Consider the following 125,247-nt stretch of genomic DNA (forward strand, 5'->3'; position numbering starts at 1 on the left):
CAATGGGATTTCAGGGATTTTAAGGGGCATATCAGAGCCAGAGGGCTCAGAGGAATTTAAGCGTACTTCTGAGGTCTTTTTTGGGGGATAAGAGGCGTTTTGATGGGTATCAGTGGCATTACAGAGAATTTTAGGGGCCTTTCGAGGGGTTTTCTTTACATGGAGTTTTCGAAACATTTTAAGTGGGCTTTTGGAGTGTTGTTTCAAGAGCATTTCTTGATTGAGTTTAAATAAGGGCGAAAGTAACATGAGAGAGTTCTCTTCATCGACTCTCTCTTCTTCAAATTAAAGTGACAAGATGCAAGCACAGACAAACAGACGTAACTCTTAAAGGAAATTCCTCAAATACTTTTGCCCGGTGTCTTTTTCATGAGCACACTGCACCTGTTGGTAGAACCGCGCGAGACACGGTCGGCCATGATGGATTTCGATTTGACGTTTGTCTAACACTCACACTACTAAACAAAGCGCCTGTAATTTTCATTTGCATCATTCAGCAACGTGTACACTGACAAACGTCAAAGCGATCGAACACTAGCGCCTCTGGTGGAAGGATCGCGCAAACCAAATGAAATTCGAATTGATCGTTAAATGCATGTGCCAAGCCGTTTTGAAGAGAGTTACGTCTGTTTGTCTGTGATGCAAGTATGGTTGCACTTTTTGGTCATAAATCGCTAGGTTGCGATGCAATCTAGGGGCTGCCCATAAACCACGTGGTCATTTTTTTGGGATTTCTCAACCACCCCCTCCCCCCCCCCCCCCCCGCGTGGTCATTACTCCATACAAAAATTTTTTTTTCGTCCATACAAAATGGTCATTGGCCGAACCCCCCCTCATGACCACGTGGTTTATGGACAGCCCCCTAGCGTCTAAGTGTAAAAAAGTTCAATTGAATTTGTATCTTGTCACTTTAATTTGCAGAAGAGAGAGTCGATGAAGAGAATTCTCTCATGTTACTTTCGCCCTTATTTAAACTCAATCTAGATTTTCTTTGTATCTACTGTAGGAGGAGAGTAGTGTCAGCAGTAGTGTAAATCAGCAAATGTGCGACCTTTGGATCCGGAAAGTGACGGTAATGATCGAGGAGTATGTTTCACTTTGACAACTGGGAGTGATACTCTGAGTGATATACAGCAGGAAGATGGATTGTCGACACCGGTTGCACAAAGCACATGACTAACTCAGTAGAAAATCTTAATTGGTTGGTGGAACCCTTGTGCAAAAGAAGTGATACTAGCGGACGGAAATAAAGTGAGAGCAAGAGGAAGCGGAGAAGGAAAGTTTGTTGGAGTTGGACTGAATGAAGATCCCGTTGAAGTGAAACTGAAGGAGGTGTTATATTCTAGATTTGTTGGATTTCTGGTTCGAATAAGAGTGGAATGCCAAAAACTATGCTTGAGGAAGTTCCTCCAAGCATATGTCAGCCAACCCAAAGTGGACGAGGAATAATCAGACAACGTCTGATTTCCTCCAACCCAGCTCCAAAATCGAGATTTCTTTCATAAGCTTCGATGGTAATCCTACCACTCGAAGTAACAACAACAGTACTCAGAACTCTTAGAAAACATAAGATGATTTATTCTACGAGAATTCGGTACTTCTTACAAGGATACATAATCGTTCTTTGAGGGCCCTACTACCTACCGGACTACATGTTACATTAGTGATGGCTGACTAGCTATAGGGCACCGCACTGTTTTGATTTTGTATGGGATTGTGACGTTTCGTGGCCTTGTTGTTTACAAAATTTCTGCAAGAGTGAAAGAGAAGGAGAGAATTCCATGCAGTCCCCTATGGTGTTCACTGCCAGGCGAGCGAACGTGAGAGAGAGAGACAAGTGAGAGAACTGAATCTAGTCTACGCCTACCGCTACCGCACGGGCACGAGATGTGTCCCGAGTAAAAATTGATTTCCCTACTAGAATCAATATTAAATTAATAATTGTATTTTAACACTTCCCCTCAATTTTTCATTTTTAGCAACTTTGTGAATTTATCAAATTTAACTCTTGCTAGGGGTTTTGTTAAATAATCAGCAATTTGCTCATTAGTCGGTACATATTTCACAATAAGCTTCTTCTCTTTGATTTGTTCTCTAATGTACATAAATTTCACATCTATGTGTTTCGTCCTCTGATGTTCTCTTGGCTCCTCTGCAATTCTAATACAGGGTATGTTGTCTTCAAATATAGTGAATGGAATTGTTTGGATTCCAATCTCACTCAATAAATGACACAACCATACTCCTTCCTTAGACGCATTGCAAAGAGAGACAAGTTCTGCTTCGGTTGATGAAAGGGTCACAACTTGTTGACGCTTGCTGCTCCAGGATACGACGTTGCCATAAACCATGAAGATACATCCTGAATTCGATTTCCGCTCTTCTTCGTCGTTCGCAAAATCGGCATCTGCATATCCGACCAACGCTGGTGATTCATTCGATCGTTCGTATACCATACGCATCTGCTTCGTTCCTTTTAGGTACCGGAGAATTCGTTTCAGTCCAGTCCAGTGTTCGTCACCGGGATTGCTCTGAAATTGACTAAGAATACCAACTGAAACCGTTATATCTGGCCTTGAGATCAAAGCCAGATATTGTAAACAACCAAGTAATTCTTTATATGGCTGACTTGTTTGATTTGCAGATTTTCTCCATTTGATATTCGGATCCATAGGAATGGTAACCGGGTTGCAATCCGACATACCGAATCTTTGCAAAATCTTGTCGATGTATGTTTCTTGGGTTAGAGTCATTTCTCCAATAGCTGCATCATAATGAATATCCAATCCGAGGAAATTGCTCACCTCATTCAGAACCTTCATTTTGAAATGCTTTGACAGCTCATTCTTGACCCAACGAATATCGTCCAACTCTTCCCCAAAAATCAAAATATCATCAACATACAGGATGATAATGATTTTTCTGATTTTACAGACATAAACACAAGAATCGCTGCTTAATCTCTTGAAGTTCATGGAGGTCATTGTTTCGTCAAATCTAATATTCCAGCTTCTTCCAGCTTGCTTCAGACCATAAATGCTTTTGTTAAGTTTACAAATTTTGCCACCTTTATCAACCAAAATAGGTAGCCTCATGTAAATTGTCTCATCGAGAACCCCGTTCAAAAAGGCTGTTTTAACATCCATTTGATGGATGAACCACTTCTTCTGAACAGCAATTGACAAAAGTGTCCGCACACTGGTCATCTTAGCAACTGGCGAAAAAGTTTCACAAAAATCCATACCAGGACGTTGCGAACAACCTTTTGCCACGAGTCGTGCTTTATATCGAAACGAGTTATCATTCATCTTTATCATGAACACCCACATTGAATTAATGGCTTTTCTCCCTTTTGGAACACTGTCAACTAATGTCCAAGTGTTGTTCTCTGACAATGATTGTAACTCCTCTTCGATAGCCTCTCTCCATTTTGGCCAGTCGTCACGTTGCTTAAGTTCGTTTATGTCCTGTGGTACGTTGTTAATGCAGTTCGTCGCGGAAAAACAAGTCTCGAATTCATTTAGCCAACCGGGAGCTCTTGTGCTCCGTTGGCTTCGACGCAATACAGCTTCGTTTCTGTCTATCTCAGCATCAAGGTCCGATGTGGCTTGCTCGAAATCCTCCGACGATGTTACACTGGTTTCGTCATTGTCTGGAGTCAAATCTACTTCAGTTTGATCACACTTATCAATAACTTCAACAATTGGCAAATCTGCCACATTGTCTTCGAAGAGATCACGATTATCCTTCGTTCGATCACAACCATCGAAATAAGATTTAGACTCGTCAAATACGACGTCTCTCGAAACGACAATAACTCTTTTCGAGCCGTTCCAAAGACGATATCCGTTAGGAGCATATCCCACGAAACCCATTATCTCACTCTTTTTGTCCAATTTCGTGCGGCGTTCTTTGACGATGTGTGCATAAGACACACATCCAAACACTCTGAGATTTTGCACCCTGGGAACAGACCCGAACCACATTTCGTACGGCGTTTTGGCTTCATGTAGCGTACTGGTTGGACTTCTGTTTGTCACATAGGTTGCGGCATAAAGAGCTTCTCCCCACATTTGACTCGGAGCACCACTGTCATACAGCATACTTCTTACCTTTTCCATGAGAGTACGGTTCATACGCTCACTCACGCCGTTTTGTTGAGGTGTGTATGGGGCGGTTGGTGCCATCAAAATTCCTTTACCGCGACAGAATAACTGGAATTCGTTGCCAAAATATTCTCCTCCATTGTCTGTCCGAAGCTTGGAAATTCGGGATGAGAAATGAGCCGTTGCATAAGCTTCAAATTCCTTGAACTTTTGTAGAACCTCAGCCTTGCTTTTAATCAGATACACCATCACAAAGTGTGTGTAATCATCGATAAAACTCACGAAGTAATTATACCCGTCATACGTCTTTTCAGGCATTTGGCCGCAAACGTCAGAGTGCACGAGTTCCAAAGGTCTTCTGGACCTTGACTTGCCACCACCATTGAATGGATCTCTCGACTGCTTTGCTTCCAAACAGGGTTTGCAAATGGTAGAATCACTGGCCAATGAAGACGGTTGGAAATCCAGCCCTTCCACCATACTGTCTCTGGCAAGCTTCAACAAATTTGCATCACCCAAATGACCAAAACGTTTATGCCAAAAAGTTAAGCTTGTGATCGTTTTACCAAGGCACGCTTTATCGAGAAAATCAACAAGATCCACATCGAGTTGGTAGAGTCCACCGACCCTCACCCCTCTTGCGACAATCTTTCCGACTTCATCACGAATGCAAACAGAACCATTTTCAAAGTGGACTGACTTCCCAGCGGACTCGATTCGAGAGACGGACAGTAAATTGCAATGTAGGGCTGGAATAAAAAGCACATTGTACAGATTCAACACAACTTTATTTTGGCCAACTTGGCTGCGAAGAGTTACATTGCCCCTTTGCTTGGCAACAATGCTGGCTCCCTCCTGTGCCGTCGCAATTTTTACTTCCTCACAGTCCCACAGCTCGCTGAAGGCACGCATCTCTCGGAGCATATGCTCGGATGCACCGCTGTCCAGGAAGCACGGGAATCCTGTGGGCATTTTCACCGGCATTTCGTGGATTGGCAGCCCTCGTACACGCTTGTTTCGCACAACTTCTTTCAATTCAACTTCCGTTTGATGGTTTGATGCTGGACGCTGGACGCTGGTGATCGCAGAGCGGATCAATGGCACACGTACCATAAACGACCCCCCTCCACGAGCAACCAAAGCCACCCGCTGCTCCGAAGCATCACGACTCCTTGCTGCCTGCCGCTGTTGCCTTACCTTTTTGCGGCGCAACATGAAGCACGACTTTCTCTTGTGCCCGACCTTGCCACACTCGAAGCAAGTGAGCTGCCTCCTTGGTCTCTCGGCTCTCTCTGCTCGCTGGTTATCTCCCACCAGTGCAATCGGAGCACTGCTGCTGCTGCTGCTACTAGGTCCAGGTCCGCCGCGTTCCACCTCTGCGTCCAGGAATGTTCTCTTCACCGCCTCCAGGGACATCGCGTTTAGGTCGTCCTTCCTTATCACCGATAGAGCAGTCACTACGTGCCGAAATTCCTGAGGAATGGCCACCAATAGTGTATTTAACTTGTCCGTATGCGACACAACTTCACCCATACTCTCGAGCTGGCGGATCAATTCATCACAGTGATGCCACATACACAGATTTACCTAGAATTACACAGATTTTTTCCCGTTTTCGCCTACAGATATCTGTGATCACAGATCAAAGATTTTTGAAATAAAAAAGATTATCAAGATTTTTGAAACAATGACACAACGACTTTCGTAAAGAAACACTTTTTGTTTCTCACTTTTTGTCAATTAATTTTTATGGTGACGATGAAGACAACATAGTTTTTTTTATCTTTAGCTGACTGGATCTTGTATCGTCGATGTGACATTACAGCGGACTTATTGACTGATCCCCTGATTCGCGCTCTTTTTTGCAAACTGATGTTGTAACGGTCTGTTCAAAATACCAGAAACACCTTAACCACTTTCAAAAATATATAGAAAAGGTAAACATTCCATTAGTTATAAGAAAAGAGCTTGGTGTTTATCAAAAGTTTAAGGGACTCGGTACTTAAATTGAAATAAGTTGAATATTGATTCTTGTATAAATTAAATCTCTTCGTGGGAGTGCCTCAGGCGAGTCTGTGTCATTTGGCATAAAGGCTTTTGGCATAAAACCGTTTGGCATAAGGTCAGAGTGATTTAGTGAATTAAAGTAGCGCAACATGTATCCGCAGGATCTAAACGGAGTTTTAAAACAGCTGGCAAAACATCGGTCTCAGACGGTTAAAATAAGCTTTGAAATCCAGTGAAGCGGTTTGAAATCTTAGAAATCCGTTCCAAAGAGGGCCAAAATTATTGCCACCTGTCGTGGAAACCGGTGGCGAATCGTTGGTGCAAGTGTTTTGTCTTGTAAAGATAAATTTTTACGGTGGAAAGTTGTCACATTATTATGGTGCTGGAGCCCAATGCAGTAGAACTTGATTAAGGGTTCCGCCGTTCGTCGCCTCATCTTTCGCGTCGGCAGATGATGCAAAAAAAGGCTCGGGACAGATCAGATTGTTTTTTTTCGTCGCGTTCACCAGAGTGTTTCAATTCTTCCTTATTCCATTTTAAGTGAGTAAGTGATTTATTCCGTTTTCCGTCGCTCTCTTCGTGAGATGTTTAGAAGTTCTATGCTGTCAATTTTTGTTTTCCTGTCCGGCTTTGCATATGATGAATGCAATCAAAAATGGAACTTGGGCTAATGAAAGGCTAATCGATTGTAAAGCAAGGACTGTTTGAAGAGTTGTTACACTGAAACGTTCCGGAACCTGGCATGTGTGCCGAAGATGGTGTTGTTAGCGTGTGGCTGTAACATTATCATGTGAAGAAAACCAGTTTGGCTGATCAGACAGAATGGGCATCCGTTTCTGTTCCTGGCGAATGACACACTCAAAGTGATGAATCTGGTGAGTTCGTTCTGATTTGTATTGTGTAGTTGTGCAAATCACAATCCCGATTATTGTGCGCATTCCTTTTGAGATATTAGCTATATTATATACATTTTATATGTTTGTGTTTGGGGAAGGGATCACTCTACCTTTTTTCTCGTTTCAGAGGGCGAGTAATGGCGCCTAAGCCTAGGCTTTCGAGCCTGGACATGAGGGTTAAATTCCTATGTCCCATCCCAGGAAAATCATCAATGGAGTGACATTAACTTTCTTAGCAAAGTCACTCCCAACGTATTTACTTCTCATTTACTATGCTGAGCGGTTGGTACGAGATGTCCCCGTTCTATAGCAATATCCACAACAAAACGCTGCACAGTAGGCCTGGCCGCTTCAATTCTTGTACTGCATCTCCGATGTGCTACAAGCATTGATAAGGGCCTGTCCATAAACTACGTAGACTCTTAGGGGGGGACGGGGGGGGGTCTGGCCAAAGTCTACGCTCCATACAAATTTCGAAAATTTTGTATGAACAAAAGTCTACGAGGGGGGAGGGGGGGTCTGAGATGGCCGAAAAAAAGTCTACGTAGTTTATGGACAGCGCCTAATGACAAGAAAAATGATAGAAGTAGTCGATTCTATCATTTTCCAGGATTCTTTCAATGAATGGCTGTGTATGTGTAGACTAGACTAGACTAGACTAGACTAAAACCGTTTGGCATAAGGTCACTTGGCATAAAGACGTTTGGCATAACGGTCATTTGGCATAATGTACACTTGGCATAATAAAGGACGCATTTCGATTATACCAAATAACCGTTATGCCAAATGACCTTATGCCAAACGACCTTATGCCAAATGACTTTATGCCAAATGTCCCGCTCCCGCCTCATGAGCATTGTTTTCGAAGTTCTTGTGGATTCTGATGATCTTGAGATGCAAAGCAGTGTATTGGTCTGTTTTTTTTTCCCAAAAAAAATATTTTAGGTAAGGTACACCGGGGCAAGTTGAAACGGGTGGGGCAAGATGAAACGCAAAGTTTTGAAATAGATTTCAGTACAATTTGAAAATTTGTCCTTCGCTAAAAGATTGTTTGTATCAAAAACTATGTGTTAAGGCAATCAAATTGTTTATCATCATTAGAAAACATGATGTTAACCCGCTGTTTCATCTTGCCCCACCCGTTTCAACTTGCCCCGGTGTACCTTACATTTTAGGTGACAATAGTAAACATTATGAACATTTTTTTCCGTTTTTATTTCAAAACAATTCAATTTTGGAGACATACCCATCACAGATTTTTACTAAGATTTTCTGGGACTTCCTACAGATGAAAAAGATTTTTTTTACCAAAATCACAGATGAAAACCGAAAATAATGTGGCAACACTGCATGTGCACGGAACAGTTCCGCTAGTGATGCATAAGAACCATCCTTCAGCGAATAAAGGCGAGAACGCAGCCCGAGCATGGCTACAGTTCCTTTCGGTTGGTAGATGCATTTCAGTCGGTCGATCACTTCCTTAGCGAACTTGCACTCGAAAACGTGAGCCATAGCATCATCACCAATAGCCATGAAAAGCTCATTAATGGCGGCACCATCATCTTTTAAACGCTTTTTCATTTTAAGCTCTCTTGCAGCCTCATCCGTAGCATCCGCCACCGGCGTAGCATAATCCTCATCAGCTGGAATCTTTTCAAGGGTGTAAAACAACTCTTCTTGTGCAAGATGATGTGTGGCTTCGTGGTCGTGCGGCTAAGGTCACCAAGCCTTTAGTCGCATCGTGCTGAGGAGCGCGGGTTCGATTCCCGCCGCAGCTGTCAGGAAAAGTTTTCGGCTGTGCCACTGGGCGTTGCATGCTAGTCCGTTGTCTAGTGTCGTGCTTCCTTCAAAGAGCAAATAGCTCACTGGAAGCATTGAACGCGTCCGTGTCTTGTCTATTCGTTTTAACCAGAACGGAAATGATTTTTCATCTCCTCTGAATACCGGAACCACCACTCGCCTAACCTTGTCCATCTTCCCCGGAAGCCAGAATCCAATTCGACTTTAAAAGCAAAACTCCAATTTGATTTTACTTCGAAAAAGTCCTATTGAGATTCTTCCCTGGGCCCATAACCTGTTGAAGTTCCTCCAAGCATATGTCAGCCAACCCAAAGTGGACGAGGAATAATCAGACAACGTCTGATTTCCTCCAACCCAGCTCCAAAATCGAGATTTCTTTCATAAGCTTCGATGGTAATCCTACCACTCGAAGTAACAAAAACAGTACTCAGAACTCTTAGAAAACATAAGATGATTTATTCTACGAGAATTCGGTACTTCTTACAAGGATACATAATCGTTCTTTGAGGGCCCTACTACCTACCGGACTACATGTTACATTAGTGATGGCTGACTAGCTATGGTGTTCACTGCCAGGCGAGCGAACGTGAGAGAGAGAGACAAGTGAGAGAACTGAATTCGCCTTGACGGAGGCTCTCTGAGAGAATTGCGCTGTGCGTGAAATCAATTTTTTTTAACATGGGAAAGGATAGGAGCTGCATTTTCAAATGCTTCTAAAATATTTTAGGGACTTCGGATTGAAAAAAAGTGTTAATGTTTTGCAATATACTTTCAATTAGCTACATTATAACTGGTTTTAGACAAAAGTTTTTAAATCACAATGTTATGTCTATAATATAGCGTATCAAAATCTCATTCGATAACATTAAGAACGTTTTGCTTGAAAAAATTTCTATAAAGAATTAGAAGCATTTGAAAATGCAGCTCCTATCCTTTCCCATGTTAAAAAAAATTGTTTTCACGCAAGCGCAATTCTCTCAGAGAGCCTCCGTCAAGGCGAATCTAGTCTACGCCTACCGCTACCGCACGGGCACGAGATGTGTCCCGAGTAAAAATTGATTTCCCTACTAGAATCAATATTAAATTAATAATTGTATTTTAACAAGATTGAGTTTAAATAAGGGCGAAAGTAACATGAGAGAGTTCTCTTCATCGACTCTCTCTTCTGCAAATAAAAGTGACAAGATGCAAATTCAATCGAACTCTCTTACACTTAGACGCTAGATTGCATCGCAACCTAGCGATTTATGAACAAAAAGTTCAACAATACTTGCATCTTGTCACTTTAATTTTAAGAAGAGAGAGTCAATGAAGAGAACTCTCTCATGTTACTTTCGCCCTTATTTAAACTCAAAGACTTTAGCTGTTTTGTTTATTCAATCAGTACTAGATCGTTGACGATTAAAATGATAAAAAACACGATCGTCGTAGCAATTATTTTGTTCGTATATCGAATCCCGGGAACGATAATTGTCCAGTTGGTCGTTCCGGTCGGTAGCTCTGGTCCACTGTGCTGAGATTCCCAACATCTTTAGGTGCGTTACAGGGGGTTCAAAACGGTTTCAGCACAGATAACACAGAAAAAACTGTTGTGTAATATTACATCTAAACTGCTGCAACCCGATCAATCCGTCGGTTGCATGAATATTACATAGGACGATGTACACATAAGAACCAAAGATTTTACATCAAAACGATGTAATCGTACATAGGAATCGTGCTTACATTGATTATTTAGTATGTACATCGAAATTAGCTACATCGGGCGGGTTGCATTTATTTTTTGCTGTGAATAGATATATCCAAGGAATATTCCAGTAACAAATTCTGAAAACGACGTATTGCATTTTTTATTCGTTGATAGACTTTCGAGCAAATCTTCGAAGAGAAAAAATAAATACTCACACCTCAGTTTGTATGGCAGTTAGCAGCTGCACGAACCATGTACTCATTGCACCAACCGAGAGCGTGCGTTCAATGTTGTTTTCGTTAGCGGTGGCAAAACCCATCTATGGGAAAAGCCGGAAAAGCGGTGGGAGAATATTTTGGTGGGACAAAATTTTCCGCGAGGGAGTCTATTACGGGGCAAAATCCGCAATATAATCAATGCTACACCACAGACAAACAGACGTAACTCTTAGAAGAAATTCGTTAAAAACTTTTGTCCGGTGTCATTTTAATGAGCACACTGCCACCTGTTGGTAGAACCGCGCGCGACACTGCTGGCCATGACGGATTTCGATTTGACGTTTTTCTAACACGCACACTACTACACAAATTGCCTGTAATTTTCGTTTGCATCATTCAGCAACGTGTACACTGGCAAACGTCAAAGCGATCGAACACTAGCGCCTCTGATGGAACAATCGCGCAAATAAAATGAAATTTGAATTGATCGTTAAATGCATGTGTCACGCTGTTTTGAAGAGTTTTACGTCTGTTTGTCTGTGGCTACACCATTGATTATACGTCGTTTTCAAAATTTGTTACTGATTTCATCGGCATCACAAGTGGCAAGTCTTCCAGTAGCCGCAGTACCATAATTGATTGTGCAACATTACCATGTAAAGCGGATTTGACAGTGGATAAATAGTCCATTTCACGAGCCGATTTTACGAATGAAATTTTGACGTCCTAACCCGCGAAAATCAATATCATCATCAACATTGTTGTCACTTCGTAAAATGGCTCATTGGCATGACATTTTAGTAGTTGCAAAGAATCTCGTCGACCATGCTTCATTTTCCAATCAACACGAGCGAGTACAAAGCAGATTGAAAAAAACATTTATTGCGTGTAAAGTAAAATTTATTTAAATATTAACTATCAAAATATTCAAAAATATGTTAATGATTAAAAACCATAGAAAGTTATTTAAAAATTCTTCGATAAACCCTCTTTAGAATACTATGGCTTTTGTCAATAGATTGCTTATGCGTAATAAGTGCTATATAATCTTTTCTTAGAGAGACATTCTCCGGTCCCCAACCTTCGATAGGTTTGAGAGTTTCTGTAAATTTTCTTAAACCACGCTGTGGTTGTTTGAAGATCGCATAGGAAGCCCATCCAATGCTTTGAAGTACTATGAACGAGTACAGACACCATCCAAAAGCTGAAAACAAAAAAATGTTCTAATTTATGTCACATGCCTTTTGCAATTCTGGAGCTCGATTTGAATAGGTCGTATGTGCTTTTGTCGATATAAAATTCGATCAGTTTATTTTAGTCATTGTAGCAATATGGCAGATATTTTGCAAACTTTTAATGATGGAACAGAAAGCCTGTTTTGTGAGGATTCTGCTGTATGTATAAACTTTGCTAAATTACAACGGTTTTCGCTACAATAAGCGAATCCAACTGATCGAATTTTTAATCGACAAAAGCACATACGACCTATTCAAATCGAGCTCCAGAATTGATTATTATCTCACCATTTACGCCGATAGGGACTTGCATCAGCTTGTAGCGACTAACTTCCAACAAGAAGATTGCAACAATGATGGCTAGAGTTAAGAAACCCCAACAAACTCTCCAAAACAATCCTGTATCGATGCCCAGCATGAATTTGATATCTACGCAGAGCCGACTCACGCCATAAATCCAGCAAAATGCAACAATCTCCAAAATGATCAACGTGAGTGTAGGGAACGTAACGCCATAGTAGTCTATCACGTCCAGAACTGTAAGGCCGCCCTGGAATATCGAAATAACACAGCGTAACAAAATTTAACTTTTGGTCTGTCTCAAGAGCAAACTTATGTGTCTCTGACAGATTTTGGGCCGCTGAATCCGAATCCGGGCTCAGATTTGCTCCAACACGTCACAATTTTGAGCTATACCTCAATTTATAGGGCAAAATATGCGATTTTGGGCTTTTTTGACTGCAAGCCATTAAGCATGGAAATATTTTTTTTAAGCAATCAAAAGGTTAATTGATCAATTAACATCTAAATTAACGACTCATGTTAAATATTTCGTTTTATCAAATCGAATTTGATAGTTTTAAGCGATTTATGTTAGGTACGATATTTCCCATACAAGTCACCCTTCAAAAGTTGCATGCAAGTTTTCATACTAACATAAAATGCTTAAATCTATCGAATTTGATTAGGTAAAACGAAATATTTTGCATGAGTCATTAATTCAGATGTTAATTGACCAATTAGCCTTTTGATTGCTTAAAAAAATATTTCCATGCTTAATGGCTTGCAGTCAAAAAAGCCCAAAATCGCATATTTTGCCCTATGAATTGAGGTATAGCTCAAAATTGTGACGTGTTGGAGCAAATCTGAGCCCGGATTCGGATTCAGCGGCCCAAAATCCTTCGGAAACACATAAGTTTGCTCTTGAGACAAAAAAATGTTGCGCTGTGTAATAGTTTTATCCTGAAAAGATAGGTATACCTATTGATGCTTACTGGAGTTATGAACACCAATCCGTAGGCGAAACCAGCGATGGCTATCATCACCACAGCTTTCCAGTTCTGGAACTGTGGAAAACGATCTCTAATCGACGTCAATATAGTGGTGACGATTCCAATGTTAGTTCCCAATCCTAGGATAGTGAACATGAAAAAGAACAGCACAGCAAACAAGTTCGGTGCAAAATCCATTTTTGCGATCGCATCCGGATAAATGACGAACACCAGCTGGGGACCCGCCTTCATCACTTCGGGTATTTCACGCTGGGTTATGTGCGCTAGGTTGCCGACTACTCCGAACACTATGACTCCGGATATTAGCGATGTTACGGTGTCAAGTCCGGAGATGATCATGGCATCACTGATGTGCGATTTTCAATAGTTAGGGTAATCAAGTAAATTTTTGAATCGTGACTTACCGATAGATGTTACTGGAGAAGCTGTTGAACGACGCGAAGACTATAACTGCTCCGAGCCCAATTGTGAGAGAAAAGAAGCATTGACTGACAGCAGCGTACCAAACCTAAAAGTACAAGTGTAGAGCAAACGGCCTTGAAGTTGTTGAAATACTACCATAACTTACCGAAGGTTCCAGAAGTTTCTCCCATTGAGGTGTGACAAAATACTTCAAACCTTCCACCGCTCCAGTCAAGGTGCAGGCCCGAACAAGCAGAATGAACAAGATCACATATGGAAATATTGCTAAAAAATACGATGCTTTTCCTGAACTTCTGATACCTTTCACAAGTAGCCCCGTGACCGCCGTCCAACAAACAAGTAAACATAAAGCCAACTTCCAATCTGGAGATCCAATTCCGTCGTCAATGTTTGGCAGAATATTCATAACCGTCTTTCTGAAAGGATTTGCGATCACTACAAATTATATTCTTCCTTACACACCTTCCTTACGTGAAATACAGCTCCGCAGACGGAACAACACTTCCGTTGCTCTCCCCCGTGTGGATCTGTCCAATGAAACTAGAATCTACGCAATTCGTCCACTCCCGTTGACACTCACTCCAGGGCAGCGGAATACGAAATGAGTCCACGAAGTATCTCACTGCCAAGGACAAGATCGCCGCATAATATCCAACGATCGTGAACATCGTTATGGTCTGTCCAACTCCGATGCCTCTCATCAGCGGACACATGTCGTACACCTTGACACATCCTCGGCTGGAAAACTGTCCGACCACCATCTCCAGATAGTACAATGGCCGTCCCACCACGAACAGTACAATCAGATACGGAATGACAAAAGCACCACCTCCGTTCTGCAGGGCTGTGTACGGAAATCGCCATACATTTCCGAATCCAACGGAAAGTGCGATGCATGACAACAGGAACTCGATCTTCTTGCCCCACTTTTCGCGCAGCTGTTCATCTTCTGGGGCGGCTTTTTCCAGACTTGATGTGTTCTGTAAAAGTGCAACGGTCAATTGGGAGACATCTTGGTCACGTGTTGGGTCAATCAATCAATGATAGGAAATCATATGTGGCGCCCAAACACCCTATTGTGGTTCTCTGGGATTTCCCTATAACGAACGCAATTCAATCACGTCTTTATAAACCGTATTGCGCCTAATTCTGGAAGCGAAGCCCGCTAGTTTTCGGAATAGAATCAAACTTTCTACAGTAACTATTTACAATCTACGTCAAAAATACATAAGTAGAAGCAACCGGATGTATAAAGACACCTTTCCAGCAATCAATTCTTCCGGGTAACTTATGTCCATGCGATTGAATCGCGTGGCGGTACAGACTGTGTTCAATCAAAAGCGATTGAATTATCAATCCACCATTGAAGTGATTACCACAAGTGGTGCCGTGAAATCGAAATCAAGTGCGGCTAACTAGGGATATGGAATGGAGTGTGCTTTAAAAGGGGGAGACGTCTTTGATAAGTGGGCGCTACTTTAACCAGGATATTGACGTTCCTTGACGTCTTTCGGAGGAGTACACTGAATATCAATACTATCATAAAAATCTTATTAGCAAATATTCGTGTGCCAAACCATATCCAAAGTGTGTGCACGTGCAACTAATCAGGGTCCTACACTGTCAATTTGTTTTGAAATTAGTTGGGTCGAATAAAAGCAAAACTGAAGTTCGGCGCTCACCAACTTGCGAACAAAATTGACCTACGATTAATCGATACGATGTCAGGACCGATTGTGGCGCCAACATCGAGTACGACCACTAGCTGCCCGTGCCCATGGTCAACCTATGCTTAAAACTTTTCCTAATCAACAATGTATGGTACCGACGTCCGTCAGAGCACTTGAAACAGTGGCAGAGTTGTACATCCACCTTAAATGCAAAGCGGCAAAGGTTCGCAAAAATAAAGTACATGTTAGTAGGCGGAAGCGACTACGACAGGATTCGTCTATTTAGGAAGAAACGTTACGATAGATGGGAATACCTTCGAGGTAGTGAAGGAATTCGTTTATTTTTATTTTCTACTGATTTCTGACAACAACAATGTGAGTCGTGGAATAAAAGCGCGCATCATCAGTGAAAATCTTGCTTACTACGAATTCCAGAAGAAGCTGCGGCTTAAGGACAAACGTCTTGAAATCCCGCTTCAACAGTGAATCACAACTTTAGACGCATAAATGTCAAGAAGCAAACTTCAAACAACAGTGCATTTTATTACTCTGCTCTTACTCACTTATAATAAGCTTCAAATAAAAATAACAGGTTTTGTTTACGAAGAGATTTGTGGTATCAAAATCGGCAATTGTGGCGGCCATTTTGGGATACTAACAAGTCTGTCCTTAACCCATTTACGCCCAGTGATCTATTTATAGATCAGTAACTGCGGAGAAATGAAGCATTTTGGAAGACTGGTGTCTTCAGCAAAGTTGTTTAGGAGATCAAGGACTCTCCGATAGTACGTAATTTAGTACGTATTCGCTCCAGTAGGTGGCGCTAGTGATCATGAAACATTGTGCTTTGATAGATGTTTTTTCAACAGCAATTGCCAATATCGTCGCGTTCGTACCTTGAAAATCCAACTACATAGAAAATTTTTGTCTTCGACAAAGTTGATCAGGACATCAAGAGCTATCCGATAGTGAACTAGTTGGTTCTAGGTTTATCCGTAAGGTGGCGCTAGTGAGTCCTAAAAAATTTAAACCTTTGTATCTCGAGAATCCGACTACATAGAAAAATTTCGTCTTCGGCAAGGTTGATCAGGACATCAATAGCTATCCGATAGTGAACTAGTTGGTTCTGGGTTTATCCATTAGGTGGCGCAAGTAAGTCCTAAAAAATTAAACCTCTGTATCTTGAGAATCCGACTACATAAAATAATTCTGTCTTCGGCAAGGTCGATCAGGACATCAACAGCTACTCGACAATGAACTAGTTGGTTGTAGGTTTGTCCACTAGGTGGCGCAAAAATTCTGAATTTCTGTATCTTGAGAATCAGACTACACAGAAGAATTTCAGAATTTCGTCTTCGACAAGGTCGATCAGCACATCAAGAGCTAACCGATATTGAACAAGTTGGTTCTAGGTTTCTCCGCTAGGTGGCACTAATTCTGGCTTAACAGAAGTTAAGCTAGGTGGCTTAACTTCTGTTTCTTAACAGCTAGACTACATAGAAGATTTTCGTCTTCGGCAAAGTTGATCAGATCATCAAGAGCTACCCTATAGTGCACTAGTTGGTTCAAGGTTTATCCGCTAGGTGGCGTTAGTGAGTCCTAAAAAATTTAAACCTCTGTATCTCGAGAATCAGACTTTATATAAGAATTTCGTCTTCGACAAGGTCATTCAGGACATCAATAGCTATCCGATACTGAACTAGTTAGTTCTAGGCTTATCCACTACCTGGAGCTAGTGAGTCATAGAAATTCTTAACTTTTGTTTCTCAACAATCATACCTCATAGAAAATCTTTGTCTTCAGCAAAGTTGATCAGGACATCAACAGTTATACGATAGTGAACTAGTTGATTCTAGGTTTATCCGTTAGGTGGCGCAAGTGGGCTCTAAAAAATCTGAACTTCTGTATCTCGAGAATCAGACTACATAGAAGAATATCGCCTTCGGCTAAGTTGATCAGGACTAGTTGGTTCAAGGCAAATCTGTTAGATGGTGCTAGTGAGCCCCAAAAAATCTGAATTTCTGTATTTCAAAAATCAGACTTCATAGAAAAAAATCGTCTTCGGTAAGGTCGATCAGGATATCACAAGGGGCCGTTCATATACCACGTGGACAGCTTGGTGGGGGGAGGGGGTTAGCGAAAAGTCCACGCTTGTCCACGGAGAGGGGGGTGGGGGTTCGTCAAATGTCCACGTGGACAACATTGACATATAAATAAGGAAACAAGAATCAACAAACGAAACAAATTATGTCGCATTATTGATGAGTTCTCTTTAACAGTTCTTTCATACATTTAATTTTATTATACATCGTCTTTTAGTTGTAAGTTACTTCTTCAAGGGAATAAATCATAGTACTGATTCACAGACTAATTTGTTTTAAATTATCAGAATTCCTAATTATTTAGTTTTCTTCATCGAGGAATATACTGGAGATTTAAAATGGAGTGTAGACCATGCAAATATTGGTGTTGCAGTCAGAAAATTTTCATTGAAGTTCTGTTTGATTTTTTCTAAGTTTCATATCAAATTTTAAAACTACTTCAAAGTTTCAAAATACATGTAGGGATTTGCAGGCTTATCTCAAAAACATTTTTTGTAGGTTCCTTTAAAATTTAAGATGCTTCTAATGGATTTTAAAGTCTAAGCCTCATCAATACAATTTACCTAGTTGCTGTAAATCTTGTTTTTTTTGTAAGAATCTAAGAAATACAATCTTATCTCAACAAGAATCTAAGATTTAAAATTACCTTATCTCAACAAAACAATCAGACAATCATAGATTGAATAAACATTCTAAAAAAACACCGTCTTTAACCAGAGGCTGTACAGACTAAACATTAAATAATCACTTACATTAGGCGATAGACATTACACGAAAAACATCCAATGAAGAATTTCCGTTTGACGAAAATTTTTCACCAACTGGAGCAAGAATCGAACCCACACTTTCATGTAATGCTATAGAATATTTGTATTTTGTAAAGTTTTCAATTATATTTAAGACATGGTTAACGAAAAAAAACAATATTAAATAAAAACTTTTCAAAATCACTTTTTCTATTTTTTTAGAAAAAAAACTTTTTTTCTTATGTCCACGTGGACAATGTGGGAGGGGGGTAGGGGTCAATGAAAAGTCCACGCTTGTCCACGGGGAGGGGGGAGGGGGTAAAAAACCATGAATTTTCTGTCCACGTGGTATATGGACGGCCCCCAATAAGCTCTCCGATAGTGAGCTAGTTGGTTAAAGGTTTATTCGCTAGGTAGCGCTAGTGCGTTCCAGAAATTCTTAGCTGCTGAATCTCGAAAATCAAGCTTCATAGAAACATTTCGTCTTCAGCAAAGTTGATCAGTACATCAAGGGCTAACGGATAGTGAATTGGTTGGTTCTGGGTTTATCCGGTAGGTGGCGCTAGTGAGCTCTATAAATTTTGAACTTCTATATCTCGAGAATCCGGCTACATAGAAGAATTTTGACTTCGACAAGGTCGATCAGGACATCCAGAGCTATCTGACAGTGAATGATAGTTGCGCAAACGGGCTCTACAAATTCTGAACTAATATTGGTAAAGTAGTTTTTACGATGAAATATAACTGCATGGCTACTGATTGATAACAAAGCCAGCTAGGTATCAAACAGCCGTCTTATTTCATATTGAAAACTAAATATAATATTGAACAGAGTATAGTATGGTATAATTAGTTATCAACTTGAACTCAACGATAACGTAATTTTCGATAACGTCCTATGTGCCATCAATTTGTTATCTTTACTCGGGTTCATTGTGACTCTCATCTCAAAGACATTCGTTTGGGTCGAACGTGCCTCTGGAGCCGACCTACTGAAATAGCTGTAGATGGATAAATTGAACGTAATTTGATCAATTTGCGCCAAGCAATTTGGTTAGAGACCAGAAGCCTTTAACGCCCAATGGTCTATTCGCAAATTAGTAAGTTTTGCTAATGCCGTGGAAAATGAAGCATGTTGCACCGCTTTCCATTCTCCTCTCTTTTTCGTGCTCGTTCAGGAGAGCTGTTATCCTATGATGAACTGGTTGGTTTAAGGTTAGCCCGTGAAGCGGTTTCATGATTCATAGTGTTGCCGAGGGAGAAATTTACTGGAGTTCTTTGAGCAGATGCCAGATGGAGCACATTGATGGTTGCTTGAATCAGCTAAAACTAGAATAGTTTGATTCGTTTTATTTTTATTTGTCATTTTAAAATACTTACAATTCTTCAGCCACTTGACAACAATATTTATCGGCTTTGGTTCAACCCGGTTCTAGTTTCCTTTTATTACAAATTCTAACAAACTTACTGTGATCGACTAGTGATCAACGCACTTGATACTATCGCTATTTCCTACTCGATTTATTTGTATCACCTACAGTGAAACTAATAGCATATGACTACTCTCACTGTTTGCGCGAGGGTGAACCACATGCTCGTTACGGTCTGCGGTTGCCAAAGCCAGAAGGATACAGTGGGCAGAATATACTTCTAGAATGCCGAATATCAACTAATTATATATAGAAACTAGCTGTACCCGGCAAACTTTGTCTTGCCTACTGCGTTTTTTGACGTCTCAAGTTTCTATTCAAAACCAAGTCCCCGGTCACAAAATGTATGGAAGATCGATTTTCAAAAACTCTCAATTTCTCCATGTTTTTTGCCTCATAAACCTTCCTTGGGTGAAAACTAACAGAACAAAACTAAGACGACCCAAAACGGGCGCTCCGTTCGCAAGTTATGCGCGGTCCCACGTATGCCACTGCATTTTTAAATATATAGATTATTAGAATTATGGATATTGGAATGCCTCAAAACTGATGAAAACTATCCTTTGATAAACTAATAGTAGATTTTTTAAACTTATTACTAATGTAAACCCTTTATGGAACATTTCAACATGTATTTTTTAATATTAAGAGAATATAAACTATTCCTTGCATCATGATTAGCCATCTAAAATAGATTTACAAAGCTCATACAAATAAGGCAGCTGCGCAAAAAAAAATTTGTTTTCAACGTTTCACGTGCATATGCCCCACTGTGTATTAAAACGAAAATTTCACCGTAGATTTCCGTTTAAGCTGAATATATAACGAAGTCACACTTTGAATTTTCAAAAGCACAAATCTGGAGAATCGATAGTTGGTTTGCGCTGAAAAGTTGATCGATTGGTCACCACCAGCGAATCACCAATCGATCAACTTTTCAGCGCAATCCGTCTTTCGGATCCTCAGATTTGTGCTCTTGAAAATTCGAGAACCCGGGATCACATCCCCCTTCTAACAAATTCACAAATTTCGAGTTCTTCCTTCTGAAGTAAAGCGTGTTTACCGAGATGAACTAGGCTAGGGCTAAAAATCTCGATAATATAGATAAAGAAAACTGTTTCTTGTTCAGTATAGTTAATTATCAACTGTATCTAAAAAATTAAAACGGTATTTTAATAAAATAGATCACATCGCACTTCCAGATTTTTCACCAATTACTTACTCAAATATTCACCTTATCTTGATGGTTCTTCGACCGTTGGGAATCTTTCCGTTGTACTGCAGCTTTCCCTGAACAAGCATCAGCCGTATCACACTCCATCCCACTTGCACGGTCAACGATCAAATAACGAAAGCTTTCCCCTCCAATCGAACTTAACTATCCAATGAAAGAGTTGTTGTTTGAACCTACTACCCCGCTGGAATTGTTGTGCGTCGTGCGAAAGCTGATAGAAAACTGCAGTCCCCATTGGGCCATCATCGTTTCCCACCAGCAGTCGTGGCTGGATATGACAATTGGCTACAAGTGTTCAGTATATCTCTAGATACACACCTTTATCAAGCGTCATCTTTTTATGGCATGAGAGTCTTTGCGACAGCACAAGATTGTTACTTTACTGCTTGTGAAGGCTTGTGCTTGTTGAAAATGATTCAAACTCGGGGAATCACAAAGTTTATTTACAATTTCAAATAAATAAGTTCAAAACCTTAAAAGCTTATGTACATTGGAGTATCTTACAGAAATTATCTAACGCTACTTAAAAACTCTTCGATAAACAAATTTCAGTACATTTGAGCAATCATCAGCGTCAGACGAGTCTTTCAGTTTTTCCAAATACAAATTGTACGCTTCCCTGGTGTGGTAGTTTTCAGGTCCCCAGGACTTGGTTGGCTTGAAGGCACTCTTGAATTTGTTAACGAATCCAGATTTCTTCTGCGAACAGATGGCGTAGATTGCCCACAGGGGAAGCTGGATAACTGCCAGTGCGTAGACGCACCATCCAACGACTGAAATGTAAAGATTTCACGTTAGTAATGTGGACTATGGATGATTAAGCCAAGCTATCCGACTCACTGTTGTATTCTTCCGGGACGTCGACCGGTTTGTGATCGACTAGACATCCAATCAGAATGACGAACACTACTGATGGAGTAAGAATGCCCCAACAGATTCTCCAAAATTTGTTTGTATCAATGTTCAGCATGAACTGAATATCTCGACATATTCGGTCCACTCCGTAGATCCAGCCAAACGTTATCAGTTCAAACAAGGCAAACGTAAGCGTAACGTACTTCGCTCCGTAGTTGTCGAACACGTCCAGCAGGTCGAGTCCACCGGGTGCCATGTAGATCGTGCTCAAACTGAATCCCACTATACTGACCACGCTGGCCACCTTCCAGTTCTCCAGCGTTGGGCAACGATCGCGGATGGCCGTAATGATACTAGTCACTACGCCTAGGTTACTTCCAATGCCCACGATGAACAGCATCAGGAAAAACAGCACTGAAAACAGTTGCGGGAAGTATTCGAACTTGGCGATCGCATCCGGATAGGCCATGAAGGTTAGGCCGGGGCCTTGGCGGACCACGTCCTGGATGTTGTCCTTGTTGGTTACATGCGCCAGGTTCCCAAGAACTCCGAACACGATGCATCCCACGATGATCGAGGTGAAGGTATCCAACCAGGAGATGATCATGGCGTCACTGGTGGGTGAAGATCATGATCAGTTTCAAGTGATTTGGAAATAGAATACTAGAATTTACCGGTAGACATTGTTGGAGAAGTTGTTGAACGAAGAATACGCAATGATTCCACCGAAGCAGATCGACAGCGAAAAGAAGCACTGCGTGACGGCCTCCATCCAAACGCGAGGTTCGAACAGCTGCTTCCAATCCGGCGTAAGGAAGAACAAAATTCCCTTGCTGGCTCCTTCCAGGGTGCACGAGTGAACAAACAGGATCAAGATGATAACGTACGGGAAGATCGCCAGGAAGTAAGCACACTTTCCGGTACTGCGAATTCCTTTGATTAGAATGATCGCTACAATCAGCCAAGACGCGAGTAGGCACAATGTCAGATCCATATCTGGAATACCAAGACCTTGAGCTAGAGGAGCTCTGTGCATCACGGTTTTACTGCAATTGGACGACACATTATCTACTGATCATACCAAGACTATCTTCATTTATGAAGTACTCACGTGAAGAAGAGCTCCGCAGATACGTTCATATTCTGTGACGCATTCACGTTACTAAACTCCCGTGAAACCGAATCGATGCACCGACTCCAAGAAGGGTCACATCTACTCCACGGCAGCTCAGCGTTGAACGATGATATCAAATAGTACAGCGTAATTGCCAGCACCGGAGTATAGTAGGTCATCACCACGAACATCGCCAAGGATTGACCAACGCCAACGCCTACAAGTAGAACGTTCTATGAATACACCGTGATCAACACCCCGAATCCACTGCAACAAACCTCGCATGATCGGTGCCATATCGTAGATCTTCACACAACCCCGACTACAGAACTGGCCCATCACCATCTCCAGATAGTAGATAGGCCTTCCGATCAGGAACAGTACAATCAAATACGGAATCAAAAACGCACCTCCTCCGTTCTCCAACGCCGTATACGGGAACTTCCAGATATTGCCGAATCCTACCGAATAGGCGATGCACGACAGCATGAACTCCACCCCTTTGCCCCATTTCTCCCGTATGGGAACGTTCGGTATAGAAACCGACAGTGCGATGCCATTGGCTTGCTGAAACAATAAAAATTAAGGCGACCATTAGACTAGCGACTTCGATTCACGCAATCTGCACCAGGTTGACAACACCAGCGAAGATGACGGCATCTCTGCCGTCCGACATCTTCGGTCGGTATTAGCCGGTATTGTTAGTATGTAGAGATGCAAGTGCAGGTGCAAGTGAATGAACTTTTTCTGTGATGCGCGCGGTCGTCGCCGGTGGTGTCGGTCGGGGTGAGTATGACAAAGGGATTAGAGTGTACATGGTGATTGCTGTCGCGTGTGAGTTACTATTTCTAACAGATTTATTGGCGTCGGCTGTGGATGTTCTATATTTTGCACTTGATGAGCTTTTTGGATGATATCACAACCTTCTTGTCGAGTTAGTCGGAGGAGAATAGCGTGAGTAGAAAAGTGCGAATACAATGTAACTAGAGGAGTCAAACTATAGCAATTAAGAATTAATGAATTATGATTTACATTTCAAAGTCCGTTTTCAAAAATTTATTTTAGAATATTTAAACATAACACTTTGTAGGTGTAATGCGAAGGCGCGTAAGGTTCTAATCACTATGTTAATCTGTACATTACTTTCAATTTTTAAAATTCTGCTCTTCTAGGCAAATTATTGAACTTAACTGTAGTCGTGATTTTACTGCCTTCCAATGTGTTTTTCAAATGATTCCATATCAGAACTATTGCGCTGTACCAAACTGGTTTTGGTTTCTCTATTCGAAAGCATTTTTGGTTTCATATTATAATACTAAATTCATGTAATTGCTGCCAACCATGGTCATTTAAGATAAAAACAAGCCAAATATCTTAGTTCCGATTTGAATATTCACCCCTCAATCTTCACTAATTTCTCACTTCTTACTCCTCATTACTTTACTGCCTATTTTTTACGTTTCGCTTCTCACTTCTCATTCATTCGTTAATTTCTCACTACTCATTTCTTACTCCTCACTCTACGCTGCTTACTTTTCCCACCTCATTTTTTGTGCTTATTCCTCACTCATCATTCCTAACTCTTCATTGCTCACTTCGAACCAATCACTTTTCACTCTTCACTCTTTACTAATCCTCACTACTTCCAACTGCTCATTCTTTAAACCTCATTTGTCTAAAGTAAGTTTACAGTGACTTCTGCGTAACCAAAACTTGCACTGCCGTAACTCTTCTGTGATGTGTGTTGCTTGGAAGAATCCCTGGAGGACTTAATCCTGAAGAAATCCCTGGAAAATTTTTAGGCAATTACTTTGAGAAATTCTAAGAGAAATTTCTGTAGAAATCCCTACACAAAACTCGGAAGGAGACCCCTGGTGGAATTCTTAAAAAGATTCTAAGATAAGTCCTAAAACAATCGTTGACAAACTTTTGTAAGAATCCCTGAAGGATTTTTTTAGAGGAACACTTTGAAAACATCCCTGTAAAAACTCCTCCTCCTTAAAAAAATCATTGGACAACTTCTTGAAGGAATTCTTTAAGAAAACAAAAAAAGCAGATCAGGAGCAATTATTGAAGTAATTCCTGGATGAACCTCTGAAGGAATTCCTGTAGGAATTCCTACAGGAATGCCTAGAATAAACTCTGGATTAAACTCTGGAGGAATTCCAGAAGGAATTACTGAAGGAATACCTGGAGGAATTTCTGAAGGAATCCCTGGAGACATTCCTGTATATATTTCTGCAGCAATCCCATCCCTGGAAAAACTCCTGAAGAAGTTACTGGAGTTCCTGGAGGAATCCCTAGAGGAATTCTAGGATGAATCCCTGGAGAAGTTTCTTAAGAAATCTCGTGAGGAATTCCAGAAGGAATCTGTAGAGAACTTCCTGGAAGGATTTCTAGAGTAATTGATTGAGAAGTTCTTTGAGAAATTCCTGGAGGATATAGTGGAGGAATGGATGGATGTCAAAAATTGCAATAAGCCAGAACGATTTATAACACCAAATGCTTATAAAACCAAAAAGCTCTCAGAGCTCAACAACACTGGCCTAGTAACTGGACACTGCCCGAGCAGGTAACACTTGAAAAATATTGGCCAGATTCAGAGTGATATCTGTCGTTTCTGTAATACAGAACGTGAAACTTCGGAACATCTGCTTTGCAGTTCTGGTGCTTTATACACGCACAGGCAAAGATTTATCAATAGTGGTTGCTTGTTTGTTGGAAAGTTTTACTAGAGATCATTCAAAAATTAGTCCAGAAATTCCTTAAAACTGTACTTAAAATCCTGTAGGAGTCCACTCAAGGATTCTTTCAATAATTCATCCAGGAATTACTGCAGACGTCCATGGATTCTTTCAGACTTTTTCCAGGGATCCTTACAGTAATTTTTCCAGGATTTCGTTAAAATTGCTCTCCTGAGGTTTCCTAAGGAATTCCTCAAGGAATTGCTTCCCGGATTCCTCATAGGGGTTTTTTTCAGGAATTGCTCCAGGAATTCCTCCAAGAATTTCTTCTGTGATTCTTTCAGGAACAACTCCTCAGGTTATTTTAAGGATTTCTTCACGAGCTTTGGGATTTCTTCAAGAATTCTTCCTATATTTTTTCAAAAACTCCTCCAAGAAGTGATTCAGTATTTCTTCAAGGAATTGTATAGGGATTACCTTCAAAATTCCTCTTGGGATTGCTTCCCGATTTCCTCCTGGGGTTTCTCTAGGTATTCCTCCAGGTGTTCCATAGCGAACTTGTCTTAACATTTCTTTAGGATTTCTCAAAGAACTCTTTCTGCGATTTCTCCAGTACTTACCCCTGGAACTTTTCAGGTAATCATCCTTGACCCTCAGGAATTTCTCCTGGGATTCCTCGTCTAGGGATTCCTCCAAAAATTCATCAAGGGACTCCTCCAGAGTTTGCTTCAAGAGCTATTCCAGGAATTTGTGTGGGAATTCCTTTAAGATTCTTTCAGGAATTTCTGCAGGGAGTCCTACAGAAATTCCTCTATAGAATCTTCTAGGAATTCCTCCAGAAATGCCTGCAGAAATTCCAATAGAGATTCCTCCAGAAATTCCTACAGGCATTCATCAAGGAATTCTTTCAAGCATTCCTCCAAGAATTCCTCCACGGATTTCTCCAGGGTTTCCTCCAGAAATTTCTCCAGAGATTCCTCCATGAATTCCTCCAGCGATTCCTCCAGAAATTCTACCAGGATTTTTTTTTCATAAATTTCTATAGGGATTCCTATAGATATTTCACTATGCACCTGGAACATTCCTCCAGGAATTTCTCAAAGGACTCCTCCAGAAATTTCTTCTGGAATTCATTCCGACAACAACTTCTCCAGGAATTTCTCCAGGAAATCTTCCAGGGATTGCTCCAGCAATTTCCCCAGGAATTCCTCCTGGAATTTCCCCAGGAATTCCTCCTGGAATTTCTCCAGGAATTCCTCCTGGAATTTCCCTAGGAATTCCTCCTGGAATTTCTCTAGGAATTCTCTGAAAAAATCTTCCAGGATACCTTCAGAAATTCTTAAAGGAATTTCTCCAGAAATTCCATCAGGATTTTTGCAGGGATTCCTCAAGGCATTTATCCAAGAATTCCTCCAGGGATTGATCTAAGAATTCCTCTAAGGATTTCGCCTGCGATTCTTCCAGGGATATTTCTCTAGAGTTTTCTCTAGGCATTCTTCCGAAGTTTCTTCAGGATTTCCTCCAGGAATTCACCAAGAAATTCCTCCAGGAATTTAGCCAGCTTCTCCTGCAGAGGTTCCTGCAGAGATTCTTCCAGAAATTACTCCAAGGATTCCACCAACACTTCCTCTTAAAACACCCCGAGGTATTTCTTTGGCAATTTCTTCCGATATTTCTCCTAGGATTCCTCCCAGAATTCCTCCAGGAAATTGTCCTGGGATTTATCCAAAAATTGTTCCAGGAATTCATCCAGAAATTTCGACAGAGATTCCTCCAGGTATTACTTCAAAAATTCCTCCAGCAATTCCTCCAGGTATTGCACCAGGACTTTTAACAGGGATTCCAAAAAGTTTTTTTGCAGAGGTTCTTCTAGGCATTCCTCCAGGATTCCCTCCAAAGGTTCTTCCAGGAATTGCTTCAGGGATTCCCCCATTTTTTTTCTCCCCTGTTGGGGAAATTAAGCCACTGCCTCCATTAAGCTGAACTTTTGTGGCATGTCCCGTTTTGATATTCGCATCTTGCCAGCTAATTACCATGTGTCAAGCAATCAGCTTCTGCCACGACGCTTCGTCTCCCAGTCAGGTGCAATAGAATTTATAAACTACAAGACCTTCCCAGGTTTCGCAGACCAGATCCCAACTAACATTTTCAGCGCTATAAGCTTCAGTCAAGCCCGTGCACAAGGGGGAGGGGGGTTGGGTGTTAACCCCCACCCCATTACCGACGCTTCATACACTAGGCGCCCCTCCACCTTTTGCCGAAATCGGGAAAAACCCCTCCCTTGGCGCCACTTCTGTGCACGGGCCTGGCTTCAGTCATTTGCTTTATGTTGTGTAACCATCGCATTGAAGCAGTCAACGCTGAATAAAAGAGAAGCTTATCAAATATAAACCATAAGCTAATACACGGCTGCAAAACAAGCACCATTCAGCTACAAAACTCGGTTTTCAGAAATCAATCACTTGTCACTGGGGCTGCCCTTACTGCACTCTATTCCAATTCCGGAAGTTTTCCCGGAATATGTGAAAACTTGAACAAATCGAATAGGAGTCCCCATTAACAAAACGGCTGCTACTATACAATACAATTCGTAATACTGAAAAATCCACAAACCAGCAGCGCTTTGTTGGCCGTTTTGCGATATAATTACAGCTAGAAGTTGTAATGAAGAAACTGTTGGTATACTATCACGGCTTGTCGGATGCAAACATTATTGTCAAAACAAACTTTAAGTGGGATATATAGCTACTACACAAATACTTTACTGCTATTCATCTCTGTGCTGTGAAATTATTTGTGTTACTTTTATTGCACTTTGATTCAACTCCGGAAGATTTGCCGGAAGATATGCAAATCGAATAAGAGTCCCAGCCTATAAAACAGCTGCTTTTTATAGTACAGTTTGTAATGTTGCCAAAAACACAAAACAGCAGCGCTTCGTAGCTGTTTATAGAGCACTCTTTCAGCTAGAAGCTGTGACGAAGAAACTGTTGGCGCAATCACACAGCTTGTTCAATGTAAACATTATTGCGTTTGGCGTTTCACAAGCTTTTGCAGCAAGATGAAGTTGGGTAAGGTTTATTATGGCACAATTATGAAGCCTTGTCTGGAGTAAAACAAAACGGGCTGTTTTCTATGCTATTTATATATAGCAGTGTGGCAGCGAGGACAACATCGGGACCAGTGGATATGGAGATCGGCAGTTCGTTTCCAAGTAGCGGCAAGTACTTTAATTATTCAATTTTAAAAACGATAATTTCAGTTCTACATGTATTGCATCACAATATCCACCTAATTATATTTAATTGATTAATTTGGGGATGCCGTATAACTATTATTTAACAATTGTCAAAAGGCTGAAAAGCGCCTTCTCAAGATGTTATTCAGTTAGGGGCTGTCCATAAACCACGTGGTCATTTTTTTGGGACTTTTCAACACAATGTTTTTAATTTGTCCATACAAAATGGTTATTGGCCGAACCCCCCCCCCCTCCCCCTCATGACCACGTGGTTTATGGACAGCCCCTTAGTGGTTACATAGGAGCCGAGAAAAGAGCTATGACTTGTAGGCATAGAAGCTGCTCGCACAGCATATACATGTGGAATAAGTTCGCCAGATTCATTGGTATAAGGCTTGCATAGAAGCTTCCATCCATATGTACAACACAGTAAATCAGCATCAAGCCGTATTGAGGACGCTTTGTTTACGTTTACATTTACAATAAATGTTAGTTGGGATACTCGAGGCATGGCACCCAAGTTTGCCCTAGAGTGGCCTCGTGGCCGTGCGGCTAATGGCTAATGTTTCCAAGTGCATTTTGTCATACCGTGCTGGGAAGCGCGGGCTTGATTCCCGCCGCAGCTATCAGGAAAAGTTTGCGGTTGTGCAACCTGGGCGTCCTCACAAACATTATTGCTGAATAAGCCGCTCTTAAGCTTGATTTTGAAAACTTTGGCTGAATAAGCTTTTATTTAGCTGTCATTGTTACTTGGGATTACATGTTAGTCCACTGTCCAATGCCGCGATTCCTTCAAAAAGCGAACAACGCAATCAAGCAATGTTTCTGCAGCTCACCTTTTTACATGCACTTGAAATAATTTCAAGCTTTTATGACAATAGTCTAAAGTGGTAGTAGTGGCATCCGAGCAGGAATGAATAACTGACACATAACTGGAGCATACCAAAGTCAAGTATCATACCAAGACAAGGTATGGGTCGGTTATCCAGGTACTGAAAATAACTTATTTTGGTATTTTCTAGGTATTGATAAAATACCTCAACGAGTTATTGGTTTGGTGTTGAGGAATTATTCAATTATGGAAAAATTGCTATTTGTATGGAAATATCTCCGATTATTATTAAGGTATTGCCATACCTGATGTCGTTATTCACGCGTTATGCACAGATTACACACCTATTATTATTTTAGGTATTTTACTTTTTATGCAGGGCTACTTAATACCTCATTCAGGTTGTAGGTATTCGGTTTTCCATACCTTCAGCTATTTTCTCCTGCTCGAGTAGTGGATCACAAACTACCTACGATGAAGATTAATGAATCTTATTCGAATACTGAAACTGACAATTCCTTTTAAAATTCCAGCTAAACTGTTTATGCCGGCAACGGTATTCTCTGTCGTACCGTTACGCCTGGCTGCCGAGCTGTGCGAACGTAGATACAGGGGATAGACAAAATGATCGGGACAGGCAAAATTTCCACTTTTCAAAAAATGTTCAATTAGCTGTAACTTTTCGATTAGTGCATCAAATATTCTAAAATTTTCACTGTAAGTTGATCAACTAGTTGTGTATTAGTGGACAAAATTTGGAAAAGATCGGGCTATTCTGCACGAAGTTATAAGCATTTTAGAAAAAGGTAGAATTATCCGATAGCCAACTTTGAGTTGTTATATCTCCGGATTCAATGAACCGAATGCAATGAAATTTTGTCCATTTATGACTCATATAATGAGCTCTGAAAAACGTTTGAAACAACTTGAAGTTATTAACGAGAGAAAAAGTTATAGCGATTTCATTAATTTTATGATTTTTCAGTAATTTGGTCTATTTTTAATATGCATCCCATTACTTTTTCAATGAATTGCCGCCTATGTTGTTACTTTTTTTCAAAACATATCTGTATTCAAGAGATTCAGAGGGAATTTAAATGAACTATAATTAGCATCTTGAATTTTTAAACGATGTTGAAATTTAAGAAAATTTGGTGTTTTATAAGAAAAATAATCAAATTGTTATAATTTTCTTCCGTGTTAAGAATTTTAAGTTATGTCAAAAGTTTTCTGAAGCTCATTATATAAGTCATAAATGGACAAAATTTCATTACATTCGGTTCATTAAATCCGGAGATATAGCAGCTCAAAGTTGGTCATCGGATAATTTTACCTTTTTTTAGAATCTTTATAACTTCGTCCAGAATCGTTCGACCTTTTCCGAATTTTGTTCACTGATACACAAATAGTTGAGCAACTTACAGTGAAAATTTGAGAATATTTGATGCACTTATCGAAAAGTTACAGCTATTTGAAAATTTTTTGAGAAGGGAAAATTTTGCCTGTCCCGATCATTTTGTCTATCCCCTGTACGTGCCTTTATTGGGGGGTAGAATTTTCCGGTGATGGCAAAATGTTTTTCCGGCTCTGTTGGGTGTCTGCCAAATATTTTGAGTCAATTAATATTTTAGTTTTGCGGAACGGATCCAGCCGGCAGCTGCCGAAAAGCATTCGTATTTCGATGCGTTCGTTGTGGTTGACGCCGATTGAATAGTGGCAAATTTAGTGATCACATCGGGTGGTGCTGTTTGAGTGCCAACCGGTCAGTGTGGGGTTTTCCGGAAGGATTATTTTTGGTTCGTACTGATTCGCTTGTCGGGTGCATAGGGCTGCGGGAAAGGATCGTTTATATTTTTGGGAGAGCGAAAGTGGGGTGGTGAATTCGTTCGTTCATAATGACGTTTTGGTATCGAAAGTGATATGGCGTTTGGTTTCCGTTGTTTGGTTGTTGAATGACTGATGATTGTTTACATAGTGGAATTTTGAGTTGTTGCCAATCAGATTGGGGAAAACCGTACACCGTTTGTAGTGGGTGTGGAATTTCCCGAGGAATAAACTAAGGGAAAACCAAAAGCGGGCAAATGCGAAATAGGTAACGTAATGTTGTCAGATTCAGTTTGATTTTAAATAATGACGGAGTATCAAAATCAATAGCGAATGAGAATATTTAAGTAATTCAAATCTCAGGCGGCGCATCGAGAGAACAGCTGGGTTGATATTGATCATATTGAGATATGTCATATACACGCATCACACTGCCAGGTGAAAATATTCGAAATTATGTAGTAGCAAATCCTTCGCGAATCTGCTTAACTATCATTTATTATTTCTAAATCATCTAATGTTCTTGTGTTCAAATGAACTAATCTCTTAGCAAAATATGACAAGCAATGCTGTCCCTGGAAATCAGGATCATTTGTTACACCTGTACGAACTGTATGAACAATTTAAGTTCAAAGTCACTAAACGTATTTGAGATCCAGAGTTCCAAACCATGAAAACTTCCCAAGTAACCAGGGATGCCATATACACAGATGTTTAAGCATATGTATGTGCAGATCTCGTTTGATATGAAATACAGATTAATGAGCTAGAGGATCTATTTCGTGTTGGTATGGGACACAGGTTTTTCACCCAAATTTTGAATGGGATACAGATTTTTGAGAAATGTGATACAGATTTTTTAAATCCATCTGGGATCCCTGCAAGTAACACATTTGTCACCAAAGAGTTGCGGCGGAGCAGGTTTTTGTTTTGTTGTCACTGTGACTGACTTCTAGCAAGTAAGTTTTTTTCTAGAAGTACAAGGAAGTCACAGTGACTTCTGCGCGACAAAAACCTGCGCCGACGTGTATCTTCTGTGACAAGTGTGTGTGTGTGTTTTTTTTCTATTTTTTCCAAACTCATTTGTTTTTATATGCTATGCCTATGCCATAAGTCAAGATTTATAAGAGTGGCCAATTTGCATTAGACTGCAGCTTTTTTTTCAAAAAAAATGTTGAAATCTGGAAATCGTAAGTTTCTAAAGTCACGCAAAATATGAGTTTCTAAAGATTTAATTTATTTTTTACTCTTTTTACAAAAATAACTTAAGGATCCGATAACTTTTTAACCGTTTGAACTATTTCGAATCCTTAAGCGTGCTTTTGTAGATATTTTCGTTACCTAAGAATGCTGCGAATAAACTGCTCTATTAAAAATGGTTTCAACATGCATAAATATCAAAAACCGTTCCCAAGGGCTGAAAGTCTCTTAAATAAAGACAAATCAATCAATCAAAAACCGTTCAAAGACACGTATTTTACCAGAAACTGATAATTTTGTCAAAACATTAACTATTTTCAAGGCATGGTTCAGGCTTAAAGTGAAACATTTATTCTGAAAAATTATATGGAAGCCTTATACTTCAATTTTTGTAGTGTTGTGAATCAAAACATATTTTCATGTTCTAAATGTGAGGCTTGTTTTGACAGTTTTTGGTGAAAAGTTTCAGGAAACTGAATACTCTGACGAATAGTTCGTTTAGGACAAAGATAGGCAACAGATATACCTACGCACGCTAAAAGATTTGAAATATATCAAACGATTGAAAAGTTATGGCACTCGAACACTTTTTTATTACTCGCAAATTCCACTTTGAGGCGATTCCGCCACCTCTAAATCTCAATATTTTTGTCTCAAACTCAGAGGTTCTCTTTTTATGTCATTTGAATCCAGAAGAGCTTACATAAACGAATTTATACCACTGTGAGTTGCGATGGGGATCTCGAGCAGGTGGCATTGTTCGAAGGAAAAAGTGAAAAATGACTTGATTTCGATCGGATGGCATTGTTCGATGGAAAGGGTGAGAAATGACGCGTGTTTGGGGCAGGTGCACATTGTCCTTCCTCATGAAGTGACAAAAATGGAGGCACACTTGGTAGCAAACAATATTGCAGAAAATTGAAGGAGTCAAGGAATGGTTGCGGTCATCCGACGATATGGAACTAGGTGAGATCATTCCGAGTTTATTTTCTTTACATACTAGAAGAAGTTGGGGTAATTTCGCCAATGCGTTTTCATAGGGACTCCTGGAGTCCGTAATATCTGCAAATTAATCTAGTAGCTCTGGTGCTGGCCTAATATTGAAGCGATAAAAATGTTAGAAAAAAGTGATTGCAGTTCACAACAATTATTGAGCAAATTTAAAATAATTGGCTTAATTGCCTCAACGGATGTCGATCACAGGAAACACATGGGATTACTCTTAGCAATATAGATAATTCGAAATTAGCTATCTAAGCTTAAAAGTTTATTCTCCGTATATCTAAGTTCAATACTGTGGGAAACGCGCGACTATTTCCGTGAGTCGGTCGGTTTCCTCGGTAGGGAGATGGGGACGCGAGTATTGAATGCGGAATCAGAAGCGCGTGATAACTTTCGTGGGAAAATTGGTTTTCACGGTTGTGTAAACGATGAATCCGGTGACGCGTTTAACCCTAAAAGGGATACCTTCATGGCCTCAGTTTTGTCACCTCGCTGAGTGTGTTCCATCAAAGACGAGCACTGAAAGGCGCCTGGGGTCCAATGGACCCCAGGTATCCCTTTTAGGGTTAATTACCCTTACTATTGAGACCAAATAAATCATAATCGGGATGAAGACCATGTCGTGTTGTTTCATATAACTAGTGGATCATATCACCTACCCAAGATGGCTCCAAGATCTAAACCTTACCCTACCCCACTAACAAATACTCCTTCCCGAGACAACTGTGGGGATGCTGGGGATTCACGGTTTCTAGTAACAACGGTTGTCGAACTAACATTCCTCCCCCTTTCCCGATGACCGTAAGGACGTGGTCGGCGCCGTTATGGACTTCAAAATATTGAACCCTTGAATTGTACACATTGAGAGTGTGTAGCTAGTCCCATGCACCATTCATTGGATCTCTGTGCAACTTCGTTTGTTCTGGTCAATCATGGAGTAGCAACTACGATGTTAGCGGTTATCTTTGCTTTGCTTTGCAATTGATTCCAGAAGAGCTTTCAAATTCCAGGTTTCAACAACTTTTCAAAAATAAGCCGCAGCCTAATCTGCATCCGCAAAAGTCAATTAATTTCCCTGAGGAAAGCACTATCGTCGTGTCGAAACGTCGGGTGGATAAAACAACTTGTTTTTAGATCCCAATACTACGTAGCCGTTAATCCATAGTTGTTGATTAACTTCTGAACTAGAAATTGACTAAACTTACTTACGGACTCTATGACCTTAACCCTCGCGTAAACGCGCTGTTTATTTTGTACAAATCGTTGAAAAAATCTCGTTTTTTATACTCAGCATATGCGCGGTGCTGGTGGTTGGCCACGTGAGTTACGAAAGGTTAAGCACACTCGGTTTATAAAGATTTTCTCAAACTGGACAATATTTTTAACCGGTTCATAATTGGGTTGGTTTAACCAACCGGTTTGCAAAATCACTCAGTCTCTTTGACTTATCATTCCATTACATTTACACTGCACAAGCGGAACATTTTTTTCTCTATTATCTCGGTTGAAAAAATTATCTTACTTCCCTAAGCACTTATTTTACCCCTATGTTTCATCGTTCATCAAAATAAATAATGAAAGTGAAACGGTTATCAAGCGGACCAGCAATTAATCATTTTGATGAACCGGTTTCCAAAATTACAGGGGATGGCCAAAATGTTTGGGATAGGCAACTTTTTTCTCTCACAAAAAAGTTCAACATGCTATACCTTTTCATAGAGTGCATCAAAAAAATCTCAAATTTTGACTATTTGTCAGCCTATTATATGTGCATCATTGGTACAAATTTGGGCTCGATTGGTTAATCTTTCGCAAAGTTAGAACCGCTCGGGTAAAACACTATTTTTAGACAACTCATTTTTGAGCTGTCATATCTTAAAAACCAGTGAACCGAATTGAATGAAATTTTGAACGTACACTAACAACATACGAATGCTTCACAAACTATTAAAACATAGGTACTTTTTGAACGTTGAAAAAAGTTATAATGGACAGACACTTTTTGGATTTTTCTTGGAAAAATGTTATTTTTTTTTACGTCAATGTCAACAAATTTTAGTGTTGATGTCCAAAGATTTTCCGCTTCTGTTCTCAAGTTATCTTCAATCATATATAGAGTATTCGTTCCCTTATTAAGCATGTGGTTCCCATTTTCATCCTACGAAAAACAAAGGAATGAAGCGTTGTTTATTTTGTTTCTTATTTTTGTATTTTTTGTTAGAAGTGAGCACCCATGAAAACAAAAAGAACGGAATCAATCGGTGCCGTAATCGCTTGTTTTCGAATATGATGAATATGGGAGCGTGAGATTACTGATGGCACACATACCCTATTAGAGCCAATTTAGCTTGAAGGAAGAACACATTTTGTTTTATCTGTATTAACGAGATTTATAGCCCTAGGCTAGTTCATCTCGGAACCCACGCTTTACTTCCCTTCCGAAGGAAGAACTCACATTTTGTGAGTTTGTCGGGAGTGGGATTCGATCCCAGGTTCTCGGCGTGATAGTCAAGTATTCTAACCATCACTCCAGGTCCGCTCCACGAGAACACATTTAGTAATTTTTGTGTGGTATTGTAAATTTGGCTTATTTTCCTCTATATGGGTAAACATTTCAACCCGGTATAACTTTACTCGCCGTGGGAAAATATAACATTTTATAACGTTGTATGAAGTATCAATATATAGTTGATAAACGTTAAAAAATTCATTCAATTCGGTTCACTGGTTTCCGAGATATGACAGCTCAAAAATGAGTTGTCTAAAAAATAGTGTTTTACCCGAACGGTTCTTACTTCGCGAAAAATTATTCAATCGGACCCAAATTTGTACCAATGATGCACATATAACAGGTTGATATACAGTCAAAATTTGAGATTTTTTGATGCACTCTATGGAAAGTTAGAGCATGTTGAATTTTTTTGTGGGAGAAAAAAAGTTGCCTATCCCAAACATTTTGGCCACCCCCTGTATGTATCCTTGTATAATTAGCATTCTTTATTTTTTTCGTAATACACAAAACATCACCTTAATACTAGTGGGATGAAATTCTTGATTTTAATGGTTCAAAAAATAAACCGATTCAGCAAACTGGTTTTCAAATAACTTGTTTTATTCTTGCTGGAAGATTGACCATATAAAGTAATTAGGGGTACTCACCAAACAGATTAAATTGCTGCGTAAGCCATGATTTTCTGCTTATTTGAAATGTTTCATGATTTTGCGAATGAAATAATCAAAGATTGCCTTGGTGATCACGACGTTTAATCAGTTTAATCAGTTTACGCTGTTTAGTGAATCCCCCTATTATAAAGCTCCAACGTTATGGATCGTCGAGATAATGTATTAATTTTTAACGATCGAAAAATGAATCGGTTAAACGAACCGGTTCAACAAATAGTGTTTTTGCCTTTCTCGTACACTAACCCAAGTAACAATTTCAATTCCTTTTAGATTTGACTATTTTTATGGAAGCTTTATCACAGCATGATCAATTCATGGAACATTTGTAGTTGTTTTTATCAAGAGAAAACAATCTTCGTTCGTTTGCGGTTTTTAAGTTGTCTTCAAGTTAATTTTGAAATTCGCGCATAAAACAACTGAATTTACAAGAGCATTGAATCTTATATTAAGTTTTAAGGCGTATTTGAAGTTATTTTCAACACATAACATCAACATATTTTATTAAAAGTTTATGCTTCGTTAATTCAAGTGCATTTCATCTGGCTAATCCTCCTTTAAAAACTTCTTGAAGCCTTCTATTCTTGAGCCAGAGCCATTACTCTGGAACAAGAACTATGCGAAATAATAATAAGACAACGAACTATTTTATCAATCCAAATAATGAATGTAACAAATTGGTTGAAAAACTTCGTTCTCATGCAAATATAAACACATAAACATGTTTGCTCACTGATAATTTAGCCATTCTTGTGCTAAAAAGTAATCATGTCAGCGAAATAATGCTTTTACGGCCAATCAAAAATGCGAGTAGCTGGCTGCTTTCGTCCTGCCTTCAACCAGTTCCTCACACAGGCCACAGCTATGCGAACCGAAAATGAAATGGGTACTTACTGTGACTCTGCTCAAGCTCATGCTAAATAGTGTAGTTTTAGTAAGTTTCACTTCATTATCTATATATATATATATAAAAATGCAGTGTCATACGTGGGACCGCGCATAACTTGCGAATGAAACGGCCAATTTTGGCCGTCTTTGTTTTGTTCTGTTAGTTTTCACCCAAGGAAGGTTTATGAGGCAATAAACATGCCGAAATAGAAAGTTTCTGATAATCGATTTTTCATCCATTTTTAACAGGGACTTCGACTTGAAACGTCAGAAAACGCAGTAGGCAAGACAAAGTTTGCCGGGTGCAGCTAGTTTTTTTTTTTTTTTTTTATTCAGATGGTTTATTTATTTAGGCTCATTCGTTTTATACAAAACTTTACGGAGCCGAGAGTCAAGAAAAAAATATGTTTTTCTAAAAAAAAGCAATGTTAATACATTCTAGTAAAAAGTTCTACGTGTACATTTCTTTTTCGGACGCGAGCCAGAGCCAGAACTGGAACCGGATGCGGCGAACTGAGCTCTACGCTGGTTAGCGTTCGGGTTTGTCATCGCATCCTTGATCGCTCTGGCTACCTCTTCTAACTTCTCAATACCTTCTTTACGGCGTACTTCCTTTTCCAAGTCCGTTGCTTTATCGTAACTTCTCGACGGCCTTTGTTCCACTTCAAACGTATCCGAGAGGTGTCCGTTGTCGTCCAAAACTTCAATTACTTCGTCCACCCATTCTTCCGAAACTTCTTGTTCTGCTGATCCGCTCGCTTCTCCAGACACAACTTCAGCATAAGAACTGACTTTCGCTTCCTCCCGCTTTTGGTTCTCGTGGATCTTCCGCTTTTGCCGTTGGGGGCAGGTGTCCTTTCGGTGACCCACCGCTCGACACAAAAAACACGTATTTTTCAAGCCGTCATAAAAAATTCTCCCTTTCCACTTCCCGATGACGATTGCTGGTGGAATATCTTTTTTTACATCAATATACACACCACGCACCCCATTGTACAGGTGGCCCAAACCGAGCTCTTCGGGAAACTTTTCTCGAACAATCCTTTCGATCTTCCCGAATTCTCCGATTACGTGGGATAACTGGTCATCGGTTAGTTCCGGCGGTAAATCAAACACCCGAACATGCTTCACATTGGTACCTGCGACACACATTCGGACATCTACCAATTGCCCGCTTTCATATACGAATTTTATCGGCTCCGTATTTTTCTGCAGTGATTGCAGCATTGCTTCCAACGTCGTAAATTTTATAAATAAAGAACGATCATGGGCCGTCTTGTACACTGTGTCCATCACCGTCAAATCCGTGTCCAATTTTTTCAGGAAGCTGGCAATTTCCGTCCAAGTGGGGCGCGGGCTGCCCACCGGGAAACGAAATTGAGCGGTGTTAATAACATCACACATTTCAATTATTCGCTATCCGAACGACGACGCAGTAAGCACCTCAGCGTATGAAGCTACGGTGAACGACCGACGAACAAAGCGCGCTTGCAAGCTGCAGCATGTACAGCACAATAGCTGGTAAACGAGAACCGGAGAACGCGTTTGATTCCGTCTGTTCTCGACGACAACAGCGGTAGAACTGCAGGGTGCAGCTAGTTATTTGTAAAAATACAGGGAAACAAAATAGAATTGGCACACCTTGACGCGAAACACCGCGAAATGTACAACTTTCTAGCATCGAAAACGTAAACAAACATTTGTCAAAGGCTGTTACTCTTGAATAAAATGAATAAGTTTCATTTAAGACGAACAAATCTGCCTTAAGATCATAACTAGTAAAAACAATCTTCAATAAAGGCTGTAGCTTTCATGCAAGGTGACTTGGTTCCATCATTGTTTTGAGGGGGTTTGGATTAAAGGTAATAATAATTGATGGCGGCTGCATGAGTTTTGTTCGCTTGGAACGGCAGCCATGTTTAGATAGAATTGAAAAAGTGGCGTAGCCTTTTGTTTTTATAGGAAATTTATGTCTTCGTATATTAATAATTGATATTATTTTTGGGGCGCTTTGTTATTTTCGTATGTTTTGGGCGGCATATCAACGAAAAAGTGGGTATGGCACGGAAAATTTTGATTCCCTGTCATCAATGATCTGTCAGGCAATTTTAATGCTTTAGCCATTTCAATTTGATGAAAATTAATTTGTAGTTCAATTAACATTTCATCCATGAAACAAAATTTGTTTGCATCTGCATAATGCTTGGGTAAAACATTTCATTTATTATGCACTGTTGATACTTTTGAGAAAGACAGCTATAAGATCAACATGCTTCAAGCTATTCTTGTTAAAGTTTCATGAAGTTGTTATAATCAATCATCAGTGCAAGTACATAAATACAACTAGTTTCAAAGCAGTCTTCGAAAGCAGCTTTGAAGATCTCCTGAAGAAAGGGCCAGATTAGTCTTATGGATGTTTTATGCCTATTTTATCTCGGATTCGCAGAACAAAGAGCTTTATTGCTAAGTTTTATTACTCTATCTTAGAAATTACTTCAGGATTGCCACAAAAGTATAATTGTTACTTGGGAAGTGTACTGGAAAGGCTATATGTTCACTCCAAAAATGACTTTTTGATAGAAGCCCCGGAGGGTCGAGTCATATATACCAATCAACTCAGCTCGACGAATTGAGGTGATGTCTGTGTGTGTGTATGTGTGTGTGTGTATGTGTGTGCGTGTGTGTGTGCGTATGTGTGAGTGTGTACAAAAAAACTCACATCACTTTTTGGCAGTAAACCTCAACCGATTTCAATGACCGATGGTTCATTCGACGCGGAATCTGGTCCCATTGTTTCCTATTGAAAATGGTTCGGATCGGTCCAGCCGTTCCGGAGATATGGCCATTTAGGTGTTCCGGAACGGTAGCCCAGGAAGGGGCCAGATATGAAAATGCAACAAACCTATACATGCGACACATCAAACCACGGCATTTTCGATAACCTGATGAGCGATAATCAGCAAAATAGTCTCAGACCATATCTGAACCGGTAATGTTCTGAAACCGGTTCCGGGTGTCCCGCCGGAAGTGGCCAAATATCAAAGTGAACCAAACCCATGCATGCGACACATCAAACCACAGAATTTTAGATAACCTGATGATCGGTAAGCAGGAAAATAGTCTCAGACCATATCTGAACCGGTAGTGTTCCCGAACCGGTTCTGGGCGACCCGCTGGAAGTGGCCAAATATACAAGTGAAACAAACCCATGCATGCGACACATCAAACCACGGCATTTTCGATAACCTGATGAGCGGTAAACAAAAAAATAATCCCAGACCGTATCTGAACCGGTAGTGTTCCGGAACCGGTTCTAGGCGTCCCGCTGGAAGTGGCCAAATATACAATTGAACTAACCCCATGCATGCGACACAGCAAACCACGGCATTTTCGATGACCTGATGGACAATGAGCAGGAAAATAATCTCAGACCATGTCTGAACCCGTAGTGTTCCGGAACCTGTTCTAGGCGTCCCGCTAGAAGTGGCCACACATACAATTGAATCAAACCCATGCATGCGACACATCAAACCACGGAATTTTCGATGACTTGATGAACGAGCAGGAAAATAGTTTCAGACCATGTCTGAACCAGCAGTGTTCCGGAATCGGTTCCGGGTATCCCGCCGGAGTGGTCAAATCTGAAAGAGAAACAAACCCGTACATGCGTCACATCAAATAGCGGCTTTTTCGATTACCTAATGAACGGCCAGCAAGTGTTTCGGAATCGGTTTTGAGTGGCCGGAAGAGACCAAATGTAAAAGTGAACCAAATCCAGGCATGTGACACATCAAATCGTGGCTTTTGCGATAACTCGATGAACAGTTAGAAAGAAAATAGCCTTAGATCACACTAGAGACAACTGTTAGTGTTCCGGAATCGGTTCCGTGAGTCCCGTCGAAATTGTCAAACCCTGCATGTGACACCTTCAATTTACAGCGTTTTTGGTTAACCGATGAACAGTTAACAACAAAATAGTAATAGACCATATTTGGTTCAGCCGGTAGTTACCCGGAATCAGATCCGGGTAGTAAAATGTAAAATTTAACCAAACCCATGGATGCGGTAAATCAAATCACGACTTTACGACAACCTGATGGAAAAATAGGGTTGTGTTGCGGGTTCGGCTGTTGCTTCGAAAGTGGTTGAAAGTAAAAGTGAATCAAACCCATACATGCGATATATCATATCGTGGTGATTAGGCAAAGATAAAGAATTAGCAATAAAAAAAATCTCAGATCATAATTGGGACAACCGGTAGTGTCATGGAATCAGTTCCGGGTATCCCACCGGAAGCTAACAAATATTAAAATGAACCAAACCCACACAGCAAAAATATCTGAAAATCATACCCGCCGTAAACAAATTTAACACATAAATCTCTATTTAATATCACTGAATTTTACATTAAACAATTTCTTGTATGCTTCATACTGAGACAAAGCAGTAAATTTAAAAACTGATGGAACTGAAGAACTGATGGATTTAACTACGACACATCAGATCGCAGATTTTTTAATAACCTAATGAACGGTTAGCAAGAAAATAGCCTTAGATTACATTAGAGACTAGCTGTTGTGTAGCAGAACCAACGTACAAGTGAAAATCAAATCGTGGCTTTTTTTTTATCTTTATTATCGTGGCTTTGTTCAATGGTCTGATAAACGTTAGGTTTGAACAACAGTGACGAATAGGTCTAAGTTCTCATGCATGAAAGAGAACAAAATATAGACAAAACTAAAGCGATCTCATCAATCTCATTGTACCATTTTTGATTCCTGAGGTGTAAATTTATAGCAGGATGGGCCAACGTTGAATGAAAAAAATGAGAATTTGATCACGTCAACCCTGAACAGAAGATGGCGGCTGTTTTATTGAATTTGGAATTATGGAAATATGTCCAGAATTCAAAATTTGTAATCAGAAAACCCAAGCTGTGCGCTGTTTCACAAGGTCTGAAATATGACTATAATTTGAATAGGGAAGAATGCCAGTCTTCGTCCAAAACTGGAACCAGAAAATCCTAAACGACATGTCAAAATTCAATACGGCAACTATTTTATGTAATTTTAGGTGCAGAGTCCAAAAAATGAGTACCAGAACATCCAATATGGTTTTCAATGCTCAAGATGGCGGTTTATTTAGTTGGGGTATATATCCGGAGTCAAAAAATGATGACCTGAAAATCTAAAATGATGGTTCAAAATTTTGCGGCTTCATGACACTTGTTTGGTTTGATTTTTAGATCATTGTCTAATATTTTCTGAATATTGGATGTTATGCTTATATAAAATGTATCCATATTGAGTAGATTTAACAAGCAGTTTTCATTTTATGTTTACGTCAATGTCAACAACATGTCGCTTGAGTTTTGTTGAAAGGGTATTTTAAAGCACGAGAAAGGCACCATCACCACTAGGTGGATTAATTAGGGTTTTTTTCATTAGTTTTTCATCATAATATGTAGAATATCAGCACAATAGTGCACAGTGGAATGAAATTTTTGATTTTACCGGTTCTGAAGTGAACCGGTTGAGCGAACCGGTTCATACAACCACATAAGGCTATCTGACGTTTGATCATCTTTCTCTGTTTCGCTTCCGAGGAGCATAGGTTTGTTTTCATACGGAAACGTTTCCCTATAAAAATATAAAACACAGAATTGCTATATTCTGTGGATGCTTCAGAGAGAAAGGTGATAAACGCTAGGTTGCCTTATATTGTATATTCATACGTTTAATCTTCCATGAACATAAATCATAAAATTTCAATCATTTTATTGGTTCAAAAGTGAACCGGTAAGATGAATCGATTCAGTGAAACGAGCATTTCTATTGTGGAATTCACATCCCACTCGAAAAAATCTGTTATCTCTATTGATTTCCTTATGGGTGTTACAGGGTTAAATCTGACTACGATCATGGATAAGGTGATAAACAAATATGAATTCAAGGGGCTGTGAAAACCCCCATAATTCGGGACATATGCTGTAACAAAGTTTCATAGACGTCTGATCACTTTGTGATGTTTTTCGGCAAAATCTACTTTAGCGCTATCGATAAGAACATTCATTAAAGATTAGAGGTAACGTAAAACACATGCTTTCTCGTGCTGAATTTCACACAATCTGATTGCACAAGAAAACTACCTTCGCCAAAAATTAAGCTAAAAATTATGCCAGAGCTTTATTGCATAATGTTTAATAACATTTATACGGCTTGAGGCACCATAGCGTAGATAGAGACATTAAAAGTTTTCTCTGGTTTATTGACAACAAAGTTTATCGAACTAGTGGAATAGTTTACTCGAGGAGAGTTGTTTTTATTTGTTTCCCTAAATGTGTTTCCCTATGAACTGGTTAAGTCATGCTTGTTTGTCAGGATCGGTAACTAAGTCAAAAGCTATTAGCGAAGCAATAACAAGTAGATTTGACGTGTGTTTTGCTCTACATTCTACTCTATTTATACTGCTTTTTTAAATTACGACTCTTCGATAAAACAAAAAAATCTAACAAACCAGTAGATCCCTCATGATTTCCGGTAATGCGCTGTAATGTATGAACTGTTTGAATGTCTGTTACGAAATGATCCACGATTCAACAGCAAATTTTCGCCACCAACTTCACTTAAACACCTACACTCAGTCCATTGATAACGCTTTTGCCTTCTTTGTTCTCACTGCAAAAGTTTTCCTTCTTCAAGCCGTTCTCCATGGCAGCCACCCTTTGGTAGTTCATATTTCACTTTATTGGCAACTCGTGTGCATATAAACCCGCATAAACTGTCCATAAAACTCAACTAAACCGCGCCGTTGCAAAAATTAGCACCACCCCGTAAAAAAATATATCACCACCAAAGTCCGAAGGTGCCCTTCGGTCGAGCACCACCAAGTCAGTCTTTGACTTCCGAGTTTTCCCAACCGATCGCCTACCGTGCACGAGTAGAACTGATCTCGAGTGCGGAAAATCGGGATCGAATAAAGGCTTAGCCGGAATTCGATCCCGACCAGTTTCCTTCGATTGGATAGGGTGGTGGGTGGAAACCCCACCCGGAGCGCATGCGCCTGAATGCCGGTACGGCGACTCTCGCTTGCTCGTTCGTCGCAACTTGTTTTGGTTCATCCTCTTTGGGAAAACGGAACGATCACAGTCGGAGCACATGGTCGCGCGCACCGCGTGGTTCTCACTCGTCGTCCTCGTCGAGGTGCATTTTTCGCGAGTCGTTGCAATTGAGTGGCTGCCGTCGACAGCGACGACGACGACGACGACGCGCGCGCGTTACAGTTGAACTAATTCAGACGATAATGTTTACAAACTTTGATTGAAATTGCGCACAGAGCGGAGAGGTATGTACCTACAATTGCAAGCGTTAACCTATTAAGAGCGACACCAGGCGCTGATTTGATCAACAATTGGTTGAGAGCGTTGTTTAAGTGTTGTAATATGAGGGTTGGTTAACAGATCCACGAAATCTGATGCTCGTTAAAACTTCTGACTTACTAAAGTGTCCAACAATTTATTTTATTTCCTGGGGCATCCAAATTGTACTTATTTAGGCGTAGGCGGGGCATAATGAGCACCTTGTATTTTCACTGTAAATCTTCGAATTAACAAAACAAATTGCATGATTGTAGCCTAATTATCTAAAATCCAATGAGTTGATGACAAAACATTAATCAAAAAATCTGTTTACCTTGAAAAATTAATCAATATGCGTAAAGTGGTCATGTACAGGGAAAATATGATAAGAGTCAGGTGACCTAAAATAAGGTTTTGGGAATCGAAATCACAACTTACTGGGCATCTATCGATTTTCTTGATATTCCTCCTCCTCTTCTTGGCGTAACGTCCTCACTGGGACAAAGCCTGCTTCTCAGCTTAGTGTTCTATGAGCACTTCCACAGTTATTAACTGAGAGCTTCCTCTGCCAATGACCATTTTGCATGTGTATATCGTGTGGCAGGCACGAAGATACTCTATGCCCAAGGAAGTCAAGGAAATTTCCTTTACGAAAAGATCCTGGACCGACCTGGAATCGAACCCGTCACCCTCAGCATGGTCATGCTGAATACCCGTGCGTTTACCGCCTCGGCTATATGGGCCCTCTTGATATTCCATACGCCAATGAGATGTACACTCCCGTTCAAAAGTTTGGGGTCACCCCCTCAAAAACATGTCATTTATTTAGGCCCATATCTCCGCCAATTTGCGTCCGATTTCAAAACCCTAGGTCTCATTCAAAAGATAATAAGTCAAAGAAACTTTGAACATGATTTAAAAGAAACTTTTTCAAAAAAATTGTATGTAAACTTAACCCAAAGTTGCCAAATTTTCTAAAAAATGAATATAAACTTACGGCAGTGTCGCTGGAAGTTGGGTCGACCAAATTTTAAGATAAGAGCGGTAATATGACCCATTTTCTATTAGCTTCCAACTGCTAGGGGCGGGACAGCTCTAATATTCATTAGCGGTATTAAGCAGTATTAGAAATATTAATACCAGATGAAATCCATTTTTGTACGAAGTATGCCATGCTTTTTGAACTGGGTCGATTTGAAATGTCAGCAACAAGAAATGCATATTTTCATTGGTTTCAGGTTGTATGAAATCGGTTGCATATCGCTATTCTATCGTACTTTTCAGTCCCGGAGCAACGATTCCGCAAATACCGCTGGTGGACCTCCAAACTGTGGTATCTCGCATTAACATCTACGTCCCAAAAGCTTGCATCTACAATCATCAATAGCACACCGATAATTCGCCAGCTTAAATATTACCGAGAGTCTATCTCCAGATCAATATGGCCAATATCTAGTTCAGTATTAGCTAGGGCCTACAAACTTAAACTATCAGTGCACCAAAGCCTAAAACGGCATTGGAGTAGAAAAATTCCAAGTTCTGGTAATTCCAATTTTCACATTCTGTAAATATCAAGGGAAATATGAACAGTTTAGAAACGCAGTCAGCTTATTTAGTTTTTCTTTTATATTTTGGTATTAGATATACGCATTTGAAAACAACGGTTTTCCGCAATCAGCTCCTGCTTAGGACTTTCAATTGAAGTGCATCGAATCACATTTGATGGAGCTACCTTTTTGATTTTCCTACGTCCAGCGATATGGGCTTTCGAGAGCCATGCAGTGCAGTGAAATTCACGTTGTTTTCACAGCTAAAATACATAATCAAAACAAATTAGGGTTTATATTTGAACAAATTAAAGAAAAACCTTCGACGAACCGTATCTCCATCTTTTGTATTCGTGACAGTTGGTTGTTGTATGGAAAATCATGACATACTGCACAAAAAATGATTCGGTGAACCATGAAAATTAGGAAACTAATATTTATTAGGCGGTATTAGCATCGGTATTAGGCACTGTCCCGCCCCTAGTCCAACTGCTTTTTACAGAACTTAGCTAAAAAATCTAGAAAAAAAAGTTATTAAGTAAATTAATCCTTGATGTCATCGACCAAAAGTTTGGGGTCACCCCTCAATATGATGTATCGGCCAAAAGTTTGGGGTCACTTTCGTAAAACATGGAAAAGTGATTTGGTGATATCTTCGTCATCTATAGTTCAATTTTAATTATTTTTGGCTCATTTCAAAGATAATTGACTAAATTTACGTTTGATGTCTGCAACTTAACGTACTTAACGATTTTTGTATATAAAAATGTTATGTAAAGTTAGCACATTTTACCACGCTTCAAAAAATGAGGCAACTTTACGTTAAGTGTTAGTATGTAAATTTCAACAAATATGTGTGGTTCAATGTCTATGCAGTAAGTATAATTCATTGTGTTTCAAATAAGCCAAGAAAAATTAAAATTGAATGAAAGATATCAACAAATCACTTTTCCATGTTTTACGATAGTGACCCCAAACTTTTGACCGATACATCATTTTGAGGGGTGACCCCAAACTTTTGGTCGATGACATCTGTTCGGATTTGCGACAAACACTTAACGCGGTGAACTGGGTTCGAACGAAAAGATCGCGTTTATTGGCTCACTGATTTATTTAGATTGAATAACACGGTAGATACCTTTGGTTTGGGAATTTGTATTCGACTAATTCTACTGGATTTCTGGCTGTCTTATATGTAGTATATGATCAGTATAGAATCTAGGTGGATAAACGAATATTGCCGAATACGATAGGCCTTTTGGGCCGATCGCGGTTAATCTACTCTTCTGATAGAAAGGAGAGATAAAGAGGTAGCAAACTGTACAGGAGAAACAAGATCAACTGGTGTATGGTAATGAGTGCCAATTAGGGTGACACAATTTTCCTAATACCTAACATATGCCGGCCACCGTTAAAAACATGGTTTTTAACCTAACTACCCTAAGGCGACCGTTATCGGTTTGTTTACTGTATTCGTATACTTTCGTGGACTATCACGTGACTCTTCGGGTTTCTATTTACACTAGAGGTTTCTGACCTTATCCGAGGTACAGTTGTTGATGTTTACGTCCGCGGTTATCGACCTTCTTTGATCTGCTGCTGGCTTCGGGTCAACGATCCTTCGAGCGGGTTGCTCATCCTTCCTTCACGTCGTCGTCCATCGAATCGCCAGCGTCGGGGTTTGGAGGTCGTAGCGCCTAGTGCACACGGATTGTGGCACTCGTCCGTCGGCCGGTCATGGTGGGAGACAAAAATTCCTTGAGTTTTTTGAAAATTCATTAAATGCATTAGACTTACATGGCCCGGAGGCCCACAGGCCTCCGATCGTTGCGCAGGGCGGACCACTGCGATGGAAGATCCGATCGTCAATGGTCATCATTGGGCTCACGGTCTACGAGCGGTGATGGCTGGTCAATCGGCAGCACGCAGATTTTTGAAATTGCGCGCCGGTACTCTCCGTCCTTGGTCTTCACTACGACGACGCGGATGTTTCCGTCATCTCCCCTGAAGATGTGGGTCACCCTGCCGTAGCGCCATTTGAGGGGTGGTAGTCCGTCGTCTTTCACCAGAACCAGAGTTCCGATGACGATGTTGTCCTTCTCGCGGGTCCATTTGGTTCTTGGCTGTAACCCGGACAGATATTCCGAGGTCCAGCGCTTCCAGAGCCGGCGAAGGAACTCTTGAACTTCCTGCCACTTGTCGAGTCGGTTTGGAGGTACATCTTCCAACGAAGGTTCCGCAATGGCTGTTAGCGGACGGTGAATCAAAAAATGCCCAGGTGTAAGGACATCGAGGTCATCTGGTTCCGCTGACAGTTGTGAGAGGTCGAGAATTCATACAACTCTCGATCTGGGCCAGAAGCGTGGTGAGTTGTTCGGCCGTTAGAATGGTGTTTCCGAGGGTTGCCTTGAGGTGGGTCTTCATCGATTTGATCCCGGCCTCCCACAGACCCCCGAAATTCGGAGAGCGAGGGGGAATGAATTTGAATTCTATGCCGTCTTCGGCACAGGAGCGAGTAACGGTGTTCTGCATCTGTTGACTTCGGAACTGTTTCGACAATTCGGACAATTCCCGGACCGCACCCCGAAAGTTTTGTGCGTTGTCGCACTCGATGAGCTTGGGTTTTCCTCGCCGGGCCACAAAGCGGCGGAGGGCAGCGAGGAACGAGTTCGTAGAAAGGTCTCCGACCAGTTCTATGTGCACTGCTTTTATCGAAAGGCACACAAAAAGTGCTACGTATGCCTTCACTGGTTTGGATTTGCGGTCGGGAAGTCGGTAGTACACAGGACCACAAAGATCTACGCCGGTGCACAAGAACGGCAGCGTTGGAGAGACACGTTCGGCGGGAAGGTCTCCCATGACTTGTTCCGTAGCACGAGGGCGGCAACGGAAACAGTTAATGCACGAATGTACAATTCGTCTCGCCAGGTTTCGGGCGCGTAACGGCCAGAATTTCTCCCGGAGACTTGAGATGAGCAGCTGGGGTCCCGCATGCAGCAGTTTCTGGTGGTAATACCGAGCGACCAGTTCGGTGAATGGGTGTTTGGATGGCAAAACGAATGGATGTTTCTGGTCCTCAGGGACCGCAGCGTTGCGGAGCCGGCCACCGACTCGCAGGACACCCTCGTCAACAAATGGTCTGAGGGACTTGAGTTTCGATGATGGCTTGACCTGTCCGGATGTGGCTAACGAAGCGAACTCTTCTCGGAATGCTTCTCGCTGTGCGATTCCGACAAGGCATCGGAGGGCTTCGTGCATTTCAACAGTGGTCAAGCATCCAGAGCGACGTTGTCCGCGGTTTGTGGGATTCGAATTGAATTGGAATCTTCGAATCCATGCAACTACTCGAAGTAGTGCAACGTACGATGACGCAGAGCAAAGATTGGATTCGGTGGAATGGTATGGACTGCGAGAGCAACTTGTCGTTCTTCGAGGTTCTCCGGGGGAAAGTCTTCGTTGGACGTGTGGACAAAAGCAGGCCAGAAGCGTGATGATTTTGACAACCAGTCTGGGCCGTGCCACCACGAGTTGGTGGTCTTCAGTTGCTCGGGGTCCATTCCCCGAGAAATGATGTCCGCTGGATTTTCACACCCAGGAACATGAGCCCACAGTCCACCAACGGTTGCGTGTTGGACCTCCAAAACCCGGTTGGCAACGAAGGTTTTCCACCGAGATGGAGTAGCGGATAGCCAATGGAGGACGATGGTGGAATCTGACCAAAAGAACGTTTGAGCTTCGAGATTGATGGCGGTTTGTACCTTCTGAAACAGATGGGCGAGCAGCAACGCCGCCGAGAGTTCCAGACGAGGTAAGCAGACTCGTTTCTGCTTCCGAGAATCCGCCAGAGGAGCCACTTTCGATTTTGCGGTAAGGAGGTTCACGCTGATCGTCCCGTCGTCGGCTGTAACGCGTATGTATAGGCAGGCCCCATAGGCCTTCAACGAGGCATCGCAGAATCCGTGGATTTGAGTCGATGCTGGGTTGACGAAAGGCGCGACCCATCGCGGAACAGAGAGATTCCGAAGAGCAAGAAGGTTTTCCCGGAATTCGTGCCATCGCTGTTGCAACTCGTCGTCCAGGGGTTCGTCCCATCCCTTCTGACTTCTCCAGACATCCTGCAGATAGATTTTGGCTTGGACTATTACCGGCCCGACGAGTCCTAGCGGATCGAACAGCTTTGCTGCGTCCGAGAGGGCGATCCGTTTGGTGATGATCGAAGACGAGTTCCAATCGGGAACGTCGAAGAGGAATTCGTCGGCGCTTGTCTGCCATTTTAATCCAAGCGTTTTGATCGGAGCGGAGGCTTCCAGATCGAGTACTGTTCTTTCGTCGCGTAGCTCGGACGGAAGGTGTTCGAGAAGTGTAGGGCAATTTGATGACCACTTCCGAAGGCAGAGTCCGGCTGATTGAAGAAGATCCAGCAGCTGACTGCAGAGCTGCCGTCCTTCAGCTACTTCGGTTACGCCGGTTAGAAGGTCATCCATGTAGAAGTCCTTGGAAACTGCTTTGGCAGCTTGTTTATGAGTAGTTTCTCCTACTTTTGCGAGTTCCTGCAGACATCGGGTAGCAAGATAAGGCGCACAAGAAGTTCCGTACGTAACGGTCGACAGTTGGTAGGTGCGCATCGGTTCCGACGGAGAATTCCGCCAGAGGATCTTCTGCAGGTAACGATCGGACGAAAAAAACCAATATTTGCCGGTACATTTTCTCTATGTCCGACACTATCGCGTACCGGGACATCCGGAACCGCAAGGTGATGGACACCAGGTCATCTTGGACGACAGGGCCCACCATCAGTCCGTCGTTGAGGGACACTCCTGTGCTAGTGGCGCACGAGGCATCAAATACTACCCGAAGCTTGGTAGTCAGACTGTCAGGTCGTAAGACGCAGTGGTGGGGCAGATAATACGAAAGAGCGTTGGTCTCCAGGTCTTCCGAGTCGGTTACGTCTTCCATATGACCCAGTCGATGGTACTCTTCGATGAAGTCCGAATACGCCTGCTTCAGCTGCGGATTGGCGTTCAAGCGACGCTCCAAAGCGAGGAAACGACGGGTGGCAATTTCCTTAGAATCGCCGAGGGTTGAGAGGACTGCTGATCTTTTCGGAAGTTGAACTACAAAACGTCCGGTTTCGTCGCGAACGGTGGTGGCAGAGAAGTGTGCTTTACAAAGAGTCTCTTCGACGGAAAGATTGCTGCTGGATTGACACGATTCAAGCTCCCAGAAGCGCGTCAACTGGTCTTCGAGGGAACTGATACTGCAAACGTGGGCATAGCTGACTCTCGGGGACGGTGATGAACCAACTTTGCCAGATACGACCCATCCGAGAACCGTTTTCTGCAGCACTGGTAGATCGGGTCCAAGACGAACCAGACCTTCTTCGACGAGCTCGTAGTAGACTTCCATCCCTAGTATCATGTCAATGGGACCAGGTTGATGGAAGGTAGGATCTGCCAGAACGATGTTTGCGGGAATGTTCCATTCTTGCGTATTCAACGCCTTGGCCGGTAGCTCCCGAGTAATTCCAGGCAGTACATGGAACGAGAAATCTGCGACGAAACTGGAACAATGGGACTCGATTCTTGCATCAACAGAGTATGATGAAACGACAGTAGCATTTCCAACGCCGCCGATTTCCTGGTGGGTTTTGACACGACGAAGCTTCAGTTTCTGCGACAGCTCCACAGTCATCAAGTTGATCTGCGACGCTGGGTCCAGCAAAGCACGAGCCCAAATGGCGTATCCATAGACATCAGCGATCTTCACCATCGCAGTTTGCAGCAAAACGGTCAAAGGAACGGTTCGAACACTTCCGACGAGGGCCGTTGGCATGTAGCTGGTCGACGGGCCACTAGTGGACGGAGCAAGAGCGTTCGGCGACGGGGGAGGAGGCTGCGACGAGGAGGATTGAGGCTGAGCTGTAGTACTTCGAGTGAACGGAGGCTGATTTGGAGGAGGAGGAGCAGGAGACGACGTTGGTGTTGACTTTGGGATCGGATCACCATCCGACGAGCGAAGTGTGGTATTCTGGTGCAACATTGTGTGGTTCTTCTGTCCGCACACTCGACAGCAGCTGGACGGGCATTGCTTTACGAGGTGGGAAGGCGAGAAGCAATTTATGCAAAGCGAATTTTTTTTTACTAGTTCGAAACGTTGGGATGTTGGCATTTTGCGAAAAGCTTCGCAATGAAATGGAGAATGCGACGACTGCTTGCAGAACGAACAGGATTTCGAAGAGGAGCTTGTAGTTACTGCGTGACTCAGTTTAGATTTCGAGGATCGGACTGGTTCTGATTTAGGCGGATCTGGATTACGAGACTTCGACGACGACAACGATTGCAGGATTGAGCAGTGCCCACGCAGGCTTTTGAGGACGTCTTCGTATTCAGGCACTTCCGTCGAATTATGATGCTGCTCCCACTGTTTTAGTGTAGCACAGTCTAACCGCGCACAAAGCATATGCGCTAGAAGAACGCTCCAGCCTTGAGTGTCTATCGCCATCTTCTCTATCATCTTGAGATTTCGCTCAAAATCATCGATAATGCGCGCCAAGGATTCATAGCATTCCTTGCGCATAGGTTCTATGGATAGCAAAGACTCGATGTATGTCTTCACGACAAGTTTCTTATTATCAAACCTCTTCTCAAGTAGTCCCCAAGCTACTGAGTAGTTGGCCGAAGTAATTTCGATAGATTCGATCACTCGCTTCGCTTCCTTGGATAGCGACGAAACGAGGTATGAAAATTTGTCAATGGGCTTCAATTGGGGATTCGAATCTATTAGGCTGACGAAAGCGTCACGAAAAGTAAGCCAGTTTGTTAAAGTGCCATCGAAGGTAGGAAGCCTTACCTCGGGCAACCTTATCCGAGCAAAGGATGTATCCGCTGGTGTACCAGCGTGCACAACGACATTCGAGGAAGACGGAGTGGGTTCGGGTTTACGAAGTTTGGAGACGATAAACCCATACACCTTCATGTAGTTACGCTCGAAGTCATCTCGAGCCTTCCTATTTGCATCTTCATTCAGCGAGACGGTTTCAGATGCATCCGTAAACTCTTCTTGATCCTCACGCAGTTCCAATTGTAAGCGAATAGATTGGAAATCAGCAAACACCTTTTCCAATCGCTGCATCCATCCATCGAGGAAGGCTTTGTCCCTTTGCTCATCGTATGTGCTAACTAGGCTAATGAGGTTGTTCATCGAGTCAATGCAAAACCGTTCTTGGCGAGACAGAGAGCGCAAACTTGGTGCCATTTTGTAGGGTCAGAACATCCAACGAAAAATCCCCAAAAAATCGACCAACAGAACAGAAAAATCGCAAAAAATATGCTCTCAAGAACGTTGCACCACCACAACTTCGCTAACGATGAGCAAAAGACGGTTCGAACTGCGTTAGGATCAACTCAACTCACTACCAAACCATCCGTAATCAATTTAATTAACTCGACATGCAGATTTATTTATTTCGCATCGATCATCTATCTCAGCAGCCGTGCTGCTATCATGCATGGGTACTTACAGTGCCTCAGAGGTTGATTGTCCTACCTCCTTTGTGTGGTCCGACAATAGCCACCCAAGCCAAGCCAAAATTGCGCGGACCCAAGCCAAGCCACCAAAGCGTGCCCAAGCCGAGTCGACAATTGAACCAGCTCAACGACCTTTGACTGGATGGAACGACGACGTCGACGATATCTCCGCCGCAGCTTCTTTCTGCACTAATTTCAATTTTCACCGACCTTAGCGGAATCACTGTTCAATTTTCACCCTCTAGGGGACTTGATATGCGGCACCGTAAGCCGCCGGTAAGCACTAGCACGACTGTTCAGTGTTCACGCGGTTCTTCAGTGCAATTGCGGTGCACTATCACGGTGTCTTTCACACACGACCGCGGCGTGCGGGATTCACTTTTGCACTTTTACCACCACTCAACTGTCCTTCACGATAATCACGATTTTCACGCGCGCAAGTGATCCGGTTCGAAGGACCAACTTTTATGTTCGGATTTGCGACAAACACTTAACGCGGTGAACTGGGTTCGAACGAAAAGATCGCGTTTATTGGCTCACTGATTTATTTAGATTGAATAACACGGTAGATACCTTTGGTTTGGGAATTTGTATTCGACTAATTCTACTGGATTTCTGGCTGTCTTATATGTAGTATATGATCAGTATAGAATCTAGGTGGATAAACGAATATTGCCGAATACGATAGGCCTTTTGGGCCGATCGCGGTTAATCTACTCTTCTGATAGAAAGGAGAGATAAAGAGGTAGCAAACTGTACAGGAGAAACAAGATCAACTGGTGTATGGTAATGAGTGCCAATTAGGGTGACACAATTTTCCTAATACCTAACAACATCAAGGATTAATTTATTTAATAACTTTTTTTTTCTAGATTTTTTAGCTAAGTTCTGTAAAAAGCAATTGAAAGATAATAGAAAATGGATTAAATTACCACTCTCATCTTAAAATTTGGTCGACCCAATTTCCAGCGACACTGCCGTAAGTTTATATTCATTTTTTAGAAAATTTGCCAGTTTTGAATTAAGTTTACATACATAATTTTTTGAAAAAGTTTCTTTTAAATCATGTTCAAAGTTTCTTTGACTTATTATCTTTTAAATGAAACCTAGGGTTTTGAAATCGGACGCAAATTGGCGGAGATATGGGCCTAAAGGTCGGGGCCCGTGGCGTAGTGGTCCACACGTTCGCTTCATAAGCGGATGGTCATGGGTTCGAACCCAGCCCCGGCACTTGCAATTTTTCGTCAGCTGCTCTTCCCCCCGAGAGCAGCTGGCACCTGACCCTCTTCGGAGCATATAGCTCTAACGGACCCGGAATTTGGATATCGGCGAACCGCAACTCATAATGGACCACCAATCGGACTGGAAAAGGAACAGCAGCCACACATCAGCATCATCGTGCTCATCATTCTACCATGGACAGGAAGAATGAAAGAAGCACAAAGGCAACCAGTTCAACACAGTAGAATATAATAGAATACATTTAGGCGCTGTACAAAGTCGAAGTGCAGCGTCCAATTGGAATCGCTCACGTAGTACCCGAGTGGACAAAAGAGCTGTAAATTAGGTTAAGTGATAAAGAATAAAAAAAAAATATGGGCCTAAAAAAATTACATGTTTTTGAGGGGGTGACCCCAAACTTTTGATCGGGAGTGTATCCGGAGATTTCAGAGACGTTTTAGGAATCTCAGTGAGTTTTACGTTTATGGGGATTAAAGTACGATTTGAGGAAAGTTTCAGAGACGTTTAAAGTGATTTCAGTGGTGTATTGGGCGGAGCTTTCAGTGGGTCTTTTAAAAGGCGTTTTGGGGAGTCCCTGTTGTTTCTCAGGGGCGTTTCTGGAGGTTATTTGGTGTTTCAGAGGGTTTTAGGAACATTTTAGAGATTTTCAGGTATTTTGGGATCAGAGAGCTGCAGTGGGATTTTCAAGGGCATTTCAGGGCATCCAAAACATTTCAGAGGTTCTCAGGATGTTTCCGGTAGTTTTTAGAAGTGCTTCTGGATGATTAAAGGGTCTCACAAGGATTCCGATGGTTTTCAGATGCGCTTTAGGGGCCTTGTCAGGGGATCTCTGCGGTTTTCAAAGGACTTTGTAGGGTTTCAGGGGGTCTCAAGGGATTTTTTGAAGTCTCTGCGGATGTCAGTGGAAATCAGGGGCGTTTCATGGTGCATTCAGGTTCGGTCTTGAAACTCCTATGAAATGTAGCTGGCAGCCCCCGCACTTTTTTGAAGTTTTGAAACTTCCGGAAATGCCCCTGAAAAACACCTTAAATTATTTGAAATAGCTTAAAGGCCTCTTAAATCCCCTTGAAGCCCTACTAAAACGCCCCTGCAATTTTATGGAAATCGGTATTTTTTATTTCATCCAAAACCCCTAGCAGCAAAAAATGTTCTCGCGAAGTAAATTTCTACATTTGATACAATGACACAATATGTAGGTTATGCACTCTTTCAGTTTATGCTCCCCCATATCATGCCTAGGAACAGGTTCCAGCGTATATTTACTTCTATGAGAAAAGCATAAAAATGAAAATAGAAATGGGCTAAAAATCTCGTTAATACAGATAAAAAAAAATTGTATTCAATGTTACCAGTTTGGCAATGAAAATCTCCATTAGTTGTAGCTTCGTTTTTGCAACTCATTGTTAATATTTTTGTACCCACTACTAACCATCATCGTGTAGGAGCGCACATTTTGACGTCGTCATTTAAATCAATATTTAGCGTATAGTGTACCAGGCGTTGAGAAAAACGAGTGGTGAAATGATTCTTTTAATTAACATTTTCTCTGAAATTAAGATTCAATAACATTGCAATCTATTCAAAATTTATTCATATTCTTCTTCGACCTCCAAAATCCAAAGATTATGAATATATTGTGACTCATTTTTCGGAACATTCGGTCAATCCACATGCCCCAGCTATATATGTGCATTTGAAAACGGAAACGGTTATTGCATCATCCCCTTTCTTGTATGCAATGAATAAAATGCGAGTAATTTTCCTCCGCAGGATCTTTGACCAAAATCAAGCCGAATGACTAACGGTTTAGTTCTACAATCTACTGCCCCGGCGGGTGAGCGACCACTAAACAATCATTGTTTAGAAACCGTCAGTTTTGCTGGCAACGCGACACGCGCCAGAGCAGTGAGTACGAGCTAGGGATGTTCCTACCACCTCACCCAAGTGTAGTACTATACTAGTACTATAAGTTATTGATATACTTAGTTATGCATACACGTTGACAGTTGCATACGTAAACTGTGTTTAGTTTCCCGAATCTATAAAAGCTTCCCGCAACTTGGCAGGCTGCATTCACTAGTGCAGAGTCCACGTTCAGCAACGATCATGGGAAGAAGTTATTCCCCTTGGAGACATTGAGTGCGATTCAAGTGAAAAACCAAACGGTGGGACACATTTTCCGACGATAGGTGAAAAGTGAACAGTGATTTTATCCCGAGGCAGAGCTATCACGGCTGCTCTGTGGGGAAAGTGCCATCATGGCAGCAGAAGAAAGCAATCCCATGCAGCCACTGTGCGACGGAGGATCTCCGAAGGTGCTACATGCGAAGAAAAACGTTGAAGATTCACAGGTTGGTATTGGTTAAAATACACTGCACAGCGGACAGAAAGTGAAACATGTGCCAATTCGAGGAATGCATAAGAAGCAACGGAAAACGGAAGCAATGAAAAAAAAATGAATATGAAGTGTACGATGAAGAATTTATAATTTTTGTTTATTAAAGAGGTTTTAAACCAACGGGTTGATTTGCCTCTAAAAGAAAAAAAAAATATATAGTATGTAATGAAGCGAATTCGTACCAAGTTTTTGAAAAATCATTTATTTGTGTTTCTAAAATGTATTGTATCACGTCACTCGTTTGACATTATGTTTTGATTGTAAATTTGGTAAATAGTACAATATGAATAACAAACATTTACTAGGGTAGCGAGCCACTTGGGCAGTGGCCGCTATTTTGGGCACTCTTCGATATAACTCAGTCAATTCCAAACCAATTGATTTGAAATTTTGCACACGGTTAGATACTATACGCGATGAGACGTTATAAAAAATGTGTCAATTGATTCAAAATTGGCTGAGTTATAGCTGCAGAGAAATGCCCAAAATAGGAGCCGAGATGGTTCCACTTTATCCCAAAATTTTCTATATTTGTACATTATTAAATAGACTTATCCAAATTATAAAATACAAAAATTTGTGTGCCTTTCCAGCTTTGATAAATAGGAGTATTCAAATTTGGGCTTAAAACGGAATGATGTAGTGCAAATGCTACGTAATGCGATTCAATAGTTTATGGCTTCACATTTACTAAAATATTTTGTTTTAACTAATAACTTTTTGCGATTATTCTCTAAATTCAAGTTCTGACATTATTTCAAGATACTTCAACCTTGTTCAACGCCCATCATTAGCTAAGCGAGAAAAAATCAAATCACCAAGATAATGAGTAAACTTAACATTTTTATATTTTTATACAATTCTCTCAACCGCGAAAAAAAAAGTTGAATTTTCTCTTTGTCTTCGCGTCAGAATTTGGTTATGCCTGATGGTAGTATACAAAATGGACGCGAGGTTAACATTATTTTGAAAATCTTTTTTTTCTTCAAAAGAGCATTTTTAGCTCAATATACGAAGAAAATTCTATTTTTGACTCGAAGTTTTTGAATTTGAATGACATCTAGTTCATGCTTTGCTCTGAATTTCAGGAATCATTTACTTCTGCATCAACACATAACCATTTTTCCTCACTTAACTTTTGAAAAGGGCGTATGATAAAACAAACTTATTTTCTCTGTTAAAAATTATAACTCCAAAGCGGTTTGTTGGATTGAAATGATGTTTTCGAACATGTTTGATGATATTTGAAGAACTTTTAGGAAAATACACTAAGAGTAATATTCATCCAATACAGATGGATGTCGTATTTTCATTTATAGAAAAACCTTACTCTTCGATTTTTTTAAATATTTTTTTCAGTGGAAAGCTAACTTCCAGTCAAGTAGCCCAGGATGGGCTGGACATAAGTAAAGAAATGTTAGTAGTGACCCCTCTTGTGTCCTACAGAACTTTTTTTTTAACTTTTCCTTAAGCTCCATCAATTCTTTCTCAACCGTTTTGGAATCCTATCAAACCTCCTTAACTTCAACTTTAACGCTTCCCTTGGTCACCTGAAATTCTCTTCAAACCCTTGTTTGGACTTATCGCCAATTCTAACCTTAAAAGCCCAATAAGTTGAATTATTTTCATTGATGTTAAAACGCTTCGGCATCCATGCATACAGAAACAGCATATTGTCTGTGAAAAAGTTGTTCAGAAGATCCATGCTTTGGAACAAGGTGGACAATTTATTGTAGATTTAGCGCTGAATTGGTGTCGGTGAAAACAATATTGACTTCCACTGCCTTTTGCATGCGTTAAATCCCAAGTAACAATCAGCATGCCTTGAAGGTTTATTCATGTTTTATCCTGGTTTTATACGAGCATGTCAAAAAGCTAGTTGTTCTAAATTAGTTTTATGTGGTAGTTTTTTACTTTGAACCTTTGGCGTTCCATAAAACTATCATATAACTTCTGCTATAAACATCTTCAATTAAAGACTTGCAAGAAGACATGAATTGGTTTTATCACTTATTATATACCATTTCAATGAAACTTGCATTTGCAATTGTTGCCGGAGAGATGTTTTGTTTGTAAACAAATACACAAAACTGTGAGGCAATGCATAAAACCAACAAAAGATTTCGTGGCCGTAACATAAACCAAAAAAAATGCTGTGATAAAACCGCTAGTTCTACCATGAGCTCAGTTATGACTACCTCAGGAGGGTTAGCCCTATTGGAGGAATCATCAGGAACACAGAGTTTTATCAAAAAAATATGTCGCCTAGCCGGAATAATTCATGTGAATACCGAAAAATTATTACTCAATTTTATGATTTCACGTACAGCTTAAGATCAAATTAAACCATACAACACGTTTCCGTCATTTTATTTTGTCAGAAAAATTACATAATGTCTTTTGAACTCCGCTGTGTTGAAAAAACCTTTTTTGCACCCAATTCCACCGAGTAAATTAAATGCATTGAACTTCCAAATTATGCATAGTTTGTGTGGCGCACTTAGTTTTTGTCATTGGGAGTTATCGCTCAACTTCCAAGCAGAGCAGTCGTGTTCTCGCTGGAAGTCAGTAGCATTTTTTTCGATTCTTTCTTGCAAAATTTCTGCACTGCGATTCGCGTCCGTTGTGTATAGTGCCGCGGGATTCGCCGCGATGAGTGTTCGACGCGAAAACACGTTTCGCATCGATTATGCGAACGTGCCACGGAAGCCATCTTTCGAAGAGCTTCACGACTTCGTTGCTACCACATTGGGTCTCCAGTATGAGCAAGTTGTTCGACTACAGCCAAGCAGAGCACTCGGGTGCGCGTTCGTTAAGGTCGTCGACCTTGAGCTGGCGCGGAAAATCGTGTCAGAGCACGACAATAAACATGAGACAGAGGTTGACGGCAAAACCTACAAGCTCCGTATCACTCTCGAGGACGGTGCTGTTGAAGTGAAACTGTCCGACCTTTCCGAAGACATAACGAACGAGCAGATCGCTGAGTTCCTCGGTTCCTACGGCGAGGTGCTCTCCATTACTGAGCAAGTATGGGACAGCAAATATCGCTTTGCTGGTCTCCCGACTGGCGCTCGGATCGCGCGAATGCTAGTCAAACGGAATATAGCGAGCTTCGTCACAATTGACGGTCAGAGCACGAGCGTGTCTTACTTCGGGCAGCTACACACATGCAAGTACTGCGCCGAATTCGTACACAACGGCATCTCTTGTGTACAAAACAAGAAATTGTTGGTACAAAAAACCTATGCCAATGTCGCAAAACAAACTGGAACAAGCGACACCGCTCCGAGACCTCGCGTGTCAAAGCCGAAGCCTACATTCGCTAAGCTCTTCGGGCCGACACCAAGCGAAGCGAACAACCGAAGTCCAACCGCCACGACGAAGAAAACTGGGTCATCAGAAGCTGCGGTCGTTGTGCCGAAGCCTTCCATGTCGAACCCTGCCGATACCACCAAACGAGCAACAACATCAAAAGGTGGGCCCGCTGCTTCGCTACCGGCTAAACCGATCCACGACAACCGACCACTGACTGCCCAATTGCCAACAACATCAATCTCTCTCGAACAAAATATCAACCTCATGTCCCCTCCGGTTCTCTCGCAGAGTCTATTACCAGCCAACCGAATGGTTACTCGCTCCTTGGCTACAAGCGATGGAAACGAAACTGATGTTTCAACAGCCTCAACGAGCAGCAAACGTCGACACGGTCGTCCGCCGGGCAAAAAGCTGCGACATGGTGACGATGAAAACGATGGGAGCGACATTGCGATCTAATGGCTTCGACGAGTTACAATATCGCCTCGATCAACATCAACACCATCACGAACACGACTAAACTGAACGCGCTCCGAACATTTCTACGGACAATGGACATCGATATCGCCTTTCTCCAAGAAGTTGAGAATGAGCAGCTTCTCCTGCCTGGATACACTGTCATATGCAACGTGGATCACTCAAGAAGAGGGACAGCAATAGCGTTAAAACAGCACATACGTTTCTCCAATGTCGAGAAGAGTTTAGACGGAAGACTGATCGCACTGCGAGTACAAAACACGACGCTTTGCAATGTTTACGCTCCGTCTGGCACTGCGCTGCGGCACGAGCGCGAGCGCTTTTTCGTGACCACACTCGCTTACTATCTCCGTCACCCCACAGAGCACTCGTTATTAGCGGGAGATTTCAACTGTGTTCTGCGACAGTGTGATGCGACGGGACACAACCACAGCCCCGCTCTGCTCGCTACCGTGCAACAGTTGCAACTCACCGACATATGGCAGAAAATAAACCCAAACATACCTGGCTTTACGTACATCACACACAACTCGTCTGCACGTCTAGACCGCATGTACGTTAGCCAGAGTCTGCGCAGCCAGCTAAGATCAGCTGATACGCATGTTTGTTCCTTTTCCGACCACAAAGCATTGACAGCCCGAATCTGTCTCCCACATCTTGGTCGAGAGCCAGGCCGTGGGTTTTGGTCTCTTCGTCCCCACCTACTCACTCCTGAGAACATCCAGGAATTTCAGTATCGCTGGCAATACTGGACCCGCCAGCGTCGGAACTTTCCATCGTGGATGCAGTGGTGGCTATCGTATGCGAAGCCCAAAATCAAATCCTTCTTCCGTTGGAAATCGAAGGCTGCCTTTGACGATTTTCATCGGCAATACCAGCGGCTCTATGTGGAACTACGGCAAGCGTACGATGGCTACTACCGGAACCCTGCGATGTTGCCCACAATCAACCGAATTAAGGCGAAGATGTTAAATCTGCAACGGAATTTCTCGCAGGCATTCATGCGTATCAGCGAGACCTACATCTCGGGAGAACCAATTTCAACGTTCCAGCTAGGAGAAAGAAGGAGGAAAAAAACGATCATTACCCAACTGCGGGACGACGACGACCAACTGATCGAAGACGGCGGTGCGATTGAGCAGCACATGCATCGATTCTACCGCAACCTCTACGCTGCGAACGAAGCAGAAGAAGCGAGGGATAATATTTTCGAATGCGAGAGAGTGATCCCCGATAACGACCCAGTAAATGAGGCCTGTATGAGCGAAATAACTCCTGCCGATGTTTTCACAGCCATAAAGACTAGCAGTCCGAACAAATCCCCCGGCGGAGATTCGCTCCCACGAGAGTTCTACCTCAAAACCTACGATGTCATCTGGAGAGAGCTCACCATGGTTATGAATGAAGCACTTGCTAGCAATTTTCCAGCTGAATTTGTTGATGGAATAATCGTGCTGGTTAAGAAGAAAGGAAACGACCAGTCGGCACACTCATATAGGCCCATATCACTCCTCAATTTCGATTATAAGATCCTCTCTCGTATACTGAAAATGCGTCTCGACAATGTAATGAGAACCCACCACGTGCTAAACGGCGCACAGAAATGTTCCAGCTTCGGCCGTAACATCTTTCAAGCTACTCTGGCGTTGAAAGATCGCATAGCACAGCTGGTGAAACGTAAACAACGTGGCTTACTGGCATCGTTCGACCTTCGGCATGCGTTTGATCTCGTCGATCGGACATTTCTCTCTCGGAACATGTGCTCGCTCGGCTTCGATCCGAACCTTGTCCGACTTCTCAACAGGATTGGAGAGCTGTCGTCATCCCGTCTTCTTGTGAATGGGCATTTATCCGAAGCATTCCCCATCGAGAGATCGGTTCGCCAAGGGGACCCACTCTCGATGCACTTGTTCGTGTTATATTTGCAACCCCTGTTGAAGCAACTGGAAGAAATATGCGGACCCGACCTCGTGGTGGCGTACGCGGACGATGTTTCGGTGATCGTTACCTGCAGGAACAGGCTAGAGAGAATACGAGAGGCTTTCCATCGTTTCGAGCGAGTGTCTGGTGCTAGGCTGAGCCTGGAGAAATCGACGTCCATATCTGTGGGTTACACCGATGATGGACCACTCACCGTGCCCTGGCTGAGGTGCGAAAACACTGTGCGTATTTTAGGAGTGACTTTTGCCAATTCCATACGGCTGATGAATAAACTGAACTGGGATACACTTGTTGGCAAGTTCTCTCAGCAAGTGTATCTCCACTCCCTACGCAAGCTTAACCTACACCAGAAAGTGACCTTACTGAACGTGTTTATCACATCGAAGGTGTGGTATCTTGCTTCAGTGCTCGTTCCTGCTGCTGTACACATAGCGAAGCTGACTGCTATCATGGGAACATTTTTGTGGCGAGGGATTCCAGCAAGGGTGCCAATGCAACAAATGGCGCGCAGTATAGATGGTGGTGGTTTAAATCTGCAACTACCTGCACTCAAATGCAAGTCGTTATTAATCAACCGATGTATGCGAGAAATCGATTCCACTCCTTTTTACAAATCCTACATTTTCCAAGCTATTCCAAACCCACCTGCCGACTGTCCTTGTTTAAAATTGATCCTTTCGAATTTCCCACTACTCCCTCCGCAAGTCCAACAAAACCTATCCGCCGATGGCATCCACAAGTTTTACATCGAACAAACAGAAGCCCCTAAAATTGCCCGCGAGCACCCGACGGCAAACTGGCAACGAATCTGGCGGAATATTGCAAGCAAACAGTTAACCTCGAGCCAGCGAAGTACTCTCTTCTTGCTGGTGCACGGAAAGCTGGAACACCGGAAGCTGATGCACAGAATCAACAGAGCCGACGGAGAAAACTGCCAACACTGCGGTGCACCTAGCGAAACGTTGGACCACAAGCTAAGCACTTGCGTGCGCATTGATGCAGCGTGGAGGCTGCTACAGCGGAAAATAACGACTCTGCTTGGTGGCTGGCGTAGAGTTCGAATAGAGGATCTGATGAGGCCGCACCTTCAGAGCATACCAAGATGGAAGAAAACTATCATACTCAAAATGTTTGTTAATTATGTCGTATTTATTATGGAATGTAATAATTTTATAGACATTGCTGCATTAGATTTTGAAATTACAATTGATGTATAAATAGTTTACTATGTAATTACATTTTTTACATTTAATAAACAAATTTTATAAGTAAAAAAAAAAAAAAAAATTATCACAGTCACATTCACCACAAAATTTCCGTCGCATGTCTCCTGACACGTATTAAATAGGAAAACAAATCTGAATTCCATATCTGCATCTTTCCAATTGATGGCTGGATAAACAACCAAGCATAATTTATTCTGACGATCGAACATTGAGAGTGAAAAATAATCAAAACAATTATTCGACAAGTCAGAAGATGGTTTTATTTAGAAGATTGATAAAACTATGATACAACCCGAAATCCTAAGCCGGTTTGCATACAAAGTCCTGTAGACCCTAATAAGACTGGGCCAACTAGCCAGAACGTGGGCTTATTGAGGCATACAAGAACTCGAGAGCATTTTCAAGTCGGCATCAATGGTTTTATGTTTAAGATTTTTGAATCGCTAAAAAACTTTGATAAAATTAAAATTGTTACTTGGGATGTAATGTCGGAAGTAGTGCGCTGTATAGCTAATATGCTGCTCTATTCAGCGCACTACTTCCAACGTATGTTTAACGCATATAATAGGCAGAGGCAATTTATTTCCGACACCAATTTAGTACTAAATTTACAATACCTCATAACAGGCAACGATCGTGCAAATGTACGATTTTTGAAGACTCAATGTTCTCATGTACAACGGCTCGTACACAACCCGATTAGTCGATGCAATCGCCCAAAATACGTACTCGCTACTGAAAAACTCTAGCTGCGATCTCAACATTTTGTGGTGGGACAACATGATTTGCCTGTGTGCCGCATTAGGTATGAGATCGTCAATATCTTAACCAAGCTGAGATGCAGGCTTTGTCCCAGTTGGGAAGCTACACGGAATCCTTCAGAAATTATCAAAAAGATCCTTTTGATATTATTTCAAGGATTCCTTCCGGGGTTTCGTGGTTGAATGCTCCCGACCTAAACAACACACATGGTTACAAAACAGTCACGACAACGCATGTAAGGGTTGCACAGAAATCACCGTGACTTACTGCGCAACCTTACCGATATTTCTTTAAGGATTTCCTCAGGAATTCCCACCGAGATTGTTGAATGGATTCCTTCAAGAATTCCTCCAGTTTTTTTGCAGGAACTCCTCCCGGGATGCCTCCAAGGATTCCTCCAAGATTCGTTCTGGAACTCCAAAGGGGTTGGTTCTACCCAAGATTTCTTCATAAACTCCTTCATTCATCCCTCAAGCCCTTTAGGGGTTTCTCTCGAGTTTCCTCCAGGATTTTCTCAAATTGTTTATTCTCAGGGTTGCTTTGAAAATTCCTCCTGAAACATTTTCAAGGATTTTTCCCAGAATTTTTCTATAAGACAGGAAGGATGGCTTTCTCGGACTTCGAGTAAAGAACGATTTTTATCTACATTACTGACGTTTCGGCCTAGGTATTTGGCCTTTTTCAAGGGTCGTAGTGTCTACCGTCTTTTTTTTTGGGGAATTTGTATAAGGAATTCTCTTCTGGGTTGCTTCTCATGTATACATGTTGTTGTCTTAGATTTTTAATTTTGTATAATTCACTAATATGCACTGATAACGACAGTCCTAAAACCCTATTCTTTCTCTATAAGTATCCTCCAGAGTTTTTCTTCTGAGATTCTTTCACGGCAAAATTTTGCATATGCTACCGTTTCCAAAATACAACGGTTTTACTATGAGCAAAACTGAAAATATCCAACTTTTGATTGTTTTAGTACGTTTTTCTAATTATGGAGGATATTTTTTGGGAAGACCCACTTTTACCTACTGCACTGTGGGTAAAAATGATAAAATATTACAAGTTTACAAAATAAAGGAAATACGAATTAAAAAATTTAATTCACAAAACGTTTATTAATCAATTCTTCCGAGTTAGACAATTGATTTCAGTTAAGGGATGGATTTGAGTAAAGAAGGAAAATCCAATGTGCATTTAATTGTTTAATTCAAGGGTGTTCAGATCGTGCACTGCGACGCACTAGGTGCACCGCAAAACCTTGACTAGGGCACCACGACGCATAAAGAGTCTGTCTTCACTTTAAAATTCATCAATCAATTACCAATCACATTTTATGGGAAAATGAGAAAATATTCTGATATATATCAGGTCCAACATTGTAACGTGACGCTACTCATTCCCATTGTTAACATACTTTTCCGATGAAAACTAACTGTTTAATAGATCATAATTATTGTAAATTTTACAAGGAATCCGATTATAATATTTGAGGGTTTACGATCGAATTTACACGTTATAGTGGATAATCTGACCGAAAAGGCGTCAAAACGTTGTAAGTCACGGTAGAATGGGTCACATACGTTCTCAATAAAGTCTCATAAATTCTTCGAATGAGTGTAATCAGTTGCGTACCTTTTAATTCCGCCCTATTTTGCTTATCCTTTGACAGATACGTGTGTTTCGACAGCCATTTGTAATCTTCCTCAGTGTCAATTATCCACAAATAGGGCGGAATTAAAAGGTACGAAACTGATTACACTCATTCGAAGCGGGTATTCTGCATAGAGGGTTCGAAAAGTCGGTACAAAGATCTCATAAATTGTTAAAAATATTTGCGAAGATAAACCGTTTCTAAGATATGTATATATTTATTTAAACTTTCAATGAAGTTTTTAGGCCATTTGGAAAAGTAACTCTAGAGTCAAAATGACAAACTGATGATGTAAATGGTTTGTTTATGAAAGATGCTTGTGCAAAATATGAGATAAATAAAATATTGCAAGTATAAAACCAAAAAAAGCATCGTCATTTGTGGTGTAAATGATAAAGAAAAGTAAGAGAAAGATGAAAGAGAGCTTTTACAGCTAAAGACTGGAATCGAAAAAAGGGAGACACCTAAAATAATATAACTACTGATTGCGTGCATAAGATAGCTGTGTAATTAGTACCATAAAAATTCTATCAAAGTCAGGCATCCATTTTGAAAATTGTTTAGACTGCCTCTTTGTTGTTAGCTCATCAAACGTTTGAAAATTTGACTGTGAGTTCCGCAAGGCATAATAAGTGGTGATAATTTCATCATAATTGGTTCAGTACATTTTTTTTAACAATTCAAAAAAAGCGATATTTTTTTTCAAATTTTGAGCACTTTTTAACAATCCAAAACCAGTGTGCGCTATTTTGACTGTACAGGGTGCGGCAGGAAAAAATGCGAAAAGTTCAAGGCACTATTACACGCTAAATATGGGATATATATGACTATTTTTTCATGACAGTGTATCAGTCAATGTCTATATTCTAACACTGGAAAATAAAAATGAACATATTTGATGTTTAACATGTGATAATGTAGGCCTAATAAGCGGATATCAATAAACTGCGCGCCCAATGGTCATTAAACAAAATGACTTTAACGGTAACAAAATTAGCTCAAATTCGATGAACAACCAGACCACACTGATCCAGAGCCATGTAGTTTCACATACCAGATGAAATAAGTACATATATTTGATGATATTGTAGAGAAAATCAAAAATTTTGTTTTATCAGATGCGAAATTTAGCGACCTGTGTGATTTTCTGCGGTTTTAAAATTCTGGTTGTCTTCATCTTCAGGCGCCGCCCTGTAAAGGTTAGTGACCAAAATGGGAAATTTTTTGATTAACTTTGCAGAAAACTAGCCTATTATAGATCATGGAACGTCGAAACATAGATTGGTTAATGTCAAATGGACGAAAATGAGGTTTGAAGTTGAAAAACACTTTCGCATTTTTTCCTGCCGCATACTGTATAACAGCCAACGCTGTTCCGATTTTTGGGAAATTTTGACTATGAAAAATTGCTGTGTTAAACTATTTTAAGTGAAAATTTCAACCATTTTGGTTAAATAGGGTAAGTTGTGCTATTAGTGTAAATTAATTATAAAAAATGATCGCACTACCTAATAAAGGGTTTCAAAACATTAGTCTGTAGTTTTCTATCCAAATTCGCTTGGAAAAATATTAAAACTATCGTTTTCACTGTTTTAGACAATAAATCGCTTGCATCAACATTAGGCACACTGTTCCTATTACTTATGAAAGTAAAATTTAAGTTTGGTTCCTATTGTTGCGGTATCCCATTGAATTCAAATGGGATTTTGGAGGATAGGAACACTACCGCAACAATAGGAACACAGCAGCAAAAATATTAAGGACAATATTTTTTTAGAGTAGGTTTTTGGGCAAATCTTAAGCACACAAATTGTGCAATTTTATAATTGAAGCATAATACATCTATTGAAGATGATTTTTTGGTAACATTTCAGTCGAAAAGGTGCTCAAATGCCATTACCGCAACAGTAGATACTACAGCAACGAAGGGAACCATTACACTATTTTCAAAGTTAAAGCATTTTGAATTTCACTATACCAAAAATCACTTGTGTTTGTGACATAGTGCTTCATATATGGAAACGATTGGCGACGATTGAGCCCCAAATAAATGAACTAGATAAAAAAAATAAACGATTGGCACCGCTAACCGTTGTCATTACGATGTTCATTCATTTATTGAGTATTACATCAAATTCAAGATAAAACTGAATCAACAATATTTCTCCATAATACACGGTTCGTGGCTGCCGCTCTCCATCCTCGGTCGCGCCCGATGCTCGCCAAGTCACACTCCACCTGGTCCACCCATCGTGCTCTCTGCGCCCCACGCCTCCTTGTGCCAACCGGATCAGTTGCAAACAACAGCTTTGCAGGGTTGTTGTCCGGCATTCTTGCAACATGCCCTGCCCACCGTATCCTTCCGGCTTTGGCCACCTTCTGGATGCTGGGTTCGCCGTAAAGTGCAGCGAGCTCGTGGTTCATCCTTCTCCGCCACACACCGTTCTCCTGCACACCGCCGAAGATCGTCCTTAGCACGCGTCGCTCGAAAACTCCGAGTGCTTGCAGGTCCTCCTCAAGCATGGTCCATGTCTCGTGCCCGTAGAGGATTACCGGTCTTATTAGCGTTTTGTACATGGGGTCTCCAGTTAGCCTAGTGGTTAAGGCTATGGATCGCAAATCCGGAGACGGCGGGTTCGATTCCCGTTCCACAATGTACAAATTCATGCAATGGCAGGCAAAGAAAGCCCTTCAATTAATAACTGTGGAAGTGCTCAAAGAACACTAAGTTGAAGAGAGGCTGGCCAAGTTCCAGTGAGAACGTAGAGCCATAAAGAAGAAGAAGAAGACATGGCGCATTTGGTGCGTGGGTGAATCTTTTTTGACCGCAGTTTCTTCTGGAGCCCGTAGTAGGCCCGACTTCCGCTGATGATGCGCCTCCGAATTTCACGGCTCACGTTGTTGTCAGCCGTCAGTAAGGATCCGAGGTAGACGTATTCCTCCACCACCTCGAAAGTATCCCCGTCTATCGTAACATTACTACCCAGACGGATCCGGTCGTGTTCGGTTCCGCCTACCAGCATTTACCTTTTTCTGAGGCATTCACCACCAGTCCGACCGTTGCTGCTTCGCGTTTCAGGCGGGTGTACAGCTCTGCCACCGTTCTAAATGTTCTGGCAATAATGTCCATGTCGTCCGCAAAGCACACAAATTGTCCGGATTTTGTGAAAATCGTTCCCCGGCTGTTGAGCCCGGCTCGTCGCATCACACCTTCCAGAGCGATGTTGAAGAGTAGGCATGAGAGTTCGTCACCTTGTCGCAGTCCCCGGTGAGATTCGAATGAACTAGATAGTTCTCCCGAAATCCTTACGCAGTTTTGCACACCGTCTATCGTTGCTTTAATCAGTCTAGTCAGCTTCCCAGAAAAGCCGTTTTCGTTCAAGATTCTTCATAGCTCTGCGCGGTCGATACTGTCGATGTTATGTAATGAATATTGTTTATTTGAGACTCAATATGGAGATCGTGCAGGCCGATTTTTATGTTACCAAAAATAAATAGAAATTATTGAGGTAAAAATACGGTAGACTACCTTGGGCTGGTCATAAAACACTGATACCGGTTGTTCGCACATAGACTGAAGAGAAGAAGCGTAACAAGTTAGTTAATAAGCATATTATTATAAGATGATTGATAGAAATTTCATTGTTAAAAGACACTAAAGACTTGGTCTAAGCTAAATTAATCATCACAATGAAGCTCTGAATTATTGCAAAATAGTGGAAAATCTTCAAACATGATTTATTTCGTTTTTCGCCGATAGAATAGGTATTTTGAATCAAGGCTTTTCTGAAAGGTTAGGCCTTAAACTTAAACCCGGTAAAAGAAGATTTTCATTCAAGTTCGATAATGTCGGTTCCTGGTATGCGGGGCTGTTGTATTTTGTACAACACGTTGAAAAAATCTCGCTATTGGAGCGGACCTGGTGGGATGGTTAGAACACTTGACTATCACGCCGAGGACCTGGGATCGAATCCCACTCCCGACAAACTCGCAAAATGTGAGTTCTTCCTTCGGAAGGGAAGTAAAGCGTGGGTCCCGAGATGAACTAGCCTAGGGCTAAACATCTCGTTAATACAGATAAAAAAAAAAAAGAATCTCGCTATTTGTACTCAGCATAAGCGTGGTGCTGACGGTGGTGGCCAAACGCGCGACTGATGGAAGGCTAAATCGAAATATTTCATAAGTAGATCTGTACTAGTTTATTGCAAAAGTAATTGAGATTGGTAGGGGATGATTTTCTTAATTAGTTGATCTAATAACAAAATCTATCTTATTAACCTTAACTTTCATCAATTTATGTAAATTTGGGGGGCACAGACTATGAGAAGAACGCTTGGAATAGCCAACAAATTATTAAAAGAACATAACTAAGACAAACAACTTGTAGTCATACAGCCACATTTTCACAGGAATCAAATACATTGGAGAGAACAAGTATTATAATTCTATGCTCAAGATATTTTAAAACCCTATTTTTGCGATTTGATTGAAAAGAATATTTAGAAGATAATTTGAGGCATAGTGAGAATGCTGATGGATTTTATAAACCTTCAACAGAAATTGGGAATTTTTGAAAATTTACACAGAGATTTCTCTTTTCATTTCTGCTGAATTAGAATTGGAAAAAGTATAGATTAATGTCTTTAAAAGGGTATGAATTCCCAGGAATCTGTAAATAAAAAAATGCAACAACAACAAAAACACGATAACTGTGGGGTGTGAACATAGGTTAGTCATTCCCCTTGTGTGTTTGAATCCTGTGAAAAACACCATGCCGTCCCTTCCAGCCTTTGGCCAGTTTGGCGCCCCTCTGAGGCTGGCGCCCTTGGCGGGGGCTAACCTGGCCAACCCCACGCTACGGCTCTGATCATAGGCAGTATAAGTCAAATTTACAACACCACACGAACAATGTGTTCTACCTTTAATCCAAATAGGCACTAATAGGTCTTGATTAAGATATTTTTAGAGCAGCAGTAGAAAATACTTGGATATCACAAATAAAATGTAATGACATTGATGTGGATGCATTTTTTTTATAGAAAGATCCAAAAAGTGTCAATACATCATACCTTTTTTCAACGTTCAAAAAGTGCATATATTTCACAAACTTTAGAACATTAAAATATTGTTGTAAAACGTTCAAAGTTTCATTCGATTCGGTTTACTGGTTTCGGAAATATGATAGTTCAAAAGTTAGTGTCTAAAAAATGTGTTTTACGAGAACGGTTCTAGCTTCGTGAAATGTTAACCAATCGAGCTCAAATTTGTACTGAATGAAACACATACAATTAATTGACAAACAGTCAAAATTTGAGAATTGTTGATGCTCTCTATGAATAGTTAGAGCTTGTTTATATATTTTGTGACAGAAAAAAGTTGCCTATCCCAAACATTTTGGCTACCACCTGTAACTATTATTTCATTAAACAGAAAACCCAAGTCTTGCTTATTTGAAGTCACTTTTCAAGTGCTTTTCGCATCCTACAATCTTATTCAAAAAATTTCTTACAGTGTAACTCGTACAATTCTATAGATGTAACAGATTCTAAGAAAACGAATACTAATCAATTTTCACGAGAAGTACCTATAAAAACCCCACCAAATCTAAATTATTCAATCTGATGTCAGTTACATTCCATGGCACGGCTTCTGCTCCACAAATACTATTTAACTACAACGCTTGGTTTTTCACAATCATAAATTGATTCATTCTCCGTTTGCCCACGCTACACCGACCGCACCGCAAGTCAGTCAGTTGGCTCGCGACCAAATGCAGCCAGTCAGCGGCGTCCGCGGCGTCATAACTGCATCGATTTGCAGTTTGTTTGATTAGTGGGTGAAGTGCATTCTGCAGTCACAACTGTATCGTGCCGGTGCGGTTTGCAATGTCGTCACCGTCGTCGTCGCTGTCGCGCCAATTTGTTTATTTTCATTCCATTATTATCGGTTTTCTACGTCGCTGCGGCAGTTGGCACATGGAAGCTTTAGTTTTCAAGTTCAAGTTCGGATAAACATATGTGGACTGCGGGTTGGACGTGAGTAAGTAGGATTTTCACTGCCAGGGTTTTATGTACTAACTGTCCCAGTGACCGACTGACGCCTTGGCAGTGGTGCCAGTTTTATGGAAATTCTTGTTGTTTTTAACGTAGAGTGCATTTGGGCTATCAGATATCTACGGATTGAGACATTACATGGCTTGTTTAAGTTTCTAAGGTTCACAAGAGTATGCTTATGAATTCGTTCAATAATTAATCTGACATCAGTGTCGGCAGCTGTGTTTGTTCCGCCGGCTCCACTCGCGGTGAGACACAGCTGACGAGTTCAAAAGTTTAGCGTAAGTGAATTTTGCAAGCTTGGCAAGTTGTGTAGCGTCTTTGTTTGCTCTGTAGTTGTGCACCGTAAGAAAATTCTATTTCAAGGGATGTTCAGTTTAAAACTCCCAGACTATTTGAAAATGGATATCACATTTCACGACGTTCTAGTGATTCATCCGAAGGAGATGCTATCCCCCGTAGACGTATTATGCAATACGTCTGTGGGTTTTGCCAGTACTTGGCAACGTGTCACGTGTTTCCTTCGGTAATACTGGTGTGGTGGAACAGCTTTACTTCTTCAACTACTAAAAGCAAATGAGTTAATCTGATGTAATACTTTCGTTGCAGAACGTCAGCCTTCCCGAAGCGATAACGGTCAGCTTGTATACAGAGAATGCGTTGAACTCGACTGAATCAGGTGGAACTACTCGCGAGAAATGGACCAGGAATATCGAGTTCCTGCTTTCGTGCGTGGCACTGTCCGTTGGATTCGGGAACGTTTGGAGGTTTCCCTACACGGCACTGAACAATGGAGGCGGTGCGTTCGTTATCCCGTATTTGGTGGTACTGCTGGTCGTTGGACGACCGCTGTACTACCTGGAGATGGTTGTTGGGCAGTTTTCGAGCAGAGGATGCGTTAAGGTGTTCGACTTGTGCCCGTTGATGCGTGGTGTCGGAGTTGGACAGACTATAACGATGTTCACGATCGTCGGATATTATGCAGCGCTGCTGTCGCTGGCTATGCGATACTTCGTAGACTCGTTCCAGTACACTCTTCCGTGGTCCGAGTGTCGTTCGGATTGGGATTGCGTAGACTCATCTAAGGCTTCGATTCACATTTCCAACAGTACGACTACGAAGCCATCTGCAGAGTTCTACTTCACGTAAGTACTTTGTTGTAATCAAGCCGTACGACTTACTGACAGATTTTTTTCCATTTCAGAAAGACTGTTACGGAACAATTCTCAGATCTTGAAAACGGGATCGGCATTCCAAATTACCAGCTAGTTCTCTGCTTGCTGGTCAGCTGGGTATTGATAACAGTGCTCGTAATCAAAGGAATCAAGAGCTCCGGCAAAGCATCCTACTTCCTTGCCATCTTTCCGTACGTTATCCTTTTTGGCTTACTGGTCCGTGCCGTCACTTTGGACGGAGCATTTGATGGCATCCGGTACTTGATCACACCTCAGTGGGACAAACTTCTGGACACTGAAGTTTGGTACGAGGCCGTATCTCAATGCTTTTTCTCCCTTACCGTTGGTTTGGGAGCCGTGATAGTGTACTCTTCGTTCAACAGTTTCTCCAATAACATCTACCGGTAAGTTACAAAACAGTAGTCCTTATGAAATAACTATTACACATCCATCATTCTTTCAGCGACGCCATGATCATCTCCTGGCTGGACACTTTCACCTCGATGCTCTCGGGAGTGATCGTATTTGGAGTGGTCGGTAACGTAGCCTACATAACCAAGAAGAACGTAACGGATGTCATGAAAGGAGGTCCAGAGTTGACGTTTGTGGTGTATCCGGACGCTATTGCCAAGATGCCCACGTGGCCCAATTTCTTCGCGGTGATGTTCTTCCTGATGTTCATCCTGCTTGGTTTGGGCAGTAATATGGGAATTGTGACGACGATCTTGACCTCGATCAAGGATCGCTATCCGGGAGTGAAAATCTGGAAGGTGGTTATCGCGATCGCGGTGGCAGGGTTCTGCTGCGGACTGGTGTACATCTCACCCGTAAGTTCTTTGTGTTTAGTTAGAATCTTGATTATAATTCACAACTTGTCCGTAGGGCGGGTTCTACGTACTAGACGTGGTAGACTACTATGGCGTTACGTTCCCCACTTTGGTACTGGTAGTTCTGGAAGCGTTCACCTTCTGTTGGCTGTATGGCGTAAATCGTATCTGTATGGATATCAAATTCATGCTCGGCATCAAAACTGGAATTTTCTGGAGAATATGTTGGGGTTTCCTGACACTGTCCATCCTTATTACCATCACTTGTATGCAAGTATTCAAATACAAAGCAAAAAAGGTGCCCCATGGCTATAACGGTAAGACTCATTTCAATCCAATGATCTTTTCATTTCTCAACATTTTACACTACACTTTTCAGTTTTCGGTTGGTGTCTCTTCGGCGTGACCGTACTTCAAGTTGTTGGTTGGGCCATCTATGCCACTGCCCGGCAACCACAGAGCAGTTTTGGAAGTAAACTATGTAATGCCCTCAAGCCAACTGATGATTGGGGTCCAGAATCTGAGCAGGTTAAACGGAACTACAATGTAACGGTGGCAAAGCGCAAAACAAAACGTTCCAGAATAAAAACACTGCGAGCGAGAGTATTTAAAAATGTTTCGAAATGATTACATGTACACATTATCGTAGTATATCTTAGATCTAAAGTAGGTTATAAAGTTGTACAAACCAAAATACAGAATACCATAGCCACTGGATAGAGAAATAGTGGGTGCACTGCCTAAACTTGATGAACCTTAGAAGCATTATTTGTCATTAATAAACCATACATAAAAACGAAAGTTTGCGACTTTTTTATTGGATGACCCAAAGTAGGTAATACCTGTAATTCTAATTTTATGATATTATAAAAAGCTCAAAATCCGTCTCATTGGTGGAAAGGGAGCTTGAAATTAGGGAAAACTTGGAAGAAAGTATAAATCCAACCTACTTTACCTGTTCAGTCACAATGATTTCATTGGGACATCTACAAACGAAACCAGTTATCAAGCTGCTTGTCGCAATGTTGAGAAGAGACGTCGTCCAATTGTAAAAAATGGAGATATACCATGACGAATGTTTTCTGTAATTCTCGCGAAAGGAACATTTTTGCTGGAATTCCATTTATGAGTTTAACAAGACTTCTTAAAATTTTCAGGATTTACCAAACATTTTCTGGAATGTTTACAGAAAAAAGATTCTCGGCGCGTTTATTAGAATGATTTTAGCAATAATTCCTAAAAATTTTCTCCTAGTATCCCTTCTGAATACATCCTTGTACAAGCAATAAATTGAATTGAATCTTCTGGGATTCCTCCACACATTTTTCAATAATTCTCCTAAGAATTTCTCTTGGGACTTCTTCAGGAGTTTCTCAAGAAATTTTTTACTAGATTCATATTGAAACTGGTAAGAGGATTTCCCTTCAAAATTCCTCCTGGGATTCCATAAGAGAGTCTTTAGGAAATTTCTACATAAGTTAATGCTTCTACTCCTTCATGCTTTTTTTTCAAATAGTTGTGAATCAATTCCTCCAGAAACATTGTCAGAATGTTTTCCAGATGTTTTTCTTTGGGATTTCTCCGAAAGTTCTGTAAATTTCTCAATAAATTCTTTTTTTCAGGAGTTTTTCCATAACTCCTCCTAACGTTTCTTCAAAAGATGAAACTTCGAGAGAATTTATTTCAGAACGATTTGGAGACTCTTGCAAAAATTCCTCTAGGGCTTTCTATTGGCAATTCACACACTTAATTTGAAATGCCGGGATCTCAGCATTTTCTCAAACTTTCGCCGAGATCCGCACAGCCGAGCGCTCGGCAAACAACTACATAACCGAGATTTCAGCAACTTTGACAGTTCATTACTGAGGTTCGGCAACTGTTTTGCTGAGAATCAGCTAACAAATGCAGTTTTAACTGAGATATCAGTTTTTGAGTTTGCTGACTAGTCGGCTGTGCGCGGAAAACCGAGCCCGCGAATATTTTTTAAGTGTGCAGATATTGTTCTTGAAACTTTTTCAGAAATGATTCCTTCTCTTCAGATGTTTCTTCTAGAATTGCTAGTATTCATTCGGGGATTTTGTCGGGCATTAATTTGAATGTTCTTATAGAACATAATCAAGAGATGCTTCCGGAAGTTCCTCCAGGGGTTTCTCCAATAGTTCCCTCAGGTATTTCAGGCATTGATTTTGATTTATTCACATTTTCCTTTGAAGGTTCTTTCAGATTTTTTTCCCAAAGATTCTCTTAACAATTTCTGCTGAAATTACTTCTGAATCTATTCCTTAGCATTTTTCAAGAAATGTCTCTATTAACAAATGCACAACGTTCTTCAGCATCCAATAACTTTCAAGTACTATTTCAAAGATCCCTTCAAAAAATCAATTTTTATCTTATTTCTTCAGTTTTTCTTCAAATATATATATTTTTTTTATTCTGCAGGATTTCATTCAGAAATTTTTCTTGGCAATAGTTTAGGGATTTTAGTGAAGAAATCACTTCAGAAATTGAATAAATATTTTTTTGCTGTGAGGAGTTCTTCCAAGAATTCCTTCAGAAAATCCTCCCGGGACCCCTCAAAAACTTATTGAGGAATTTCGTTAGAATTTGCTCTTCGGATTTTTCCAGAAATTCCTGCAGAAGTTTCTCAAGCATTTTCTCCTTGGAATTTCTTGCAGAGGTTCTCCAGGTTCTCCCAGCATCTCATGATTTTTTTTTTTACCGTTAAAGGGGTAAAGTGTAATCTCCTAGGTATTGTTCTAGGCATTTATCCACAAATTGCTCTAGAGATACAGGGGGTAGAAAAAATGTATGGGATAGTCAACTTTTTTTCCATCACAAAAAAAGTTCAACAACCTGTAACTTTTCGTATAGTGTATCAAACATTCTTAAATTTTTACTGCTTGTCAACCTATTATATGCGCCTCATTGATACATATTTCAGCTCGATTGGTTAATCTTTCGCGAAGCTAAAACGGTTCTCGTAAAATACAATTTTTAGACAACTTATATTTGAACCGTCATATCTCGAAAACGAAAACCAGTGAACCGAATTGAATGAAATTTTGAACGTTTATCAATAATATATTAATGCTTCACTATTGAAGACTAGACATTTTTGAACGTTTAAAATTTGTACCAATGATGCACTTTTAATAGGTTGACAAACAGACGAAATTTGAGATTTTTTCATGCACTCTGTGAAAAGTCACAGCTTGTTGAACTTTTTTGTAAGAGAAAAAAAAAATGCCAATCCCAAACATTTTGGCCATATTTAATTATTTCAGAAATTACTTTACAAACTTTGTTCTAGAAAATGTAGAGAATATCTTCTAGGAGTTCCCAAAGGTATCTCCAGAACTATTAAGGGATTTCTCGAAACAATCATCCAGGGATTTTTTGGAAATTTCTTCAAGGATTCCTTAAACAATTCTTCAGTAAGTTCTTGATGAATTTCTGAAAAATCGGTGGAACTATATCTGAAAAAAAAAATCTCCAGGGATCTCCAAAGTCATCACAGGGGATATTTCTGATGAAACCGCAGGATTAATTTTAAAACATACCTTGAAAGAATTTCTATAGAAATCTCTGAAGGTGTTTCTTATTGGACAAATCCCGGATTTATTTTCCGAAGAGATTTCTGTTAATTTCCATGGGAGAGTTTTTGAAGAAATTCGTTGCTAAAGTTCCTGAAAAAATCCAAAAATTGTGAGAAAATTTCCCAAAAAAAAAAATTACTCAAATTAAAGAAATCCCAGCAGGATTTTTTTTTTCAAAATTTCCAAAGTTAGAATTGTTTTAGATATCAAACGAAGTACCTTTGAATGAATTTCTGGAGGAATATCTGAAGAAATCTTAAGTACATTCTGCAGAAATACCTAAAGAGCTTCTCGGGAACTGTTTCATAGAAAAAAGAATATTGAGAAATTTAGAGAAAAAATTGTTCAAGAAATGCATTGATACTTGGAGGGTTTTCTGAAAATATTCCTTAAACATCTGTGAACGAATTTCAGAGAAATAAACCCGTAGGAATATTTGGTGAAACGCTTATATAAACATTTGAAAAGATCCCTAAAAAAATAAATTTTGAGATATTTCTAAAGGAATTACCATAGAAATCCTTGGGAAACATTTAAGGACAAATTTCTTGAAGAAACCATGGAGAAATTTTTGGACTTTTCCTTAGAGGATTCCCGGATAAATCCCTAAGGAAATACATGGAGCAATATCTGGAGGAAATCCTGAATGAATCTGCATATGAACTCCTACATAAATCTCTGGAGGAATTTCTGCCTGATTCAATGAAAGTAATGATGCAATAATCTCTGGAAGAGATCTTGCAGGATCTTCTGAATGAATTTCTGAAAAAAAAAATCCAGGACACATTCATGCGGGATTTCCGATTCAACCCCTAGAACGAATCCTGTATTTCCCTGGAAGACTTGCAGAAGAAATACCTAAACGAATATTTTAAGGAATCTCTGGAACATTTTCTAAAAAAGAACCGCCGGATGATTTTATAAAAGAATATTTGAAAGAATTTCTAAAGGACTCTGTAGAAAATTATGAAGAGAATTTTTCAATAAATTTTTAAAACGTATGCCAAGAATTTTTTTTAATAAATTCCTGGTGGAATTTCAGAAGAAACCCACTCTAATCTGCCTAAAAGAATTCTTGGAGAAATTCATGAGAGAATACCTGAAACCCTGGAACAATGTCTGAAAAAAAAACATCGCATGAGTTTCTGAAAAAAAAAACCTATTAAGATTTAAGGCCGATTTTCAGGAGTAATATCTATAGCAAGCCTTGGATTATTTTAGAAGAAAATCCATGGAAGATTTTCTTGAACTTTTGTGGGCTTCGTGGCTTTGTGGTTAGCGGCGTCAGGCGTCTAGGTGTTTCGTTAGCATCGGAGTGCGGGCTCGATTCCCGATCCAGTCGGGGAAAACTGTTCACCAAACGAAAAATTCTCCATTGGGCAACTGGGTGTTATGTGTGTTGTTCCGTTGTCTCGTGTTAGTAATGCTCAGTCTCTGCTGCCTCTGGCTGAAGACGGTTTAGAGTCTTTTAACTTGGAATCCTTGGACATATTAATCTCATTGGGAGTTTTTCAAGGAATCTCTGAGGAAATATCCGAAAGAATCTCTGGATGAATTTTTCATGCAAGCTTTGTAATAGTCTCTGTTTTTTTAAAAGAATTTCTAAAAGGTTTTCTGGAAGTATCGATTGATTATCTCATGAAGGATTTTTCGTACCAATTCCTGGCAAGAAAAAAAAAACTATGGAAGAATTTTTAAGGGATCCCATCGAAATTTTTCTAGAGACATTCTGGGAGAAATTTTTGGAGGATCATCTGAATCCCTGGACGATGTTGTAATGAACTTTAAATAGAAATCTATGAAAGTATTTTCAAAAGAAATTTTTGGAAGATTTTCAAAAGTATCTTTGAATCAACATCGGAAGCAACCAAGGGAAAGATTTAGGAAAAAGTACTTAAATTTATTTCTGGGGTAATTTCTATAAAATATTCGAAAAAGATTCCGAATTCAAAATTCGGAAAATTTCTGGAAGAATTATAGAATTTTATGAATAAATCAATGGAAGAATTCCTGAAGGATTTTTCAAAGAAATGTCCGAAGGCAATCCTGACAGAATTTCTTATCCACATACTATTGCGTACCTAGCCACATCCTTCTACTCAGTAATACCGTGAACAGACACATTGATGTACCGTCGGCATTTTTCCTTACAGACAGCACGAGACGCTTTATTTACAAACCATCTCGTCAGGGCCTTATCAGCAGTGTGGCGCAATGAATGAAAGTGTCGATTTAATCTGATAGACCTTTTGAAGATGAGATCGCGAAAAAGATGGATGTGACATGTTTGAAGAATATGAGTGGAAATTCAGTAACCAATGTTCTCCTTGGAAATTAATTAGGTTCTGAATCCTACTTTATGGGGAAACTGCCCTACATACTGATTTCCCGCTCAATGTTCATCACAGAACCTTCATGTTGTCATAAATGGCAACAGTACGGTACGAACTGCTCTCGCTGCCACTATAAACTTAATCGTTAAAGTTGGGACTGCAGAGATCAGTTGTTCGACAGGTGCCCATGTGCTCGGATGTGTGATTAAATTATTGAACAGATCTCACCGGCAAGAAAATCGTCGTCCAGAAGCAAGTGCGAAGAAAACTCGTTACCGTTTGACTAAGCCTTAGAGAAGCCAAAAAACAAGTTATGGATAACCGAACGTACATCGCAGAATCTCAAGTTGATCTCAGTGCAGTGGTAAGTTCTACGCTTGAAAATTTGTACCAAGTGAGTGTATCGTTTCGCAACATTGCTGATCAGATCAAAGAATTGCCTAAATAAATATTACCCTGCCGATCAACCAGTTTTGCGCAAAGTAAAACCCCATCAGCTGTACATTTTGCGGGAATTCCCCGAGCACGTTGGGAAAGTGTTGGCACGTGAAGTTTAGTACTTGGCAAACCCAAACGACTAAAACGTGTTTCCGATATATGGCCATCGCCACAGTGGTGTGTTCTGTTTTGATCCGGCTGTTCGCAATAGTTTGCATGCAAATAAAATGCGCGTTTAGGCGCCGTTAACAAATGCGACAAGTGATGCCGGGTCGGTATGACATGGTGTAACATCTAAGAAGAGCGACATCAATCGAAGCGATTGTGTGTAATTAGAAAATTGATTGATTGTTGAAAAGTGAGTGAACTGCAAGCCAGGATGTCTTGTTTCATATTAGTGTGAGATATCCTATGGAAGTAATTACGAAGACAAAGAAAAACTCGTTTTTATGCTTATAAAAAAATGATTTATGAAAAGCCGCCTAATGATCAACTGAAAAGCTTTTCAATAATCCGTAAAGCAGTAGCAGATATTGATGAGTCAATGCTAAAATTAGCTAAATCAATTTTATTATTTTATATTTTTATACTTTCCATTTATACTTTAGAGCCAAAATTCTGATATTCTATGAAAAAAAAAAACTGAGGTACATTAAAGTTCGATAATACTCGAAATTTTGACACCGTGCGCTGGACGCCCTATTCGGTAGCGGCGTAATCGGCCGTGAATTGCAACTTTCAAAACGTCAACACAGAATAATTTGTTCTCTATATCCAAAGTAGGTATTATCATTTCCTACCTCTGCCTACTAAGATTTACTAAGGACTGTATCGTTAATGTGTACTCATAACTTTTAAGGCTCTATATTAAAAAGACTATGCCTTATTTTGACAACTGCTCTGTGTCTATGTGTTGCTAACGTTGTAAACAAACGATAACCTTCATTAAAAGATAAAGTTTTTCCTCGAGCGGAACAATGCGAGGGTTTACGGATGAGAAGAGAAAAGCGATTGTGGCCATGTACCGCAATGAAAAATGATAATCGCTAAGAAAATCAGCAAAAGTTGAATGTATTAGGGTTTTTGTTGTCCAAAATGCTATCAAATGATTCGGTATGCATAACTCACTGAAAGACTCATCCGGACGCGACAAAAAAACAAGTGCGTCCAAGTCAAATTTGGACAGCAAAATTTGCAAAATCGTTTGAGGAAAATATTGCGACATTTGCACCCATTTAGACTCGGCCGAAATTCATTATCATCACAGTCGAATTTCACACACGACTTCGCAGCGGCTGGCATGCACAAGTTCGGTTGAGTTCAAGACAGGGGCGTCGGATGCACAACAGGTAAACAAAATAAGCTGGATTAGTGTGAAATTTCGCTGGGAAATGATGATTCAGTGGATTCTCAAATTATCACAGTAGTCTAAACATTAATGAGAAACCCAATATGTAGGAGGTATTTATCAACAATTGCGCAAAAAAGTGTAGAACGACTCTTGGTATGGTTCAGCGCGTCAACCCGAGCAGGAGAAAATAGCTGCAGAATACCAAATTCAGGTATGGAAAACCGAATACCTACAACCTGAATGAGGTATTGAAAAGCCCTGCACAAGAGGTAAAATACCTAAAATAATAACTGGAGTGTATTCTATGAATACCACGTGAATAATGACATCAGGTATTGCAATACCTCAATAATACCCGAAGATTTTCCCACACAAATGGCGGTTTTTCCATAATTGCCTAATACCTCAAGCAGTCCTCAATACCAAACCAATAACTCGTCGAGGTATTTATTGACAACGACACCAATACCTACACAATACCAAAACCTGCTATTTTCAATGCCGGGATAACCGACCAATACCTTGTCTTGGTATGATACCTGACTTTGGTATTCTACAGTTATGTACACGGAGAAAAAATATTTGTAAAAACAAACAAATTTCAGTTTAATTCAACCGGAATTCAATGTTAACTTCGGCACAAACGATAGTTTAGTTCGATTTTACTGCCTAGGGTAGTTAAAACAAACTAAAATATCATGTTGATGGATTTTCACAATCTCCAGTTATTTTTACAAATATCCATTTAAAACAACAAAAATGTTTGTTGTTCCATATGACAGCTCTGTAAATGATCATCAATATTAGTTGTTTCAAACCAAAATGTATCAGTTGAAATTACCGGAATAAAGTTCAAATTAAACGAGGCTTGGTTGTTGAATTGACCGACCAATTTGTTGTTTTTACGTTGCTTACAGCTCCCCGCTGCTCCCCCCGGGTTCTGCATTTTCTTTCTGTGATGACGTAAAATTGAAATTTCCAAATGAAGGTGTAAAATGTGTCCCATTTTATTTAAAATATCGCTAAAATGTTCAAACTTTACACTTTTTTCAACCCACTGTGCATAAGTCACAGGTGATGGATTTGTGAATTATTTAACGGGACCTTCAGAATCCCGCTAGAAGTAGAACCCTAGTAGCGAGACCACTATTATACATCCGGTCGAAATATTAATGTTTCTAGAATTCGCCTCACTGAAAAATCCGGTCTAATTCCGACACCGATTTAACGCACACGTCCTTCTTCTCATCAAACGAGTTTCGCTGTGTGGGAAAAACCGAAAAAAAAAACTCCAACTCTCACCTCCGAGCTCACCGCCATGGTGCTTGTTATGCTGGTGGGAAGAAATTGATTTCAATTTAGTAACAATGTTTTTATATCATGCAGAATATCAACCCAATAATCAAAAACTTACTTGACTCATATTTTGTCTTAATTTCCTAAAAACTTTCCTTGAAACTTTCTGATCTGAATTTATCTTTCGAGCTTGCTTACACGTACGCACACGATTACCTTCAGATGACTGGATGACTGACAAAGGCAGTTCTTGTGCGAGCGGTGTCGGCGTTACAATTTTTAAACAAACCGAGATTTTAGTTTAAAATGAACGAAATATCCGGTTGTTTGATCTCCAAATGAAAGTTTAGTTCATTTCAACCGGCAGTATTTGTTGGTTCAATCTAGTATGTTGGTTTGTTTCTTAGATTTTTAACTGGAAAGGAACAACTGGAAATCCGGTGAAAACAAACTGAATTCATGTTAGAAAATAACAAATACGTTGGTTTGAAATCACAATACTTGAGAAAACCGTGATTAGTAAAAACAACTAAATTCGTTGTTTGTTTCAAACCAAACCAAATAGTTTGAGTCAACAAAATTTGGTTTCTTTACAACCAATTTTCTGGTTTGTAAATCAACAAACGTGTTTGTTGTTTCAAACTAAACTGATTTTTCTCCGTGTATCAGTTATTCGTTCCTGCTCGGGAAGGAGCGTAATTACCTAAAGACCTACCCAAAACAGAAATGTCCAAAACGCATTTAAACTCTGGCGGATTACGTGATACCTAACTCGGGCTTGGAAACTGTACGACGATGTTTTGAGCAAAAATTACATGTGCATAATCATGGATGATGAAACGTATGTCAAATTGGACTACAAGGCACTTCCAGGGGCACAATGTTTCACTGTGAAGCGGAGCACGGATGTTAAGATTTAGTAGAAATCGATTTTTTTGCGGAAAAATTGGGAGAATGTGTTGGTTTGGTAAATAATTTGTCAATGTAGTATGAAATCGTCGCCTTTCTTAACCCTCCTGAGTATGAACGTCGGTATATGCCGGAATGAATGTCTCCAGAAACTTTTTCTGCCACTCATCTGAAAGCACAAAGGTTCTACATTATTTTGGCCGGATTTGGCATCCTACCACTATGCACGTGACTCTTTGGCTGGTATGAAGAAAACAATGTTCAATTTGTAGAAAAGACAATGAATCCTCTAAATTGCCCGCAAATAAGGCCCGTTGAGAAATAGCTAACTTTGATGAAAGGGAAACTACAGAAAAAGTATAGAGGAGCAGAGGACGTCACCAAATTCAAGAAAAACTGGGTCAACCCTGTCGTATTCCCAATCGTAATTTAACATTTTTTTCACACCACTGAACACGCCTGTACCCGAAAAACTGAAAATCTTCCTTAAAACTTCGGACACCTCCGTTCTCGCCAAAATTCGAACACTGAATCATCGAACACTCCGTTCTTGTTCGGTTGTTCGCGTTTTTCATTTCCGCTTAGCTTCCACAATCGCTCTTTGCGTTCCACGATCGTTTCCTCACGTTTCAACTTTGCGTTTTTTCTTTAATGCGTTTCGTTCCTTTTCTCCGTGTATGGAATTTTCTTGTAGTCAAGCCCTGATTCTAACCATGTCTTGAAACTACTTTACCGACGCTCATGCTGCGTGTAATTTTAGGTGTTTATTCTTCAGAGTGTTTTCGCTTATTTACTTACTGTCAAATCCGACGTCGTCTCAGTCGCTTTATTTACATTTTGTTAGTGGGTCAGTAGGTCAGCAGTTTAGGTTTGCTCCCGTGACCTAGTTTTCATCAGTGATCTATTTACCTGGCGCTATTTACTACATCTCATCTTACCTCTACTCTTTCACTGGCAAAAAACGAAAGAGTTGCAGCACATCCGAAAAAGTCGGCAGCAGTGAAGGTTTCAAGTGTCAAGTAAGTGAAAACAAAGTAACCGCCTCATTTTTAAAGCATCAAGAGTTTTGGTTTATTAAACATCAATCAATTAACACAAATTTCAATTTCGTTATCAAATTTCAATCATTCTTTTTCTTTTCCATGTATTTATTAGGGAATCGTTAGAAGAACACCCGATAAACATAGCCATCATCGAATCGCGTTGGACGTCTGATTGCTGATCGTTCACGAAGATTCCTGGAAGAGGCCGCTTCTGGAACGTCGTTTGCGGATTCCGGTTCTGGTTGATGTGACGTCTCCCCTGGTAGAATGGCTTGGCCTTCCCCGACTGCTGATTCAGTTTCACCTTCATCGCTAGTTCCGACAGGGGGAGAAACGGTAGATGTGTTGTCATGTTCCGTCTCAGGAGCTCGTTTGACTTCCCGTACGTTGCGGCTGTACTGTAATCCGGATTTGCTCATGACGACAACTTTAGCCCCTTCTCGCGCAATCACAGTGTACCGTTCATACGAAAAAGTCGGATCTACCTTGCCTTTCTTCGTCTGGGCCAACAGTACGGTATCACCTACGCCAATATCGGACTCCTTGGCTCCTCGAGTTGAATCGGCGTATTTCTTGCTAGCAAGTTTTGCTTCTGCATCCTTCTCGGCCAGGTCTTGTTGGTCCCGACAGTTAGTTTCTTGGCCGGACCACAAACTAGGAAATGTTCCCCGATATTTCCAGCCGACCATCATTTCAAACGGGGTCACGCCCAAGCGGGAATGTGGGACCAACGTATTGTGACGGTGTACATATTCACGCAGAGCCAGCCGCCAATTCCGGTTCTCAAGTTTTGATGCAGCCAGTGCCTTTATTATTCCTTGATTTTGCCGCTCAACTGATCCATTTGACTGCGGACTTAACGGGATTGCTTTTCGGATGTCGATACCCTTATCACGCCAAAACTGCGTAAACGCTGCGCTCTGAAATGGTGGTCCATTGTCGCTCTGGATGACAACCGGGAACCCCCACATTTGGAACACCTCGCACAGGGCCAGGTTAGTACTCTCGGCATCCAAGCCCTTCATCTCTACAACACTCAGAAAGCGAGAATAGGTATCGATTACCACAAGTAACTCACCAGAACCAAAATTTGGGACCGAGAGAAAATCGATTTGTAAAATTTCCCAAGGACCTTCCGGTAGCGATCGGCTGCTGAGTGGTACTGGTGGATTCCTCTTGGATAGTAAAGTACACGTTTCGCAGTTTTTCATGAATCGTGACACGTCCGTAGACATTCGCGGCCACCAGAAGAATTGCCGCATTATGCGCTTAGTCGCAACTTCGCCGACGTGTCCTTCATGTGCCAACTGCAAAGCCTTCTTTCGTAGTGAAGCCGGAAGAACGGTTTTGTCGTCTTTGAATACGAGGGAGCCAAGGGCATGTAGGTTTTTCTTTTGTGCCTCGTACCCACGGAGTTCTGCTATCCAGACCCTAGATGAAATCGCTTCCCGTACCTTCTCTAACTCCTTGTCTTCGTCCGAAGCCACTTCAATCTCACTCCAAGTCAACTGCATACAACTGGGATCCAGCGCATATAGGTAATGATTGTCCTCGTTATCATCGAATGGCCTATCTTGTTGTGATGCCGGTATCAACCTCGACAGTGCGTCCGCCACGTTTTGGTAACCGGGAACCCTCTCGATGGTAAAGTCATACGGTTGAAGCCTCAGGGCCCAGCTTTCCGCTCGAGACACCGCTCTTTTTCCCAGTCTATGGTTGGAGTTGAAAATGTATTGATTCGCCTCCGCGTCCGTCCGAATGATGAAGCTGCGACCCAGTAAATAAAACGAAAATTTTTCCACGCCCCATACAACAGCCAGGGCTTCCTTCTGAGTCTGTGGGTATCTCTGCTCAGTTGGACTCAGAGATTTTGATGCACATGCCACTATTCTCGGGATTCCTTCTGCGTTGTACTGTGCCAGAATCGCTCCTAGTCCCACCGGGGATGCGTCAACGAACAATTCAGTTCGATCGTTGAGACTGTAGAACCCCAATCGTTTGATTGTATTCAGAGCTTCTTCCCTAAAATAGTTGAACTCCTTCTCTTCATTGTCGGTCCAGTAAAATACGTCGGACGATCCAAGCGACCGAAGATATTCCGACTTGGTGGCGCGATGGGGAATGAACTTGTCCACAAAGGTGATCAACCCCAAGAAACTCTTCACTTCCGCGCATGAGGTAGGCTTACGGAAGTTTTTGATGGCCTCGATCTTTTCTTCTTCAATCATCCATCCTTCTGGAGTAAGAGTGAACCCGAGGAATGTCACACACTGGCTACCAAAAGTGCATTTGTCCTCATTCAGCTTTACGTTGTGATTTGCGAGGCATGCACGCACCGCGGCGAGGTTTTCATCATGTTCTGCTTTCGTCAACCCGAAGACTAGTACGTCATCCAGGTAATTCTTGCACCCCTTGCATCCAGCTAAGATTTTCCTTTGCATGGCCTCCTGAAAAAGGTCGGGCGCATTGCAAAGGCCAAACGGTAATCTTACGCAACGGAACATGCCAAATTCCGTAAAGAAATTGGTGAGGTGTCGCGAGTCCTCGTCCAACTCCATATGAAAAAAGGCGTTCGCCAAATCGATCCTTGAAAACCACTGCGCACCATTTAGCTCCGCAAGGATCTTCTCCATGGTAGGCATTGCGAACGGCGTACGATGTATGTACTGGTTCGGTCCTCGGAGGTCTATGACTAAGCGAATGTCATCTTTCCCTTTCGGGACAACCAACATTGAGGAGCAGAACGATGTGTCCATGCCTTCGATGACAGGTTCTATAATGTTCGCCGAGACTAGTCCCTCTAATCTCTTCTCGACCAATGGTTTGACCGCCAAGGGAATGTTCGAAAAAATGTTCCTGCACGGTGGTTTGGTCGTATCGTAGTAGATTTTCACAGGTGGAATGTTGAATTTTGGAAAGACCTGATCAGCTTGAATCGATGCGATGTCTCCAGTGTCCATGAACAGCCTATTCGTATTGTCCTCTTCCGTTTGTACCGGTACTTTAAGTCCCAGCATTAGCACGTTGTACCTAGAAGAAGTGGGTCTACCAAGAAGCGCCCGGTTCTCTTTCACGACGTAGAACTTTTCTAATAGCGTCGGTCTGTTGTCCGTAATATGAAGATATGCCTCGAATGTGGCCAGGACGTCAATGCTCTTCTCCGTCGCATATGCCTTCAACGGACGGTCACCGGCGTTTCGGATGTTGAATACTTCCCTACTGGATTCAGGGTTGGCAAGTAACTTTTCAAACATTTTCTCAGTGAAGGTGTTCACCTGCGCCCCCGAATCGATTAGGAAGATACAGAGCATACCTGCTACCTTGGCGTTTATGTACCCTTCGTCGTAATCGCTTGGAGTCGACCGAATCTAGTTATAGTATAGTAAGTTAGATTGATGTTCATATATTCTCTTTGCGACACTTACCCGTCGTACCAATTCCGCACCCGTGTGCAGTATTAGTCCTGTTTGCTCATAATCAGGCGTGTGGTATGTCTTTTCCCTGGTCTCATTCTCACTGGTCGATACGGGCCGAGACGTCTCTTCGAGTTTAATTTCCACGTGTATGGCTGGAGTTGTTCGCCCTTCGTTGAAATTCGATCGCTCAACCTATCGATAATACTCATTATGAGATCTCATAGAACATGCATTGATGGCATTTCACTCATCATATTTTTCTCTCAATTGTTTAGCATTAAAAAAATAAATCATTAGTTCTTTTACTATTATTATTATTATTTATTTTTTTTCCCATATCACATTGTCAGTGCGAGTTAAGTAGTATAATTTGCATTAAGCAAGTGAATTCAATGTATTACATACTTAGTTGAGTAGATTTAACAATCTCATGTTACTTCAAACGAATTCATTTTTTTTTAAAGTAATATAAATATACTAAAACAAATGTTAAGGAAAAACAGGTCCAGTTAATGATTGTTAACTAATAAGGACCAGATGAGTGAAATTGTCACCATTCTCATTTAACTTTCATCCAATTCACTCACTTTTCCATCATCCACAGGTACGTCTTCGAACTTCTCCACCGCTGCTACCCCTTTCGGTGACTCATCACGACTGTTTACTGAACGCTGTGATTCGGTTTTCATGGAACGAGCCTGACAAGCACGACGAATATGGCCAAGCTTGCCGCAGAAGTTGCACACTTTATCCTTGGCGCCGCAATCATCCGCCGAATGAGAAAAACTTTCACATCTCCAGCATTTTGGCATCGCTTCGCCTGATCTGTACGGCACACCGCGTGGTGCCCGCCAACCTTCTCGTGGCTTTTGCATTCCCCGTTGATACGGATGAGGCCTTGTTTGATAACGATCCATGAACCTTTGCTGACGACGGTTTGAAACGTTCCGGGTAGCTGCTTGTGTTTGAACAGGAGCATATCGATCCTGGAATCCTGACTGACGATGAAAAGGAATGCTGACCGCCGCCACCGACGCTTGATCTGTCCGTCCCCGCTTTCGCAAAACATATTCTTCGTTCAATCTTATGGACTCGATTTCCCGCACCTTATCAACGAGATCGGTGAAGGAACCCCTTTTGCTGAGCATCTTCAAAGCCGTCATACGAACCTCCTTGTGACGCGCGTGTTCTGCAACGGTCGCAACGATTTCTTCAAACTCCTTTCCTTCATCGTAGCCGCACAAACGAGCCATTGATCCGACTCTTGTAATATACGCCAAGTCGGTTTCATCCACTTTCTGGGACATCAGTGCTAGCTTCCTACGCATTAGCATGATGTCGGACCCTGATCCGAAGTAAGACTTGAGTCTTTGCATGGCGTTAGAGAACGGCCTTGTTATAACATCCGGATCGTCCTGGTGGGACTTGGTGTTCCGAAATATTTCCAGCAGTTTGATTCCTGCCTTTACTTTGAACACCGTGAACATCGTATGTTCGTCATCGATTCCGGCCAAATTCATCGAATCGATCAAGAGATCCTTCCAGAGCTCATATGTCTGTCTATGAATGTCCCCATCGTCTGCTGGTTTGCATTCCGGTACGTTAATGGATGCAACCGAGAGCTGGTTCATAGACGACAAGAATCTGGATCCCTCGCGACTGTTATCTGTCATATTTCTCCAGTTCATCCGCATTCTGTCTGCATCGGTCCCATTGCGCGTACTGGAGAACTCGTTTCCGCCATCTAGATGTAATGTGCCACCAGTACTTGACGAACCCTCTTCAGCTGCCAACTGATTCTCTTCCGCATTCTTCGAGATAGCCTGCACACCATCTGCTTCAGTTGCGTTGATCGTACTGGCGGAATCGCTTTCGTCTTCGACCTGGAATGAGCCAGCACCAGCTGTGGACCACCCATCTGTTGCCAACTGTTGGTTCCTCGTTGTTACCAAATCTTGATTCTTCTTCTTGCTTCTCTTTAGCCTTTTCGCAAGCGCCGCTGACTTAGCCTTCTCTGCCGCCAACTTTCGAGCCATTTCCAGAAGCTTAGCCTTGGTCTTCCTCTTCTTTTTCGGCTGCAGATTGTCTGAAATCGTAATAATAAAAGACCCTCAATTAGGTCAGTTATCGACTATCTTAAGCATCTCATTCAGCAATGCTTGAATATTTTCAGGTTTCATTATTATTTTAATGTCTTCTTCATCTCTTTTTTTTACCAATAAATTTATCTTCTGATTTTCTATTCCACCCATGTTGTCTTCTACATGGGAATTATGAAATAATTGCATTTTATTCCACCCATGTTTTTTTCCACATGGGAATTACGAATTTTACAAAATTGTGAAGTTTACTAATGTTTTTCCACACGGGAATTACAATTTCCGATTTTCCATTCCACCCATGTTGTCTTCTACATGGGAATTACGAAATCATTGCATTTTATTCCACCCATGTTTTCTTTCCGCATGGGAATTACGAATTTTACAAATTGCGAAGTTCATCAATGTTTTTCCACACGGGAATTACAATTTCCGATTTTCCATTCCACCCATGTTGTCGTCTACATGGGAATTACGAAATCATTGCATTTTATTCCACCCATGTTTTCTTCCACATGGGAATTACGAAATCGTAGCATTTTAATCCACCCATGGTTTTTCTGCCATGGGAATCACGAATTTACTAAAATAGTCAAATCCACCCATGTTTTCCCACATAGGAATTACGATTTTACATTCCACCCTTTTTTCCGAATGGAAATTACGAAATCGTTGAATTCTAAACCCCCCTCATGTTTTCCACCTGAGAATTTTCCAAAAAAAGTGATTCCAGTACACTCATGTTTTTTTTTTTTTTTTTTAATGGATGAACTTTTTCGAAAAAATCATTTCACATGTTTCCTCCGCATGCGCCTTCGCATGGAATAACGAAAATTTCTGAACAAATTTTTCACTATCCATATCCTTATAATTCATATTCACTTTTCCTCGTAGGATACTTACCCACCGATTGCGCCATGTCGTATTCCCAATCGTAATTTAACATTTTTTTCACACCACTGAACACGCCTGTACCCGAAAAACTGAAAATCTTCCTTAAAACTTCGGACACCTCCGTTCTCGCCAAAATTCGAACACTGAATCATCGAACACTCCGTTCTTGTTCGGTTGTTCGCGTTTTTCATTTCCGCTTAGCTTCCACAATCGCTCTTTGCGTTCCACGATCGTTTCCTCACGTTTCAACTTTGCGTTTTTTCTTTAATGCGTTTCGTTCCTTTTCTCCGTGTATGGAATTTTCTTGTAGTCAAGCCCTGATTCTAACCATGTCTTGAAACTACTTTACCGACGCTCATGCTGCGTGTAATAGGCCTTTTCATGTGACGTCTTAAATCAGCTGATTTTTCGGGCGTTTGACAGTTCTTCTATGAAGATGACACGTTCGTGTTAGCAGCTGTTGTTCAAGCTTTGTAAACAAATGCATGCACGGATCTGTCACATGAAAAGGCCTATTTTAGGTGTTTATTCTTCAGAGTGTTTTCGCTTATTTACTTACTGTCAAATCCGACGTCGTCTCAGTCGCTTTATTTACATTTTGTTAGTGGGTCAGTAGGTCAGCAGTTTAGGTTTGCTCCCGTGACCTAGTTTTCATCAGTGATCTATTTACCTGGCGCTATTTACTACAAACCCATGCAAAACCATCGTCAGAACGGTTGTTCAAAACCTTATGAAGAACACCAAGAAGAAAGTGCGAGAGGTGGCAAGATCCACGAAAAATTAAATATACACACTAAATAAATCTCAATTTTAATGGTGACGCAATTGATTAAATTGACGTAATTAATTGTGACAAAACCAAACATATAACTTATTTATGTGTCTTTTATGATGCGAACGTGAAACGCAACATTTTCAGATTTATATTCCACTAGTTTTAGATGATTTCCCACAAAATTCAACAATGGCACTTATTTTCCAGTTCTCTGCGCCACAAAATTACATGACTAATAACACAACATGTGTTTACGGACGGTGAAACGTCAAACGTCGTTCGAAGCAATTTGTGATCGGTCGAAACATCTTCAAATGGATTGTGAAAATCAAGATGTTTATAAGGAAGGTGTTAGCGTATAAGCAGTAAGTGGATGCGGGGAGTGCGGCACACTGCGGGGGGATGGAGGTGACAGCCGGCCAGTTTGTTTATGCTGCAGAACGCTACAGAAGCGTTGCTGCGCCGCATCGGCAACAACATTCTCAACACGGATAACCAATGTTGACATATTTCCATGGCACTCATAAAATGAGTAATATTCCCCCAGGTTCAAAATTTGCTCGTGCTCCCGCATTTGTGTTAATTATGAATACAATGGTGATTTCTTAACCAAAAGAGATTGCTTTGCCGAAAATATTGCAAAATATTTGCGTGAGTGGGTGTACGAGCTAATTTGCAATCCGTGTAAGTAGGAAACACTCGATGAGTGTCATGGAGTTAGTCCGATTTTAGTGCTGAGAAAGTTGAGCGTGCATGGTTTCTGTGGGGTTGCTACGTTGCTAGGGCTGAAAGTTTTTGTTTGTCATCTCCCTAGTGAAAAAAATTGAATACAAACTTGCCAGCTGTCGTTAGGTTTTCCAATATGGCGGATGGTGGAATCTGACATATTGGATTACCTTCCTTTTACTTACCTTGGTGAAAATAGTGCATCGTCGTAAATCAAAGTGAGAAAAAGGACAGCGAGTGCCATGGCCTGCTGCAACCTGCCGGAACATCTTAGCCAGCATCATACAATAGCGGAGCAGCCAATTGCGGAAGAAGCTGGAAGAAGCCTTCTCGTATTGTGTGGCAAATTTGAAGTGCAAAAATAGAAAAGACTTTGCACTTGTAATACGGTTATGATTATTGCAGTGGTATATGAACGAATAAAGATGGTTTCAATGAGATTTATTGTTTTCTTTTAACCTTGTGAAGGACCAGGGTGGCGAGTACTGGGTATCCACAGTGGAAAAAGTGAGGTTATGTTGACAACACAGAAGCTGTAAAATTACATGAAAACGGTTCGAGTAAAAATAAGATCGAACTTAATTCCGTGTCATTTTGCTCGCTGTCATATGTCGGCGTAAAATGACACAAAATTACAAAATTTTTTCGTAGTGTGTACAATGATGTCATGGGATTTTCTGATGGTCAATAAACAATATAATTGTTGGGCTTCGAGGCCGTGCGGTTGGGGACGGCAGTCGTCTAGACGTATCGTAAGCTTCGGAGTGTGGGTTCGATTCCCGCTCCAGTCGGTGGAAACTTTTCGTCAAGCGAAAAATTCATCACTGGGCCACTGGGTGTTCTGTGTGTTGTCCGTTGTCTAATGTAAGTAATGTGTTCAGTCTGTGCAGCCTTCGGCTGAAGACGGTGTGAATTGTCTTTTATAATTGAATTTAATTTACAAAATCAATAAAACATTTTTAAATACAGCAATTTTCAGGTGTACTCATAATTAACGATGCAGTCCTTACAGAACGAAAGCAAATCAAGGGTTTTAATGAAAACAATCCCTACGAGAATTGGCTTTTTAAGCGATGTTGAGATAATTCCATATTCTGAATCTGCACGCCAAACTGAGCCGAAATCCAAATTTTCATGAATTTTGGAGCCCGGGAACCTATTTAAAAACCAATTTGAAGTTTGTATGGGAGGGATTTGTCGAATCACCCCTCGTCGGATTTTGTACTGGGCGGAGCTGTCAAGCAGTTGCCCAGCTGTCAAAAGGTGATTTGAATAAATCTTCTTGAAATTGATTTTAGGTATCAAAACGAAGTTCTAAAAATCTGGAAAAAAATCATAGAGGCTTAAAAAAAGGTGCTCTTTTGTTTAAAAATATAAAATCATTGAATTTTTCTAAATTTAAAAACCCAATTACGCCATAAATTTTTGAGAGAATCTTTGAATGAAATCGAGGTAACCATGGTTTAAAAATTATAAATGTGACAAATATTTTGTGGTTTTCATTCTAGATAAAGGAAAATATCAATCAAAGGACTAATAAGAATCAATGACCGAAGGATCAAGGAGTTGCTTAGAAATTACTTCTCATATTCTTCTAATAATTCCTCAACAAATACCGTAAAATAGTAATGCGGATAAAACTCCTGAGTGTAATATTATTACGGCTTATTATAAAATTATTGCAAGAAATTTTTTTTTATGAGAACCTCCAAATATACCTCCAGGAATTCCTAAAATATTTCATTCAATATTTTTCCAGGAAATCATCTAGCACTCTTTGAGATATTCCTCCAGCTGTATGTTTATATATTCCTCCAGTTTTCCCTTAAAAATCAATTCGTGTAGAAAACAGATTGAAGAGGAGTTCGTCTAACAATTTCTTCATCAGATATTGCTCCAGTTATTATTTCAGTAATTCCTCAAGAGATTCTTGTAGGAAATTCTCAAGAGGTTCCTCCGGGTCAGGGATACCATATATACAGATTTATCTGTATTATACAGATTTTTCAGCATCCGTACGGATTTAGTTTTATATAAAATACAGATTTTTAAGCTATTTTATTTTTGTATGGGATACAGATTTTTGAAAACAGTGATACAGATTAAAAAACAACTGGCATCTCTACTCCGGGTATTCAGGAGATTATCGGATATTCCTCCTGGAGAAACTTCATATACTTCTCTTGGGAGTTACCAGAACCTATCTTCAGGGATTCTTCCAGAAATTATCTCGAGAATTTTACAGGAATTCTTAAAGAGATTTTTCAATAAATTCTTTCCCTTCAGTCCCTTTAGTTTTTTTTTGGTGTTTCTCCAGGAATACCTCAAGATTTTTTTAATTACTGCAGAGCACTTTTCAGTTTTTCAGGCAAAAATCAATTTCTTTAGAAATTATTCTGGTAATTTCTTCAAGATTTTTCCAGATTTGTTTAAATTTCTGCTGTTTAATTTTTCTAAAAACATTCCTCTTGTTTTTGTCCACTAATACCTTCAGCCAGTTTGCAAGAAGTTCTTCCAAGAAATCTCCAGGAACTCTGCCAGGGTTTGCTTCAGAACTTCCTGCAGGAATCCCTCTAGAAATTTATTGAGACATGGCATGTATTCATGAATTCCTTCAGTATCTTTGACTGCAATTTCTGCACGAATTGATTTAGATTTTTTTTCCAAGATTCTTTCAGAAAATTGAATTCTCTCCAGGAAATTCTTTGGAAATTGTTTAAGGAAACCCTTGAATAATTTCTCCAGTATAAATTATGAAATTTCATAAAATACTTCTGTTAAAATCTGAAAGATTTTTAAATGTATTTTCGAAGGAATCTCAGGAGATATTTCTGAAGCAACCGCATGTGAAATTCCAAAAAGAAACCTTCAAGAGGTTTCAGTTAGGCTTGATTCCTGGAGGTATCCATGGAAAAATTTCCAAAAGTAACGCTGAAATGAAAAAAAAAATGACTAAAATATCAACGCGCACTGAAACGTCAAAAATTAGCAATAGCCAATAGGGTCTTGTACCATTTGGGCAGGCGTACCTATTTTGGGCACTTGCCACTATAACTAAGTCAATTTCAAACCGATTGATTTGAAATTTTGTATAGAGTTAGGCACGTACAGTATCTAACTCTGTACAAAAATTCAAATCAATCGGTTTGAAATTGACTTAGTTATAGCGGCAAGTGCCCAAAATAGGTACACCTGCCCAAATGGTACAAGACCCTATCTCACAGAAATAATAATAAAAACTATCAAAGTCTTTGACAACAGAGAGATCTTCCTTCTTTTTATCATCTGCACAAGAAACTATTGAAAAATATCCATAGGATTGCCAGTTATTCAACAAAAACCGAAATTTTTATTGCTCCACCCATACAAAGTGTTAGACGATTTTGATCAAGTTTATTGCTTATTTTTAATTTTTAATTGAGCGATAATATAGCTGCCAAAAAAAATATTAAGATGAATTTCTGAAAAAAAAAAATAAATCTGTGGAAAATTTTCTAAAGAAATCCCTTTTATGAAGAATTTTTTAAGTTACCTTGATATCTTGTTGGCTACAAAGTAACTTTACTCCAACGCCGAGCGTATAGTAGAGCACCATCTTCGTCGGTCTTGGGCGATGTTCCTCCAGTTTCCCCGAACGTGTAAGGATCGTAGATATTCTTCAACCGCGTGCAGCCAGCGAGTTCGCGGCCACCCACGAAGTCGCCTACCTCTACCGGGTTCTCTCTTGAATATTGTTTTCGCTATTCTTTCTTCCGACATTCGCACTACGTGTCCAGGCCACTGAAGTCTGTCGTATTTTATACGTTGCACAATATTCGCATCTTCGTACACTTGGTACAACTCGTGATACATGCGTCTGCGCCACACTCCATTTTCTTGTTTCCCACTGAGAATTGTCCGCATCACTTTGCGCTCAAAAACTCCAAAAGTTTTTCAGTCTACCTTCTTTAATGTCCACGCTTCGTGACCGTAGAGGGCAACCGGAAGAATCAGCGTCTTATACAGAGCGAATTTTGTTTGCGTTTGCAAGTTACGGGACCTAAGCTGGCTACGCAATCCGTAAAAGGCCCTATTCGCAGATGCAATACGCCTTTTCACTTCACGAGAAACGTCATTGTCACATGTCACAAGTGTTCCAAGATAAACAAATTTTTTAAAAACTTCAAACACATCCCCATCAATTCTGTCTCTACCCGCTATCATGTCCTTCGTTTTGGTAGAGTTAATCGTCAAGCCTATCCTCGCTGTCTCTCTCTTCAGAGGAGCATAAGCTTCCTCCACTGCCCTACGATCGATGCCGATGAGATTAATATCGTCCGCAAAATCGAGGAGCATGTGCGACCGTGTGATGATAGAGCCATTCTCCTGCACGCCTGATCTCCTAATCGCTCCTTCAAGTGCAATGTTGAACAATAAATTTGAAAGAGCATCCCCCTGCCTCAGTCCATCCAAGGTTACAAACGACGTAGACACTTCGTCCGCGATCCGAATACTTGATTTTGATCCATCCAGCATTGCGCGTATCAGCCTAATTAGTTTCGCCGGAAAACCATGTTCTGACATTATTTGGACGGGCTTGGTGGTCTAGTGGCTACCGCTTCTAATTGATAGGCAGAAGGTCATGGGTTCAATCCCTGGCCCGTCCGTTTGCTCCTACTTTGTATCTTTCTATATATTTTCTCTCTGCTCTCTATATATACAACTCATGTATATTCACATGTTCATAGCCATCGCTAGAACAGAAACGGATTGAAAAAGCCTTCCAAACCTTCACAGCACAGTATCTCAATCCTATTAGAAACCGCCTACAAGTTATGTAATCAAGCGAACTGTGCCGCACATCTTCAAAATAATAAAACACGTAATTCTATCTCCTTACCCTGGTATACACACACCAATGTGTGAACCTTCTGCCAACCAAGTCCCACCAACACTCCGACATCCGCATGAATTTGTGTTGGCGCAGAGGTATATTCGGTCAGATGTGGATATAAACGATTGCAATCATCACTTCCTTACCCTTTCCCACATTGACCTGCAACCTGACGTGGCAGGCGCCATTGTCGCCTAAAAATAGAAGATCACCAACGCTCACACACTGAAGATGCCTGCTTAGTCCCCGGCAGAAATCTCATTGCTTCATTGTGTGAGTGTAGCTGGTCTGGCGGTACTGGAGTAGCATCTACGGGCGGTCAATCAAGCTCAAGTTCAAGCTCAATACCATGTTCTGACATTATTTGCCAAAGCTCATTTCTTTTCACTGAATTGTACGCTGCTTAAAACTCAATGAACAGATGGTGAGTCTGCAAGTAATCTTCCCAAAATTGTTCTAGGATCATCCACAGGATAAACATTTGATCCGTCGTTGATCAACCCTCACGAAAACCAGACTGGTATTTGCCGACGAAGGACTCCTCAAGAGGTCGCAGGCTGTTGAACAGGACACGCGACAGTATCTTATACGCCGAATTTAAAAGGGTAATCGCTCTGTAATCGGCACACTCCAGTTTGTGCCCTTTCTTGTAGATTGGGTATATGAGGCCATCCAATCAGCTGGTGGGCAATTCTACACCCTCCCAAATCTTTATAATAATCTGGTGGATTGATTGATGTAGCTGCTCGCTTCCGTGCTTAAGAAGTTCAACCGGGATCTCGTCCTTCCCAGCAGCCTTGCTGTTTTTCAGCTCCTTAAGGGCCTTTTTAACCTCATCCAGTGTTGGTGGTTCCACTGCTTGACCGTCATCCATTATGTTAATCCTGTTCCTGGGTGCTCCTTCGCCGCTACCATTCAACAAATCTTCCAAGTGCTGCTTCCACCTGGCTGCCACATTTTTTTTTGTCTGTCAGCAAATTTCTCTCCCGGTCATTGCACATAGCGGGCACTGGCGCAGTCCTGTGCCGCGCCAATAACAATTACATAAAACCACCGCATATCGTTCCTGTCAATACTGGTTACTCATGGAGTTTCATGAGATATTTCTAAGGAGATTCCTGAAGCAGTTTTAGAAGGAATCCGTGGAGGAATTTATGATGCTATCCTTTGAAGATATTTTTTTAATCCTTGGAATATCTGAAAGAATTCCTGAAAAATTCCTGAAATTCTAGAAGAAGTTGCTGAAGAAATTCCTGGAGGAATACTTGGAAACACCCTAGGTGGAATTCCCATGAGAATGTTTAATAAATATTTAGGAAAAGTCCTGAGGCAACCACTTAAAAAATTCCTGGAAGATATTCTGAAACAATTCCCGCAGAAATTTAGATTAATCATTAAAGAAATGTCTGTAAGAATATCTGGAGAAACACTTAAACTCTGCAAAGGTTTCAAGAAAATCTCACGATAATAACTAGGAATTATTTCAGAAGAAATTTCAGAATTTATTAACGAATCTGAATAGAAACTCTTAAAGTAGGTTTAAATCCTGTTGAAATTTCTGAGGAACTACTTGGAGGAATACCTGGGGCAACTTGTGAAGGAATTTCTATATAAATTTCTGCAGAAATCTTCAGAGAAATACCTGCTGCAATGACTGAAAAAAAAAACATAAATGAATATCTGAACGAATTCCTGGAGATATTCATGAGATAATTTTCAATAATATCCTTGGAGAAAGTCTTGAAGATATTTCTGGAGGAGTTCGTGGAAAAAGATATCTTTACGCATTACTAAAGGAATCCATGGAAGATTATTTGAAGAAACCACTGGCGGAATTTCTGGAACCCCTAGAGTTTTTTTTTTTAATCTGTATTAACGAGATTTTTAGCCCTAGGCTAGTTCATCTCGGGACCCACGCTTTACTTCCCTTCCGAAGGAAGAGGTTTGTCGGGAGTGGGATTCGATCCCAGGTCCTCGGCGTGATAGTCAAGTGTTCTAACCATCACATCAGATCCGCTCCACACCCCTAGATTTACATCTGAAGACATCCCAGAACAATTTTTTGAAGGAACCACTGGGGAATTTTCATTGAGTGCAAGGTATTTAGAGTACATAGCTCCAATTTTCTCGTGCACAAATTTAGAGAGATTGCCGGGGCCCATGGCGTAGTGCCTACACGTTCACTTCATAAGAGGATGGTCATGGGTTCAATCCCAGCCCCGGCACTTGCAATTTTTCGTCAGTTGCTCTTCCATCCGAGAGCGGCTGACACCTGACGCTTTTCTGAGCATTTGCGCTAACGGACACGGAAACTTGGATATCGGCTAACGGCTACTCATAATGGACCCCCAATCAGACTGAAAAAGGAACAAGAGCCACACATCAACATCCTCGTGCTCATCATTCTATCATGGGCTGGGTGGAAAAGTAACAGCAGCGCAAAGGCAACCAGTTCGATATAGTAGAATTAGAATAGAATACATTAAGGCACTGTACAAAGTGCCCTATAGTGTACAAAAGAACTGTAGATTATGTTGGGTGGTTAAAGAATAAAAAAAATAATCTAGAAAACCGCTAAACGTTTCTGACTGAAAATGTAACTTGATGCTTACTTCCGCACAGTAAACAATGAGTTACATTTTCAGTCAGATCCGTTTGACGGTTCTCTAGATTTGTGTTCGAGAAAATTTGAGCTGTGTACTTTAAATACAGGGGATAGACAAAATGATCGGGGCAGGCAAAATTTTCCCCTCTCAAAAAAATTTCAAATAGCTGTAACTTTTCGAAAAGTGCATCAAATATTCTCAAATTTTCACTGTATGTTGATCAACTATTTGTGTATCAGTGGACAAAATTTGAAAAAGATCGAACTATTCTGCACAAAGTTATAAAGATTCTAAAAAAAAAGCTATACTTATCCGATAGCCAACTTTGAGCTGTTATATCTCCGGATTCAATGAACCGAATGCAATGAAATTTTGACCATTTATAACTTATATAGCTTATAGAGCTTTGAAAAACTTTTGACATAACTGAAAATTCTTAACACGGAAGAAAATTATAACGATTAGATTAATTTTCTAAAAAAACACCAAATTTTCCCTCTGATTGCCTTGAATACAGATATGTTTTGAAAGAAAGTAACAACATGGGCGGTAATTCATTGAAAAAGTAATGGGATGCATATTAATAATAGAACAATTTACTAAAAAATCGTAAAATTTATGAAACCGCTATAACTTTTTCTCTCGGTAATAATTTCAAGTTAAGTCAAACGTTTTTCAGAGCTCATCATATAAGTCATAAATGGACAAAATTTCATTGCATCCGGTTCATTGAATCCGGAGATATAACAGCTCAAAGTTGGCTATCGGATAGTTCTACCTTTTTCTAAAATGCTTATAACTTCGTGCAGAATAGCCCGATCTTTTCCAAATTTTGTCCACTGATACACAAATAGTTGATCAACTTACAGTGAAAATTTGAGAATATTTGATGCGCTTTTCGAAAAGTTACAGCTAATTGGACATTTTTTGAAAAGTGAAAATTTTGCCTGTCCCAATCATTTTGTCTATCCCCTGTACCTTGTCCTTAAAAAGTTCCTATTCTAAGTTTTCGATAGATTCCATGGAAGAAGAAACTCTTTAAAACAAATCTGCAGATGTGATCGGAGGAAGCCTTGAAGAAATTTATTGAAGAATTGCGGACAGAATTTATGAAGGAAGAATTCCTGAAAAAAAAAAACTTGGATTACTTAATACATGAATTTCTGGAGTTATTTCTGAAGGGAGAACGTCCATAAACTACGCTATGGTTCGGGAAGGAGAGGGGGGTTAAGCAAAGTGCGACAACTTAATACATACATTCACAAATAATTGTACAGTTTTGATTTTCTGAGGAAAAAACGCTGTAAGAAGCCATGGATGGTTTTCTGAAAGAAACCCCTGATAAAATTTCTGAAATAATCCTTGGAGGAAATTCTTAAGCGAGGATGGTTTTCTTGAAGAATTCTTGGTGAAATTTATAGAGACTCCTCTAGAGAAATTTCAGAAGAAAATATTGGTGGAATTTCTAAAAAAAAAACATGTATTTTTTTTTTGAAGGAATCCGTGGAAAATGTTTTGAATGAAATATTTGGATGTCAAAATTTCCTCTGAATTCTTCTGATCACAGTTCGGTCAAACCGCATTTGGCCAGATGGCATTCGGCCAAGTGGCTTTCGGCTAAACGACATTCGGTCAAATGACCGGACACCCTCCTAAGAGATATGCCAAGAACGTGTAGGGAAATGTGCTTGTGGATCTCATGAGAATACTGCCAAGAATTTTGTTGATAACCCTTAAGAATTTAAAAAAAAACTCATTTAGTACTTTTGAAGAAAAAAAAATAAATGAAACGATGAATTTTTTGGAGGACCTTCTAAAAGTTACAAATTAAAACTTCTAAAATTAAAAAGAAATTATTAAAAAAAAATATTCTAAACGATTCATAAAAGATCTCAAATAGCGTCAAACACTGCTATTAGGTCTGAACAGGTAGTTCGTAAAGTGCTGGCGAGAAAACAACATTTTCCGTCATTTTCTCATCGGAGTGGGAAATATTGTTCCGTGACGAGAAAAAATATGAGCAGCGATGGCGGCGCGGCGCAGCGGCGCACACGTCTAATCCCTAGGAAGGATAGCCTATGATTAAAAGAAGTAAATATCTCTGCTGATCATATTAATAGCTAGAATGCTACCCAGAGTCTGGCCAGCAAATCTGTTATGAGTGTGAATATAGGGATTTCACTGGAAGTTACTGTCGGTGTTTCAGTAAGAAATTATTCGGGGATTCTATATTTTTTTACATAAGTTTCACTACAAGATTCCACCTCATTGTCTTCAAGAATTTTTTAAGTAATCATGTAAGTGTTTGGGTTTTCTGGAAAAAATCTGTAGATTGTCTTGATTCCATCAAGATTCCCAAGTAATATTTCAAGTTTTATACTTCTTTTTTAGCACTTTTCACGACCAATTTCGAAAATGTTGTATGAACGAAAGTCTACGAGGGGGGGGGGGGGGGGGGGGTTCTGAGATTACCAAAGTTGAGTCTACGTAGTTTATGGACAGAGCGAGGTATTCAAAGCAACTTTAAAAGTGGCAACAAGTTAAAATATACTTTGGATTAAATGAACGCAATATTATTAGAAATGTTTTATTGTACAAGCATTTTTTTTTAGATTGAATTTTGGGAAAAAAGTAAATAGAGTAAATAAATACAATGAACATTTAAAGATCTGAAACATTTCAGTCAGATTACGGTTGGAGTTATGGAGAAGACATACGATTGGGAGAAAATGTTGAACTGTTGTGGCTTTCTCAGTCTAAGAGCATTGAAACGGCTAGTTTGACATAGCCCGACGTTTCGGTCCCGTGTATTGGACCTTTTTCAAGGGATAACTAAAACCGGTATGCAACATTAGAGCAAAGATACATTACATTTAACATACGCAGTCAACCGTCTCTCGTTATGCGGTTTTTGAATGCAGTTTGAGAGTTGGAGCTTCTTGTAAGGCCCTAATTTGCACAAAAAAAAATCTTATCAAAAATGCTAAATACATCAAACTGACTATCTACATGGTTACAACTATCATCGGCTCATATTTATCATTAAACACCGACATTTTTTTTTATAATTTTTGGGACACAGCGAGCGACATACATTTATCTGTATCAAACTGTAGGTTTGAATTCGGTGGGCGTAAAGTGAGTGGCTGCGTCTAATGGGAGACTCGACTGTACACTACACTGAAGTTTTTTACGCGTTTTTTTACGTGGCCCGTCCCAAAAAACCGCGTTATTACAAAAACCGTCGTAAAAAAAAACCACGTTATTACAAAAACTGTCGTAAAAAAAAACCACGTTATTTCAGAAACCATCGTAAAAAAATCCGCGTTTTTTTTTTCAAAAACACGCGTTAAATAGTCAGGACCACATCTACCGTGACTTGACTTTTTACGACATTTCTTGAAATAACGCGGTTTTTTTAAGACGGTTTTTGAAATAACGCGGTACCATTACCGTCGTAAAAAAAAACTTCAGTGTATATTATTGGATTCGAAGGCATTGTTTGGAGGGATTCATTTTTCCATTTTTATTTGAATGGAACTTTGCCGCTAGTCCTTCATGCTCCTGAGATATTTTTACCATGTTCCAATTTTACAAAATCTCAGATTTAAAAAACAGAAATCAATGTCATACATAGGATGTGAGAGTCAAACAGAAAGCATTTTTCAAAAATAAAAAATAAATAAACAAAGAATTCTGCATCGCGCTTCTTTGTAGCTCGTAAAAAACAAAGCAATATCCCGCGCATACGACCTTACCCCAACTTATTGTCGTCGAATGTGCCTGCCAAACAGCACTGATAACGAATGATAAAACGCATTGTACGTACCTAGTATAATGCAATTCGCCGACACTCACCGCTAATCTTTTCCTATTTAACTTTCTTTGTTTCGCAGACCCACAGTAATAATGCATTGGATGCAACTGCCGCAAACGGGAATGGTGCGGTGGCCAAGAAACCATCCCCGGTCCGAGACAAATGGGGAAAAGATGTAGAGTTCATGTTGTCCTGCATAGCCTATTCGGTGGGCTTTGGAAATGTGTGGAAGTTTCCGTATACTGCCCTCAAGAATGGAGGAGGAGCTTTCCTGATCCCTTATTTGGTGGTGTTGTTCCTCGTGGGGAGACCAATCTACTATCTGGAGATGGTGATGGGTCAGTTTTCGAGTCGAGGTGTGGTCAAGATCTACGATCTGAGTCCTGCCATGAGGGGTATAGGGGTGGCGCAATCAATCGCTATGTTTATTGTAATGACGTACTACACCCCGGTACTGGCGATCACCTTCCGCTATCTGGTGGCGTCGTTCAATGCCGCACTGCCGTGGGCCAAATGTGATCCTTCGTGGCCCAATTGCGTCGATTCAGACTTCGTTGGGCAAATCGTTTTCAACTCGAGTATTAAACCTAAAGCTTCCGCAGAACTATACTTTCAGTAAGTGAGAGATTGTAAAATTTCCGATCTATGACTAACATTTGAACATTTTCCAGAAATTCTGTGATGCATCAAAACGGATCTCTGTACGAGGGGCTTGGACTCCCTGACTGGAAGCTGGTGCTTTGTCTGCTCTTTGCATGGTTGTGCGTTGCAACCATTTTGATAAAAGGCATTAAAAGTTCCGGAAAGGCATCCTACTTCCTGGCCATCTTTCCGTACGTGATCATCTTGATTCTGTTCGTCCACGCGTGCACTCTAGATGGGGCATTCAACGGAATTTTGTTTTTCCTAACGCCACAGTGGGATCAATTGCTGAACGTAACGGTACGTTATAAATCAGTCGCACCTACTAGTGTGGCCTGAAGGTATGCAACCGAACTAACATTTGTTTGATTTTACGTTTTAGGTATGGTATGAAGCAGTAACGCAGTGCTTTTTCTCGCTTTCGGTGTGCTTTGGCGGGATCATCGCCTATGCCTCGTTCAACAACTTCTCCAACAACGTGTACAAGTAAGTTAAAATTTATAGTCAGTAGTTATAGTCAAATGGTATTTGGCAGTTCAATATTGGCTAAACCACTAGTACTTTACTTTTTATGTAATAATTTGAAATTTATGTGTATTTTGTTATTTTAAACTCATAACAAGAAATCACAGTGTTCGTTGGTATCTAATTTATTAGGGTTCGTTCTTTATATTTTTTTGTCATAAGATTGTAAAATATTTTGGCAGTGTTATTTTCCAAACTGATCATATGTTTCTGTTCTGCAACATCGTTTTATGTACCGTGACATGAAATTCTAATATTTTTTTAAATTTTCTTCCTATTTTTACATTTAACAGGAAAGTGAGCATCTTTCTCTAATACTATTCTTTCAAAACTTTTTATTTACTCTGGAATTTGACACCTTTCACTTGATCCGTTATTGCAATGGTGATCGAGCATGCACAAGTTGTCAAATTTTAGAGCGGTCAAATTCCGGAAGGGTTTTACCACAGATAACAAATCTCAACCGTAAACTGAAAAGAAAACTATCTGTTCGACATTATTAAACTGGACAAAGAATCTTCAAGAATTGAGTCCCTGAAGATGGTTTCAAGTGTGACCGAAACGTCGGAAAAGATTAAATAACTGTATTTAAGTTTTATTAAGACTGAAAAGTCAGTTTCAAGTTAAATTCTATTATCCGAAAGCTGATGTTTCAGTGCTACAACGTTTATCGAGATACACAACTGCTAACTCCATAGAAAACCACGAAGCCAAATAAATCACTTGTCGATAGTTTAACTTTTAATGATTTCCGATTAGATTTCAATTTGTTGGGGAAAATAAAGCTAACCACAATTATCTACCGTTTCTTAATAGTTACAACAGCAATCTCTGCTATTGAGCAATTAAATGTCTTCTTATTTGCTATCACTGTAACCGCTTCATCTTCTCTCCAACTCTCCTCCCCCAGGGACGCCATCATCATTTCCTGGCTGGACACCTTCACGTCCATCATTGCCGGGTGCATTGTGTTCGGCGTGATTGGAAACCTGGCATACGTCACCGAGCAGCAAGACATCCAGGAGGTGGTCAAAAGTGGCGCTGGACTGACGTTTATGACCTATCCGGACGCGATCGCCAAGTTCGACTGGCTGCCGCAGCTATTTTCGGCGCTGTTCTTTCTAATGCTGTTCATCGTCGGGCTGGGCAGTAACCTGGGCGTGACGACCAGCATTGTTACGGCGATTAAGGATCAGTGCCCGGAGTTGAAGAACTGGCAGGTTGTGTCGGCGGTTGCCGTGGCTGGGTTTTCTTTTGGGATTGTGTATCTGACGCCTGGAGGATTGGATTTCCTTGATATTTTGGATTACTATGGTGCTAAGTACGTTACGTTGACGTTTGCCGTGCTGGAACTTGCTACGCTGGCGTGGATCTACGGTGTGGACCGCATCTGCAGGGATATCAAGTTCATGCTGGGCATCGAGACCAGCTTGTTCTGGAGGATCTGCTGGGGAGTTGTGACGCCTTTGGTAACCGTGATCATTTTGCTGTTGAGCTTCATTGATTACGAGGCTTTTAAGGTTCCCGTAGGATACAACAGTAAGAACCAACAAGAATAATCAACAATCATCAGTTATTAACAGTATCCGCTATCCTTTCCAATTCACAGTTCTCGGTTGGTTTATCTACATTGTGGCCGTCCTCCAGCTACCCGGCTGGGCGTTGTACGCCACCACACGGAGCAGCTCGAAAACACTAGACTCGTGGTGGGCCTCGTTGAAGAAATCGTTTCGCCCACTGCCCGAATGGGGTCCAGAAGAGGTGCAGACGCGGCTACGCTACCAGGAGGAAGTGGAACAGTACGAGGCTACGGTACCGCGAGATCGCAATGTTATGGATTGCGTCAAGCGGAAGTTGTTTAGTTGATCAAATACTCAGTTGTGTTTTAGTGGAATTAGTTCATAGATATCGATTAAGGCGTACTAATAAATTAGGCATTCATTTCGTAAACGGCCAATTCGACACTGAATAATACTTATTAGACAGGGTATTGGTTCCCCTACTAAGCATGTGACTCCTACTTTCATCCTACGAAAAACAAAGGACTTTGTATTTTTTGTTGGAAGTGAGCACGTATGAAAACGAAAAGAACGGAATCAATTGGTGCCGTTATCGATTGTTTTCTAATAGCGTGAATTTGGGAGAGTGAGATTAGTGTTGGCACACATCCCCCATATGAATTTACAAGAAGCAATTGTTTGTAATTCTAACATATATAGTTTTCGTTCATGTGTTCTAGTTATTTAAATTTAAATGAAATAAATAATTTAGTCGTTGTTTAAGATTTTGAGTGTGACTTCATTTTCAGATATCTCTGGCGCTCATCATCCAGCGCATTCTATTCTAGTCTAGAGGATTATTCCACGAAGATTGCCATATAAATGCCAAGTAAATATTTCCCATAAAAATTCAATGCTGTCGATTCTGTTTTTTTTTGCTTAGCAAATATCTAGTGCTGTTATAGTAAAATTAGAGCTGTTTACTCAAGGGTTCCAAATTTCAGCAATAGTGCACCTTCTGTATATTACTTGGATGACTTTTTCTAATCTCGACGATTATTTTATTTTTGTAAAAAATATTCAATGAAACTCAATTTTATAATCGATTGCCTCCAGAAAAATTGTCAGAAATTCTTACATCGGTTTTTTTATGGATTTATCGATATTTTTTCTGGAATTGATGCAGTAAGAAGATTCCTGCAGGAATGATTTCAACTAGAATTCATCCAACAATTTCTCTAGGTATCCCCTTAAAATGTATTCCCACAGACAAACAGACGTAACACTTGCGAAATTTCCATCGACCACGCATTTAACAATAATTTCAAATTTCCATAGTTGTGGCTTTCACAACCAGAGGCGCGCGCATCGGGATTTCCTCATGATTTTCGCAAGAAATCACTGGAAAGATCCTTCTTGGGACTATTCCACAGGTTTCTCCAAGTATTCATTCAGAGATGCCTTAGATAAATAAAATTTCTGCGAAAGTTTTTAATTGGCCTTCTTCTAGAGGTTTTTATAAAAGTTTCGGAGATTCCTTCGACAATTATTGCAAGAGTTCTTCTAAGGAGCCTTTCAGAAAATCAGATTTTGTTTTCTAGGACATCGTTAAGAAATTCTTGCTGGAAATCCTTCAGAGGTTCCAACAGGCACCCCTCAATATATTTCTTCAGAGATACCTTCGTGGATTCCTCCAGGAATTATTTCTTGGCTCCAGATAAGAAGCTTCACGAAAGGTCCGCGAAGGATTCCTTAAAAAAAAAGATCAATTCTGACTATACAATGGTTACTCCTCCGTGAATACTGAACTGGTACCAATTGCACTGAGATCCAATTGAATAAGGGGCTGGGACATTCCACTTATTCTCAAAGTGAAATTTTAGCAGCTCATGCATTTTTTTTATCAATAACGGCGTCGGCCACGTCCTTATAGTCAGCTGGGAAGGGAAAGGAATGTTAGAGTGTACAGGTTGTTGCTACTAAAGACCAAGAGCACCTCTGCATCCCCATAACCCGCACGGACTGGGGTACTTGTTAGACGGAAAGGATGGGAGATCTGGTAGTCACCGATGGGTCGGTAATGCGATCCATGCATAGGGGATTATTTATAGTGTTCATCAGGTGATAGATTGTGTAGTGAATATGAAGGTCAAACGGCACAGTTCACTTTGATTGCATAACTTGCAGGCGTTATATACACTGTGCTGTGGAAGTTGGAAGGAAGGGAAACGATTTTTTCAATTCGTTTCTGGTTCTAGCGATGGCTATGAACATATGAGTTGTATATGTCAAGAAGAGAGAGAGAGAGAGAGAAAGTAGCAAGAAAGACACAAAGTAGGAGTAAAAGGACGGGCCAGGGATTGAACCCTTGACCTTCTGCATACGAATCAGAAGCTGTAGCCACTAGACCACCAAGCCATGTGATAGAATTTTGTTCAACATATTCAAACTTTAAGTTAAATAACTCCAAAAATCAAAAAAATTAAAATGCTACTTTGGGGCGAAATTGATCAGCAAAGAATTAAGAATCGGTTACACACTTAATTTATTTCGCCGAGGTCAGCAAAATAAATTGCCGAGAATCCAACAGCTGAGAGCTCGGCAAAAATCTCCCTAAAAGTTCAGATTGCCGACTGGGCTGCAAACTAGAAGAAAGCTCAGTTGTCAAACTTTAACGAGCAGTTCGGCAATGCATTACCGAACATTTCGGCACGCTTGATTACCAAAGTTCGTTAAATGATTATTTTTATTTCTGATGAATAATAAGAAGAAGTAAAATAATAAATAAATTTTCTAAGTAGGATTTAAATTTTTATTCACATGAAAACACAAATAAACCACAACTGAACAAAGATCTAAACACTTTAACCCGTTTGACCCCAGGTAAAGCATAAAAGTTAAAAAAAATCGCCAACAGCCCATTTCTCAACAGAATTTAACCAAATTTTGAACATAAACTCGCACAACACTATAGTTTTGGAAATATACGGGATCAACATTTTCTTAGACTTCTGAACGGAGTAAGGCCGGTAGGTCACTGGGTCGAGTCGGGCAAAATAAAAGGCCGAGTACGATTTGCACCTTCATAACTTTCTTCTTAACGAAGTACATATTTCAATGGGATTTTACACATTCCGTTACCTAATGTAGTTGATGTTGATACAGGTTCGAATCTGAAATTTTCCGATAGGTTCCTTTTGAGTTCTTAAGATATCCAACCAAGTCTACATTTGGTCGGCGTTAAGTCAGATTGGACCATCTGTTTTTCAATGATTTCGAGAAAATGTCCTTCAAGCACTTGAAATTTCAAATCTCTGGCATTAGTTTCAGAAATACTATTATACTTGTATGTAATGATACATCTGCATCAAAATAACGTCGAAAAGTTCAGGTTTAACGAATTCCTCAGCTCATCTTTAACTACCAGAAAAATCGCGTAGTCCACTCTGACTGAACGCCGACCATTTGTGTTTGTTGTTTTCAAATGAAATTTAATACCAGATATTATTCCATTATTGACCCCATAGGTAATCGGAGACATCTGTAGAACATATGTTGTCCTTGTAGTAATGTTAATATTTCCTGAATATCTCGATGGATTATCCGAATTCCGTCCTTACAAAACATAAACACTCAAAATAATCACCAAGGATTATTTTCAATTATTTTTATCGCTCTTATTTGCACCAATACTTGAACATTTGTATAATGTTTGTGATATCAACGAACTGTAGAAATTTTGGACGACCTGATTTAAGTCATGCCTTGACTACAGAGAACCGCAGATGAACTACAATTAGACCTATTTGCATGCGGAAAGCAACGATTAGCTCCAGAAACCAATGCTTAATCGAACAGGAGTAAGTAAAAGCCTCGACTAGATTCCTGAGTACCTGGGATAACCTGGCTGAAGTCAGGCCTTGAATTCATAAGGCTGTAGATAAACTGTAATCACATGTTTTACCTATGTGGAACTTCTGTGCACTACATAAACTCATATTCTATCATGTGTCAATAAAAAGGTCTCGCACAATTATTCCTAGGAAAATTTGATGACCTAAGCGAAGTCATGCCTTGACTTCAGAGAACCATAGACGGACAACAATGAGAGTTTTTTTTTTGCACGCGGAAAACAATGGTTAGCTTTAGAAACCAATACTACATCGAACTGAAGTAAGTGATTCCTCGACTAGATTCCTGAGTACTCGGGATATCTTGCTTGAAGTCAGGCCTTGAGCTGTTGATGAAATGTTATCACCGCCCGTAGATGGTTTGCTGGTCAATATGGGGAAGGGGAAGGAAGTGATGATTGCAATCGTTTGTATCCAGAACAGATCAGCTATGCCTCTGCATTTGCGGATGTCGATAACAATTCTTGCCACTGGTGTGGTATTCCCGTACAACTCGTAGCTTTTTCTGGACATGATATTACCGATATAGATCCATCAATGCCAGAAACTCTACAAGAAATGTACCAGAAGCCTATTTTATTACTTTTTCAAATATTCAAATCCAAAGACATTTTTTTTGCTATATGAAAAGATTGAGGTTATGTACATGTTGGTGAACTGTACTGAAATGTACAAGTACATGCAGCCCTGAACTGCTGCTGTAAAATACGAGCCAAACCATTTTTATATCGTGTAAAGTGCATAAACATTCAATTTGTTCATATACAGTCTAGACCATAAGCTAACATTTATTTAGCATGTCCATTTTGAGATTGACGACGGTTTAGATTTACATTTAGGCATTTTTTTATATATCATTTTTTTTTTGTTTTTGTGCATGTACATATACAGGAGTCTCATGCATACAAAAATCTATAATAACTGTTTATGTACAACTTGTTGAGTTCAAGGACTCACTTCAACCTTCGCTTAGTTTATCAAATTTCCCTCGGAAGAGTTTTGAAAGGCCTGCTCATTGACACATTATGGAATATGAGTTTATGTAGTCCAAAGAGGTTCCACACTGGTATAACATGTAATTACATTTCATCAACAGCTATATGTATGTAATTTATGCCGGGGCCCGTGGCGTAGTTGGTCACACGTTCGCTTCATATGCGGATGGTCATGGGTTTGATTCCCAGCCCCGGAACTTGCAATTTTTCGTCAGTTGCTCTTCACCGAGAGTGGCTGACACTGACCCTCTTCTGAGCCCCATGGCTCAAATGGACCCGGAAACCTGGACATCGGCGAACTGCTACTCATAATGGACCCCCAATCGGACTGGAAAGGAACAACGGCTACCTATCATCCTTGTGCTCATCATTCTACCATGTAGAGTAGAAAAGTGAAAGCAGCAGAAAGGCAACCAGTTCGATAAAGTATAATAGAATACATCTAGGCTCTGTACAATACTGTAGGTATAGCTGTCAATTGAAATCGCTCACGTAGTGCCCTAGTGGACAATAGAGCTGTAAAATTAGGTTAAGTGATTAAGAATAAAAAAAAATATGTATGTAATTTGTATACCATTCCATATAATCCAATCAAACTATATTTAGGGGCCATAAACCGCGTAGACCAAAAGTTGTCAATATCAGACCCCCCTCTCTCTAAAAGACTTTCGTCCATACAAAAATTTTGAAATTTGTGTGGAGCGTAGGCTTGGCCAGACCCCACCCCCTCCTCTCGCCAAAAAGTCTACGTGGTTTATGATCGGCTCCTTACATATGACACACAATCACGTCATGGAATGGATGAAGAAAATCACCGCTGCATGCTTAGTATGTGGGAAGCAACAGATCTAACTGAGCTGGATTTGGTACTTTCCCTAAAAGTGGTAGATATGGGATAAAACCGCACCTAGAGGCTTGTGGCCGATGCTAATTTAAATGAGTTGAAAGGCGATCAATCCTCATGTATGTAAATCAGGTGAAATAGCTAAGCAACACTGTAACCACATGCACGCTCAGTCTCATGCGTAATTGTGGGTTAGGTACAATCCCAAACAGGAAATGAACAGGATTTTTCCTTGCTTTCTTAGTTAAATTGGTGGCACATGAGTTTTCAATGTTAGACAGAAATCAAACATAATTTGTTTGGTTTCCATTTATTTTGTCAATATTATTGTTGATGACTACAAAACGTGGCTCAAGGGTACAGAGCCACAGCTGTAAAGGCGTTGGTATTTAGCATGGCCATACTGAGGGTGACGGGTTCGATTTCCGATACATCCAGGAGCTTTTCGGGAATTTCCTTGAAATCCTTGGGCAGAGAATATTTTCATACCTGCCACACGATATACACATGCAAAATAGTCATTGGTAGAGGAAGCTCTCAGTTAATAACTGTGAAAGTGCTCATAGAACACAAAGCAGATAAGCAAGCTATGGGGAAGTTACACAAAAATATAGTAGAAATATTCCAACATATTTAGGATCAAGGTCGTAGCTTAACTTCAATGTCAGTATTCATACGACTTGTGGCTATTCCCGTATACCGTAACATCAAAAGAATAATATGCCGAGTCGCGCGTCATTTGCGCTGGCACATTTCTATCGGAGGCACGTTTACCTCGGAGACACGTGCAACATTAGGGCTGGTCGCATCTGACGTGAAGAAAGTAAACGACAACGCCGCATTTCGTCATGGATTTGTTCGTTGTAAACATGAATGTAAATTGTCTTGGTGGCTTGAATTCCTTAGCGTTTAGCGAATTAAAGCTTGTCCTTGGTCAATTATAGTAGAAGTACTTTGTTGTAAACCCGCTACAAATTAAACCTGTTATTGTGATATTTACACGATACATTCTCATATCGCCCTTACGATGATCACATCCGTTTTTCTTTTTTGGCAATTTATCCTCAAAGCCAAAATACCTCACCCACACGTAATGTGATTGTCACCTACCTATACCGAATTCCAGAGCGACTAATCATTTGTTTTTTGTTTGTCAACACTTTGCAGATGGGCGGCGCGAGTAATGTCGTGGTAAACATGTTTGGGCCCATGCGTAGGTACTTCGTCATTTACCGGGTACCAACAATGGATAATGCCGCTCGGATAATTGGGACTTTCCCAACAAACTTTGCATTATTTCAGGTGTGCGGCGTCTCGCTTTTTTTCTGTGAATCCCAACTGCGAAATGATTAGCGAAATCGGTGTGGAATTCTGTTGGAATGTTAGATGCATAACAAAACCATTTGTACAATAATTATTTGTTATTAAATGATATCAAAAGATACATATTTTATACCACATTTCTCCGAAATGTTCACATAGATTTTAAAAACACGTCATTGAACTTGTCATAAATCTTGTTTGGTTTCTCCCCAAACATCAATCTCACCGCGACCGCAATAAAAAATAAAATTCCATTTTCAAGCAAACATCTTTTCTCCACTACGACAGCAAGATTTTGATTAAGCCGTAAGCCCTAAAACAAGTATCCGTCTCCTTTATAATTGCCCATTCGCTTAAATTTCGGGAATCCCGTGTTCCCCAAATTCCCGTACAATAATGGGTTATCATCGAAAGTAGGTATGATCACGATCCTCATCAGCTGAGAATTTGCATCAGGACAGGCTCTTACGATCGCACTACAAGTGATCGAATGAACGCTCCAATGCAAATTCACCTATCTGTTTGGGTATAGGTAGTGTATACCTCCCGTGTCGTTGTTAGATCGTGCAGTGATTCCCAAGTCCTATTGCAGATTGGCATCAATGCTGAGTATTATCTCAGTTGAACAATTTTGAACCTTTTTTATTGGAATAAAGATATGTAATAGGTAGGTATGTAATGCGTAACACAGACCTCAGTTTATAAGCATTATCCCAACAACTCCTATCTCCAGCTTCCCGGGTTGTGAACAACCCTAGGAAAGATTGAGTAACCAATCCCATTGAGAACTTTTATCGAAGCGTGACAGGGAAGTGGGTTTGCTTTTGTTTGAGCGTCTGTTCTCCAAGAGGAGTGGCTTATCAACGCCCTAGTATAGTACCAGTGAAGGACTTTAATCTCAACTATGTTCCATGGTCCCCCAATAATTAGGAAGAATATGTCCGGCCCTATCAGCCGCAAAAACTAATTACAACAGACAGTTGGTGACAGAGTAATACGAAAAGATACCAAAAGATAACGACCCTAGCGCATAAAAAATACTTGGGATTGGATTGAAAAATACATACTTAAGGCGAAACTGGAAGCATTTCCTCACTTTTTGGTTTTTGATTTTTTATAAAATAACGAAGCAATATTTTTAAAATCGGTTTTCGTGCACATGTAGAGTATGGATCAAGGTATTTTCTGAATTTTTTTGTGGTGGAAAATATTTTCGTTTTTGCAGAAACCATTTTTGAATGAAATTTTACAAAAAATAATGGTTTCTGCAAAAATGGAAAACATTTTCCACCTCAAAACAATTCAGAAGATACCTTGATCCATACTCTACATGTGCACGAAAACCGATTTTTTAATTATTGCTTCACTACTTAATAAAAAACGAAAACCAAAAAAATGAGGAAATGCCTCCAGTTTCGCCTTAAGAGGGTTCAAAATGCATTGCGGTGCCCAAAACTGTAAAAGCTGATGCTTCAGAAGTCAGTAATTTATAGCAAATTTTGAGCCATAATGACCTTGTGGGTATATTTAACGGACGGTGAATGCTTTTACGATCATACGAACATGATCATTACGGCTAACACCCTCTGAATTTGTTTGATTTTGACTTAAATTCCATCTAATGTCCTATACCTAGGGGTCTAAATTTCGACCGTTACCCTATTAGTGCTGCAGGAGCTGTGATGGACAGGATCCATGGTACGATCGTTTAGAGATAACACTAGTTTACAGCAATTTTAAACTCGGTAAGCTGATGATCGTTTTTGGTGTAGAATCACGCCCTGAGTTTGAAAACGTGAAGGAAAAAAAATACAGTAGAGCGGATTTTTTTTCGACTTTCCATACAAGGTTGATGATTTGAAATCGATTTTTGTTCTATTTTTAAGCAAAGTCGCTCACTTCACACATCTCATTCTCCGTAATCAATGCTCCGCTTGAGGTTTTTTACTGTATCTCGTCTACATATGATATGTCAAAAAACGCTGAGAAAGAAATATTAAATTGTTTTCTTCTTATTGAAAAAAATACATTTCTTCATATAATACTGGAAATTTTGCTAAAATTTAAGAACATAGTTCCCAAAACTCGCCAGTATCTTGAATATCATCAATCCAACGCAAAACCTGCATGAGGATGATCGAATGGTATTATATTTAGCTTTTAATTTGTGGAAAAAGATTTAAAATTGGTTGAACAAAACGCAAGATATTTAAATTTGATCAAATTCCATATTTTAAAAAGCTAAACCTCAAAAGCTGTTCTACTTTAATTTTTTTTGAAGCACGGTTTCGGAATCAGCGCTAAATTATGCTTCAAAAATTTTGGTCGTTGACTGAAGTTCACGACTTTCGTTTTATTTTGTAAACTTGTGTAATCATATCACCTTCCAGTGCTGCAGCAACACTTGCGAGTTGGACATTGTTGACTGGCATTACCCAGAATGCATTGAAAAAGCTGTGACTTTTTTTCTTTGAATATATTAATGTCGGATGAAAGGTTAAAAAACGCACTTTATTTGAAGCGATCTCAGTGAAGGGAGCATTTTCGAATTATCAATGGTGACGTCAAATCATCGGTACAGTTTTCCGTCACTAAATTAGAATAACTACCCACAAATGTCCAATGTCGCGATTGTCGTAAAAACTAGTGGAGTTATCGCAGTTCTGAGCACATTGTAAAACCCTTTGGGGTTTCAAAACGATCAGTTTTATAAGAGTCGGATATTTTTTCATCAATAAAATTCAATTTTTTGATACCACGTACAATTTTTGTCTTTGATGGGATAAAACATATGGCTGCAACTCAAAAGGCTGAATGCACGAAATGCTGAACACAAAAGGATGAAAATATGGAACTGTTACATGAGGCTGAAATAACAAAAGGTTGAAAACACAACATTTCATGAAATTTGTTTGAGTTAAACGAAAATAACCCTAATAAAAATGTATTATACACTGCCGATTAGGTGAATGATTGTACCATTCCGTGTATGATCAAGATGATAGCCCGAAAGGGTTGTTAAGCACGTTGTATCATATTTTTCTATTAGGGAAGAAACATAAAAACACATGCACAACCGCGAAATTATGAAACTCTGCTTGTCACTGAATAATACGTTGTATCGACAGATAAATAAAAAGTAGTAGATATAAAAGGTACAATCTCACCAATTTTGAAACAGCTTCGTCGTCGTGTACTGGATTCATGGTCTTGCGGCTAGTCTCACCAAACGTGTAGTCGTATCGTGCAGATGAACGCGGGATCGATTATCGCTGCAGCTGTCAGCAAAAGTTATCGGCTGTGACACTGGGCGTTGCATGCTAGTCCGTTGTCTAGTGTCATGTTTCCTTCAAAGAACGATAAGCTCACTTCTTGCTTGATTTGTGATAAACAGTCAGATTGGAATTTTCTCCCGCATTCTTGACATCCAGCGCGATACCCTTTATCTTGCTGAATGAAGAAATACCGGTGCTTTCCGGTCACCAGGAACACCGTCAGTGTTCGCGGTTCAGCGTTACTATGGGTCGTTAGATGTTCGCCCGCTTGATCCATTCATCACGATTACTTTCGTTGACCATCACTTTTTGCCACTTTTCTTCCTGAGCTGCAGTCTTTAGGACGTAACTCCCGAAGAACGCGGACCACGAGTTTTCCTTCTCCTCCTTCTTCTTCTTCTTCTTCTTATCGTTGGTAATTACTGTACACTGGAATGGTTCGGGTCGACCAGATCTCACCTGAGTTCATCATCACACTTGAGAGCAGTCTATTCAACGAGGCTTGCCCCGAGCAGACGAGAATAGCAACAGCATAATAAAATGTGTTATTTTGGAAAAATAATTGAGTAGCGGAAAGAGTTATTTTCATGTTATTTACATAACATATCCTGTTATAAACTTGTCTGTCATAAGCGGCAAAATAACAAATAATATAACAAAAAAATGTTCCTGGAAGACCTGTTTAATAACATGTTTTGTTAGTTTCAATAACAACTTAACAACAGCGAATTTTGAAAATATTTTAATAACAAATTTTGATATGAATACGTAATTGATAACAATCTGAAAACAAAATTTGCTTTTTTTTCTGTTGCGGATAGGAACTCCTCCAAAATCCCATATGCATTCAATGGGATACGCAACAATAGGATCTATTGTTAAATGTTTCATTCATAATTGGGACGTTTTTTTTGTCGCAAGCGATTTCTTATCGAAAACAGAGAGAAACAATAGTTCTCGTTTATTTTCCAAACAGCTTACGATGAAAAACTACCGTCGTTTTGAAACCCTTTATTAGGTGGTTTATTGTTTATAAGATTAATTTACATTATTACCTCATTGATTGACACATTTATCCTAGTTAATCTAAGTGGGCTCGATGCAGTGAAATCAATAAAAATAAAATGTCTAAAAATAATCAATGTTCTTGATAACTTATTTTTTTACATTTTTGTCGAGAATGTGTTGTTCGTCGTTGAATTCCACCAGTTGATCCAGAATGTTTCATAAAATGGCTAACACTCTATTACACTCTCTATTTTCGTATTCATACCTAACTGAAAAAGGGACTAAAAAAAACAGGTATACTTTTCAAATTGTTCATAAAACAAAAGGCTGATAAGTTGGCTCTGTAACGTAATGTCAGTAAGAAGATGAACTGATGACAAAATAATATTTTCTCCTACAGTTCCTCACGGAATGCTGTGAACAACGAAAATCTCGAATGGTGTAGTTTTGATTGCAAAGCTAGTTATGTTGTTATATTAATGATCAAATATTTGTACTAGTCTCAATGACACAATAATAACTGAACTTGTGCTACAACAAAACAAGTGATTGAAATGTAATTTAATGAAAATATACCAAGAGCACGATCATAACAAAATAAGATTGCCCAACAGAACATGTTATGGAACGGTGATGACTTAATAAGTTAATAAACAAACCGAGATATAAAAACAGGTTTTGTGATTCCGTTGTTATTATTTTGATATTTTCCTCTGCTCGGGGCCGAGTTGAATAAAAAGGAGGAAATTCCGGGCATTCCTTGTTCAACTCTCATAAGTATTTTTAGAGCAACTAGTAAAGTAATTGCCAGAGGAACTTAAGGAGTAATTTTTGGAGGAACTCGTAGAGAAATTGCCGAAAAAACTCGAAAAGGAATTCAAGGAGGAACTCGTAGATAAATGACCAGAGGTATTCATAGATGATTTCTAGGATGAACTCTTAATGAATTTCCCGGAAGAATTTCTTGAGGAATTCCCAGCCGGATTTCTAGAGCAACTCCCGATGGAATTTTTTTATTATTTATTAAAGTGATTTTTCTCCGTAGGAGGGTTCATCACTAATAACTCCCAATAAATAATAATTTCTAGAAGAATTCCCGAGAAATTCGTGAAGAAATTCCCGGAAGATCTCGTAGAGAAATCCCCGTATGAACTCAGATACTTCTAGAGAAATTCCTGGAAGAACTCCTAGAGGAACGTTCGGGGAAATTCTTGAAGGACTTCTCGAAGGAATCTCCTGGCAGTGCAAGTTCTAGAAAAAACTTATATAGCAACTCATAGTGAAATTGCTTGGGGAACTTCTTCCCGGCGAAACTCGTAAAGGCGTTTCCGAAGATATTCGAACCCCCGGAAGCACTTTTAGAGGAATTCCCGGAAGAACTTTTAGAGAAGTTCACGGTGAAACTCTTAGTGTAATTGTCGGAAAAAAATGGTGAGGAATCCCCGAATGAACTCGGAAGGAAAGGAATTCCCGGAAAAAATCCTAGACGAAACCCTAGAGAAATTCCCACAGGAACTTCTAGAGGAATGTTCGGAGAAACTTCCTAGAATTTCCGGGTGAACTCTTGAAGAAACTTCTGGAAGAATTCCAGGGGGAACTGTTACAGAACTTGCCGGAAGAACTTCCAGAAGAATTCCCGGAAGAACTCCTAGAGGAATTACAAGAGAAACTCCTAGAGGAATTATCGGAGGAAACTTCTGGTATTTCCAGTGAAATTTCTATGACCTCTTAAAAGAATTACCTTAGAATTTCGTTAAGAAATTCCCGGATGAACTCGTTGAAGAACTCGTGGAGGAAATCCCGGAGGTGCTCCTAGAGGAATAGTGTGTGTATTTGGTTTTGAAGAGGGACTTTAACCTAACGGTCATTCGTCCCTCTGTCCTAGAGGAATTGCCGTATGATCTCCTAAAGGAATTCCCAGGAAAAACTTCTAGAGTTCTACAGGGGATAGACAAAATGATCGGGACAGGCAAAATTTTCACTTTTCAAAAAAAGTTCAAATAGCTGTTACTTTTCGAAAAGTGCATCAAATATTCTCAAAATTTTACTGTGAGTCCATCAACTAATTGTGTATCAGTGGTCCAAATTTAGAAAAGATCAGACCATTCTTCACGAAGTTATAAAGATTCTTGAAAAAGGTAAAATTATCGGATAGCTAACTTTGAGCTGTTATGTCTTCGAATTCAATGAATCGAATGGAATGAAATTTTGACCATTTATGACTTACATAATGAGCTATTAAAAACCATTGACTTAACTTAATATTCTTAACACGGAAGAAAATTATAACGATTAGATTATTTTTCTAATAAAACACCAAATTATCCAAAACATCAACATCGTTTCAAAATTCAAGATGCAAATTATAGTTCATTTAATTTCCCTCTAATTAACTCATATATAAATGTGTTTTGAAGGAAAGTAACAACATAGCCACCAATAAATTGAAAAAGTAATAGAATGCATATTAAAAATAGACCAATTTACTAAATATCATGAAAAAATTAAAATCGCTATAATTTTGTCTCTTGTTAAAAATTCCAAGTTTAGTTAAATGTTTTCCAGAGTTCATTATATAAGTCATGAATGGTCAAAATTTCATTTCAATCGGTTCATTGAATCCGGAGATATAACAGCTCAAAGTTGGCTATTGGATAATTTTACCTTTTTCAAGAATCTTTATAACTTCGTGGAGATTGGCCCGATCTTTTTCAAATTTGAACCACTCATTCACAACTAGCTGATGAACACACAGTAAAAAATTGAGAATATTTGATACACTTTTCGAAAAGTTACAGCTAGTTGAACATTTTTTGAAAAGTTAAAATTTTGCCTGTCCCGATCATTTTGTCTATCCCCTGTAGATGAATTCCTGGAGGATCTCCTAAAAGAATACCCGGAGTGACTTTTAGAGGAAGTACTACAAAAAGTCTCAGTGAAACTTCTGTAGCAATGCCCGAAGAAACTCCTAGAGGATGTCTCGGAGGAATCCCTCGAATTTCCCGAAGCACCTTCTAGAGTTCCCGGAGGAACTCTTAGCGGAATGCTTGGCAAAACTACTGGAAGAATTCTCAAAATAGTTGCCGGAGAAATTTCATCTCTTCTGGCGATAAACACGACAACAACTTTTTTTTTAGAATCACCAGCATTTTCTTCAAACTTCGGAATCCCCAGATTCTTTTTTCAGCCATCAGTTATCATCAGGAATCCCCGGTATCTGTGTAAACTCGTTTTAATTCGAAGGACAAACTCTTTCAATTTTTTATCTATATATATAAAAATGCAGTGGCATACGTGGGACCGCGCATAACTTGCGAACGGGTGGTCCGATTTGGGTCGTCTAAGTTTTGTTCTATTAGTTTTCACCCAAAGAAGGTTTATGAGGCCTAAAACATGGGAAAATTGAGAGTTTTTGAAAATTGATCTTCCATACACTTTGAGGCCGGGGACTTGGTCTTGGATAGAAACTTGAAACGTCAAAAAACGCAGTAGGCAAGACAAAGTTTGCCGGGGACAGCTAGTTTTTTATAAATTTGGACCAAAAAAAAGGACCACCGCTGAAAACGACCTTACAAATGCTATGTTTACAGAAATATTGTAATGAAATAAATCAAAAAATAATTGAATTTATCAATGCGTTTTTGAGATCGACGTAGAAAACTGGAGTTCGGCGGCGTAAGCGCCGGCGCGCCGAAAAATAATCGGCGGCGGCGGCGTGAACCGAAAATCGGTGGCGGCGCCGGCGGGAACGACAACGTGCTCCATCGTGCTAGACACAAAATTTGGATCAAGCAAGCCGTGCTATAACCGTCCTAGTTTTTCAAGTTCTAGCTGTGGAAACTGAGGTCAGACTTGTCACTCAAACAATTGGGTTTTTATATTTTAAAAAATGTGTCGATTTTTTGATTTCATGCGAAAGAGCACCTTTTTTATGAGCCACTATGATTTTTTCAGATTTTTATAACTTTATGTTGGTACCTAAGATCAATTTCAAAGAGATTTATTGGAAATCACCTTTTGACAGTTGTTCAGCTCCACTCAGTATAAAATGCGACGAGGGATGATTGGGCAAACCACTCTCATACAAACTTCAAATAGATTTTTAAATAGGTTCTCGGGCACCAAAATTCATGAAAATTTGGTTTTCGGCTCAGTTTGACATGCAGATTAAGAACATGGAATTATCTCAACACCGCTAAAGAAGCCAATTGCATTATGATTCATAATGCAACCGAAATGAGTTGCATTATGAACCATAATGCAATTGTTTGGTATCGCGTGGAAAAGCAGACCGTTACCATACCGAAACGGCAAGTATAAATTATAATTTTATAGTGTCAAGCTGCAAAAAATATTGTATGTTTTTTTATTGCTTTTTGCTTTGCTCTTTAGATTATCGTGCAAATGTTCGATCGATTAAAATATTTGATCACACGAGAAACAACAAAGGAGGCAGCAAGTAAACAAACCAATTATCCCATGCATCACCCCAAAATGTGTAACCGGGGCAATTTTAGCATCGAAACGAACCAATGCATGATAAAACTGGTGGGAGCTAGGGTGGGAGCATATTGTGGCGGGACAAAAATTTTTTGCAGGGGGTCGAATACGGTGCAAAAGATGCAATATGGCTGTTGAATAATTGTACGGCTCGTGCTGAAAAAATCAACTTTTTGAAACTCGTTACATAAATAACTGTTATAATAGTTATATAACCTAATTTGGATAAATATTAGACCTGTTCAATTTTTTTGACCTACCCGTGTCACATTAAATTATCAATCCACATGCAAAAACAAGTCTTCAGTCCAAAAATGAGCCAAATTGATGAAGGTTTAGAAGTGTATCAAATCGATTTTGTGTTTTTTCGAACATTTTCACGAAAATGTACTCCAATATCCAGAAAATTGCTCCGAAAAGGTATCGAAAACACCGTTAAAATATAGTTGGAACAATACTGTACAACTTTGCCGAAGACACTACGGTGTTTAAATTGCTTTTTTTTTAGTTTTTATTTTTGTATATTTTAACTTAGATGCTAATTCTACACTCATTAAATTGCTTATTTCAAAGTTATTCAACAATTTCCGTTAAAAAATCGCGAAAAAATACAATATTTTTACGGTTTTCCATGTAAAAGTCATGTAAATTTACATTGTTCTACGTGACTAATTTAATTAGCTATTGCTCCTATGTGTTCAAACATTTCGTCCATACACCATTTTAGTGTAGGAATTCGTTTTCATTGACTAATTATCAAAAGTATGTCACGTTAATACTAAAAATCGCATAGAGTTTCCAGCACAAAATTAAACAAAGTTACCCATGATTAAAACGTCATTACATTTCTTTGTCGCATCTGCATCAGTTTCAATTTGGTGTAGATGGTTGAGCATGAGACTGCCGATTCGAAGATTCAAGGTTCGAGTCCTGGAATAGGTTTTTTTGCGTCTCGATCAAGCTATAAGTTAATGAGACTACGCTCTGCATCTCATTGCAATTTGGCATCATAGCCTTGTTTCGAAACCGTAGAGTGCATAGTAAGAATGAAGTTTCCCTTTATCGTGTAGTTGTGTTGCTTGTGGCTAGATAGATGCAAGTAATCTCCACAGTTGTAGGTATGATAAATTTTGCATCCAGAAGCAGTTCCATCATCGTATTGAATTGTTTTAGCTAAATTAATCGATATCAAACAGATGTCCAATATTTCGTCCAGCTGATCTCGTCGACACGATTTCTTGTCAACAAGTAAACTAAATATCTAGCTAGTCCTTCAATGGGCTTAATTGGCAGGTCCCGATCATCATTATTTGGGAGATTGCGTGTAAGTCATGGCAGATTCATCATCTCAACTGCTACAAAGAAAGAAAAAAAAAAGTTTATTATGTATTTG

General features: G+C 40.3%; 6 protein-coding genes across 8 annotated transcripts; 2 read left to right on the plus strand and 4 right to left on the minus strand.

Annotated features, from left to right (window-relative positions):
- Nucleotides 1-10,130: 10,130 nt before the first annotated feature.
- LOC109623341 (sodium-dependent nutrient amino acid transporter 1-like) lies at nt 10,131-21,131 on the minus strand. Its single transcript, XM_062842868.1, has 7 exons — nt 20,850-21,131; nt 14,139-14,647; nt 13,813-14,083; nt 13,649-13,752; nt 13,227-13,590; nt 12,241-12,502; nt 10,131-11,921 (listed from the first exon to the last, which is right to left on the minus strand). The coding sequence occupies exons 1-7, from the start codon at nt 20,934-20,936 to the stop codon at nt 11,680-11,682; spliced, it is 1,839 nt and encodes a 612-aa protein (XP_062698852.1). The 5' UTR covers nt 20,937-21,131; the 3' UTR covers nt 10,131-11,679.
- Nucleotides 21,132-21,271: 140 nt separating this feature from the next.
- Nucleotides 21,272-44,635, minus strand: LOC109426934 (sodium-dependent nutrient amino acid transporter 1). 2 transcript variants are annotated; one of them, XM_019702496.4, is made up of 6 exons: nt 44,304-44,635; nt 23,097-23,385; nt 22,816-23,035; nt 22,379-22,750; nt 21,690-22,318; nt 21,272-21,622 (listed from the first exon to the last, which is right to left on the minus strand). In XM_019702496.4, the coding sequence occupies exons 1-6, from the start codon at nt 44,400-44,402 to the stop codon at nt 21,369-21,371; spliced, it is 1,863 nt and encodes a 620-aa protein (XP_019558041.3). In that variant the 5' UTR covers nt 44,403-44,635; the 3' UTR covers nt 21,272-21,368. The 2 variants fall into 2 exon arrangements, with proteins under 2 accessions (XP_019558041.3, XP_019558042.3); XM_019702497.4 differs by having other exon boundaries at nt 44,183-44,634.
- Nucleotides 44,636-48,145: 3,510 nt separating this feature from the next.
- LOC134290830 (uncharacterized) lies at nt 48,146-49,828 on the minus strand. The gene is made up of 3 exons (XM_062858036.1): nt 48,910-49,828; nt 48,459-48,815; nt 48,146-48,327 (listed from the first exon to the last, which is right to left on the minus strand). The coding sequence occupies exons 1-3, from the start codon at nt 49,826-49,828 to the stop codon at nt 48,146-48,148; spliced, it is 1,458 nt and encodes a 485-aa protein (XP_062714020.1).
- An 83-nt stretch (nt 49,829-49,911) lies between these two features.
- LOC134290831 (uncharacterized) lies at nt 49,912-53,824 on the minus strand. The gene is made up of 3 exons (XM_062858037.1): nt 53,420-53,824; nt 51,167-52,657; nt 49,912-51,120 (listed from the first exon to the last, which is right to left on the minus strand). Exons 1-3 carry the CDS (start codon nt 53,822-53,824, stop codon nt 49,912-49,914), a joined length of 3,105 nt encoding a protein of 1,034 aa, XP_062714021.1.
- A 3,530-nt stretch (nt 53,825-57,354) lies between these two features.
- LOC109426935 (sodium-dependent nutrient amino acid transporter 1-like) lies at nt 57,355-75,928 on the plus strand. 2 transcript variants are annotated; one of them, XM_020077884.3, is made up of 6 exons: nt 57,355-57,689; nt 73,768-74,303; nt 74,363-74,737; nt 74,797-75,160; nt 75,216-75,477; nt 75,540-75,928. In XM_020077884.3, exons 1-6 carry the CDS (start codon nt 57,597-57,599, stop codon nt 75,785-75,787), a joined length of 1,878 nt encoding a protein of 625 aa, XP_019933443.3. In that variant the 5' UTR covers nt 57,355-57,596; the 3' UTR covers nt 75,788-75,928. The 2 variants fall into 2 exon arrangements, with proteins under 2 accessions (XP_019933443.3, XP_062698853.1); XM_062842869.1 differs by lacking the exon at nt 57,355-57,689 and adding an exon at nt 72,958-73,144.
- Nucleotides 75,929-81,148: 5,220 nt separating this feature from the next.
- Nucleotides 81,149-108,783, plus strand: LOC109426936 (sodium-dependent nutrient amino acid transporter 1). The gene is made up of 6 exons (XM_019702502.4): nt 81,149-81,453; nt 105,412-105,947; nt 106,004-106,274; nt 106,357-106,460; nt 107,410-108,038; nt 108,109-108,783. Exons 1-6 carry the CDS (start codon nt 81,403-81,405, stop codon nt 108,363-108,365), a joined length of 1,848 nt encoding a protein of 615 aa, XP_019558047.3. The 5' UTR covers nt 81,149-81,402; the 3' UTR covers nt 108,366-108,783.
- The last annotated feature ends 16,464 nt before the right edge of the window (nt 108,784-125,247 follow it).

This window comes from Aedes albopictus, chromosome 3 (genome assembly GCF_035046485.1).
Source record: "Aedes albopictus strain Foshan chromosome 3, AalbF5, whole genome shotgun sequence".
NCBI lineage: Eukaryota > Metazoa > Arthropoda > Insecta > Diptera > Culicidae > Aedes > Aedes albopictus.

Bases quoted from the DNA above. Each gene is read 5' to 3' on its own strand.
- LOC109623341 (XM_062842868.1), bottom strand. From the start codon at position 20,936: ATGGAGTGTGATACGGCTGATGCTTGTTCAGGGAAAGCTGCAGTACAA. The intron at 14,648-20,849 runs GTGAATATTTGA...GCACTTTTACAG, and splicing joins CGAAGAACCATCAAGATAAG to AACACATCAAGTCTGGAAAA. The intron at 14,084-14,138 runs GTAAGGAAGGTG...AAATCCTTTCAG, and splicing joins TCTGCGGAGCTGTATTTCAC to AAAGACGGTTATGAATATTC.
- LOC109426934 (XM_019702496.4), bottom strand. From the start codon at position 44,402: ATGAACTACCAAAGGGTGGCTGCCATGGAGAACGGCTTGAAGAAGGAA. The intron at 22,751-22,815 runs GTGAGTACTTCA...GTCCAATTGCAG, and splicing joins TCTGCGGAGCTCTTCTTCAC to TAAAACCGTGATGCACAGAG. The intron at 21,623-21,689 runs GTGAGTCGGATA...TTTACATTTCAG, and splicing joins CGTCCCGGAAGAATACAACA to TCGTTGGATGGTGCGTCTAC.
- LOC134290830 (XM_062858036.1), bottom strand. From the start codon at position 49,828: ATGCACGAAGCCCTCCGATGCCTTGTCGGAATCGCACAGCGAGAAGCA. The intron at 48,816-48,909 runs GTATGAATTCTC...GTCCGCTAACAG, and splicing joins TCTGGCCCAGATCGAGAGTT to CCATTGCGGAACCTTCGTTG. The intron at 48,328-48,458 runs GTGAGCCCAATG...AAAAAACTCAAG, and splicing joins GCCATCACCGCTCGTAGACC to GAATTTTTGTCTCCCACCAT.
- LOC134290831 (XM_062858037.1), bottom strand. From the start codon at position 53,824: ATGGCACCAAGTTTGCGCTCTCTGTCTCGCCAAGAACGGTTTTGCATT. The intron at 52,658-53,419 runs GTAAGGCTTCCT...CACCTCGTAAAG, and splicing joins CTCGGATAAGGTTGCCCGAG to CAATGCCCGTCCAGCTGCTG. The intron at 51,121-51,166 runs GTACGGAACTTC...CGATGTCTGCAG, and splicing joins TACCAACTGTCGACCGTTAC to GAACTCGCAAAAGTAGGAGA.
- LOC109426935 (XM_020077884.3), top strand. From the start codon at position 57,597: ATGGCAGCAGAAGAAAGCAATCCCATGCAGCCACTGTGCGACGGAGGA. The intron at 74,304-74,362 runs GTAAGTACTTTG...TTTCCATTTCAG, and splicing joins TCTGCAGAGTTCTACTTCAC to AAAGACTGTTACGGAACAAT. The intron at 74,738-74,796 runs GTAAGTTACAAA...TCATTCTTTCAG, and splicing joins TTCTCCAATAACATCTACCG to CGACGCCATGATCATCTCCT.
- LOC109426936 (XM_019702502.4), top strand. From the start codon at position 81,403: ATGGATAACCGAACGTACATCGCAGAATCTCAAGTTGATCTCAGTGCA. The intron at 81,454-105,411 runs GTAAGTTCTACG...TTTGTTTCGCAG, and splicing joins AAGTTGATCTCAGTGCAGTG to ACCCACAGTAATAATGCATT. The intron at 108,039-108,108 runs GTAAGAACCAAC...TCCAATTCACAG, and splicing joins GGTTCCCGTAGGATACAACA to TTCTCGGTTGGTTTATCTAC.